This window comes from Setaria viridis, chromosome 1, assembly GCF_005286985.2.
Source record: "Setaria viridis chromosome 1, Setaria_viridis_v4.0, whole genome shotgun sequence".
NCBI lineage: Eukaryota > Viridiplantae > Streptophyta > Magnoliopsida > Poales > Poaceae > Setaria > Setaria viridis.
The window spans coordinates 39,246,572-39,381,959 of record NC_048263.2 but is presented as its reverse complement, the minus strand read 5'-3'; the positions used below and the strand labels follow the sequence as shown (position 1 = coordinate 39,381,959).

Here is a 135,388-nt window from a genome sequence, read left to right as displayed (position 1 = left end):
CAGGGCATACGCCTGTCGGTGTACAGCACGTCAAACCATGTACCGCCAGTGTGTGGACAAAGCGTGGAAACGGCCGCGGCGACACGAGCACGACGCCAACTTTTCCTTGGCCATCTCGAGAACCGACAGGTTCCAGGATGCGTCACGTTGCGCGAAACGTGTTGCCGGTTCAGCGCCAGGCAAAGGCAGAGAGAATGTCCTCGTTCCGTGCTGTGACTTCGACTAGACGAACGAAACAGAAATCAAGTTCGGAAGTTCCTCGTTCGGTCGTTCCAGTGCCCAGCTTCACCGGTCAGCCTTATACATAACGTGATGCAATTTCAATGACTTTTTGGGAGAAAGTGTCGGCACCCAATTTCAATTTGTCTTTGCAATATCAGGTCGCTTACAAATAAAACAGAAATTTTGAGACTATGTACTGCACAATTACATCTTAACTATTGACTATACCCAAGTGCGCACCATTGGCATATTGTCATGTTACTTCTGGTCCTGCTTCAGTTAGCAATAGTAGCTATCTACTCAGATCAGGAGACGATTTCAGTTCAGTTAGGCATCAGTGGGCAGTCTAGCAGTGATTCATGGCGATTGATTGGTTGGTTATGGTCACTCCACTCGAATGCTGTCGCGATATCTCAGTTGTAGTTGGACCTCCTTGTAGGCATGCCGGACTGGCTCCCGTGGGAGCTGTGGTGCAACCTCCCTAGCGTCGGATCACTCGCCGGATCCTGCACATCAGATGTCAGATTACCAGTGTCAACGATATGCATCAGATTCAGCAAAGAAGTGTCAGCAAAGAGGAGGGAGGGCGCTACGTGTCGTGGCTGGGAGTAGTGGCCGCTGTGGAAGCCGGAGGAGCTGTGCATGCCGCTGCCGCGTCCGGTCATTGGGTTGCAGTACTCCATGTTGTCCTCGCCGAGCGCGCGGAGGCGGTTCAGCTCTGGGAGCACGACGGTGGCGAGGTCTGGCCGGTCCTTGCGGCGGAGCTCGCAGCAGCGGAGCGAGATCTCGGCGAAGCGGTGCGCCTCCTCCATGGGCCAGTCATGGACGGCCGGGTCGAGGAGGTCGGCGAAGGTGCCGCGCTCCAGGGCGCGCCCCACGTGGTGCGTGAGCCCCATGGGTGGCCGCGCCGTGACGATCTGCAGCAGCATCACCCCCAGCGAGTAGACGTCGGACTTGACCCCCAGCATCCCCGTCTGCTGGTACTCCGGGTCGATGTAGCAGAAGGTGCCGGCGGCGGAGGTCATGTGGCACTGCGTCACGTTGTCGGCCACGGAAGGGGGGACAAGCCGCGCCAGCCCGACGTCGCTGATCTTGCTCACGTAGTTGCGGTCCAGGAGGATGTTTCCGGGCTTGAGGTCCCGGTGCACCAGGGGCTCCGGCTTGGTCTGGTGCAGGAACAGCAGGCCCGTCGCGATCTCCGCCGCGATGCGGAACCGGTGCTGCCACGGGATCACCGGCCCGCAGGCGCCGCCGCCGCCGCCGCGGTGGAAGAGGCAGTCGTCCAGGCTGCCGTTGGCCATGTACTCGTAGACGAGGCAGCCGTACTCGGGGCAGGCGCCGAGGAGGAGCACCATGTTGGGGTGGCGGATGCAGCTGAGCACCTCCACCTCCTGCTGGAACTGGGACCGGCCCTGCGCCGCGTCGGGGCGGAGCACCTTGATGGCGACGGGGGTGTGGTCGAGGTGGCCCTTGTACACGGGGCCGTACCCGCCCTCGCCGACCTTGCGGGCCTCGTTGAAGTGGTCGGTCCCGAGCTCGATTTCCTCGATGGTGTACCTGCGGTAGCGGACGGACTCGCGGGCCCCGGCGCCGGAGCCCATGGAACGGAGCCGCTCCTCGGCCTCCTTCAGCGCCTTCATCTCCGCGCCGATCCTCTTCTGGGCCTCGAGGTCCGCCAGCCGCTGCGCCGCCTCGGCCGCCTCGATGGCCGCCCTCGCCTTGGCCTTCTCCTGCTCGATCAGCGCCATGGCCGATTCCTCCGTCAGCCGCGTCTCCTGCGACCGCTGCTCCTCCTCCACCTTCCACCGCTGCAGCTCCATCGCCTTCTGCTTCGCGCTCAGCGCCTCCTTGCACGCCGTGCTGTACATGTCCATGGTCTGCTTCAGCTCCAGCCGAAGCCGCTTCATCTCCGCCTCCATGTCGTCATTGGGCTGGGAGCACCATGAGGAGGTGCTGGTCTGGGAGTGCGCCGTGCTGTCGTTGCCGAAGGAGTCGCCCCACCGGCTGGGCGTGCGCGCCTCGAAGCTGTGCTGGTCGAGGCCGTCCGACCCGTTCGACAGCCGTGGCGGGTACCGCTCCGTGCTCCGGCGCGGGGCGGAGCCGATGAACGAGATGTCCGACGACTCCGGCAGCGAGAACTCCGGGAAAGGCTTCCGCGCTGACCCCGCGCTCAGTCCTGTCGTCCTCGCGAACGGCGACCTGCCCGTGCACAAAAACCCATCGAGGTCACCATGCGTTCGCTTCGTGGCACATTCGTCGTCGGAGATCGCGCAAGAGTGAACACCGAAACTTACATGATGGGATTGTCTTGCATCATTGGCGTCCCGGCTACATCACCTGCCAGAATTTGGATTTTGAAATTTGGTTGATTCATTGTATGTACTCTGCGATCATGTTATATACGCAGGGTGAGTTGTGATGCTACGAACAAACAAACCTCTTGAGGATGGAGGCGGCGGCGCCCATTTCTGCGCGGCCGCGTGCGCGTGTTCGGGCTTGGGCCCCTGGATCATGGTGCGCAGCGGCGAGACGGCCGGCGCCTGGCGGATGGCCTGCCTCACCGAGGTCACCTTGCCGCCCTTGGTGACGACGTACACGGTGCAGAAGTCCGGCGCCGTCTTTGAGATAGTGCTGCAGATTTCCGCCTTGAACCTTCACAAGACCAAACCAGAAGGGATTTCTTTCACTTGACTTGTTGTTCGGAGACCTCAATGCCAGCCTGAGGAATGTAATGCGCGCTGGACTAGAAATCAACGGAGAAGGGCCGTTGCATTGCTCACCTGACGAAGCCGCCCCTGGCGGTGGCGCCGACGACGAGCTTCTCGATGGCGGCGTGCGCGGCGAACTCGACGATCGACTTGGCCACGTCGTGGTCGTCCAGCACCACGTCCTTGCAGTGGATCTGCGTGCAAGAAAGCACACGTACATTATTACACAGCAGGCTTCATGAACGCTGTCGTCGCGTTCGATGTGGGCGCGTACGTACGTCTTTCCGGGTGCAGAAGCAGCGGAACGGGAGGAAGAGGTCCTTCATCTGCGGGTCCGTCGGCTGCTTGTACCCGGCGGCGTCCTCCACCCCTCCTGCACGCAGCCACGCCGCCGTCAGAAACACGAAGGTCATCGTCGACGGCGACAAGAAATTGCTCGTGATGGGAGGCGGCCATGGACACTTGCCTGAGGTGCCCTTGGTGTTGACATGGACGAGGACGATGGTCTGGCCCTTGTGGGCGAGCGTCTCAGTCGCGTACTTGAGCGCGTTCTGGCTGTTCTTGTCCTTGTCGATGCACACCGCCACCAACGGGTAGCTGCCGCCGGTCTCGCCGTCCTTGCCGTCGCTGTACTTGCCCATCCCCCGAACGAGCTTCTATTGCTTCTCCTCCTCTGATGCACGTTGTGCGCTATTTGGATTGGTATAGATACTTGATCTGCTATATTTTTCTAGGCTAACTCTCTACAATTCTGATGTCGGCTATTGATCATCCCCTCGAAGGTCTTGGGGAGGGGGTGGTGTACAGAAGATTATTTTGGGGCATCTCTTTTATACTTCCTCTCCTGTTTACTAACCTCCGCTGACTATAATTAGAGCTGCATCGGAATGTTTAACGGGCAACCACCAGTTCTCCCCTTCCCATTTTCTGCTAAGTAGGTGGTGCTAATGCTAAATAGGAAAACGATAGGTATCTAAAATTAAGTCACTTTGTCAGTACAGAAAGACCTCAGGACAAAGCTTGTCACCTTGATGATGGATTGATGGCAAAACTTCAAGAGCAGGTATTTTGATGCAGAATAAGTGAATAACTATAAAGCAGACAGGCACAAAAAGGTCATATTCATTTTGGATAGCAACCGGAAAATTTACATCGTCGCAACTTCCAAATTTGATCAACGTTTTATAATGCATAAGAATTTTGAAATATCAAGCTAACATTTACATTACTAACACTTTACATTGTCAGCAATCAGCAACAAAATCAGGTCACATGCTCTAATCACCTGGCAGTATGCCTGAGTACATGTTGATACACTGATACCAGTCAACTATCTAGATTGAGTTGCTCATTGGTCACGTCATAAAAGATTAGGACCCTCTCGTGAGGAACTCATTGGAAAGAGTTGTTGAGTAAAGCTAGTCTAGCTGTCTAGACTAGAAAATTATCTATCATATGGTATATGACATCTTCCCCATCCGAATTAACTGGATGAATCCTAACCTGCACGAATTATAAATCAACAGCGAATGCTTAAACTTCCCTGGAACACCTGTCTTACAGTATTATCAGGAAAAGCATGCACACTCAATCATGTAGCTTTCCTAGGGAAGTTATGTCTATTACTACCAAAGAGGAAATATCACATATGCCAGCAGGAAGGCCCGCATCTACTGACTAGGTACTAGAATAATAAGAATGACCCATACGATTCTTCCTCAGCTATCCAACAGGTGCAATGCCATACGCTTAGCAGTTCAACTCCCAATTGGTGAGTTAGTTGTAATACAAATCCACAATTCGTTAAAAACACAAATGCAAGTCCAACTGTACTAGAATAATTGAGAATAGTCTTCCAATAATGGCCAAATCTTACCTGGATGTTATGATGGGCGTTGTATTTTAGCCAGCTTTTATGAAAGCATACATCCACGCGTTCCCAGCTAACTTGTGTAAGGCCACGGATCATCCTCTCTGTAAAAATACCTCCCTTAATGCACAGCTAGCAGAAAAAACCACTGAATCATAATTTCTAGTTTGAAAACATGAGCACTGCATCCTACTTGCATCAGTAATTTCAAATTAGATAAGCTTATCAATTAATGGCTAGCACTTAGCAGGATTTCAGTTTGCAACTTCCCTAGTTTTCCTTCAATTCTTAACAGTCACCTCTACCCAGTCTACAGAAAAAAGAGCAAAAGCCCTCGCGCAAGTGTGGAAATGTATCGCATATATATCACAATGATTATTACCTTCTAAGCTATCTGCCAGCGAACCTTCTACAGACTCCTCTTGCTGATGATCCTCTGAATTTCCGTTGTCGACATTAATAACATGAGGATACTTTTCATCCTTTGCTGTTAACTTAAGCTGGGAAACAAAAGGCCACATTATAAAAATATTAGTGGTAAAGCATGAGGATACCCTCTTGCTGGGAAACAAAACCTCCATTGCCTCTTAATAAATAGGAGTGTAGGTTTACTTTTGGTAATTCATGCTGACGCCGAATTCACGATGTTCTCCAACCAACTATATCTTTTTTCCATAAGTCAAGGGCACAGACAAACAGATATCTTTGACATTGAACTTATAATTTTACACAGAAAATAGAAAATTTGAGCATCAGTAGGATACGATCATATGTTACATTAGCATAGGCAACACGACGCTTAAAAGAGCGCAAAGCAGACCTGCATCAGGTAAAAAGCGTAATAAGGATGTTTGAAGGCAGCATATGAAGTATAGATATCAATACCACTTGGTGCAGTTACTGGATCAATACATGAATTTCCCATCATCACAGTCTTCAACCATACGGACCAGAAGTGGAGGCTTCCCATCATCCCTGTCTGTAAGGAATAAATGTGTACCTGTTCTCCCAACTATAAAATGTGCAGTTCCTGCAGCAGTTCTCTCCAAAACTGGGACACCGAAAAGAAAGGGAAGCTGAAGAAAAACACAAATATAAAAAGGAATCAGGTCTTAGTTACTGGCTTACTGATACTGTTTTATTATTGAACTGAGACACGACCGCAATGAAAAAATAACTAGAGAAGGAAAGTTAAGCTATTCAGGAATAAGAATGCAACACGCAACAAATGGCTGGGTTTCTGACCTGTTTGTCCATGTCGATAGAAGGACTAAGAGTTATAAAGTTCAGAATATCTGGAGGCTCATGAGACTTGGGCAATAAAAATGCTAATAATAAGATAGGAGAAGAATGTACCAGGCGTTCACAACTTCACATAAGTAAATAACCATGAAACTTACTTGTTTATTCCATCTTGAGCCCAAGTGTGGTGTAGCAGACGTAATAAAATTGATTGGTTCTAAACCAGCTATTTTACCAGCACCAGGTGTTTCTTGTTCATCAGAGAGCTTATCAGTATCAAGAGAAGAGGTTTCATTCGTGGCAGGTTCATAAAGTTTTCCGATTGCATATCTTGTTACTAAACCGCCAAGCGAATGAGCAACAAAAGATATCTTCTTCAAGTTTCTTCTTCTCTGAACAACTTGTCGAACCTGCACGATAGATATTCGTTTCATCATCTACCCTTCTAATAAATTCTATAATTTCCTGTCAACTTTACTAAACGAAAACACAATACTCAGCTATGAATTTGCAAAACTCAAGGTACACGAAAATGAAAGTTAGTTGTTGGTTGTACCTCCTCAGCTAGCCTTTCGCCCATCAAATCAACTCCATCATATGTTAATTTTGAATGATTGCTCTGACTACCTGCCATACAGAAATATTTAATACAAGTACTCTTACAGTAGCACACATTATATTATGTTCAACCAATCAGGTCAATGGTCACTTAAATGTGAAGTGGAAGTTGAAACATACTTGCCATGGCAAACTAGCTGGGTAGCATGATATACCCGTAAGAATAGACATATCAGAATTATAGCTAGTAAACTAGATTGCGCTGAACATCACTCCCATTTGGCCATTTTCATCATGTCAGTGTACTGCTTCCATTGATTTCAAGCTATGATTCTCAATAGCTATATCGTGTTTCAATTAACGTTGCAAAATTTACCCAGCGATTGCACTAACAGGCACCTGCAAGGTGTATACTGACCCCCACATTTCTATGTCTGAACTTTGTGATAACACGTTCCATTTTAATTCGAAGTGCAAAACGAGTACAGACTACACAATATAAGCACTCACGATGCACAAAGACTTTCCCAGGCAACCTCTTCACGAACTGCTCCGCTGCAAATTTCCAGTCCGCCGAACTGTTCGAACCACCAAAATTAGAATACACAAGAGCACCAAACTGAGAACAACAAGCAGCCAAGTGGAACCATCGAGTGCCCACCTCCCGTAGAGCCCGTTTACCATGACGACGAGGTGGTCCGCCTCCTCGCCACCGATCTCGTCTTCCTCGCGGCTCCCAGCGGCTTTCCCCTCGGCGTCGGCCTCCGCCTCCGCTGTCGGAGGCGGTAGACGCTGCGACAGGAAGCATCGCATCCAGTTCGCGAGGTCCAGCCTCTCGTCCCCCGGCCGCGGCTTGCGCCCGAGAAAGACTCCTAGGTCGAGCCCGAGCCCGGGCTGCGGCCACCGCGAGCTGCTCCGGCTCCGGTTGCGCCCCGGGGGCGCGCTCGGAGACTGGCCCATGAGGGAGGCGTAGCGGCGGCGGTGAGGAGGGGAACGGGAGGAGGCGGAGACCGGGGAGCACGTGGCGGAAGTGTAGAATCTGGAAGACGCGGGCATTTCCCGGTTGGTTGCGGGTCCACGTCGGACGGTTCTGGAATTGCTGGAGAGGTGAGCCGTTGCTTCAAGGGAAATCGACGATAGCGATTGGCGTGCGGATTCGTATGCCTGACACATCGAGCGGTCCTAATTAAACCGTGGGATGTCGGCCTTTTATATTGCCATAAAGAGACTGGGAGGCCCAATAAGACTAGCTTTGCCATTGGGCCTTGAACTTCCTATTGACGGGCCAAATGTATCGACTGACCCCCAAACAAATTGCAAACGGTCCATTTCTTCCTATTTTAGACAGTTTTTCTATGCTCGTTAGGAGATGAGCGACCGTACTACGCAGATTGCAGAAGTTTGTTTAATCCGTCGATCACCCAGTGGCATGAGAGAACTGCAGCAAACGAAGCTTCCACGCACACAGGGGACGCACCCACCGACTGATGAGTCAGTCCCTCGATCCTAGATGCGCGCGGTCGATCGAGCTTGTCAGGCCGCAGCTTGAGCCACATGAAACCATGTGTTCCCATGTCAATGCTTCTATTTGCGAGAAATCCCTGCAGAGAAACCATTAAACTACACTGAAGACACTGAACAAATCGCCCCAAACCCCTTTTGGCCTTTTCAAAGCGTTTACTTCACCTGCAAACTGACGAGCTGAGACTCCATCGTCCTAGGCCGGCATCCTCTGACCCCGACTCCATAGATTTGCCCAAGGTGTCAAACCGACCAATGGAGGAGAGAGAAACATTTAAGAACGTTCGTACACTGCGCAGCTCAATAATGAAATCGCAGGTCAAACGAGGACACACGACGGCCTGCCTCGATCGATCGCGAGAGTTGCAGGACGCCTTCTTCTCAATGGACGTGCCCCGATCACATGACATGATTCTTCTTCATCGATCAGCGGATCCATCGATCTACCACTACTGCACTGGATGCATATGCTAATGATAATTCGTAAACTAATAAAGATCATAAATATCGGTGGTGAATTTCTTATTTGTCGGCAATGCTCGCGTATATAACAGCCAGCAGGAAGAAGCCATTGGCATCGTCATTTCTTACGCTGCTAGAGTACTATAGCTACCTAGCTCTAGCTCATTAGTGCCGGGGAACACTGGTCGTCGCCATGGAGTGCAGCTCAAGAACCAGCAGCAGGCTCTCGTGGTGCCTCGTCCTGGTCGGCGTCGTCCTGCTGGCCTCCTCCCCGGGCTCGGCGGCGGCGCCTCGCCGGCTGCTCCAGACCTGCGTCGGGCAGGACTTCGACGTGCCCCACGCGCACCTCCGCGCCAAGAACAACGTGCGGCCGCTCAAGTACACGCAGGAGCTCTCGGACCGGGCGGCGGCGTGGGTGGCCCAGTTCAAGGACAACTGCGCGGCGGCGGCGCCGGCGGCCGGCATCAACGTGTTCCTGGGCCCCGCGGGTGCCACCTGGCTGCCGAGCGACGCGGTGGCGGCGTGGGCGGAGGAGGAGCAGCACTTCGACTACGGCTCCAACACCTGCGCCGACGGCAAGGGATGCGGCCGCTACACGCAGATGGTGTGGCGGAACAGCAAGGAATTCGGCTGCGCCACCGTCGACTGCGCCTCCGGGGAGACGCTCATGGCATGCCACTACGAGCCGCAGGGCAACGTCATGGGGCAGAAGCCCTTCTGATCCCGTCCCTCCGCCAGTGGGTGCCGCTATACCACCGTTCCTAATCATGCTTTGTGCTCCTGTTTTACATTAATTTCCTCTTATACCTAGCTAATTACATATTTGTTGGGAGTTCAGTTGTTAGGTGATATATGCCATGCATGAGAGTGACGAGCTTGTGGGTTTGTCCTCGTTTGTTTTGTTCATGGCATGAACTCATGATGAGAACCACATCTTTCTCCTCGTATCTCAACTTACATTATCTTTATTAGAATACTGTATTGACTTTCAGTTATTGTTGATTTTCCATCTGTGTTAAAAAGGCGTAATGTTATACGCTGACTCGAAACTACTTAATGCCACACGCACATGAATGCATATAATAAGTCTGCTGGCGTTTCAATATACTCCATCCGTTCCAAATTACTTTTCTAGATACATAACTTTTGATATGACATAAGTATATCAAAAAGTATGTATCTAGAAAGTCAAAACGAATAGTAATTTGGGACAGATGGAGTAGCAAGCTATCTTTTAACAAGAGAGGTCACAAACGTAGCAAGCGTTATGGTGAAAAATGTTCGCATAGCTTAGCCATAGCATGAATACTCGTATTTTAAATTATTTTAGGAATCGACAATGTTATAGTTTTACTGGTAGGTGATGTGTTTGTGGCGACTTTATCAATTATAAGATCCATTGACCTACAAAGTTCACCTAAACGACTGTTTAAATGGCGTCCAAATGGTAAACAGATGTTACTATGTTGTTTAGGCTGTAAACGATCTATCAAACAGTTGACCATTCAAATGTTCAAAAGTACGGGAGTAAACGATCTAAACTGAATGGAATTAAACGTTACTAGGCGAACTAAACAACGTGCTACCAGCGATTGCACTTGAATTCTAACATTCATACATATGAATACTTAGTGTTCCCATGGATAAATATATATACTTGATTTGTTACATGGCCGACTATTTACTGTTTAGCATTTAAGACTGATTGAAGGTGTTCATAGGGTATAATATGCCTATGTGTGTTTGTAGATGTGAGTGCGTGCGTGCATACAAGCATTTTCATCAGTGTATAAAGCGGGAATAATCCACTGAAATTTGCATGAGCAACAGAAATTTTATTATCTCCACGAGCAACAGAATTAGCTCAAAATTCATGAAGTTTCTTCAGAAAGCCCTGAATCGATAAACTGGGCCAGAAGCCCAGGAGGCATAAAACGGGCCTTAGAACCGAGCCCAGCTGCAGCCCAGAACTTTGCAATCAATCGTCTTCTACCCCGTTGTGTGCACTTGTGTTCAATGTCGCCAGAGCTACGAAGAACCTAGTCACAAAATTCACCAATTTACTCGCCACAACGAAGGGACGAGCAGCAGTAAATCACAGGGAATGCAACTCTCACATTTTATTCGGATAAAAAAAACATCATGCAAAGAAAGTCCTGAATTACGGAGACAAATACTAGTGAAATACTCCACTGATTTGCATCATTTCACCGCCGAGAACGACCGCGAGCTGAATATTTACACACGATCGAGTTCGAATCCGACTCTGACACTCCGTCACATGAACCTGCACAGATGATTCCTGAGGACGCTCCTAGTAGGGCCTCTGGCCGACGACGTTGCCCGGCGGGTAGTAGTTGCAGGTCATGAACACCCCGCCGTCGTCGCACACGACCCTGGCGCAGCCGACGGAGGTGGTGTCGCGCCACACGATCTGCGTGTAGTGGCCGCACTCCCTGCCCGGCGCGCAGGCGTTGGCGGCGTAGGAGTAGTCGACGCCCTCGGCGGCCCAGTCCTGGACGGCGTCCCCGGGTCGCCACGCCCCGCCGCCGGCGCCGCCCCAGAAGATGTTCTCCCCGAGCGCGAACTGGCCCTCCGGGAACGAGTGGCGCAGCGCGCAGTCCCCGCGCCGCTGCGCCGCCCACCACCGCGCGTACGACGCCATCCGCGGCGACCATGCCAGCGGCACCTCCCACCGCGCCAGCCGCACCAGGTTGTGGTAGTACAGGAACTCCAGCGACTCCGCCCACGCGCCGCACCCCGGGCACAGCGCCGCCGAGGCCTCGTACACCGTCGCATTGCGCGCGTACGGCGGCGGCTGCGGCTCGCCCTGGCGGCCGGTGGCGGCGGCGTACGACGCCGGAGCCGCCTTGGAGGAGCTCGCTGGAGGGATGGTGGCGAGTAGTGGATGCAGGCAGAGGAGGGAGCAGAGCAGCAGGGGCGCGGGTGGCCTCATGGTTTCTTTTCTTGGTCGCTAGCTGCGTGCGTGGCGTCGTGGTGTAACGGACGGGAGCTGTGGCCTGTGGGGCTCGGGATTTAAGCGACGTACGCGATGGCCAATGGGGGATCACTCATTCGCTTGTCGCTGCCACCCGTGAGCCGGCCAGTGGCTCGATACTCGCGTGGCTTTTGTCGTCTTGGGTTGACAAAAGGACGACCTGGTTTGGTTTTTGATTGTTGGTGATTTTGTTTATGGCGCTAATGCAGGTTTTGGTACGAAGGCAGCTGCATAATGCCTTGGTACCATAATGATTAATGAGTGCACTAGATTTGTTAGAAATTAAGTTGAAAGAAACCGTCCGTGCGCTGCACATTGTAGGCACGGTGAGGAACGTGACACAAGCAGCGGTCACCACCCAGTACTCGATGGCGACTGTCATCTGGCTCCTTTTACCCATTTACTGGTATCTTATCAGGTTTCTTAGATTAGATGTGCCATTTGCCATTTGATTCCTTGAGTACAGGACGGATGGGCACCCGTGACCGATGCACGGCGGTTCCAGATGCTTCCGCCGTGGTCACGAGCGAGCCCGCAATGCAAAGTTGCCTGGATTGTGTGGCTTTGCTGATTGCTCCTCCGATCCTCATGTGGCTGCTGCAACCAACAACCGCTGCCACGCACCGAGAAGGGATTGGCCCGATGCCCACGCGTGTCCCAAAATGTTTCAGTCGCCTTTTTCCGTTCGATGATGAACGCTAACGGCTCCCGCGTCGCGGCGCAGCGTTGGTTATGTGCATGCAGCAGCATGCGCATCAACTCGATTAGCAATTTCAACTACTACCTGGGCTGCCGTCGCGTCTAAGCTGGCCCAGTGTTAGGCCTACGTAGATCGTATGCTAACTGGGCCGAGCAAGCAAGAACGTAATTAGTCGCACCGGGCCAAGAAAAACTCTGTTGATTTAACATTGACATACTAGTGAGCATACAGCGCTGTGCTCCCCGGAACATCCCACCTTCGCCATCAGACTTTTGTATAGATGCAACATTAATTTTGAGTCCATTCGCTTCAGCTTATAATCCGACTGAAAAGCTGAAATAGCTGATTTGTTGTGAGAAAAAAATACTGTTTGATAGCTGATAAACCAGCTCAATAAGCTAAAGCGAGCAGACCTCTGGTCGCTCAGTTCCCGTCCAGCCATTGCCGGAACAGATGGCATCGCAGAGGTTCCTCGTCGTGTTATGCTTACGCAACCACGCCTTCTGTCAAATCCACTGCCGCTGCAGACGTGAAGAACCAAAAACAAACGAGCTCGTTCAAAGCAAGTGACTGACGACGCAGTCCCGTCTCTCGGCAACAAGTGGTTTGCCAGGGCACATGGGGAGAACATATTGTTCCGTAGCACACAGCAGGAATTGGAGTTGGCCATGTTTAATGCGAGGGGCGTCATTTGCGCTGGAAATGGCGCGGCGGGGTATTTTTATGGTTCTCCGCTGGGTCCGTATGTCGCGTAGCCCAGCCCAGGCACTAGTATTTTCTAATCGAGTCTGACTCTGACCTGATCGTGCAGGCGTATATGCCTATGTCAGCACTCGAGTACAAAAATATACTCCCAACTGAAAAGTGGGGAGCTTGTCCGATGCAACAATCTCCTGCCTAGTATGTCTTGCTTGGCATTTTAAGTTTACATGGGTGAGGTTATAGTTGCATGAACCGCATTGCTGATATGGTGATGCTGGTATGGGTACATGAACTGGTTAATCATCGAGCTCAGAACTTTTTAGCACACAAACAATGCAGAGAGACGTACCAGTGGGGCGTTGAGCTCCGAATCGAATTGCATCTTGATATTCTGAGACCAATTTGCTCCTTCGATGGCACATGTTGCAACATGTGGCGCCGCGTGCGGTGATCGAACTGAACACCGCCGCCGCGGCGATGCCAAGTTTCCGGCGGCAGTATAATTGTTGGAGCAGCTGTCGCGTTACGTATACAGGCAGCTCTGTGCCTCTGTCCAAGTGCACGGCCGGGGGGGGGGGGTGTTGTTTACTCCTGTTTACTGGCGCGCGGCGATGGGCCACTTGCTCGCTCCTGACGGATCCGGGCGGCGCTCCGCTGCCAATCGGCCATGGCGTCGGGTGGATCACGAGGACGCCGCAGAGTTAGGGGAGATCTCATTAAAGGCGAGTCCGGTGGCGTCGCGTCGCATCGCATCGGATTCCAACTGCCTGCCCATAACGCACACACGTTCAGACTTGACTTGAGAGAGAGCGCCAGAGGACCAGAGGAGGAGGCCCAGCACCAGCAGGCTCGGAGAGAGGGGCGTCTTCCCCGTGCAGTGCAGTCTCCTCCGTCCAGCCACATGCTGACGTGCACGCTCATTTAACAGCTCATTCGCTAGTCGTTTCCCCCAGTCTCCAAAGCTCGATCTGCAGTTGCTACGCCAACCAACCCAACCAACCACCAATCAGGAGCTGCGTGCAGCTGCGACAGCGACACGGAATGGAATCGAATCGCCTAAAAGCCACGCGAGAAAGCGATCTTTATCGTTGGTTCAACCAAAGCAAGGAGCATCATTTTTTTTTTGCAAATGCTGCCATTCTTGCAGCAGCATCACAATATCACTTTTTAGTTTAGTTTTTACAAATTGCACGCAAAGGCGCGAGTTCAACAGCAGAGCCGAACAAACTGCAGCGTCCAAGAAGGGGAAAAAGAGGTTCTCATTCTGTTAGCTCAAATTTCGTTGCAGTTTCCCGGGTCCTACGAATAACCTCGCGGTATATATAGATATATCTTGGCAGGGAAAAAGAAGAAGAAAGTAAATAGTAATGGTAGTACCGTAACAAATAATGATGCATTTTTGTACACTTGTAGCATCTCGACCAATGTCGTGACAACGAATTAATGGTGGGCAGCGAGAGCCAGGCTGCAGCAGCATGCCGGCCAGCTAGCTCGCTAGCAGCCGTGCGGAGGGTGGCCCCGCGGATCAAGGCGATAGTGGCATGGAAGAAGAGGTAGTAGGTGATCGTTCACCGGCGCCCGGCCACCGGTTAACCAGTAGCCGCCGCTCAGTACGGGCGCACGCCGACGTAGTTCCCCGGCGGGTCGTAGTTGCAGGTGATGAAGGTTCCCCGGCCGTTGTAGCAGGTGACCATGGCGCAGCCCACCCGCCGCGTGCTCCGCCACATGATCTGCGTGTAGTGGCCGCACATGCCGCCGTAGCAGCTGTTGCTCCAGTAGTCGTAGCGGGGGCGCTCGGAGAGCCAGGCGCCGACCGCCTGCGCGGGCGCCCACCCGGTGCCGCTGCCCCAGAAGAGGTTCTCGCCGTAGGGCCCCGACGAGTGCACCAGCGCGCAGTCGCCGCGCCGGGACTGCGCGTACCACCGCGCGTACGACGCCACGCGCTCGTCCCACACCAGCGGCGGCAGGCCCATCGACGCCCGCGCCGCGTTCTGCTGCGACAGGAACTGGTACCTCAGGTCACCGCCGCCGCCGGGGTAGGCGGCGGCATTGCCGGCGAGGAGGAGGAGGAGGAGCGCAATGCCGGCGGCAAGGCGGCGGCCTTTGTGACAACTGGAGGAGGAGGAGGCCATGGGAGGCGATGCTGAGCTGGGGATTGTACTGCCACTACCGCCAGTGGGTCGTGGCCGGGCGATTGCATATAAATACATGGAGGGAGGAGGAGGAGATGTTGTTGGGGGGACACGAGCCATGTTCGATAATGATTGTGACACATAATACGGCTCTGGAAGGTCTACCTAAATGTGCCACCGGCGGAATTGAATTAGCACCTAGCACTAGCGGCTGCTGAATTATGGGTGAGGCGGTGGTCGATCGATCGAGGAAGAACCGTTTGGCCTTCAATTGATGCTTCTTCAAACTAGAATTGATTTGTTGGTAGGTAGTAGCTCTTGGCGTTGGCAGCATCTGAATTCCGTTGATTGCCTCGTCACTGCTCATGCAAACAGAAAGTAAAAATGTGCTGCTTCTCTAATGGATTCAGGGAAATTTCAGGAACTCTACCGTTGCAGTGCATTCTGCTGGAATTAGGATTTGTGAATGGTAAGATCAAACTGCAGCCACAAATTCAGAATGCCAGTCTCTGGTCCTTCCTAAAAAGGAGCAGCCCAGTCATATTTTGGAGCCGTTTCAGATGTAAAGGAAGGAACAACTGGAATTGTTGAAAATTTGAAGCGCTTAATCCGCGGCGGGAACCATGATGAGCCGATGGCATATTATATAGCTCGATCGAGACCTGTAATACTGACGCCTGCCTCATCGTTTTGTTCATCAAAAGAGTCCCTCTTTACAACTCAGCTTTGCTGTCAAAACAGTGATACGGCGCTCCTCGATCCACAGCGTCTCCACAAATAAAGGCACCTTTCCTGCTTGCCCACAAACAATTGCAACGTAGCTCCAGTGATCTAGCAGAGCTACTACTCGTACGCAGATTTAATCTACCCTGGTTTGTCTATTGTGCTCTGCCATTTGACTTGCCTGAACTTTTCTTTTTCCCCCCGTCTCATGCTCAGTTTGAATTCCCAGCAGAAACTTTGACATAATCAGAGGACAAGAAGCTAGCTATGGTACAAGGCCATGTGCGTCTGACTCTGTTTTTCAAGTAATCACAACGTTCCATTTGCATCAAAACATGCCATTTCTTTAAGAGCTAAACAGGCACTACATTATTCAGAAACAGACCTACCGAATAGCCCAGAAGTATCAAGGTTACAGCGATCATGGCTGCTGGAAGGGTTCTGTTTGGTGTGTACCTACTGAACACAAACGTGCCAATCACTGTCTGTCAAGAGACGCCGCCGCCCAATATGCGCCGAAACAAGGGGAGTTGATGAAGACTTTATTTGGCGCCGACGACCCCTGCCCTAGCTGCACCTGCACAGGGCACGAGCATGACAAATTTGACATCCTTCTGCAGCTGGTGCTGCTTGCTTGTGTACGAGTGCTTGCCATATATTGATAGAATAGAATTAGGAGTACAGATCATTTGGAAGATATGGATGCAGGGTTAGGAGAAGACAGCTCAATGCCTGCTGGGTGCCTAGAATTTAAATTGGTCAGGTTTTAGCAGGGAAGGAGTTGCTGAGTGTGAGCACTACTATCACATCATTATCCTACTAGGAGTATATGATTAGCACATAATTAAACTATGTTCCCTGAAAGAGTGCGCCGGTTAACAGAAGAAAACAGGGTCTAATTGATGTCTCAAATGCTCCAAGTTGTATAAAAAATGTCCCTCAAAGAGTGCGCCGGTTAACAGAAGGATCAATTTTGAAACTATGGTCCCTGAAAGAGTGCTCCTAGGAGTGCTTTGAATTTTGAAAAGGAAGCGATTGAGCACATTAATTTTCCTACAGATTTAATGGTAAGGTTAGAAATAGACAGCTTAGAAATTCTGACTAGGAGTGCTGAGTGCAGAGTGAAAACTTTGAGTTTTGAAAAGAAAGTGAACGAAAAGGAAAAACGGGGAAGAATATGTGCCAGGCATGCGGCATTGCATCGACAGCTTAGAAATTCTGGCAAGCAAGCTAGCTGGGCTTGCTTGATTTGCGTTGCTCGAGTGCGAGCGACTTGTGCAGCACAAACACCGGAATTGAATGGAACATGAACGTATGGTTGGTCGGTACAGATTGGTTGGGCCGGTCGAGCTTTAAACGGCGGCGATCGGCGAACGGAGCAATTGAGATGGCATGTCATGCACACCGGCCGCCGTCCTGCAGGCTAAATTTGTTGATGGGGTGGGCACGTTTGTCTGTCTGTCGTCTGCCTGGCTGCCTGTAGATTTCCATCATCTCTCATTATCTAAAGAAAAAGAGATTTCCATAATCTCTACCATGAACTAGAGGAGGAATGCCATTGGATTGTCGATTCAAAGCAATGATCAGTGTCTCACTTCACACGCATATCAAGATTCAACCATTGCAATCTTTGACCAATAATTTTAACTATTTATTTTTTATTTTTATAATGTAAATTTTATATGGTTGGATTCATAATCAAATATACTCTATAATGATCGTAAGTTTATAACCATAAACAATATAATATAAGATAAATGAATGGTCAAAGAGTTATTTGGAAGATTGTGCCAAGCCATAGCATGCCTTATAAACATAGATGGAGGGAGTACCACTCGAATGTGAAATCGTCTTTTATTTTATTTATTATCCATTTATATATATCACCGAACCAATGCAAAAGAATGATGAACAGTAAAAATGAGGGGATCCACTTTAACCGCGGGATCGCCGTAAAAAAAATTGACACAAAATAACCTCTCTCCGGCCCGGCCGTATGATATGATCAAGATCAACAACTCTGCAGCACACGCGCGCCCTCCCGTTCAGAGTTGAGAGCTTGAGACATGGCACTGAACGTGGAGCAGCACGTACGTGTCGCGCACTCCTCCTCCTCCATGGATCGGTCACGATCATCAGTAGGGCCTGACGTCCACGTAGTTGCCCGGCGGGTTGTAGCTGCAGACGGCGAACGTGGCGCGGCCGCCGCCGCATGGCACGATCGCGCACCCGACGGCCGTGGTGGCGCGCCACACGATCTGCGTGTAGTGCCCGCACGCGCCGCGTCCACCGCCGCCGCGGCAGGCGTTGGCGCGCGCGTCGTAGAGCGCCCGCTCCCGGACCCAGGCGCCGACCACGGCCGCGGGGGTCCACCCGGCGCCGCCGCTCCCGCGGAAGAGGTTCTCGCCGTAGGGCCCGTGCGAGTGCTCCAGCGCGCAGTTGCCGCTCCGCGCCGCCGCGTACCGCCGCGCGTAGCCCGCCAGCCGCTCGTCCCACTTGAGCGGGCGCAGCCCCACGGCGCGGCGCGCGGCGTTGTGCGGGTCCAGGAAGGCGGACTCCAGGCTCTTCCTCTTGCCGCGCGCCGCGGCGTCGGCCGCGGTCGCGCCGGCCTGCAGGACGATGGCGACCAGGAGGAGCACCGCGGTGGTGGCCGCGGCCACGGAGGGGAGGCGGCGTGGCGGCATTGCGAGGTGGCTTTTTGATGAGTTCAGGTGGTGTGTGTAGTTGACCTTGCTGCGATGTACTCCGTGTTGATGGGGACGTATTTATACGTGCCTTTTGCGTTCGGGAGCTGCTTGGTCGGGTGGATGCGATTGGATGAGTGGTGCTCATGTTCGGTGATGTGGTTGGCAAAAGAATTGATCGGGGGAGATAAGGTCCACGCGGTACGTTCGTATGTGCGTCCATGTTTGTTCAGTGTGAGTTTGTTGTTCGCGCCATCTGGGTAGCTGGATTCCATTCCAGTTCAGGACTTCAGGGGCGGCGATGTCGAATTTAAAAGTATGATAACAAGTGACGGCGTAGAAGGTTTGAGGCCTCACCTCACCTGGGACTTGATTTTTCGACCATCAGAGAGAGAGAGAGAGCGCACAGAGTAGCGCGACTCAAAAAAAAATATAAAATCGAGAGCAACGGACGAACGGTGAGCCAACGACGACGACCACCGCCGTGTCCGTCCGGTTTCAGAGACTGGCCCAGCGATCAAATGGGCTTTTTGTAAACTTAGATACTTGGGCTCTCTCTCTCTCTCTCGTCGATCGAGCAACAGGGTGGGCCGGCCCGTAGACGTAACGACGAATCCCAGTTTTTCCAGTTGATCGAGAGCAACAGGATCGGACATCGGTGCTTTGCCGTGTGCGGCGGGTCCAAGCGGATTGGCATCTAGCGTCGAACCAAACCCGCGGTGACCGCGCGGCCTCCTCCCGTCAGACACGCCGAGACCCGCGCACCCGCGCCGTGCGATGCGCACCCACATGACATCCCCAGCAGGGCAGCAGGAGCAGGCCAGCACCCATCCATTCCAGCAGGCAACGCATATCCCACCATGCCCGCGCGTCGTGCGCCGGAACTTCCCCGGCCAGCGCCGAACAAACGAGCCGCGCGCCGCCGAAACGACCCATCGGTCACGTATAGCAACGAGCGCTCCGATCCGATAGATGCGAGCTAGCTTTGGCCTCGTCGTTTTATTTGTTTCGAGCACCGCCGCCGATCGGGATTGCTCCGTGTACTCCCAACCACGATCAACCGCACCGGCCGGGTGTGATGGAGCTGCTCTGGGAAGCTCCGACACCACACGGATCCGAGGCCACTGCCAAGAGGTTCTCAAGCGTCAAGAATGAACAAGCAGCTTGGTCTCAATTACACAACGGAAAATCTGCTCCTTCACAAGTACTCTATGAGTGTACGGCGATCAAACCAGTAGTATATATATATTCTCAACATTTGATTCACATTCACGTATATATATTAACAGCAATTTTAAGATCAAATTACCAAACATACATGTACCAAATTACCAACTATCAATTGGATCGGATGTACTATGTATAGCACACGACAAATATACGCCAAAACTCTATCACTATTGACCATACTCGCCTAGCACGTAATCCTGCAGGCTACCACCAATGGAGTTCCCTTGGAGCTGATGATGGCCGGCCGCGCCGTAATCGCAGGACGCCGTGGTCCACGTCGAGAACTTCTCGTCGGCGGCCGCGCCGTCCGGGCACTGATGCAGCTCCGGCAGCGGCGGGATGTGCCCGCCCTGCGCCGCCACGCCGCCGCCCAACGATCCGTACTTGCTGTACAGGAACTCGTAGAGCTCGTCGTGATGGGAACCGAAGCTGCCGGCGCCGCCGTAGCCGCCCATCATCTCCGCACTGGCGGCTTCGGCCTCGGCGGACGGGGAGTAAAACCCTAGCTTGCTGGGCCGCTCGAAACTCCCCGCCGCCGCCATGTAGTTTGCACCGGCCGCGGAGCTGAGCTGTTGCTCGGCGGCTTCGACGACTGCCGTACCGGCGCCGACGCCGGCGAGGCTCTGTTCGACCAGATGCTGCTGGGGCGGATGCTGCACGCTGACTGTCGTCGCGACGGCGTCCGTCGGCAGCGACCCCGGGAGCAGCTTGTTCGCCTGCAGCAGCGTCTCCAGCTTCGGCCACTGCGGCGCCGCGGCGGCGGCGGCGTTGTTGTCGTTGTTGCTGCAGCCGCCGAACGCGCCGTAGAGGCCTTGGAGGCGCATGTGGAGCTGGATGCGCTCGAGGGCCGACGCGCTTAGGGCTTGCGGCGTGGCCGCCGCCGTGGCGCTGCCGCCGTTGTTGACGCCGCCGCCGCCGCTGGTGCTGCACATGTTGCCGCCCGCCGCGGCGAGGTAGGGATCCTGGTGGTTCGCCCTCGCGCGGCGCGACGGCGCGCGCTTGCCGAGGAGCTTCTTCTTCAGCTTGGTGTTCCAGTAGTTCTTGATGTCGTTGTCCGTCCGCCCGGGCAGCTGAGCTGCAATGATGGACCACCTGAACATGCATGAACGTAACGATTAGTTAGTTTAGTTATAGGCTTATAGTTGATGGTGTATGCCATGCTTCTGCCGATATGATCTGTGGAGTAGTGTTTTTTTTAATTTGAAAATAAGGGTCTCCGATCAAATTTATTCAGGGGGAAAAAAAGGAAAATTATCTGCAGAGGTGTATAGACATGTGATGTAGTTTGCGAACAGTGTGTGCTGATTGTTACCTGCTTCCAATGCTAATGTAGAGGCTGCAAATGATATGCTCCTCTTCTTCTGTGAAGTCACCGTGCTTAATGTTTGGCCTCAGATAGTTGAGCCATCTCAGCCTGCAGCTTTTCCCGCATCTCTTCAGCCCTGCAAATCATATTCATATGTACATATAATTAAGTATATAACTCGATTAATCCAAATTAGCAAGCAACCAATTCACAATCAGGAAGCAAAAGAAACAAGAGAGAAATGATTGGCATGCTACACACTACCTGCAGTATATATATAGCTACTCTACCAGTACAGGGACAAAACCTCACGGAAGAATATATGTACCAGTACTACCGGTAACCTATGCATACAGAAAACAAATTCTAGCTTCTAGGAAAGTAACTGGCGAGATCGAAGGATGTTGAGATCTAGCTACTCTCTTGTTTTGATTTCATGTAATTATCATGTTTCACCGGACGAATATTTCTTAGTTCAGAAAGGGAAATGGCTTTCTTCTCTTTACCAAGTTGATTGGTACGTACTCTCTTTAGCTAGATCTCTCGCACCACGAAAAACATACAGATCAATCTATGCACGATGGAACATCGTCACACATCTCCTTTCATCAAAATTACTAATCAAAATTGCGCGTACTATTTTAATCGGAAATTAAACTACATCTTGATGATGAAGGAAAACCAATCAAAACATACATATGATATTACGAAAAGTCCTTAATTTTAATTTGGATCTGGCCGGTTTAAGGGAGGAGAGGGGAAATTGAAGGGGCATGGGGAACATGCATAGGATCAATCGCTATACAAAGGCAGATATCCATCTTTTGAAAAAAGTTTGCCTCTAAATCGAATGGATACAAAGGGCAGCTAACCTAGCTAATAGCTATACCGCATCCATATTCATGTTGCACCATGCATGACAGGACCAGTCAGTCCATGGAGATAGGCACAGTAGCACACGGATCGGAAGCAACCAAAGAGATAACGCGAGCTGGTATGAATAAGCAACCAAAACACCAAATGGATCGATCGACGAGACGGCGCACAAGAGGCATACCAATCTTCTGCGGCAGCGCGATCCAGTTGCCGCCGGTGCCGTTCTCCTCGATGTAGGCCTTGAGCTTGGCGTCCTCCTCCGGCGACCACGGCCCCTTCTTCACGCTCGCCTTGTCGCAGCACGGCGCCCTCCCCATGGCCGCTACCTCTCGATCGAACTCTTAATCTCAAGCCTGCTTCTTGCTCGCCAATCGCTCTCGCTCGCCTGAGAAATTACACGGGAGATCGATCGGAGAGAGGAGAGCTGATGAGTCAGGCGGGCGGGCAGGCAGGCGGATATGGAGGTGTAGCTAGGCAGGCAGGTGGTGAATGGTGATGTGAGTGCCCGAGCCGGGGGTGCGAGTCCGGAAGAGGCCAGGAAGGTGGTGCCGAGCTTTATAGCCGCGGGGGAAGGGAGGACACCGGGAGAAAAACACGGGAGTGATGCTGCGATCGATGAGACGGCTGGCTCCACAGCACACCCCAACCCCAAAGCATATCATTGGTCGATCGGTCTAAGCAAAGGGATTAACGGTCCTCCCTCCCATGCACTCGCCAGGATCTAATGTTTACAACCAGAGCGTGTGCTACCTTGCTGCCGAGCAGAGCGATAAGAACCGGTATAAAAACATCCGTGATCAAGATTAATTGTATACTACTAAAAATTTCACCTCTGGTATGCTGAGTAGTATAAAGGTATCATGATAAAACACACACAAATGTTATCACTATAAGACCTTTTTTACGCCATCATAGAGTCTACAAGATCATTCCATTTGAAACCTCACTTTTTACGATGTATAATAATTACTAAATCATCCATAATAATGGATGGTTAGATCTTCCCTATACTATATACCACTAAGTGGTAGTATTGTGTAACGTAAAAGAGCTCTTTCTTTCTTGAAACGTAACCTACGTATTTTACAAGCTGATGATGAAATTATGCCTTTGAACCTCAATTGAGTGAGATATGCGCACGAGTAGTCAAGTACAAACCAATGCAAAGGCGTACACAGAGCCTGCATCCGCAGCCGATCCTCGGCTTGTTTGGCGTGAGACAGAACTCTTTGAACGGCGCCTACTGCTTTCCCCCTCTCGCTGCCTCGCCTACCTTTCCCCCCCGCATTTGTTTATCGCCGAGAGATCAAATCCGCCATTGACAACGTCGGCTGAACAGCGAACACACCATGTTTTCACTGTGTGCGCGCGTCCAACAAGCTATGCCGGGATCATATGAGCCTTCAGAAGTTCAGACTTTCAGGCCTAACATCCCTGACGACCCTGCAGGTCCCGGCTGGGAAAAAGGAAAAGCCACCCTTTTCGGTTATTCTAAGCGCGGCCACAGATGTCGTATGGGCTGGACTGCCCACGCAGCAACGACTTTCAGGGCTCCAGGTTTGAAATTGGGTTGCCTCACCACTTACTGTTTCAAACAGCGCATTGACCATAGCAGAGTCAAGTAGCCGGACTAAAGCTACTGGATGTTTTTTTTTGGTTTACTATAAGCACTGTACTAAAGGTACCAAACACGTACGTACGCTATGCAATGAGCTCATCACCAGCTATGTCCATCCATATGCTTACATGCTGTGTCTGAATTCTGAAACCGTGTCTACGTGTTGCTACAGGGAAACACTACGGCTGTCTATTACACAGGATTTGCAGTAAAAAAGCTATCGTGATCTGGTCGTAGAAGCCTGCTTGATGTACATCTCGATTGTTCGCGTCACTGAGCGCGTGTGGATCGTAAGGAAACATCAGCCCGACCCGTATGTTCTACGCTTCAGACATTCACACAGATTGAAGCGAAGTAAAGGTTCAGAGAATGTACCATGGAAAAAAGCAGAGATCGAGGAAACAGTAAACAAGAAACGGTGAGCCTACAAATTCAAAGGAAGAGAGTCACGTGTTGAAAGTGGCATCCAACGTAACTGAAAGACCAAAGGAAACGTGGACGACTGGGTCACCTGATGCTATATCTGTGTGTGTAACTGTAACCGAAGGCATGGCCATCATCGATCACCAGATGTATATGTAGTATATACTGCCATCATCTTCAGTTTTCAGCTACAGATTATTGTTTGGTTCTTGCATGCATGTACTCTTTTGTTTTTGTTTTGACCATCTCCTCCCAGTCCTTCCATGCCTCCACCTGCTTGTTTTCTTCTTGTACCACCTAACTGCCTCGGAAATTTTGTTCAGCTATTAAATGCTACACGTATTTGTCTATTTGGAATTCCAGCATACTACTAGCTATGTATTAAAAACTAAATAATTAACAATTTCAACGCCTTCTCACCAGTTCCAAGGTTGGCTGCAAGTAACCATCCAAGATTTACAGTGATATCCAACAACTCTAACTACCTATGATCATTGGACAGTGATACACACAAAACCATCACCAACAACCATCCAAGTGACTGGAATATGAGGAACACCAGGGATTAACTACACTAATTTACAATGCCAAGCTAGGCATAAGCAGCTGACTAGTCCTCCATCCCTCTAGCTACCTGTGTTTGAATTAGCAGCTCTGGTCACTCACTGCCACGCAGACAAGTGGCCAATGTGTCCCCTCCTAATTTATGCACCAGGAGATAGCTCCAAACAGGAAGATGTTAAGTTGGGGAATTAATGGCAAAGGCACTTTACATTGAGGATAACCACATTGGCGCCAAAACTCCAATAATCCATTGACCTTAATTATAATTTGCCGGGTTAACCAACCAACCAGTAACAAAGAAGTGGTGATTACCCGCCGACAGTGGGGCACACACCATCCAATCAGAGGTCACTGGCCCCACTGCCAGTGACCGAGGAGCAAGGCACGATAGAGTACGTGAAGCAAGTGAGCCATCACCTTTTTCAAAAAGGCAAATCCAAGTTAATCCTCCTCAAGTCCACAGGATAGACTTAATTAACCCAAAGCAGGGTGGCTTAAATTAAATATGCACACCCCTTAGGGTAGCAAGGAGAAAGGATTGAGGAGTCATTTGGTATTTTCCTGATTGTCATTTCCTGCAGGGTCATATTCCCATGTCCCCTTGCACTCCTTGCCTGGCATGCATCAGCAACATGAAACGAGTTAAAGTGGTCTTAAATCTTGGAGGGGGAAATGGAAAGGAGATGAGCACAAGGGAAAAAGGTTGCAAAAGGCAGTGGGAATAACTGGATATCCCTTTGGTGAGCCTCATTGGATTCTAGCATTTGAATGCATATGCATAGTACTTGACCTAAGAGGCTGTACCCCAAAGCAAAGTACATGAACCATGCATGCTGCTCTTCTCTATAATAACTTAATCATAAGGTAGGTAAAATCAATCAAAGGGGCGGCCTAATTCTTTTTTTTTTTTTGCCACATTGACACATAATTTTCTACTCCTATCCGATCCGGTGACGCAACTAAAGTTATGAATTCCGTAAATCTAACGGAGCGTTCTTCCGACGGCACTAGCACATCACAACATTCACGAACTAGTCCTAGTTCATGTGGTCACTTGCGGTCAGGAGGCGGATGAACGGCCAAGATAGCCCCTGCAACCGCGTCACACAAACATAAAAATGGAGGGTCATGATAAAAAGGCTACACGTATGCTAGCCCTTGATCGGACAGCCTTCGGCCAAGTTTTGTTCCGTGCCGTCTGCGTTGAACGTCAGGCAGGCCAGGCATGCAGGCGACCAAAATCCACTCATCCGATCAGATCAACAAAGGCCTGACGCCTTTGCCATCCATCACCTGTCAATCCGTTTCCCCAGCCGATCTCCTCAAAATTTCCGCCCCGACAAACAGCAGGGCGCGCGACTGGACGTACCGGGCGTCAAGCCGGGAACCCTACCTGCCGTTAGGGTTCTTCCATTCATGTGATATCGCTGGCAAATGGTCATGGCGAGATAATAAAGCTAGAGCTAGCTTAGCTTCCCCATGTCACTGTCCGCGCACAGTGCCGGATTTAACCGGCAGGATATTTCTTAGCGCTGGAAAAGCAAGAGTTAGTTAGTGACGCTAATTGCTTCAGCCTGAAGCTCATCTTTTTGATTTGACCGGCCGGTTGCTAGCACGCACGGCGAGAACGAATCGAAAGGAGCCGGGGGCACTGCGACACCGTTACCTCACCATCATACCAATCTCGATCGCGATCGGTCCTGCATGCTAGAACAGCGCGTTATCTCGCGTTCCACCCCTGAATTGCCGCTGCAATTCTTGCCCGGTTTCGTGTCAGCAGCTGCGCCTGCGTGCGTGGTGTAACCGTGTAAGCCGCTTGACGTCAGGGCCGGCTTTGCAGGCAGCAGGCCTGATGAACCCGCCCTGTGACGACGCGAGTGGCAAAGGACAGGAGAGATCAGGCGATCGATGGCGAGGCGTGGCCGCCGCTGCCACCCTAGAAAGGGGTGGTTGGTTGGTGGCATGTGTCGCGCGCGACGGAGGCGCCGTGCTCCGGCCGGAGAAATCTCAGTTGGGGCTGGAGATTCCTCTGGTTGCATTAACATGGCACGGAGGAGAAAAGCCTGGGGCTCTCTAGCTTGCCGCCGTGTCGAATTCTGTCTTTTCAGATGCGACCAAGGGAGCAGATCCAACATATGCCTCACTATTCAATTCCGGGTTTTCTGAATCTCGAGTCTGAACCGGGAGCAGACAAGGGGAAGTGAGGAAATCTGCAGGATCAGAATTTTCAAATCCCAGTTGTGGATTTGTAACGTACATACTAAACATTGTGAGTTACATCGGATCGGAGAACCAGAAATCTTGGAGTAGATAACACAGTAGCATAGCATGTTTTTGAACAGTTTAAACTGAAGTGCAAATATCAGCATTATGTAGACAAATAAGAGAGTGGTAATGAAGATGAATATTTTGCTATTTTGCCAATGCCTGCTGGAAACTGGCTAGGAGCTACAACTTTACCAAACTCCCGGAACTAGTCCGGTTCCGGTATCTAAAACCCTAGCCATGACTCATGATCCGTGAAGTCATGCATGATTACGAGATCGGAGAACCGTGTTGCGATTTGTAAGCAAGCTTGGCCACCTCTGGAGCTGTCATTCCTATCAAGTTTCATATCCAGCATCCAGAGGGCTCCCACACGGCCACACCTAAGCTGATCCATCCTTCACATTTTAATTTTATTTGCAAGCATGAGATCACTTTGCTTTATACCTGTCAACGCAGGCGTGCGTGCGAAACATCACCGCAACGATCAAATGGACACGAACAAGAACCAAATAATCACTGAATTTCAATCAATCAAATGGCCAATCAGTTATCCATTTATATATACACTCCTGCACGAACCCTAACTAGCCTAGCTGGTGTGTTCCCTGAACTCCGAAGAAGATGCCAAGCCGTGTCGCACCTACTGTGTGCCGTCTCTCAATGATTCGCCACACAATGACACAATCCCCTCTTCTGTCCGGTGGAGCTTTTGACTTGTCACCTAAGCGCACAAACCATGGCAGGAATACCTCGAGGAACAAAGCACTCAGTTCATCAATCCGTCCATGAGTTGTTCATATTGATTCATCAGCGCAACGCAACACGGAGAAGAGAACGAAGGAGGAAGGCGAGTGGCGGCCCGCGTCATTTGTTAATGTGTTTGACTTTGAGTGCAACTTAATTAGGCGCTGCAATAGTTTAGTGTTAGTAGTAGCTAATTGTGCGGTTTGGTGAGCAAGTTGGAGTTTATCTTGTTCTTTGTTAGACAGGTCGTCCTCTGCAAGGCTAGGCTAATCAGTGAAGTGTTGATGAACTGACAGGAGAAAAACACGCCTACCCTAAAGTGCCCCATATGAACCATGCTTGGCCTAAAATAGCCCAGATGCTGGTATATTATATGTAGTTGATAAAGATCATGAGGAACAGTGAGTTCCAAATTGATGTCAACGTGTGCCTGCAAGGTCATGTAAAGCTCAAAGTAAGACTGGGAAGAAGAGAGGTGCAAGGAACTCTTGAACAATATTGTAGATCAAAACAGGTTACCTACTGATAATAGGTTAAGCTATAGCTTTGGCCTGGATATAATTATATAGTCAAGGCGGTGAAATTATCCTTTTCAATCAAACTGTAATCAGGTGCCCTACAGAAAAGAGGAGAACAAAAAACTGGGCAGGTACGTGAAGACTAGCAAATGAGAATCTCAGAATGTTCGAAGAGACAGGCATCACACTGCCTAGAGACCTAGACATTCATGGAGTAGAGCTACCTAAACATCCTCCTCCATTATGTCTGGGACCATGAGCACAAGGGGAAAATATGGGAGATATGTCTATCCCAAGAAGGGCATCTCGTTATTTGCATGACAGCTCTTAATCACAGTCAAGTTGCCTCCTAAATTGCAGCAAACAGAACAATGGAGATAATCACTCACCAGCACAGAAGTGGCATGCAAGCAACATCGTGGATACAAGACCAAATAGAAAGAATGTGACCTGATCAATTAGGATTGACATGAAAATTAGCTCATTTTCCCTTGCATTAATTGGGGATTGGGCCAAGTACTTTTCCATCCACAACAAAACTTTCAAACAATAACAGGTGAAATGCGACATCCGGGCGATCTAAATAACCATGCGATTTCAAATTGGAAAAGATGATATATACAGGAAAAACAATATAGAACTCTTATTCGTAAACTATGTACAATCTGAACAAGGCTATCTATTCGAGTTCGTTCCATCTCTCCAAGGACACAATCTGTAGGGAAAAAAGGATAGCTGTGTCCAGCTCTGAACCGTGCCTATTTTACTGTGCACATCTAACATGTGCCAGCCGGATGAAGCGAGTCAAAACTTATTTACATTACAGTCCAACAGTTCCCATCAAGATGATACCCTATATAGCAAACTGTTTAGAGCAGAAGGCAAAATGAAAGCTGGTTACTCCAGGATAAAAAGTTCCTGAAATAGGAAAGGGAAATGTCAGTTTCTACTAATCATTATACAAGGAATACAGAAACCCAAGAAACTGCTGACTCACATTAAGCATGCTTTGGAATCTCCATGACAAAAACTTTTCTTCCATGAAGCACTTAATAAAACTATCACTTAGAGTAGGGTAAATTGAGATGCTGCCAAGACATTTGAAAAATATTTACTCCATATAATCCAGTTTGAACTTTGCCTTCCTCTTGTAATCATATATTGGATGCGGGAAAACTCACATGATCCCTTTAGAGCTTCTGAGCCTTTACTTCACATTCATTGCGGCAGCCATTTTCCTCAACCGTTGAGATATATCAGTGAATGATGGTCTCTCAGTTGGATCACTGGACCAACAGCTTTCCATCAACGCCTTCCACTCAGGATCACACCATGCGGGGATTTGAGGGCGTAACGAATCGTTCACAATACCCCCTAGAAAATGGCATGGCAATTAAATCACTTCAGTGACATGGTGGAATGAGCCATATGAGATCAAGGCGTAGCATTCTAAGTTATTATAGGGAATTTTGGACATTACCAATAATTTCAGCAGCACGCATGTCAGAGTAGGGCTCTTCCCCAGTAAGCAGCTCCCACATGACAATACCAAATGAATAGACATCAATCTACAAGATGCATAAAAATAGTTTTTCGTCAAAACACAAAAAAGTGGAATATTGTTTACTACGAGTATGCTCTATCAAATATGCTTACAAGAAAAAGCAGTTTTACCTTCTCTGACACCATATTACTTTTCCCACTCAGAAGCTCTGGTGCCATCCATGGTAAGGTTCCTCTAACACCACCAGATACCAAAGTATGTTGTTTAACCTTTGATAGTCCGAGATCACCAATCTGATCAGAAAGTACCGAGTTGGGGAAAAGTCAGGAGACAATATCCACCATGGCAACATGAGTTTTCCCAAAAAGATAAGATAGCAAGGGGCAAGGCTTGGGATTAAACCTTGCAGATCGGACGCTGTGGATCCCTCATGTTCACGAGCAGATTCTCACACTTCAGGTCAAAATGGACTATATTCTTCCCATGCAAATACTCCATGCCAAATGCAGCATCCATGGCTAATATAACTCTCTTCCGGCGATCAATTGTCCTGCACAATTGCTGTATTTTAGAGTTTGATACAGGAGAAATAAATGAACAAACTATTCTTATATTAAACAACAATACCTGTCTTTTTTCCTCAGGAACTGTTTGAGAGAACCATTGACCATAAACTCAGTAACTGTTGCTAAGCTTCCATCCGGACCATCACGAACTACACCATAAAATGAAACCACATTTGGATGATGAACTGAGCTTAGGATCAGAGCTTCTTTCCAGAAATCCGCAATCTGCAAAATCAGATAAAGCTCAACTAGAATCATTTTGCACAGAAGAATACGTACAAATTCACTTTATCCTTAGTGCAGCTGGATAGACCAAAATATTGTTCAGAAAATACTACAAAGGACTGTGAGGAAGCTATTCGTACTGTACAAGGTGAGTGCAAACATCCTGAAGTTTCTAGAGTAGAAGGAACTAGCAAGAAAATTAAACATACCAAACGCTCTCTCTCAGATGGTCTTCCAGCAAAGCAACTTGCTTTTATTCTTTTAATGGCAACATCACATCCCCTCCATTTACCATGATAGACCGCCCCATAAGTACCTGAACCCAGCTCTCTAATTTCCTCCAAATCATCATTGTTTATAGTCTGCATGATCCATACACAGTATAAATGGAATATAAGGTAAAATTATAAATGGAATATAAGGTAAAATTATAAATGGAATATAAGGTAAAATTATAAATGGAATATAAGGTAAAATTCAAACAGTGCTACACACAGAGAGATCAGCAAACACACCTGTAGTCCTTTAGACAAAGCTTCAGCTTCAGCAGTTGTAGACTCAATCTTGGAGCTCTTCTGCTGATCACTGCTTCCATGCAAATCAGAGTCCTGAATTGCGTCTGTATTCTGCAGGACAAAATAATTTCAGTGGAGAGTTATAGATAGTTTAGTAATTAATGCGCACAACTTTGAAGCACTACTTACACCAGCAGTTGCCACATCCAACTTCTTTCCATTATCGTCATCATCAGGAACAGGTGAAACAGCAGCATTAGCATCTGATTGGGCCATCTGTGTCTCAGTCGCATCTTCCAGTGCAGCCTTTTTAAGAGAGGCAATCAACTCAGGAACAAAATTCAACCTATCCTCTGAAATGTCCCCACATTCCTGCAGTGCTGTCACCCCAGCTTCAAGTTGCTTTGTTCTGATTTCATGTTCGGTTGGTTTCTGCTTAGGATCAACTTCATGTACAGCTCCAACATGGCGGGGTAGGGTATTTGTTTCATCCACAGCATGCAAAGGAGTTCCTTCATTCACATTTCGAGTAGAGTTATCATACTCTGGACCTTCAGGTTTCTTCATTGTGTTAGTATCCAACCTCGATAATTGATCAGTGAGGGGCAATGCAGAAACAGCTACTCTGCCATCAACATATGGTGGTGGTATGTGGTCAGCATACGCTCTTTCAGGGTTAACCTCCCTTGATGGGGCTCCGTGTTGATGCTGGACTGACTCGGGGGCAATGAAAGGCTGAACATATTGAGCAGTAATTGGATTAGACCTAGGACCAAGAGCACTAGTGCTTTCCATGGCAGCAGGAACATCATGCCCAACAACTCTATATGGTATGCTGCCATTAGGAGGAGCCCATGGGTTTGGCATTCGCTCATATGCAGGTAGACCTGGTATCCTTGGACTAACATCACCTGTATTTCTAACAAAGTTGGTGTTAATGCTCCCATTTGGCATTGGAATGCTCCCATTTGGCATTGGCAGGTGTGGAGAATCATATGGCGAGCCAGCGTGGACAGGACTGTTCGCTCTCCTCCTGAGAGATTGAATGGGTGGCAAATTCTGCTGCATTTGGTAAAAGGAATCTGCACCATATGTCGAAGAGTGGTTGTAATGCTGACCAGGGGATTCTTCAAACCCTGCTGGCTGCACATATGATCCACTGCCTCCAACTTGTTGGTTGTGATATGTGTCATTTATGAGCTCACAACTACCATGGAAGTAGTGGGGACTTTCATGGCTAGAACGACCAAGAGTTGCTGAATGCATTTCATATACTTTGTTTGGTGCAAATACAGAATTGACAGGGTTGGTATCTACAATGTATGGCTCAATCACTCTACCATTGCCAGGAAGATGCAGCCTTGGATCCTCATACCTTTGATGACTTTGGCTAGTATGCGCATGCCAAACTCTATCGTGCAAATGTGACTCGTTATAAAACATGGGAGGATGACCACCATTTTGCTCTTTGACATAGACACCATTTTCCATTCTAATATCTTGACCTCCCATATAATGCTCACCAGAGCGGTAGCAATTTGAACAAGAATTAGAAGGGTGACCAGGGTATTCATTAGTCATGCTTGCTTGGTCAAAATGTTGTTGGGCAGGGCGAGTCCAACGAGGATCCATATAGCGAGGATCAGTCATTGAACCTTGACCCTGCTGGAATGGCAAACGGCCATGTTCACCTACACTGTTTCCATCCAAAAAGTTGTTGGAGCGACTTAAATTACCAGGAAATCCTGCATTTTGCTGAATTACAGCACCAGGTGGAAGCCATACTAAATTGTCCATGTGCGGTGGTGACTGAGCCTCATAATGACGATATTTTGGTGACTGCCTTACAAAGTCATCAGGAGTCCTCTCATCAAAATCCTCCGCTCCGACTTGAAACCTTGCAGATGATGGTGAAACGGGAAAATCCCTAGGATCATGCACTGCGTACTGGCCTGGTGAGACATACGCAGGGCTCCAAGGAGAATCCATCTCTCCGTACCTCTGACTCTGTGATGGACGCGGAACATTCAAATGCCTCAAGCCAGCAAAATCAGGAATTCCAGAGTCATTGCCTACAATTCCAAAAAGCTGCTCCACTGATACAGGAGACGAAGGTGTGTTAACATCACCAAGGTTATTGAGTGCGTCAACATATCTTCTCTCAGTTTCCCGCTCATCTACATTGTAATGCACAACCGCTGATGCAGCATCATCATCCAAATTCTGAGAAAATAAGAAGATCCTGAGCCGGGTGAAAACCTCCCCTGAGGCAATGACTTTGTCATACTCCTCCATCATGTTCACCACATCATCATCGTTCACAACTGAGACCAGCGCGTCTAGATCCTCATCAGGTTGCTGATATTTGATGATATCAGCGTCCTTGTAGAGCTCTCTCATCCGTGCTGCTAGGTCAGCATATGATATATCACGTGGCAACATGACGATCCTAGTATCACCGCCAACATATCGAAGACAGCCATCGACAGGACGGGGAAGGATACTGCCTCCAAAGCTGCAGAGGAACTTGGCCATGCGTGGTGCACCCTCAGCCTCAGAGCCGCCTGCTGCAGCAGCAGGGGGTGCCATACTCAGTGTGAGACTTTGATCAAGCTGGTGGGGTTAGGATCACTGGATCAGCAGTGAGTCTGAGTATATGACACGACTCAAATCCAGCAAGTTCTATTCACAGCACCAATGAGCCCCTTCCTGTTGAAAAAAAGGAGAGATAAGAACACAATTATGAAGGCATTAAAGGAAGGCAGCAAAAAAGGACTCATATCCCATCACAGATAACTGAATAACTGATCTACATGAAACTTCAATACCAAATTGCGCAATTCCCAGATTTGGCATGTCCATCCAAATCCGTTAGTACCTTCGATAATCCTACAACTACGAGAGACCCAGTTCTCCAACGTTTTTCCAAAAAAAAAGGGCAACCGATGGAGGACTCTAAAAATGCAGAAGTCATCTGCTGTTGAAAAGGGAAAGCCCGCACCTCCGATCCACAGAGGGTGAACCTTCACTCACGACCTAATTTCCTATTTCAGATACAAAAGAAACAAAGTCGACGCATGCTGAACCTTTCATAGGAAAACACAAGCCTGACGCATGCTGAAAATCAAAGGCCTGAGGTTAGGTTCCAAAATCATCGAAAGAGCTCCAGCAATTTCGCTTGAGCCCCTCGGGCGGAGCTGCGAAACTGCATGCTTCGAGAAGGCGTCACGATTCGCCCGCGAATCTCTCGCCCCTCCCGCAAAATCTCAAACCACCACCACCGTACCAAAACAACCCCTCCTGGCCTCCTTATTTTCCTCCGAAGTAAAGGGACGGGTAAGACGAGCAAACGCGCAAGCAAAGCAAAGCAAAACAATCAAACAGAAAAAACAATCCAGAGAAACCACGAAGAGAGTGAAGAGCGCGGGGGTACAACACCTGTCCAGCGATCCGGGGCTACGGGAGCTCGAGCAACCAACTGCGGCCGCCGGGCGCCTGGAGGCGGTGGTGGAGAAGGAGAGAGACGGAGGAAGGATTTGCGGTGGGGAGGCGAGGATTGGGGTGGGCTGGCTGGAGGGGGTGGTGTGCGATTCGGGCGCGCGCGGATATTCCCAACCCACGGGGGCTAGGGATCATGTCACGCGGACGCCAGGGCGAGGAAGGCCGCCGCCATTGGGTGCCGCGGCTCGTCGGCGCCGGTTTGGTTCGTGGGGGTGGTGGTGCGGCTGGGCGCGGAGGGAGGGAGGAGAGGGAGGCGGAGGCGGGCGGGCGGGGGTGTGCGGCGCCGTGCGCGTGCGGGTGTGCGGCTGGGCCGCGCCGGGTCGGGTGGGGTCGAGAGGTGGGGGTGAGGCTGGCAGTGGCAAGGGAGGACACGCGGCTGCGGGCGGGAGGGCCGGGGGCGGCTTCTCTCTTCTCGATTTATCTCGCGATGCGCGGTGGCAGGCCGCGGTGGTTTCGCATTCACGGCACAGCCTGGCGACGGGGCCTCGTCGTTGCCCGGGCGGCTGGGTAGTATCGCACGCACACACACGTATGGAACGAGTCATCGAATAGCGATGTGTTGTTGGTGTTAGTGAGTCTAACTGTAGTCGTTAACTTGTGACTCAGTCTATCTTAATCTTAATTTCCAGCTAAAACGTATGACAGGGAAATGATTAGGCTCTAAATATGCAACGATGTGTTATTAGTGAAAGTCGTCGTTAGCCATATGACTCAGCCTATCTAATTCTGGTTTCTAGCCAAAATATATGACTACTTGGAAAGCAAACGGATTGTGAACATACAACGTTACGTTGTGTCATTAGTGAGAAGTGAGAACCTAACTCTTGTCGTTAGCTACATGACTCAGCCTATCTAATCCTGGTTTCCAGCTAAAGTATATGACTCGGGGAAAATAAAATGGACTTTGAAACGGAAAGTTCAGCCGGACTACTTGCATCCGTTGGTTCAAAAAAACAGTCAACTTTTCATTTATTTTTCATTTGACTTTTTAAGCTAATACCTGAACGGCGGGTAATATAATTAGAGTTGGTGTTATTCTCAACCTTCGCGTGCGAACATTACATTGAAGAATTAAGTTTGGAGACATATGTCACCTAAAATATTTTTGAAAATTATATGACCGACCACAAGTCACTATAGGTCAGCGCTTGATATACCATATGCTCGCCATATTCCATATGAAAAGACATATTCCTACAAGAAAAACAGTGAAAGATCAAACCAAAGTCTTCCCAATAATGCAAAAGGAGCTGACAAGCGTCGCCAAGATGCTCCAAAGAGGGAATCGCAACCATAGGTACCTCTCAGTTTGTAGAGTGACCGGTGCCATGGAAACCAAGCTTAGCGACAGGGAATATATTCCTCACGATTGTTTGGAGCAGGCTCACTAGCTATCGCTTACACTTCGGTTTCGGTCTGTGCGAAAAAGGGCAAAAAAAGAATCACTTTATTTTGCACTAATGACGATAATAAGACGCGTTCTAATCCTACTGCTAGTTGTTCGTACATTCCGTGCCGCCAGGGTATATGTCATTGAATGAAAGTCTGTCCTTATTAAAGGAAATGGATGACGAAATTAACAAGTTTCAGTGGAGCTTGCATGCATCTGCATGACAGCATGAGTCACCAGTGACATGGTCCTTATCAGACCGGATAAGAAGAGATGCCTTTCTGATTCGCACTTGCCTGTTTGTTTATATCGGTTCGTAAATTTTTCCAGGATATCGTAGTGGAACAGGACAAGATGTGCTAGAAGATCAGAATGATCCTCTCGGAAAGGAACTACTACTTTATCTTTTAAAATGTGACTTTTCTTGATATATAGACTTTACCATGTATCTAAATTATTATGTACGTATCTAAATATGACTCCATATTTAGATGCATATTAAAATCTATATCTCTAGAAAAATCAGAATGACCTACTCCTTATATTTCAGAAGAGAGAGAGCACAAAAGAGCATTTTCCCCCCTGCAAAGCGGTCCTTCTCCTCGATCTAGTTTTGGTCTCGCAAGAGCCATGGAGTATAATCCTAAACTCTACAAACCATGCAGCAGTAGACTCCAGTTGTACGCCTTTTTTTTTTTCGATGTCGCGGATCATCGACGCGTACTCCTCCTACACTACACCCCCCAATCATTCCGTGTATGTTCACCGGTCCTCATCACTCGGTACAAGGATTTATGGCACGTACATCAAGGACCCCAGCCCTGATTGCTGCATCCGCCGTCCAAAAGGATAAAAATCAGAAGGCGATCGCCACGCAGCCGTTGCCGCCGGCGCCGCCCCCCCCCCCCCCCCCCCCCCCCCCCCCCCCCCCCCCCCCCCGGGGGGGTCGTGGCGTTGCTTTCTCGCCGTGGCTCCCGCACGCACAGCACCGCGACAAAGGAAAGTTGCATCTCCCAAGCAAAATCACTCCTCCCCCAACGGCCGTTCCTAGAGACCGGGCTATCCTGCCTGCCATGCCTCTCTCGGGCGCCACCCGGACCAACCGTGTGGCGCCCCCCGCGCGGCGCCTGCCTGCCTGCCTGCCCCCCGCGGCAGCTTCCGCGTGTGGCCCTGTTGCCTTCACCGAGCCGCAAGCCAGACCGAACCAACGGCGCCGCGGCGCACGAGGTCACGGACATGCGGGCTCGTTCGCACGGAGAGCACAAGAGCTGTGGAGAGCAGTCAGTACAGATGGACCGATGGGCCAGGCCCATTGGGCGGCCTGAGGGCGCCCTAAAAAGCCTGGTACTAACATGGCCCAGCTTGAGTTGAATACATCGGGCAATGCCTGAGCCGCCATCCCGGCACGTAGCGCCAGCTCAGGCCCGGCAATCCCACTGACTCGTGTAAATGTAGAAATCTTAACATTATCTTATCCTCTCTCCCTTCCCCACGAAGTAGCCGCCACTCCCTCCTGCCTCCCCTGCTCATGCCACCACCCCCTATCTCCCGTTGGGAGCCGCGTCGGCGGTCGGGAGGGGCGCCACCCGCCACTGCTGCAGGGGACGTGGCCATGGCCACCGCCGGTTGCCTCGCCCGCAGCCGGGAGGTGCGCCACCAGCCGCTGCCGCGGGGGCGTGCGCTGGCCGCTCCATCCACGGGAGTGTGCCCCGTGGCCGGGAGGCATGGTCGGGAGCCACATCACTCGTCGCCATCGTGGGCCACCGCCGGTAGTCACGCCCGCTACTCCATTGACGAACGACGGGGATTTATTTTTGATGGATTCGTGTGATGGATTCATGGGCTTTGGTGATTCCTGTGATGAATCTTTCGATTTTTTGCATCTTGATGCGATTTCCACTTGGATTTCCTCATGCTTGTAGTGTCTGGCCAAGCACTAGCACGGTAGTGCCAAACGGGCCATCGTGTCGGCGCGACACGATAAAAAGGTCTTAAGGCCAGGCCTGGGCCAGCTTGACACGCAATGCCAACCCGGCCCGACCCTAGCTAAGCCATCGTGCCCAATAGTACCAGGTCTTATCAGGTCGGGCCAAATCGGACTAGGGCTGGGTTAGTGTCATTTGGCCATCTATAGCAGGCACCAGCCACGGGGGCGTTGCCGCGACCGGGCACCGCACCACCACATGCGACCTGCGGGCAGCAGCCTCCGGATGCTCGGGACCGGCTGATCCAGCGTGCCCAGGTGGCAGTGGCGTGGCGTGGGGAACGTTGGGGGGGCGGGGGGGCGCATGTGGCGGCACGTGAAGGCGGGCCACGGTCGCCGTTCCAGTTCGGGCTACCGGCCGCGTCGCGTCGTGCATCTCGTTGTCCAGGAATAGCCAGACGTGGGGGCGTCGCGTCGCGGATTGGGCGGCGGCTTGGCCGGGGGTCTGTGCTTTCGGCTCCGCGGTGGCGTTGCGATCACCTGTCACACGCACTGACGCACGCATCCCCCTCCCAACCGGTCCCTCCTCAGGTCTGGGCTCTCGGCCTCTCCCTCTCCTCGCCTCAGCCTTCAGGCGCCCACCACTAGCTGCGGTTCGTCCAAGTTTTGACGGCTCCATCGACCGTGCCAGTCCATAGGGGAGGATAGCGACGGCTTGGATGGGCGTGTGGCCGGGACGAAAGATGCTCCAATCGACGGCTGGAATAGGCTCACACGTCATGGACAAAACGCCTGCTAGCAAGAATGGGAACGGCCAGTTGCGTTCTTGCGTCTTCGCTGTGCTTTTTTCAAAAAAATTGCGTCTTCGCTGTGGCCTGACGCTCCCTGCCAGCACCACCACTTTACAGCAGATCGGTCCGTAGTATATGTTGTCATCAGTCTGCCTATTCCATGGGAATTACTACTACCCGTTACTGGTAGTCTCAGGAAACATACCCAAAACAGATGCCGTTCACGAGTCCAGGGCAGGAAAGCGGCAACTGGCTAAAGCCCAGCTGCAAGGTCTGCGAGCCAGGCAAATTGCGCGCAGCCAACGCGGCGATCACTCGGAGCCCTGACGGCGTGGCCATCGTGACAGGAGAGAGCCACCAAACTACTCGTAAAGGGTAGTTGTTCAGGCTTCAGGGCGACGTGCACAACCCGAATTCACCCTTCCCGGTATCAGCGGCCCCACATGGCCACATCAGTGTGTGCTGCCCATGTTGGCGACTATTCATACAACGCAGGACAGGATGATCCTGGACCATGACGCATCAGTGAACAGTGAACTATATATTGTGACAACAGTAAATATGATAGTGATAGGCAACGTGAATGTATACCTTGACACGACCTAACATTTCCAGTTTGCTACACACTGGAGCATTCTTTAGATTTTTATAGAGTACTCATTTAAGTCTACTTGGACGGGCTTGCAATGAAGCTAAATGTGCACGCGCTGTAGATAAACGTACAGGATGCTGCCAAAAAGTAAAGATACATCGCTGCCTATGTACCTATTGTAATTGTATAAGAAAAATACATTTCCTATCACTATAGAAATACTTCAAATGATGGCTTCCCTCCAGGTTACAGTTTACTAACCTGCCAAAGGACAAGGGAGCGTATCATTGTATGAATACCCCATCCAATGTATGAATTCCTCCTGCAGGTTAAATTGGCCAACACATGTATCAGTATGGCATGTCAAAGTGCAATTAAAATAACCAGATAGTGACAGTTTTAATGATATCTCCTGTATCGACATCAGAGCTATCTACACGTAATAAGCTTCAAACAGATTCAACACGATAAAAAGGAAAAAAAACTCATTGCTCATAATTGGTATATGCTTTACAATGTTAAGAGTGCAGCACATACTTACAGTAAGGCGACGAATGCACACTCAACTTTGCTTCAACAAACTAATGATACAACAATATGGTGCTCAGCAGATCACTGCACAAAAAGCTGCCATAGCCTCTAGGTGTTGTTCAAAGGGAAAACCCCTGAATAATTCTATTTACATCAGATTTCCCGCGCTGTTCTCATCTAACTGTATGTGTTAAATTAGCACAAGGCTAAATGCCACATTCAATGGGTTTTTTCAAACAGTCTCATTCAGCATTCATGACAATGGTCCATTTTGCAATGTAAGACCAGATACGGACGAAAGCTGCTCCTCCAACATATTAAGAAGATCAAGATATTCTCTGAATACATCATGTGACTGCAAAAATGTTTGCAAGCATGTTGGTGACACTCAAAAAAGTTCAAAATCCAATAACAAAAAAAAAAAAAAAACAGAGAGAGACATTGGCTGCTAACCTGTAGAGTAATGCTATATGCTTTCCACAATCGCAAATCATGCCGAAAGAGATCCACCAAAACCTAAGGAAACAAAAATATCACAGCAGCAAGGGTGAGTATTTTTTGCTCAGCTTCACATCAAAAGAAACCCCCTCTAAATAGTTGTATGTTCAAAAACTGAATAAAAAACATGAATTGCTACACAGATTGGTATAGCATCAAGACTTATCCGATCCCGATGACAACATCAGGTACATCAGCTTCACTGTTTTAAGATCAGATAGCTACACAAAGTAGGGGAAATCGGTATCTATATTTTCCATTTTTTTCTTGAACATGCAGGAGAGCTGCACATCATTTCATTAAAGAACGGAAAGAGTACAAGGGCGAGGGCCCCACAAACCCTGAAAGAAACTAGCATGTGCATAAAATGCAAGGACCTTTTTGCAGAATCTGATATTTGTCATCTAGAAATTTACTCCGAATGCTTTCAGATGTCAGTGTCCTGCTACAAGTTCCTTTCCTTTTTCTTTTCTTGAAGTGACATGTACAGAGTCTATGATTCGATATCCTAATTTTGCCATGCAACTCCTGGTTGACTTAGATGAATTATGCAGGGGGTGCTTTGTTGGGGGGTACTTCTTTGGGAAGTTCCAGTCAAATCCAAAGTTTCCCCAACAAAATACCCCTAATCCATGCAGAACCTCAATGGTATAGGAACACCGCATCACTAAAGATTCTGCACTGATAGCATAAGATCAATTTCAAATGATTTATAACACAACATGCAACAATACTGCCTCCTGCCACTACCAAACTCCATCATTGTCATTCTTATCTCCCATTCTACAAGCACCTCAACACCTCACTATTCCACCTCAACCCCCATCCTCTCCTCCGGAGTCCGGACATCCTGTTTAGCCACCATCTGCCTATCTGCTAGTGCCACATGGAGCAAGAAGTGCAGGAAAAGCAAACTCTAATGTGGATTGTGGTGGATACCGAAATACTATTAGTATCCATCAAATTATTGGGTCTTCAGTTAAGGGGGAAAGGTAGCCCAGAGTCCAGATAAACCAAAAAATTAACATCATGTAAAATATTTCTAACTGTGTAAAATGGTAGAACTCTACAAGTTTTACCTCTGCACGTCGCAATAAAGTAGCCAGCACCACGATCCATTCCTTAAATTTGACTGAACACATATGAGCTAGAAGGAACTCAGCATCAAGCCGGCTTTGGAGTGTGTCCATTTGGAGCTGTAATCAGAATACCAATATGTGCATGAGAAACAAGTTTCAAGAAGATGGAAAAAAAACACTTCATCTAGGATACACAAAATCAACCAAAGAGGCATGCAAAATGATCAAAGTACAATGAGTTTACAATCGACACCTGCCCCCTTGAATCATGTAATATCAGTCCCTTTATCAGTTCCATGTTGGTAAGTGATTTGCTGCCGTAAGCATCTCCATATGTAATAAACAGGTTCACGGTGGCAAAACTCTCTTAGGTTCATAGAACATTATTATGTGCATTCGTTCTAGGAAAAAATCCAAATTACTCCCCTAAAGTATAATCAAAGTCTGGATAACCCCCTAAAGTATTTCTTGGTTCAATTTACCCCTTAACACAATTGGTCTTTTACGTTTCTCCATGCACAAGTGGAGTCTTAAGTTCAAATTTTGCAAGATGATAGCAGACATCATAAGACATGTTAGAAAAATTTATCATTATTTTGATAGGGAATGATATTTAATAATAAAATTTATCCTTGAGATACAAAATTATGTAAACAACAGTGATGGAAAATTCACAAAATATTTTTTAAATATAGATTATGATGTCCACTAGACCACTACCACCCTGCAAAGTTTCAAATTTCAAATTAAAATTCAACTTGTGTATGGAGATATAAAAAGGACAAATTGCATTATGGGGTAAGTAGAACCAAATAGCATAGTTTAGGGGGTTATCTGGACTTTCGCTATACTTGAAGGGAGTAGTTTGGACTTTTTCCTTCGTTCTATGGATTATGAAATCCAGACCAAGACAGTAGAAATTCTAGGAGAAAGGAACTCAATTGCAAAATCATCATAGACAAAGAACACTAATAGAACACTGGGTGTTTCAATCAGCAGTTGACATCATAAAAATCTGATTTTATTTTGAACATAGACCAGGGAGTTTCATCTTTCAGGGTACGACAAAATTTTGAGAAATACGTGTATCTATGCATACAATTGAGGCTGGATGTTTAGTTGGGAAGAAAAAATACTATCAGCACACCGGAAACCATTTATAACAATAAGCAGAAGAAATCATAATAACTTTGTGAACAATAGACTGAAACCTTTTGTCCAATCAGTTCAAGTGCAGATGCAAAATTCTCCAGCCGAGCAGACCCTAATCTTTCTCGTTGAAGATATTCCTACATGACATTACAATGTAGATCGTTACATATGGCTCTGGACAATAAGATCTGCTGCGCTGATGAATGATGAAAAACTCACCACAAGATCAAATTGTGTCCCTTTGACAAAAGCGACGAGTTTAGAAAGCTCCTTGCCAGACATCAAATAGCTAGCATGGCTCTCTAGAATGTTCATAACAGAGGCAATATGTGGACTAAGTTCTTTCATTGAGTTACTGTCAAACAAGGAAACAAATGAGTGGTTTTTTCTCAAAAATAAAAAAAATTAAGTGTCAAGTAGAAAGTGAACCTTTTCAAATCAGAAGATTGCCGCTTATATGGTGAACGGAATAGAAAGTAGCCAAGAAATCTTGGAGAGAGCTTCTCGGAGTCTGAGGTTGCATTTTCAAAGTCTCTTCCAGATCTTAGCAAGAAGCGAACCTAAGTACATGAAGGTACTCCTTTATTCCTCTGTAGTGTATTAATATTAAAAAAAAGAGAGAAAACATATAGCATAAGAAGCGTACCAACTCCCCAGCAAGCTCATACAAAGATTCATCAAGTGTAGCCTGGAAAACAACAACCATACAGAAGTAAGAGATGGAACATCAAACTAACGTCCAGACTAAACCACCTCATGGTGAAGGTAAGAGAATTACTTGTAGCAAACGAAGTGCACAGTACTGACTGACTGCAGGGCCCTCCAGCTTAGCAATGACCTATAATTGCAAACATTTTCAATGCTACTTCTAGCAGAAATTGGTGACAACGATGATCGTAATAACAAATTACAATGATCAAACTTTATACATAATTGGACCCAATTAATGCACGCAATAAAAATGACACAAAAGTGCAGTATCAAAAACAGCATCAGATAGCAATCAATACGTTCTAAAAGGGATTACCATAACAGAATGGAGCAGTTACGTACCAGTATGTAGCAAGCAGCAGTCCTGTACCATCTCCGTTGGAAGCATTCCTCAAACATCCTATCACAAAATATTGGTTGTATTAAGAGCATAAGTATTTGATTTGAAATCTTTGCAAACAAACACGGTAAAGATTGGTTGTACTAAGAGCATAAGTATTTGATTTGAAATCTTTGCAAGCAAACACTGTATAAAGATCTTGTCTTAGTAATTTCAAGCTAGCCCTATTCAAGGATACAAACCCTGCTCACACCCTGGTATATCAATAAAATGTGATAATGTTAGTTATTCTTATGCTATAAGCATAACTGAAAGTTGATGAAAACCGACAAACAGAAACCAAACGCATCCTCTGTCCTCTCAAAAATAAGAAACCAGGCAGTTCTCTAAATTTCTCAGCAGTGACTATTACAACTGCGATTCTTTTTCTGCAAGAGTAACCCATAATGACTAGCCTTAACAACCTCTCTTGTGGGTCAGTGAACAGAATCAACATAGAATCAGTGAGATGATGTGGGCAGTGTAACTACATGCAAACTACAGGCACACCTCATATGCATCAATGAAATTGGACATGTTGTAATTGCTACAGTTAGGAGGATGACTGGAGAAATCAAAGATCACTATTTGGAAATTTGAATTTTACGAATATCATTAGTTCAAATAGAAGGGCTGAAAACTTACTCCGTGGATCGTCCGGCTGCAGAGAAAAGATCAGCCCAGTGTCGACCATCTGTTTTCCTAGCAACACTGACTACAACATCCATATATTCAGGAAAATTCCGCAATAGGTCGCATGTCTTCTCAAGAAGAGACTTCTTTGGAGAATTTACTTTTTGTAAAACCTGGTTCTTTGAAGCACTTGGCCTGCAATTAAAACATGGTGCTATAAAATTTCAGCAAAAAGAGTTACCAGAGTGCAAACTAGCAAAGCCACTAAATTATAGATGGAACATTATAAAGCAATGGTGCCTTTGTTTCAGAACATAGCAAGCTAGAAACAAAATACCTTGATATATCTGCATCGAATACCGTAAACAGAAGCCACTCTAAACAGTGTGAAAAGTGAGGTTTTTCTGCTGACAAATTCGCCAAGCGCAAAGCTTCTTCAATCTTGTCCCTCTGGTTTAAACAATTCACATAGGAGTTAATTTATTGGCAACAGGAAAAAATTTAATGCCAATAGTTTAAAACAAAACTTGATGCGATTAGCTCATGATAGCACCGTCGGTTAAAGAATTCCATGATGTAATAATTTTCTTTTACCTGAAGTAGATGTCGTAATAAACAATGCAATATTGTTTGGGCTTGAGGTGAAGGCTCAAAGCATGGAAACTCAGCAGTTGAGAAGGACATTCTCTGAGAAACACCAACGACCACACCAACATTTGGAAGAAGACCAAGAGGATACACCTCACGATCAAATTCAAGCTCAGGATCCAACTACAGAATCACATGAGAAGCATGTACAACTATCTGTCAATATCATAATCAAAAGGTCTTCAACGCAAAACAAAAAGGGAGAGCAGAGAATGAAAACATTATGACTACAATAAATTCCAAAAAAGGAAGGTGGCAAAACTCAACAGATTCAGAGCTATCTCGAGACAGAAACTTATACCTGCAAGAAATCTTCTTGCTTAAAAGGATCTGCTCCATGTGATGGATACCATACCTGCAACCAGCTTTGTGTAAAAGGGTACAAAGGGACATTTGAAAAAAATATATAACTATCAACCTATGGTGGAGTAAATATGTAGAAGAAATAAGATGGAATCTAACCTGCATACCCCGATGACCATAGTCAAGCCATGAAACCTCTTTAATAAGGCTACCCTTCTCTTCGAATTGTGAACAGGTGACCCAAAAGAGTTCAACTGAATTTGTGAGTGCATGTTCGTGTCCATCATCCATGTCCAGCACAGAAAGTTCACCATTGGTCCGCAAGATCAAACATCTGATTTCATAAAAAACCCAATAAAAACCAAGGAGAAAAGGATTGAGTGACATCTAGGGTAAAAAGTACCTTGATGGTTGCTCGGATAAAAGATCAGAAGATCCACTAGCATTTTGTTTCAGCGCTCCTTTGTCATTTTGATCAGGAATGAAGCGCATTGAAACAGGGGGGCTCTTTGGACTCATGATTGAAAGTTCTCGTACTGTTGAAAGCTGTTCACAAAGAATAAAAATATCTACTTATGGAGAGAATTTGGCAACACATTCTGAATTGAGATTGAAATTTTTTCATAAAGAACATTACCTGTAAAACCGGATTGCTAGCAGGTGACAGTTCTCCCGATATCACCACATGGAAGATATGCACATCAAATGGACTGTAGGTAACTAATATGTAATTCTGGAAAACATCCATGGCAATTGGCCTTCCAAGAAGTGGTTTCCGGTAGAGTAAGGAGCTATAATCAAGATGATATCTTGGGAAAAAGAGAAGCTCATACCTGAGACGAAAGAAACAAACATGTCACGGATATAGGTAAATGTCAAATAACAATTCATAGTGAAGGAAAAATATATTGTGATTAGAAAGGAATAGGAGCACTAAGGAAATATAAAATATTGAACACAACAGTTTGACATATAAGCAGAAAAACATAGTTCATTTAGTATTTCCGGAAACAAAGTTCAATGCAAGAACCTCCCATATAAATACTCCCATATAGACATTGAGTTCCATGTTTAACTTCAAGGGAGTTACAAGATAGGAATAGCAACAAAGATGGTATGAAAGTGAACACTCACGTATTTGATGATTCAACATAGTTGCATACAATAACAATCTTTCCCAGCCACAATAGGCCTTTGCATTGGATCTTTTGCTCTTGTGTAACATCACCAAAAAAACGCCACCTTTTATTTCGCAGATCATACAGCACTAGCCCATGAGAACCAGCAACTGCTAAGTACATACCATCGTTGCTCGCCACTACATGTAGAACTGGCCAGTTCTGGGAAATGTAGGAAACCTGCTTCGAAAAATATATATTATTACAACATGCATCATCAAACAGCATATTTTACAGCTTGTTAACCTCTCAAATAAATCAAAGGAGAGGAAACTAACACTTAACTGGAACATTAAGGTGTAATAACTTCAGTTCATCAGCATCATCCGGTTGCACCAACAGGATTCGATCATCTCCATAAAGAACCTGGTGGGAATATGTTGTGCCTGAAAGTCCTCTGTTTAGGCAACATTTGGCAAATGAGAAAGCAAGAACCCTTTCTGACAAGCTTTCCTCAACAGCAAATAACTTGTATCCATTATCATCCCATTGTATGTGTGATGTCCCTCCCATTAGAGGCTCAAATTTTAGAGCACTAGGTTTCACCATTGGAGATGAGGCAGAATTTGATCCAGTTTGACGAATAGTACACATCAATCGGCATCCAGACACAGACCATACAGTAAGTCCTCTAAATTTCCACCCAACTGCAAAAGCGCAATTGTCAGGCGTCCAAGATATACAGGCAACAGGACCAGTATCTTCCACTGAATACCTACAAATATTGTACCCAAGAAAAGAAGGAAAAAAGAGCAGTTATGGCTCAACTTCAATAGAATAACCAAAAGGTAGTGCTGAGTAAATTGACATGGTTACACCTTTAACCACAGAAGGTTTATTAATGCTAAGCATTTGATAACACTAGGCAAAATGAAATGATCAATACTAAACACAGGATAACATGATGTTAAAGACTTTTATCCAAAAAAACCTGCCTGGCAGGATTTTCTAAGAAATTAGCAAGAATTTGCAATCAACTACCAGAAATTTAAGCAGTCAGCCAGAAGTATCCATGTAATGTAACAACTACTACAGGTCCTATCCTACTAGCTTATGTAAAATAAAATTTGATGTGAGACTTACCCCCAATCATATAACGAAATTGTTCGTATATGACGTGTGTTCTCAGCTAGATCATACAATTCAACAACACCTCTGCTGCATCCTACAGCAAGAATCTGTTGCTCAGAAGCCACAGAAGTACACATTGCATCATCAGTGTTCAACCATCTCTCCACTCTGATGCTGCCAGGCTGCTTTAATCCCTTCTTACCAACAGTACAGAGGGCAATGTGACAGCCTGAGTACAAAGCAACAAGCAACCTTAGCTTCACCGACAGCTCAACATGGACAATAGAAGAATTGCCTGTGCAGCAAGGAGCAGGCCTTGCATCAGAGTTTTCTCGCAAACTGGGAGGATCAAACACCAACGCATCTATGACAGCAGTAGGTTTCTCAGATGAACACACAGAGCAACCAAGCTTGAAGCTATCTGAGAACTGGCAAGCAACAACAAAGACATTGACAACACTTAGCATAGCATGTAGGACGAGAGTACAGCAGAACTGTTTCACACCTAATAATCAGTAACTTACAAGAAACAAAAGTAGCATGCATTTCCATGTACCTCAGCATTCCAGGACACGACCTGCACATGCCCATTGGATAATCCGAGGAGCATGCTTTTGCTATCACATACGAAATTGCTCCTGCAACACAACATCAAAGTCACAAGTCAGCTCCCCTGCAGGAGTTGTGCACCTCATTCTGCAGATGAAGACTTAGGAGAAGCGAACACGGTACGTTATGGCAACGCCATTGGCGAGAGGAACCTTCTCGGTGATGATTTGGGATATACTGGCCAGGCAAAGCCCCGGGAGCTGCTTGCCACCGACGATCAGTGGCTTCCCTGAGAGCTGAACCCTGTATATGTGGAGGTAGAAGGAGGAGGTCTACACAAAGCAGAGAGATACAAACACGGTAAGTTGCTGCGCCCGGAGTGCGCAAGCCGGATCAACCGAGGAGAGGGAGAGAGGTGGGCTGACCAGGACGGCGACGGTCTTGGCGTCAGGGCTCCACACGGCGTGCGCGTTCTGGCCGTGGGCGGCGAGGGAGTCCGCGGAGCGGTCGAAGCGGGCGAGGCGGACCCGGTGTTGGGCGGCGGACCAGAGGTGGAGCGAGGCGGGGCAAACGGCGAGGAGGAGGCGGCCAAGGACGCGGAGGAGGACCACGCGGTCCGAGTCGTCCGGGTCCAGAGGGATCGACTGCGGCCACCCGTACGCCAGGTACATCGCGGCGGCGGCGGCCGGCGCGCGCCCCCTCGCCGGCGGGCGGGCGAGCGAGCGAGATGCGGGGCGGGGAGATCTGGGAACGAAAGAGGGGGGACTGGTGGCCGGTGTGATGCGGGCGATACAGCAGTTTTTTTGGCTTTATTTTTTTCTTTTTTCGGCAGTTTTAAATCTTTGCTTTGGATTTCAAGATCAGACCAGATGGCGGGTTCGCGTCGTAGGCAATACACCATCGAGCAGAGACTTTCAGCTGCTCAACTGGAAACGGCTGCACGAGTTGCTGCCCGCCTTTGCGTCCGATCCGGTGCTAGCAGAAACGATCGAGATGGTTTCATCTGCGTTAGCAGATGGGTTGACATGAACACGAATTTGGCGCTGCAGTAAAGCACGCTACAAAGCATTTCAGCTCTGGTACTAGGTGACGGTTGGCACGGGCAAATCATGACGTCAGATGCCAGCTAACTAACCTACAGTCACTTGTACAAGATTACGTTGATGCACAGACCGCTGTGAATTTGTTGTGCAATCGCAAGCTGCTGCTAAAATACTATGCCGTTGACTGTTGGATTTAGAATCTGTTAACTCGGAATCACGACCGCGTCGGTTGTTGCAACGAGTCCCTAAATAATACTCCAATCGCCAAAACAAAATTGCGACACACTCATGGGTTTTTTCTTTTACATAAATCACCCAATGGTAGGGTGCGGGATCTACAGACGTACATATCAAGTCCTAGCGAGATATTTAAAAATGCCAAGCAAATTAGCATACTGGAATCAAGAAAAAAGTTTACACTTACTTCCCAGTTAAAGCAGCTTTAACGGTACAAAAATGAATTCACTAAAAATTTTCATCGTTTTACATGTCACTAGTGATCATCAAGATTAGCAGGACAGTCTTTTGCACGTTAGCGTTACATTACATCTACACTTGCAACACAAGCTACACAACACGATCAGGAAACGGGCAGCAGCTATAAATTAAGATACCATCAAAGCTCGCTCTGCAGATAGCCCAACACCATACAGCCTGCAGCTGATAGTTTCAGCCCCAAAAGTGGCAGCACATCATGGCCTCCTACCACGCTGATGCAACTTTAGAACCAGAGCATTCACTGCTTTGTCGTGAAACCGAGTGTTTCCGAGAGGCAAGTTAGTTTCCGTACATGCTGCTATCTCCCGGCTCCTGCCTCCAGCACATGAAGATCAGGAGACAATGCTATTGCATTGTTTTTCCAGCATACTAATATGGTATGATGACATTCACTGAAATGGCTGCCGGGAATTGGATAACAATCACTCCATATCAGAAACTTCATCCCCGTCCTCGTCCTCATCTTCATCAAGGATATAAACCAAGGCATGCCTCCGAGATGAAAAGACACAAGCGACTCCTCTTGATGCTGCATAAAACAATCAGAGAAGCAAGCGTCAGGAGTCACACCATAATGTAATAACAGCTAAGATTCATACATAGAAAGCTCATGCTCGACATACCACTGACTGCAAGTGGAGTAGACACGATGTGAGGTATGCTACGAACTTTCCCATAATCTGTGTCCAATTGGAGATCCAGTGCCTACAAGTGTCATGACAGGAAAGGAGCAAAGATATTACCTCTTAACAGAAAAGATAAGGTTAGGTTACATTATGAGTACCATTGTCAGTACACCGTTTCGAAGACCAGGTTGATGATTACATATAGTTGTAAGAACTAGCTGCTATGTGCCAGAAGATCAAACGTAGAATAAACATTTACAGAATTATTACCACCAATTTTTGCAGACTGTAAATATTTGTAGGGGATGTTCTTGAGAGTGGCGTAAAGGAAAAGTTCTGTGTCTGCAGCATCACCATCCAAGATCTTCCAGGGCTATCAGAATGAGACCTTTCACTCAGTAGTAAAATTACTTGGTTGTCCTGTTTTAAAAATGGGTAATCGGTATTTTTGTAAGCTATGCCAAATAATGTAGAATATCCTCTGAACACAAACAGGGAGTACCTTATAAAGAGACAGGTCAACACACTCATATTCATCAGGCATATGCAATAGAAAACCTGAAAGTGACGCCATGCTGAGGGCAGTACAACAGTTACCAGAGTCCTTTATCACACCGATGCAATTTCTTTTATTTAATGATCCATCCGGTATCTTGAAACATACATAGTCAGTCAAGTTATACGAGGATTCCTCATGCTGTGAATCTTCATCCTGCTTTTTGAAGTCATGATGAGTAAAAATTATGAAGAACGGGATCATTGAATTAATGCAAGGTGTGTACAGGAGTTACAGACAGGCATGATAGTAAATAATGAGTATGATCTACTTTATGACCATGATGCTAACACACGTATCAAAAATCACAGAGGCGAACATAAACCTTATAGGATGATATCGATGCCGGTGTACAGGTTGAAGACAAGGTATCTGATGATGTAACAGGGTATAGAGGAAGCAATCCTTGACAGTGTATTTGCGAAGAGAGAGTGGTAAACGGCATCAAGAAAGCCTCCTTCAAGCTGAAGTGGATGACAACAGAAATGGTAAGTACAGCATAAACAATTCTTAGCCAAGGCAAGGATCGGCTATGTTTAAGCAACAAGCAACATATCTGAAATTGTTTATTCTGTGGAAAGTGAAAATACAAAGATTTGACTGATAAATATTGAATGTTCAAATAACAAACAATTTTAATCAAAATAATTCAGATAGATGGAATATCAATCTCAAGCAAACGTAGAACATGTAAATGGTACAGATTTCTGACTGATAAAATGAGTCACCTATTTTCCAATTCATTGAATTGTTTTACCAAACTCCTTTCCAAAAATTGGGTGTCTGTAAATCCTCCAAAAACTACTAGTTGCTCAACATGTCTTGCAGCATCCCTGAAAAACCATGTTGAACAAAAATAAGAAATGCAGGAAAGCATCAACACAAAAGAAAAATAACTAAATAATGATGACAAAAAAATGTAAGAGCAAACAACAGCTCCATGTGATTGAGTGCGCTTTGATCACTTTCTCTGGTTTGGACAGCGGATTCATAGATCATATATTCCAAGATCTTCAATAACTCGCTCCAGAGAAAAATGCATTTTCCAACACCAAGGCACCAATTGTAAACAAGAACACTAAATTTGAGAAATTCAGAAGTAATTCCTGTGAGTTAACTAGCATTTAAAAAATTCATGGTACAACATGCCGATCATGTCATGACATAACAATGTGCATATGTACATTTAGCCCAACTGAAGGTTTTGAATTATCAAATTCAAAAATTATGGGTGAATAGTATTCCCTCCGTTCCAAAATGTGGTTGTTTTAGTTTTGTCGTAAGTCAAAAATTTCTAACATAAACATTGACTAAGTTTATAGAAAAATGCACCAATATCTACAAAATCAAGTTAGTTTAGTTAAATATGTCATCATAGTGCATTTATTTGGAATTATTGATGCTAATATTTTTTTATAAAACTTTAGTCAAAGTTAGAGAAGTTTGACTTAGGACAAAACTAAAACACCTACATTTTGGAATGGAGGAAGTACTTAATAATACTTTTTATACAGCAAACAGAAGTCAGAAAGTGGAATGCTTACATATCACAGTCAATTCTCTCGTCAGCTTCAAGTAGCTGTTTGATTGGATCCTTATCAAGGAGGAACTTCAAAAAAATCACCACAAGTTCACTACAATGGATGAGACCATGGTAATTAATAACACAATATTGATCCATGATTTATGAACCAAGGGCATAACAAGACTAACCTGTTTGCTGCTGGAACTTGATCAGTTGGTTCATTTAATAATATCTTAACACACTTTAAAACCCAGGTGAAGAAGTTTTGAAACTGGGAAAAAGATTAATAAATGGTGGTTATTATAGAATAAGCCCCCAAAACATAACATTACCACTAGCCATAAATGCATATAGGAAACTATAGACCATGGAAGCACATGGTATAGCACAAACACAATTCACATCAAACAGAATGTCACTGAGAAAAGCACATTCAATGCATAGATGCTATTGCCAAATGCCAACTATAGATTCACTTAGATGCATCAAAATCTACAGTTTGATTTGAAGATACTACATGCACAAAGATGCCACAAAATCAGCAGTATCTAGATAATAAGACAACTGTGTTTAGGAAAAATAAAATTGGAACATACTCCGTAATTGGTTGTACAAACATTCAGGAACAAATGGCAGACAACTGTAGGAATGTTTGTTCAGGCTAATACTCTAAACAGTGATAAGATGAAACTATTTAGCATACTCTAAACATCAAAAGAAATTGGTCGATTTTTAGGTAGGTTGTAGGACTTCAACCCAAATCTGAATGGATGCATGGAAATATGCAGAAGGAAAATAAAAGGTACCAGATAAAGAACAGTAGCTGCAACCCTTGAAAAGCGCTCAACTTGAACAACTAGCATCCCTATACTCTCAGTTACACCATCGATAAGCTTTTCATCCAACCCGATAATTTGAAACCGTGAACGCCATCTTGCAAGGCCTCTTAATTCTGCGAGTCTGAATGAAATAATCTCAACTGCAGGCTGTAAATAAAGAACATAAACAACAAGACGTTCAGTTTTTGTAACAGAAACTAGATAAAAGGTATAGGTATCCGGAAAGTACATGGTAGTCCAGCGAAATGAGATGACCACGAATTTAGGGAAACATGTAACTAGCTATATTTCCATGCACAAAATCTAGTTTAACATCCTTAACTAGTAAAATGCAAAGAAAACAATGTGAAGTTCAGACTAGAAAACAATAGTCTAGGTGCATGTTTCTGAGGCATCGGTAGGTAGTAGCTGACCTGAAGATGCTCACTGACAACGCCACGAATTTCTCTTCCAGCACTGTCAACAGCCTTGGCTATCCTCTTGAGACCCTACCCACATACGAAATGACAATTTAGGCAGATTGTCTCAGAAAACAAGCTACAGAGTTTGCGGTAGTAGCAACAATTACCGCTTCACCAAGTGAACTCGCTAAAAATTGGTGAAGTGCTGGACTTGTTCGTGTGCCAAACAAAAGGCTCAGAAACTCATCCTCAGAACTAGATTCTGCTCCTGTAAGTAGAAAGAAATTTTCACGTTAGAAACTTCCAACTATGGAGACAGAATGAAGGTACGGATTTCCTGATGGTTATGGTTCAAGAGAAACCAATCATACCGTGTGCAGCTATCAGATTGGGCAACGCACTAAATTTTTCATGAAACAAATTCATGGCATTTGACCATTGTTTGGATATCAAAGATATGGAAGCACGGACAACTTCAACCAGATCTTGAATACTTGATGCTTGTTGGGACACCTGATGCAGCTCATTTTTTCTTTACAGCATTTATGGATGATAAAATACAAACTTTAGTAAATGAAAGTAATAAGCACAAATTTAGTAATGAAATAGTTTTGGGTTATTAGTAATGAATATTTTTGCACCTGTCTATAAAGCTGAATTGTAGTTTGTAAAGTGAGTGAATGAGCCCATTAAAAGAAAGGTAATTCTAGCACTAAATGTGGATTTTAGTATAGAAGTCGGCATACAACAACAATATATGGTTTCTGAACAAGGAAGTAAAATTCAATGAAACGATTATGTCATTACCGGTTGAAAAAGATAGATGTATCTAGGTAGAGACAATGTAACGCAGGAGTTCCACAGTTGTGAGAAAGGTTATCAGTGTCAATCAACTTTCCGTAGCACAGAAGAACCAATTTCTGGAGGTTTCTTGATAAAGAGACCTAATATAAGAAAAAATGAGTGCACAGAATCTCTTTTCTTAAACGGAAGTGACACTGCACAGAACCTCATATGTAGGAGATAAAGATCTGCATCACAAATGAAGAATTAATTACCTTGCTTATTGAAGCATCATGGAGTTGGTAATTCCTTTTTCCAGAGGAATCAACACCGATTGGAATCTTATTTATGTTCTGAAATGTCAAAAGCATTAAGCTGCTGACTCATAGGACATTGAACAGGATAAAGAATATTCACGAAAAAAGTGGGCAGCAGTGGCTGAAATGTCCATAGATTCAACCCTTGAGGTTATACAGAAATTTATGTAAAAACAAAATGAGTAAAAGATGTGAAGCTTCACTACTCTCATCATGTTACACCACCCGGTTGTGCACACATGGAAAGAAGATGAATCATACATGGTAAGAAAATGCCAGTCTACTTTGCCATCATTGACAATAATCAGGGGTACTTCTAGCATTTGCTTGAATAAGTTCAAAGTTTAAATACTTAATATTGAATAGAGCTGACACTTTTAGAAAACAGTACAGGTACTTTTTCAGGAGTGTGTAGCTACCTAAGCATTATATGATGACACCAAAAGTTTGTTGGTTTTGCAGAACACAGATGTATCGTGGGTCTGCCATTGATAACAATAGTCAAGCCTAAAAGACTTTAGAGCTGAATTTCCTTTGCTTAAAATGGACATATTAACAAATATTTCTTGATGCCAAGTTCCAACTCCAAAGCATGACAATGACACCTTATTGAGCATGGCAAATTTTTTTTTGTAACTGTCTTGCCCCATGGTATAGCATGATGGAACAGAAAGAATAGTAAGCAAAATGATGCACTAGAACTGTATTTATGCAAAGCTACAATATAAATGCAATTTTGTAGAAAAGCTTGCCAGAAGAACTGTTCTATGCTATTAGTGTCATGTTTACTGTTAGGGTACAATGGTCTCAGGGACCAACAGGAAACATTGGAATAAGGAGAAATTGTGCATAGCAACTTAATTTTTATTGAGTTCAATGGACGAGCACTGAGGAATTGCATTTACTTACTATCTTTCCAACAGGAAATATTCCAAAAATGCTGAAGCAGACACAACCATCTTTACCACCACTGCACAGAATGTTAAAACGCTGACAGGAAGCACTACTAAATTCTGGAATGGCTTCTTCATTCTCTTCCGCAAGACCAGTATCTCCAGAACTTAGGCCACCTATCCTAGGCATCACAGGAGCAGGAGGAAAGAAACGTGTGGTGCGGTCTTCATAGGATAAAAATTCATCCTTGTCTGGCTGAAAAATTAGCAGAAGACTCAGTTATGAGAACCTTCTAGTAGAGACTTCAATTAATTTTGATTAGAGCTGACTTCAAGGATGAACTGAACATTTCACAACTACATGTAACATGTGTTATTATATGACACTTAAAATGAGATGGTGCTACATATTTATATTACAATAAAATGAGAGAGACAATTGTGTACCCTTGATAGTGGATCATCTTCTGCCCAATTCAAACATACAATGGCAACATCATGGGATTTTATAGTTCTTAGCATCTTCCCGTTCTGCAATCAGCTTTCCCTTCAGTTATAAATGCACAAAGTGACAATGTAAAAGAAAAGTAACAAGTAGATCTTGATGGCATGAGAGATTTTTAGATTTCAAGAGTAACTGAAAATGGAAGCTGGGCAGAATTCCAAACATAAATAGGTCTTGTACTCAAATCAAAGATGGTAGGGAGTATAAGTGATTAAATTTCGAGAAAATTTAACGAAATCGTGAGAGATTGCCCTGTTGTGATTACATCTACCTCTGCATGTTGGCAGAGTTATAGCATCAATCAAATCATTTTCTAGTGCTTTCAGCCTTAAAAAAATAGAAAACACTAGTGATCGCCTATTACAGACTATTTGTTGAATGAGGCAGTAAATTCCTTTTAATATACGCATTGGGTGGTTAGCTGGAAACAAACCACAAGTTTCGGAGAGGATGCAATATACAGAGACAGCATCATGAAAAAAAAGGAATGTTTCATTTCAAGAGAACATAGTGAAAAGTTTATTGGAAAAAAAAAGTGAGGTCTCAAAGTATAGATGATCAAGCAGTGGCTGCTGCAAGACCCCCCAAGTGTATGTGATCAGGTGATCCTGTGTGGCAAACGCAATCAGTATAGCCAGCACACATTGTTCTTCAAGGAGTGTATTCAAATGCCTCTGTTAGAAACATAGTTGGGCAAGAATTCCTTGAAGCCTGTGCCCCCAAATTGTCTCCTAATAGTTTGCCCGTAAATGGCACTAGATGACTGGATCAGGTTTTTATGAACTATGAACGAACATCCATACAAAGACACAAAAAGCATCAAGAGTTTCTATTTATTATCAACATACGCACCTCAACATCATGCAAAAGCACAAAACCATCTTCTGTGCCAAGTGCTATTATTTTACCATCAGGGCTCCAACAAATAGATGTGATGCACTTCCCTGAAAAAGTATAAATATCTCAGTTCTCACTATCATTTGAAAACTCAGAGCAGATATAACCACTTTAACTACAAAGTAAAATGATATACAGGAACAGAATATGCACTGAGATTGTGTGTACTGATTGAAAATATAAGTAGGAGGTAAATGTAGAGAAAAAAAAAGAGTGACATGGGGTAACCTGGAGAGATTGTCCATAGCCTTTGCCAATTGAAGCGATGGAGGAGAACCTTGGAGTCATCAGTAACCATAGCAAGCAGATCCTTCTCTGGGTTCCACTCTGCCATTTTTGTCTACAAGTAGTGAAACATGGGCACATCAGTACCTAATGCCTCAATTAGCACAAATTAATGAATGGGAACAAAGAAAGAATGGAAAATTTGGTTTCGATGTGCTCAATCAATTCTGAACTACAGAAATGTACCAAGCATCACAAAATGAAATTCAGCATCAGCAACTGTCTGATATGTGCACTTGCTATTAACTTCTCTGTTACCAAAGGATTATTTGGTACTGAATAATGAACAGGATATAAGAGAAATGAGACGGATTAAGCAAATAAGCATGACAACGAAGCAAACATTGCAATCACTGAAAGTATATTTGACAACAAAAATTTAGCATTCAAAGCTGAAATCAGTGCTCCATACCAGTAAAATGGCACCTCGCGACTCACGCAGAGTTCAGACGAACTAGCTTCTACTAAATCCCAGAAGCGCCCCTTTCAACCCGCGCAGTGACAGTAAGATCCGGTCTAATCTCACAGGAATTCGAACAAACAGTTGGCACGCACGAAACGCTAGTTGCCGCAACCCAAGGACCCTGGTGATCCAGCCGCTCCTTCTCGTGAACGAGCCAAGACTGCCTGGACAAAAGCGGCGCGGCGCACTATTTTGAAGACATGGTGCAGGTTGCAACGGTTGGTTAAGCATCGCCGCGAGCTCGCACGCACAGCATTTGGCTTTGCAGAGAGGAGAGACGGGGGAGGGAGCGGAGACGAGACCTGGAACGGGATGGGCTTGTCGAACTGGAGCTGGAACGGCGTGGCCGCCGCCGCTGCCGTTGACGCCTCCTCCATCTGCTCCTCCGCCTTGCTCGGTTGATGCAGGTGGGGGGATTTTCAATTTTGGTTGGGGAACTCCTGAGCGGGCGGGCGCGAAGGAGGAACGAATGGCGACGGCGACGGCGACGAGACGGGAAGAGATGGGTGCAACATATTTTGGGCCAAAAGCAGGCCTTCGGCGATTTGTTCGGACCAATGTAAGCCCAGTGTTTACGGCCCATAGTCATGCTTCGCAGCAACATTTGCCTGTGTGCAGAGAGCAGCGCGTGGTGTTACGTTCAACCCTCCTTTCCTTCGTTTTTTTATTCTTTCTCCGCTCACGACTTCAACACCTCCCTCCTTCCCCTCTCTCTCTGCCTTGCGTCTTGCGACCACAGGGCGAGCGCCGCCGCCTTAGCCAGGTCGTCGGGCGCTTCGCCGGCGACCAGTATCCGCCAGGTATGCCCGCCGACTCCCTTCCCTTCCTGCTGTGCGAAATCGAACACCCCAAACCCTAAAATGTCACAACCAAACCCTATTATGTGGAGTATTGGTATTCGGATCTGACCATGTATTTTATAGCCACTGACTTGGATTTTTTTTGCCAAAAATTATTGGATGTGCATGTGTACACCCATGTCCTATACTGCGTCCGCCCTTGGTGCTGGGGCGTTGTGCTTAGAATATCTCTAGCAACAGGGTCATTCGAAGCCATGCTAAATTATGCAGAATCTTTCCCCTGTTCTTCAAAATGACAAAATGTGGCCCTTTATGCTATATTGCTGGGAAGATCATACGTTTGGTTGCAGATTTTGAGCTGTTTTTTGTTCCCTTCTCTTGCTATTACTTAAACTTTGTCTTTTTAGTTCCTAGACCTAGAAAGGGAGAACTTCCTGGATACAGCTGTTGCCCTGCACGAGTAACAGATGGCGAGGATAAAGCCCAAGCAATTGCTCATTCAAAGCAAGACCAAGAAGGCTCCATCTCGAATCAGTTACTCTACTATCGTCACATGGAACCTGATTGTCGTCTTGGTTGTGCTATCTCTCTATGCCACTTACAGGCATTGGCATGAAAGGTTAATGTTCTTCTCCACATTCCGCAACCTTCGTTTTTGTCTATTTTGCTGTTTGGTGTCCTGAGCAAGTGAGCATACCTAATCTAGTTAATACTGCAATATGTTGAGATTAAGTAAGCTCATGCCAATCTTTTTCGTATTTGTTCAATAAGTAGTTAAATATACCTGCTGCTAACCATTCCTGTATCGATGTGCTCAACTACAGATCAGCCCAAGACATTGAAATGGATCTTCATCAAGCTGAGGTACATTATACAATCACACAATCTTGCATATGCAACTGTGCTCTTCTTGTCTTATGTTTACTGAATCTGCAAGTAGGTATTATCTCCTTTATCTATTTTGACATACATTATCTATTTCTAAGTAGGTATAACCTTACTGAATCATCAAGTAGGTCTTATACCATCCCTTTTTCTTGCATTATCTTTTGTTTTCTTAGATTACTTCCTAACTTTGTATCTTTGTCTAGTGATATTATGGTTAGTGTCATAATTATACACCTGGGGTTCAACATATCCAAGTGGCTATGGAAATTGAGTCTTATTCATTTTTGTAATAGAAACTATAGGAAATCTTGTTTATAAGAAATACATAGTGCATCTTTTTCTTGTTTATAAGAAATACATTGGTCATATTTTTCGCTTTACTTCTTAAATGTGCTTTCTTCATGTTGTTCATTTGTGACAAAATGAAACAGCTAACTGGAGTGGTCTTAAATATTTAATAAAATTGATTTGATAAAAGTATTATTAATTTAAGGGACATTATACATCAAATAATCAAACTCATTGATTTTCTCTCTTGTGCATTTTTATGACTTCAAGCTTGCTGTGCGACCAGATGATTCAAAAATGACAAGTAGACCGGGATATGCAGTGAGTTTTTCTGCTCCTCTTCTCAACTTGGTTTATTGTCAAGTCACATATGTTGATTTAATATTTAATTAACATTTGGATATATCTTGAGGATATATGTTTCCTGTAAATGTGCATTATAACTTGCTGGGCTAAGTCAAGTTATTATTCATCTTCTTCAAGCATGACAACCCTTAAAGGCTAAAGCATATGATGCTTTGAAATTTCTGTAAACAAATATTGTTCTGCTGAGGATGTATAAATTTGTGCACGAGAAAACAACTTTGCTTGCAGCATGGCAGTTATGGCTTTGTGTGGGAAATTCAAGCAAGATAGATGGTAATGGTATAGTAATTGTTGAGGGGGCAACGAATTGTGTTATTTTCAAATGTTCTATACTTCACAGAATGTGATCAGGAAATAAAGAAAGCAGAGTTCAGACAGAACCGATCGAAGTTTGACACTAAGCAATGATTTCACTAGACTTGAGATGAATCATCCAAATGTAGTCGTTGATGGGAGCTAATACTGTGATATCTTGTATGCCGCGGCATGGCTAGCTATGAAGTGTTTCTTTTGCTATGCTAAGCTTCTGTTGTCTGTTGTTCTGGCAGCACATTTTATAGAACTTGGTAGCCACAGAACTAGCAAGAATACCAGATTCTTTGGTATTGCCTGTGAATAGGAAAAAAGATAAGCATATAACCTTACGGTGGTTACCGTACAAATTTTTAATGCAATAATGCTCTGCACATAATGAAGTCTTTTTACCACCCGAGTTACTGCAGCTGACCATCTTCGATGCAGAAAGAATCATAACATCACTGCTTACTTTCTCTGCAGGTTATGAACACTGGCAAAGGTCCAATTACTATAGAAATATACAAAGATGCTTCTGCTGATGTTGTGAATAGATTTATCAACTTGTGGTAAGCACCAGAAATTTTTTATGAACCTTTTGATTTGTTTAATAATTTTCATGACAAGACTTATATAATTGCTTGTTTTCTTATTGACTGTTAGTTTTGTAGTATAGCTGTACTGTAGTTGGTTAAAAACGACTTAGCTGTGCCATATTCACCATATATGATTATCCACAGAAGTTTGTAAGCTTCAAAGCTAAATAATTTTATCATAATGAATATTTGAGAAGTAAGAGTGGTCAAGCTATGCACTATCAATATTCAATAACTACAAATCTGCAGCGTGGACTGTAAAGCATACTTTTTTAAAGTTGGCAGATCAAGCAACACCTGCTAGCCTGCAGCAATTTGGACTAAGATCCTCATAGGATTTTATATTCAGACGTATATGAAGCATAAAATTCAACTTGGAAAGTGCTTTTATGCTCTTCTAAAGGAAAAACAAGTCTGACACTGTTAATTAATTGGCAATCAATGTGCTCATTTTGAATCTGCCGTTAACTTATGAAAGAGTTTGATTTATTATGATAAACTAGGTAATGACATGACATGCAGGTGTGCCAGTTTTTAATGCAAGTGTGAAACTATTGCTACCACAGAGTGGTTTGTGGAGAGTATGTTTAGGATATTGTAGAAATTATCTGTTACACATACTATACATCATTCATGGGAAAAGACTTTACATATGTTGCAAAAGAAATGGAGCTAATAAGTTAAGGGTTCTTCAATATAATATCAATATATTAACTTTTTATGTCATCTGACATTGATCTTGTGGCACAGCAAGAGTAATCACTTCAAAGGAATGCCATTCCGCCATATCATAAAAAATTTTGTAATTCAAGGTGGTGATTTTGATTTTGATGGAGCTGCCCAAGAATGGATAACAAAAGCGAAAGCCAGTGGGAAAAATGATCTCAGGTTTGTTTCCTTAATAGTGCATGTATTAAACTATCATGGATTTGGTTTTGTTAGACCAGATATTTTACAATAGCAATTTCCTTAACATTAACAAAAAAATCTACGGTTTTGCAGTCCAAAGCACGAAGCATTTATGATTGGGACTGCTAAGAATCCTAATAGCAAAGGATTTGATTTGTTTATCACAACTGCCCCAATTCCTGATTTGAATGACAAGCTTGTTGTATTTGGGCGAGTCATCAAGGGAGAGGATATTGTTCAGGTACTATCTGAAATTCTCTCTGGAAGCTTTCTTCAGTTGTTTGCCTTGAGTATTAGAATACAACTGTTTTCTATTCATCGTTTTGTGTTCAGTGGTTCTTTTACTTACTGAACCAGTAATAAATGATCATTTTGGCCATAATCTTTTTACTGGAAACTGCTACAAAGTATGTTTTCTAAAATGTATAGACCAGTAGGTGTCTAATATGCCAAGTTATATGGAAATATAACATGATGCGCTAATGAAATCAGCCTGAGTGTATTGAAATGGTTATCTCGTTTGGGGTATCGACATGCGCATAAGCCTGGGCTGTTTACGTGTTTTTATTTTAGTTCAGTAAAATCAGCTTAACTTGTACTTACTGTGTTTTGTTTTTGTCTGCTTGTTTACACAAACAGGAGATTGAAGAAGTCGACACCGATGAGCATTATCAGCCAAAGACCCCCATAGGCATCATGAACATCATACTAAAACAGGAGCCATGAGCAGATCCTTCCTGTCAGGCGCATGTACATGAAAAGCTTAACTACCTGCCTCACTGCTCTCTGTAGTATACTAGTATGAAAAGGTCCATACGTCTCATTGAGTTGCTGCTGTATCGATGACGTGAATGCGGATGGGATCCTTCCTTTGGACGCCCATGCGTCATTCCTTTGGACGCCCATGCGTTGCAGATTGTGATGGACTGTGCAATGAATTCGTGCGGTGTTTGTGTATAAATATTCACCCTTGCGGGTTTTGGCTGTCATTTGTGAACATAAATGTTGTAATCTCTGCAGCTACATCACTTGCCGTAGTCAGTTCCGCCGAGGATCCCGTTGGCCCATTATGATGGTCCCGCCGTATCTGGATAGCATTATATTCTCTGGTATCGGTTTCAGAAATCAATCTGGGCAATTCCATGTAATCATAATGCAGCTTTTAGTTAAAAACTGTGGAGCTACGCAGGATATGCTTTAGCTTGCTGTTTACAGGTCTTCAGAAGTTTGGTGTGCACAAAAACACTAAAGGTCCTTCATTTTGAAGAAATTGAAATCTACTTAGTCTTGGAACGTGGCATTCCACAACTTTCCAAAGTTTAGATATAATGCTATCTTAAATTCACGGGGGTGGGAGATGAAAATTGACTCTATAGATCCTCATGCTATGTTTCTAATATGCAATTTATAGCATGCTCTTTGACTCACTTCCTGTAGCAGAAGTGCAGCACATAAGTATCTCTTCCATATGGTCAATAATAATATACAAATATATTATCTCTTCCATATGGTCAATAATAATATACAAATATATTTCACGTCCAACTATATTAGCTTAATTAATTTGTGTCTAAATTATGATTATTATAATGGAATTCAATTTCAAGGATCCAAACGGGGCCGTGCTTGCTAACTAGAGAAGAAATCCAAAAGTTATATCATTCCATAATAATTTTGTCTGTGCAGGCATATCCTTTTGCATTTTGGTTCTCAAATTCAAAGTCATAATTTTGTCAGCGCAGGCATATCCTTTTTCGTCCGCAAGCCATGTAGGGTAGGGTAGGGTAGGGTAGGCTTGGGGTTAACCTATGAGTTCAGTCATGTTCATTTTTCGTCCGCAAGCTATGCAGGGTACGGTAGGTTTGGGGTTCACGTATGAGTTCAGTCAGGTTCATGGACATGGAAACACTTGGAACTCGTAACCCATGAGATTGAACCCATTTTGATCTTTAACAAACAAATATAAGATTTCATGGACAAGCCAATGGTTAAATAATCCATAGATAAAATACTAAGCCAGGAAAAGGCCTATAGAGTTTCTGTAAGGCAAATGTTGGTCGCTTGTAAATATCCAGTGGAAATGTTTTTTAGGGAGATAAGTTTGCAGTAAAGAAAAAAGCACATGAAAACAGAAGTATATCATCTCTGATTCAGAACCCAGAGAAATGATGCAATGTGGGCAACGAACAAAATATGACAAGTTACTTTTCAGTTCTAACTTCAACTCCATATAATGATTTAAGTGGTCCACAACACCAAAACCAGGGAGAACTTTCGAAGGGTTCTCAAATAGACAATTCAAGTTGCTAACTCTCAACCTGAACAGACCCCTTACAAGGAACTTTTTAGCTCAAGATAAAACCTAACAGATAAGCACGATCGTCCACACCTTGAAATTATCTGCATTGGAAGATACATGGATTAGCAGCATACAACAACAACATAGCCTTGCAGTCCCAAGCAAGTTGGATTAGCAATATACAAAAGAAGCAAATTCTGCAGCATAATTTGCACACAAAACATTTAATGATGGCAAAAGCTGATAGTCATGGAAGTAGATAAAAAGGGCCTAACTATGTTTAGCAATCAAATATCAGAATACAGAACAAAACAGGGAAATGAAAATGGGTTTAGCTGGAAAGAGCACTGCCAGAAATATATGCCTAGGAAATTTGAAATGTATGAAGGCACATAAGAATGAGCATATGATTAAAGAACTATCAAAATGCAGACCAAATAAGCCAGCTATTGCACTATTCATAGGCATCGAAATAGCTATGAGTTGTCTCTTTTAATCTTTTAATCATTTTCCGATGATGTGGCATCAATGCAACTTTATCAATAGAAAATGGAAGGCTCGCTTAAAATGAGGTTAGATAGCTTCTTAATTCAGCGGTGCACATTTGAAAATAAGCTCAAATAATCAGCAACTGATCCTTAATTGGGCAGGGTGCAACCACATAAAACAAGCCCATCGCTGCATTAATAAATATAGGATGACACCAGTTTTCTTATGATGTTCGATCACACTAATTTTCATCCTTTCCAAACTATACAAGTTGCTTAGGATACAATGGCAAGATAGGTTGGAGGTATTCAACAAGAAGCAGGGCGTTCAACTATAACAAAATTATCAATTGATGAATCTGACTACCAAAAACACACACAAATATACCATTCTAACGCATATAGGGCACAAGCTGCGTGCTCGGTAATCCATAACAGTAAGTTAAGTAAAATGCAATCGATTCTAACCTTTTAGATGCTGCTGGGGTACATGAAGACCCTGACCTTGCGCCCCTGCAACAACAAAAACAACACAACAGAATTAGCCCAGAACACAAAACGCGGAGCAGTAACACAAACATCGAATGGGCACAGCTGGAAGGGCTGCCCGGCTCACCATGGATTCCGGCGGCAGGTTGGACTTGAACTTGGCGCGGACGACGCCGGAGTTGCCGTGTGGGCGGGTGACCTTGCCCCAGATGCAGCGGTAGTGGGTGTCGTTGCTCTTGGTCTTGGCCTTGTAGATGTACGCCATGCGCTTCCCGGCGTACCACGCGACGTCCTCCTTGGTGTTCACCCCCTCGATCTGCACCAGCGACGTGGTCTCGTACTGGTTCGACTTGGACCTGCATCAACCACGCCCACCAGGAACCGTGAGTCACAATCCACAACGCGGTGGAAGAGCAAGCTGAGGGCGATCGATCGGAGATTCAGGGGAAAGAGAGCTCACCTCTTGTATCCGAGGATGGTGCCCCGGACGTAGAGCCTGACGCGCTGCCCCGTGCGCCCCTTCACCATCTCGCCGCTGCCGCTTCTGCCGCCGGAGACGATAGCTTCGGAGGTGGAGTGCGGGGTAGCGGAGGGGACGGCGCAACAACGAAGGGAAGAAACCCTAGTGGGCGGCGCTAGCAGCGCATAAGTATCCTTCGGATTCGAAGGTGAACGGCTGAGATTGGATCGTTGGTGCATCGACGTTTCTGATGGGTTCTTTTACTCTGTTGCTGATATGGTGGGCTAGGGTTTACACTTTACATCCGGTGTTGTAAATGGGCCGGATACCTAGAAGCCCATGTGGATTTAGTATGGCTGAGTACATACATACAGTAAATGGGCCAAAACATGAGATGTGCTAAGATAAGGAGAAAATCAAGTCCAGCTAACAAAAAGCACGAGAAAATCTGGCCCGTTATGCAGACTCGAGAGAAGAAGACAAACAAAGACGCTCACTCTCTGCAAGTCAGCTCTGGTGGTATAGGTCAACTAGTGCACGTTCCGTTCCTCGGATTCTGCTCGCTTCGGATCCACGCAATAAATGCAACCGAAGAGCTTCAGGGAAGACGATTGCACGGGCGGCAGAGCCACGAGCTGACCGGGCTTAGATCTAAGCTAATTATATCCACATCTTGCGGTAAGAAACGCTGCGTTTGAACAGCTCAAGGCATCGATTTGCACCCACTGCTGCAAAAATAGAAGCGCGGTTTCACTCGCGTGATCGGTGATTTAAAGATTAACCACGTTTGGATTGGATCTACCTCCCCCAGTAAGCACGGTGCTCCCGGTCATCAGTGCATCTTCTACTTAAGCAAGCTTAGCAGCTCCGCAAGCGGCTAGAGAGCACACCACACCAGTTAAAAGTTGCCAAAACCAGCCTGACTCGCAGTTCTCCATCCAGGATGGCATCTCGTCCCATCTCCCTCGTCCTCCTCACTGTCATCCTTCTCGCGGTCATCTACCTCGTCGTCTTCCCCAACGGCTTCAAGCTCGCGGAGGTGTTTGGATCGTCGTCGTGCGACAATGGCGCCGCGGCGTCGACGACGTCGTCGGCGGTCCAGCTGACCGCTGGCGCCGTGGACCTGCGCGTGTTCATCGGCATCGTGACCGTGCCTGGCGCGTACGAGCGGCGCGCGCTGCTGCGTCTGGCCTACTCCCTCCAGCCGCGGCCCGTCCGGGCGGTGGTGGACGTGCGCTTCGTCCTCTGCGCCGTCGACAAGGAGGAGGACCGCATCCTGGTGTCGCTGGAGATCATCGCGCACGGCGACATCCTGGTGCTCAACTGCACGGAGAACATGAACGACGGCAAGACCTACGCCTACTTCTCCGCCGTGCCGCGGCTCTTCGCGGCGGAGCCGTACGACTACGTGGGCAAGACCGACGACGACACCTACTACCGCCTGGCGTCGCTGGCGGACTCGCTCCGGGGCAAGGCGCGGCGCGACGCGTACCACGGGTACCTGACGCCCTGCCACTGGCGGCCGGAGAAGCAGTACATGTCCGGGATGGGGTACATCGTGTCATGGGACGTGGCGGCGTGGATCGCGGGGACGCCGGAGCTCCGGGACGACCACGACGACTGGGAGGACGTCAACTTCGGCGGGTGGCTGCGGAAGGGGGGAAGGTACAAGAACGTGTACAACGAGGAGCCGAGGATGTATGACTACTGGGACAGGGAGATGGACGCCGACGTGAACTGCTTCCGGCACGAGCACATGGCGGACACCGTGGCCGTGCACAAGCTCAAGGACCGCCTCAAGTGGGCGCGCACGCTCTTCTTCTTCAACGCCACCCAGGGGCTCAAGCCTTCCAAGATGTACAATATAGACTTGCAGAACAACATCTACCGGGTGTAGCAGTGTAGAGATCGACCTGTAAACGTTAATCCGTAGCTAGCAATTGGTACTCTCTCTCATCTTGTGTGCATGGATCTGATGTCCTTGTTGAATGTTGATGGACACTAGCTGCACGACGTAGTAGCGTAGGGCAGGTTAATTCAAGTTATGGAAAGAAAAAAAAAGTTAATGACAACCATTTACCCGCCACTGCATTAAGGGACAAACGGCACTGCATGACTTCCGAAGGACAAATGCTGAAAATGTGGTTGAATTTTGGCTCGTCCATGAGACCATGACAGTAATTCCTTGCAGATAGTTCAAAGCGTGAAGCAAGACAGCAAGGAGAAAGGACGTCGTCCAAATTCAGCAACCCAAATAAAGCAAACCATCACTAATATCGTCAGACCAAGATTCCAGTCCAGGCCAAGAAGCAAGTTCAATTCGTCGCATAATTACCGGGGCGGCTAACACAAAAATTTCTCCTACAAGCTTCCAATCCGGGTGCAAAACTCCCGATGAATCTTCATCAGCCTTCTCAATGGTCAGAACCAGTGTGACATTACAAGCCCAGCCACACAGTCAGAAAAACGTATACAGAGTCATACTCCACAGAATATGGTCCTTCCACCACGATAACTGTGTGGCGATCAGATTCCTGCAACAGATGATCACAGAAGAAGTATGGAGTTAACTGATTTCATGAGGAAACTGCCAGAGTAATCAAACTGTGCCAACATGAACTTGTACCTCTGTAGGAGGATAAACGCGTTTCCATAAGAATATTGATCCACAACATAGACGGCCATCATCAGCAAGCTCAAACTGAAAATTGAACGCAAGGTACCAACAGATATAACTTAACCCTATAAATGACTGATGGAGGAAGGCTTGAACTATTCTTAATCTTGAAATAAGCACACCACGTTGCTCAACACTTGAGAATATGCACCACTTAAACAAAGAGCACATTTAAGGACAACAGAAAGATCCAAATAAGAAGAATACACGACCAGTGCTATCTTCTAGAACACACAAGCACAGATCGATAAACTAAAATATTCTAAAATGACAGATGCCACAAGTCAGCAATCATGTACAGAATTCAAAAGACCAGCCTTCAAAGCAACACAAAGTATTCCTAATCTCAGACCTACTACACCACCATTCCTATCTCAGAGAAATTCTAACATTAAAACAACAACAACTTTTCTTTATAATTAGCTAAAGTGAAACACATTAAAGAAGTTTATCCTGCAATAAACCATTCTGCTGACAAAAGGTTGCAAACAAAATTGTCTTATAAACCCACTTTCAACAGTCAGCAAATAGATCACGTAAAAGGAATAAACATTATGTGCTCAATCAACTGAACTGTAACCGCAACCTCACGATCAAGTCTACTGCACATAATTAGAACATCGTCGGCTTAAAGAATGATGTTGTGCACAATATTAACATTAGAATTTAGAATCACTTCCAGTCTAAATGCTAAATGATAAAGAAAAGGCAGTCATACAGTAAAAGCATATTTCGTCAAAAGAAAGAATAGTGAAAAAAATTGATAACAGTAAATTTATCAGCCAGTGCCAACAATGTTCAACAAGGATGTGCACAACCCAAACGTATTTAAACTTAATTCGGCTGCATAAACAACATGGTACTAACGACAAAAGACATTACCAATGCAATTTGTTACCACGTAACAGATGACCTTACAATATAGCAGACAACAAAGAAAAGCCCGATCTACAGCAACTCAGTAAAATCACAGTTAATAACACAAGGAAGCGCACAACATTACTCAAAATTCTTGTGTATGTATTTGATTTTTGAAATTCTAGTTCAAAAGAAAGGAAATTGTAAGGTCATTAAATAATTTAAATTACAAAACCTACTAGGTTGCACACAAATGAACCAAACAGAATTCCTATGGAAACTAAACTTATATCTTAAATTGACATAATTAAAAGTTCATGATAACTACATAAAAGAACTGTTAATCTTGATTCTCCTTCGAGATGACCGCCACGTCATGAGATTGTCCTTGTAACTTTCTCATTTTTCATCCGAGTATTCTTCATCGAGTCTAAAGAAACCTCATGTACCATTCCCTAGCCTCTTTTTCACACGGTTGCCCTTTGACAGTGGTATACTTTTCGATGAAGTAAATATTTCTTTCTTGGCACTCTTCAAACAACATCCAAACCGCTTCAGACATTTGTTTGCGAATGTCCTCATCAGTTACATATATGTATACAACATCACAATGCTTGTGAATACTGTTGCGACAGAAAAGTAGTGCTATTGCATCATCAGTTAACTCCGCGGGTAAAGAATTAAACCCATAAGAAGTTAGCTGATTTTTAAAACCATCATGTAAACCATCACAGACTTGGTCATTTTGTTCTTTTAGATCACATGTGTGCTTCAGCAACTCTTCATGAGAGAATCTGTTAAGAGAATCATAGCTGCTAACTTCAGGATTTAGAACCCACCCATGCAACACAGTTAAACCCAAAATACGACATAGCAAGTATGACGCATTAGTCACAAAATCCATGTGGCTGCTCAGGCGTGGTTGCATAGAGAAATCGGTACAAATGTTAGAAAGCGCAAGTTTAACTTTCATTGCTTGAGCAGCTGAGATACCTTCTACTCCACAAATACATTGCTCTAGCATCTCATTGATGATGGACTTGAGACTTTCTTCTGTCACAGGGCCTTGCTGCCCATAAATTGAAGAATACTTGAGGGTGACCATATTGTATATTGCCACCTGGTCTATAGATCTCTGTGTACCTTGAAGCACCATTCCAATCAAATTTCCATTAGCATCGAGTGGACGTTTCTCGTACAGGGATGACATGGTGCCTAACAGAGAAACGTGTCAGTTTGGAACTCATCCAGAAAAGGGAAAAAACAGAGAAAGAGAAGAGGAAGGCGTCGGAACATACCAGTGACTACGCTAGGGACGGAAGCTACCGGTGACGACTGATACACGTCTTTGAAACCCTAAGCAGAGCTCGGGGGAGAGGAGGCGGGGTGAAAGCAGCCGCGGTGGAGGCCAGCGGTGGCGGGGGTGGATGTGGGAGTTAGGGTTAGGGATCGGTGTTTCTAGGTTTTAAGTAGGCACGGCGAGGAGGATGCAGTCAGGATGAGAGGAGGTAGACATGGTCGGAGGAGATGGGGAGGGGAAGCACCACGAGGTTAGGGTTGGGAAGATTTATACGAGGGATACGCCAGAACAACTTGTTTAGAGTTGGGCCGTTATGGCGTGGACCCTTACTTTTCTTCTGGGCCTAGCTTGAGATATAGAATTGGAAAAAGTCTTATTCAACCCCTTGGATTATGGGCTGGTCCAAATTTTCACCCTACCCTCAAAAACCGTCCGTTCACGATCCTTGTTTTCAGCCGGTCCAAATTTTCACTCTCGAAACCGGTTACTTCGCGACCACCCAACCCAAATCTGGAAAAAAATTGTGTGCAAAGGGCTGCAAAACCCTCCTGGCCTAGATGATCAGACGGCATATCTCTTTTGCGCTCGGCATACTCGCACGCTCGACTCCTCCTGGCTTCACGTATTAACTCACTCAGCTCCTCCACGCACAGCTCCGCTTCTAGGCTCCCAGGCGCGGCTCTAGTCTCTCATCCCGCGATCCCAAACCCAACGTCCGATATACTGATGGCGGCACCGCGTGCCTAGCCGCCGCACAATTGTGATGATTCTACTGCGTAGAAGCCACGGAGGTCGTCTCAGCCATCACTTATGCCTCCCGATGATACCCTGCTGCAACATACCTTGCAGCCACCATTGATTGTTCCCGATGATACCCTGCTGCAACATACCTTGCAGCCACCATTGATTGTTCAAGTATGGGTGATCATCATCCAGATAACACTTGAAGATTCTATTTTGCAACAAATCAGAAAAATTATCATTTTTTAACGCATCCATCTCCTTTTTAACGCATCCATATCTGTACAACTGTAATTTGATGACTACAATATACAGAACCTGAACTAAATGGGCATCATTTAGAAACACGAGCAGCTACCAGCTACCTTTACTTATTCAAAGGCTTAGGAAAGGAGTCATAAAGATCCATTCATTGCAGAAATTTCTTCTTCACATGAACCTTAATTTCTGAATTTTCAACATATTCAGATAATACATCCATCACAATGCATCTGTAATCTGATCACTACACTAGCCCTGCGAGGGCCGCTGACCAATTCCAAGCAAAATCAGCATCTTCTAAATTGATTCGGCCTTTCTAATTAGCAGCCAATTTGTCAGCATGATCTGAAACTGATACAGTACATTGATTCTGAAAATTGGATTGATGCAATGTACTATAGTTTACTGCTAATGCAATGAAATGTTTGACAAGGGAAACAATATATCTGAAGCTACTTCTGCTGATAAACTACCCAAATAAAGTATTTGCATTTTGGTGGCGCAAAGTCTTAAGTCGTGTGCTGATAATAAATCATGAAATCGGAGAAATTCATGCTAACTGAATGAATGAATGGATTAGTAGAGAACTTACGCCCAGAGCACGGTAGCAGGAAGTGCGCCGATGGTGCGGCACACACACGTCGTCGCTCGTCGCGCGGCGGCGGATGACTAATATGTGCAGTGGAGTACAGGAAAAAAATGGAGCCGAGCCGTGTCCCTGTGCTCTGTCTGGAGCCACGTTCTCCCACTGATCATGAGCCGCGTCGATCGAGTCTGTCCTTGGATACGAGCGTTGTCCACGTGTCCACCATCTACCCCCCCACACACACACCAAATCCACCCTGTTTTCAGCCGACATGGCGCTACGTCATCGCTCTTGCTGGCAATCTGCTCAGTGAGTCCCAAATATTAGCCTCTATTATCTTTTTATAAGTAAAATGCATGTGCGAGTACTTAAACTTGTTTGAATGTGTCATCTATATTCCCAAACTTTTAAATTACAGATCTCCTAAACTTGCTAATTGTATCACCGAGGTCCAAAACATGGTTAGCTTACATTAAATCGCCTACGTGGCATGATTTGTACGATGACATGGACTGGACATGTGGGTCCCCATCCATCTTTTATCCTGTCCACTTGCTCCTGTCTCCCTATCTCATCTGGTCATCCCCTTCACCTCCGGTGGCCGTTATGGTGGAGGCCCAAACCTTGACGTCGCCAAGGACGAGGACTAGCGACGAAGCCAGGCTACCGCCGGAGCTGGCCCCCCACCGCCTTCGCGGCGAAGCGCGGGTGGTACAGCGCCGGAGGCAGCCGCACAGTGCCTGCCCGCCGAGAGGTAAGTCTGCCGACGAGTGGGCAGGTTCTCCGCGGAGGAGCACGGCCACGACAGGGAGCACCAGAAGCAACGCGTAGGCGCGGTTGCTGATGGGCGATGGCCATGGCCATCACGGCTTCAGACTTCAGAGAATTCTTTCTTTTCTGCAAGTTCGTCTGCGGGAGCCTGAAAATAAAATCAATCCACGATTTCGATTTCGACACGATTTATTCTTCTCATGTGCGTTTGTGTTTACAGATTTACACTGTGATTTGAATTTCAGATGATTAAATTTTCCAGAGATAATCCCGTGGCAGGATTGGCGTTTGGGGAGTTCAGGCAGAACAAATCGCCTCGGAGGAAGATAATCTAAGGACAACAAATCACCGCATCTTGCCGCCGCTACCAGGAGAGGACAAGCTAATGTTTCGATCTAGGCGAACCAGTGCCGTGTCGCGGTGTCGCCAGTGGGAACGGTGGTTGAGAACCGCCATACACATGCTCGCAGCTCCCGCAGTCTCGCGGCAGCACATGCCGTCGGCAAGCGAGGAATGCTCCCCGCGAGGTCGGCGAGGGCACGGAGCTGAACAGTTACAGGTCGATCTCTACACTGCTACACCCGGTAGATGTTGTTCTGCAACTCTATATTGTACATCTTGGAAGCTTGAGCCCCTGGGTGGCGTTGAAGAAGAAGAGGTGGCCGTGCACAAGCTCAAGGACCGCCTCAAGTGGGCGCGCACGCTCTTCTTCAACGCCAGCCAGGGGCTCAAGCCTTCCAAGATGTACGATATAGACGACTTGCAGAACAACATCTACCGGGTGTAGCAGTGTAGAGATCGACCTGTGTAAACGTTAATCCGTAGCATGGATCTGATGTCCTTGTTGATGGACGCTAGCTGCACGATGTGCTAGCATAGGGAAAGTTAACTTGGGTCGTGTGCGCTCATTAACCATGGTGTTAGGCAATAGCTAGAGAGCATCTGTTGTATTGTGAAGAGCATTGCAGAGAACAGCAAGGGAATTGAGCGTCTGTCGCCAACAGCAAGAGAAATGCAGAGAATTGAACGGTTAATTCTTGCTCTACAAAATTGCCTCAGGCTTTCTGCGCTCTGCAATCTGTAGGCAGATAGCTCGATAGCTCTCTCATCCTCGGCTCACTGATGAGCTCGATAGCATTCTGCAATTTGCAGGTCTCAACACTGAACATATTTACACAGTAAGCTCTAGCCGTCTCGTATATATAGCTAGCCGGCTAGCTGCTAGCCTGTCCCGGCCGGCCATCAGTAATCAGTTGACGTTGCGTAGGTGCACGCTCCTCACTGAAATTATATATAATCCGGTGTGTTGCGGTTATCACCGGCAAAGATGCAACATGAAAGTTCAAAATCCCCGGAAGTTCGTCGCAATCGTTTGTTCCTCACGCAAGGCTCCGTCGAGTGTTGACAAACGGAGCCATCTTACTGCTGGCTCAAGAAAAATAGAGGTGTACCACAATTCACAAATTCACTTGTTGCGACGAACGAACGAATACAATGTGGTGCAGTTCTTGTGCAGTGTCCAGCCTCTGTATACCAGCAGACACTGTGCGTGCCAACAGTGTGTTGGCGAAACCCATTTTTTCCCTCCAAAAACCGCGCAATTGCGGTGTGCTTGCAGTGCTGTGCATCCGTTGACTCCACCAGATTACGTTACGTTCCCCCCCAAGATGAGGCCTCGCATGTCGCGCCTTCTTCCCTTCCATTCCGTTGAGGCGCTGACTGATCCGCCTCGCCGCCGCCTACCTTTACGCAAAGCGTCGCCATTACCGTACTTGCCAAGCTCCCTCAGCAGCTCCCCCGATCAGACGGAATCTATCTTCACGAGCCCGCAAAAAGAACCGCTGCCTGACTGGCGCCTCTCTGCCTTCAATTGTTGAGGGCTTGAGGCATGCAAGCTCGCTCTTTTCATGCTTTACAGGCTCACAAGTTGTTGTGACAATAACTAGGTACAGTAGGAACTCCCCAAACAGGGCAAGATCAACTGCGTCGAAGCTGCTCTGCAACGACGACTCTGTTTCTTGGTTGCAATTTGCAAACCGATGCCGTCGTCTTCTCCGTCGAGAAATCTGCACAAGCCCATGGGCAACGGCAAGCTCGGAGACCACCACCAGCAGCTGAGCAATCTCCACGCCGCCATGAAGAGGCACGGCGGCTTCCCCCGTCTCTCGGCGTCCAGCACGGCGCTGGTCCTGCTGCCCCTCGTGCTCCTGGTCTTCACCTTCTTCTTCGTGTACCCCAGGGAGTTCGAGCTGCAGGCGATGATGAGCGCGTGCGCCCCTCCGGCGACGGCGGGGGTGGCGTCCTCCTCCTCGCGCCTCGCGGAGCCAGCCGTGGTCCGGAAGCCCGACTTCCGGCTGCTCATCGGCGTGCTCACCCGCGCCGACCTCTACGAGCGCCGGCACCTCCTCCGCATGGTGTACGGTCTCCAGCTGGCCTCCGGCGACCTCGCCGCCCACGTCGACGTCCGCTTTGTCTTCTGCCGGCTGTACAAGGACGACCAGCGCGTGCTGGTTCCTCTCGAGATCCTCGCCCACGGCGACGTCATCGTGCTCGACGGGTGCGAGGAGAACCTCAACGGCGGCAAGACATACACGTTCCTGTCGGCGGTGGCGGAGCTCTACGCCGACGATCCCTATGACTACGTGATGAAGGCCGACGACGACATCCTCTTCCGGCTGCCGCAGCTGGTGGAGTCGCTGGGGGCCATGCCGCGGGAGGACATGTACTACGGCGCCACCATCCCGTGCTCCAGCATGGACCCGTTCCGGGAGTACATGGCCGGCATGGGGTACGCGCTGTCGTGGGACCTGGTGGAGTGGATCGCCACCTCCGACGTGGCGCGCAACCACAGCGTGGGCACCGAGGACATGCTGACGGGGAAGTGGCTGCGGATCGGGGGCAAGGGGAAGAACCGGTTCAACGCCAAGCCGGCCATCCATGACTACCGGAACCCGGTGCCGGTGGACCAGTGCGAGCACGAGTTCATGCCCAGCACCATCGGCGTGCACCGCCTCAAGAGCAACCCGCGGTGGGCGGAGGCGCTAAAGTACTTCAACTTCACCGCGGGGCTCAAGTCCTCCAAGTTCTACAAGTTTGATTAGCGCTAGATAAAAGGATCATCGGATGCATCAGCTCTCGTTAAATTTGAGGAGCTTTTATACATTGAACCGATGTGTTCTTTTGTGATGCTCTTCCTCTTATTTTTGCCCCTCTTTTTGTACTGCTGCACACAATTGATTTACAGGTTCGCAATACGATACTCGGCTAATTTGCAGCACATTTTATGGTAATTATGGAGAAATTACTTTGCAAATGCGATGAATTGTATAGGTAAGCTCTAGCTACTTGGATATATAGGTAGAGGGCGATGGAGAAAACAATGTTAATGAAATTGCTAAAAGAATTTGTCCGGCAATTTAAGCGTTCAGAGTAGGTCGCAATTGCCTTATCACCTTTAGTTTGGATTTGCTTGAGAGTTCATTCATCTCACATACAGGTGGTGCGAATTTTGACCATCTTCTCGGAAAATTGGTAGGATTTTTCATGTTAGGGTTGAAAATTCAGCTTGTCCCGAGCGGTGGCGCGCTAAGGAGACAAGGCAATCGACCTTAACAAAGCCTCTTCATGTGTTCAAGGACCAAAGATGGGAGTTCAAAAAGATGAATGCACAAGGCCAAAAAGGGACATTTCAAATTGGGCGAAGCTGGATCAAATACGAGAGTTCAAGTATCTAAGGCTAATTTCAGTGGAAGTTTTATAGAAACTTCATGCACATTAAATACAGTGACACATCAGCATATGTGATGATATGGCAACATAATTATGAAGAGAGACAAAAAATGAGTTTCATCATGATGAAGCTGTATATGCACTGTTTCCAAGACTACGAAACCTGATGAAATTGGCATTGGGGTTAGAGAGTTTCATTTCATGTGATCATATCCAATCACATGCCTTGCAATTAAATGGTATGCGCAGCCTTTGAAATCGTAAAATGAAATTTTGTATTGGGGGATCGGTTTCATTCATCAACTCAAACCTCTTTTGGTGACATATTACTCTTGGAAACCGTGAGATGAAACTCACCACTGGGAATAGCCTAAAGGTCAGTTTGGCACAACTCCTCCTGGCTCCGGCTCCTTCTGACTCACTGTTCATCTATTGTAGCGCATTGTTCACTTAAATCGTTTTTCTCTCTCCTCTCCCTCCCTCTCGTAACTGTCGGAGGAGCTACAATTTCTGACTCCTTCAGCTCCGACTCCTCTGCCGTCCTACCATGCTACAGTGCATGAGCCGGAGCCGCAAGAAGCCCGGCCAAACTGGCCACAAATCGAAACTTCAGGCACCAAATTGAGCCTTGAGTGAAACTTCAGGGACCTAGTTCTAGTTGGCCATTTTCCATTTTTTTTCCCGGAAATATACCTAATAGGCAGGCGTCAGCTATAGCTACGATACCTACTTCCGTCCGATCAGCATCACACGGTGCAGAAGCCTCCCTTGCAGAGGAGGTAAGAAAATTTCCAATAAAACGAAGTCGAAGTACCCCAGCCGAAGCCATCTCCAAACTCCTCGCTCCCACGGACCTGAGCCACCGCCGCCGCCTCTCCTCGCCGCCGGAGAAGGCGCCGCTCGCTCGGGAGGACAGCCATGGCTCCAGAGCCTGAGGATGATATCATGAACGAGAAGAATCCCCGCCCCCTCGACGAGGACGACATCGCGCTACTCAAGACCTACGTGCGTACCGCGACCCCCGTCTGGATCTCTCGGATATCTGGATCTAGGGTTCTTCTTGCTGATTTGGTCTTGCGTTGGTGCTTCGGAGTTATCTTCGTTGGGATTTGGGCTGGAGATCGGTCTAGGGTTTTGATTTCCTCTGCTTTTCGTTAAGGACTAGTGCTATTACCAGGTTTAGGTTGGATGTGCGATTTAAGGGGAGAGAAAACGCTGACCTTTGCTAATTTTGGTTGGCGGAATGTTGTGCAGGGGCTTGGGCCGTACTCGACCAGTATTAAGAAGGTCGAGAAGGAGATCAAGGAAATGGCCAAGAAAATTAATGACCTTTGTGGTGAGTGAGAATTTTATTATGCATTTTTTTGGTTTAACAACGGAAATGTAACCCAATTTGCTTCTGAGTTAGATCCATAGGGATCAATTGGTGGAATTTTAATCATCTGCTATCTTAGTTCAGTTCATAAATTTAGAATTGGAGACCTTTACCATAGTTAACATGGCAACACTTGATTCAGCAGTTTCAGTTGGCTGCTTACTTGCAGCAAATAGGGACCCATTAATTGAGGATACTGCATATGGTTAACTGATAGTTAAGATGTAGTGATGCAATATTTCACTATGACACACAGCAATTATCTGTTTGGTTGATGCCATATGGTATCTGCATGGAACTGCTGCAATATTCAGGCTACATATAGCATACACAATGTATCAACTTTCTTTCCGCTTTAGAAATTTGACATGTTACTTAATAGGTAGTTAGAACCTCATCTCCTGTCTGGATTTTCATATTCTTCTGCAGTTCATCAGCTTCTTTGAATGTTAGGAGGGTAATACTTTTGAATTAGATTATGTGAGACATCTTCTCTTCTACTAAAAAACAATGCAGGGATAAAGGAGTCTGATACAGGGCTGGCTCCACCTAGCCAGTGGGATTTGGTGTCAGATAAACAGATGATGCAAGAAGAACAGCCATTACAAGTATATTAACTGAGCCTTCTATTACGTCACTTCATAGTTTCCAGTATGCATGATAGTTAGGAACTAAACCTTTTCTGTTTCATTTTTACGTGTGCTAGTGTACTAACAAATTATCTTTTCCTTATGCAGGTAGCAAGGTGTACAAAGATTATAAGCCCTAATACCGACGATACCAAATATGTTATAAATGTAAAACAAATTGCAAAGGTAATTCATGAGCATTTTATTTCATTGCATGCAACCTAAAAATTGCACCCCTGTTTCTTATTGTTTATTTTGGATCATGCAGTTTGTGGTTGGGTTGGGGGATAAGGTTTCTCCAACGGATATCGAGGAAGGGATGAGGGTCGGGTATGTTATCCTGCCCTTTGGTCTCTACTCTTTCAATATTTTGGTCTGTATGATATTTCATACGTTCACGTGTTCCTTGCCTGCTTTTTTCACCTTATGCATTTATGTGTTTGAATTTTAAGAAAATTATAGACTGGTTCATTCCTTCTGGTTATGTGAGTTTGTAGAGGCTTGAAAAATCACGGCCATTAATGTGGTGATTTCGGGAAAGGTGCCATGAACTTTACATGTTTGACATACATGGGGTAAACATCGGTCTGCAGTTTTAACTTGTATGTTGTCAGATGTGTGCATTTACTCCTATAGAACTTGTCAGATGTTTAGTGTTCTCTGAACAACACTCTTGAATCCGGTGTACATTCTTCATTTTGTAGTGTTCTTTGAACAACATTATTCAATAGGAAATAAATGTTGGGAACATATTGTATCTTGAAACTAGAGCTTGTCATCTGCTTGGCTTAGGTACAGGTTCCTTTAGCTTGCTTGTAGAATACTGTAATATCTAACTTGCTGCCCTACAGTCTTTACAGTTTACAAAGTTGATTAAATTGTTATAAGTGACAGTTTATTAGCCTGAAATTAATTCTATGCATTTATTTCTTGCTTGATAGAACATCATTGGGCAATATAGGCTATTTATCTGTGCTTTGTATGCTACTCCCTCCGTCCCATATTACTATTCGTTTTAGCTTTTCTAGGTGCATAGCTTTTGATATGCATCTAGATTGATGTTAATGTCTAGATACATAGCAAAAGTTATGTATCTACAAAAGCCAAAACGAATAGTATTTTGGGATGGAGGGAGTATTTCCTAAATAAATTGAACCTTCGTACATATTAATCTCACAATTTGCTCCTATTGCAGTGTTGATCGCAACAAGTACCAGATTCAAATTCCTTTGCCACCGAAAATTGACCCAAGTGTTACCATGATGACTGTGGAGGAGAAACCGGATGTGACATACAACGACGTTGGTGGATGCAAGGAACAGATCGAAAAGATGCGCGAAGTATGTGAACCTTTTCCCTTGCCTTGAGCCAGTATATATTAGCCTTGCAGTTAGTTTTGCCATTCTTTTATTTACTCTTTGCCGAACCGTTTTTGTAGGTTGTTGAACTTCCTATGCTTCACCCAGAAAAGTTTGTCAAGCTCGGTATTGACCCTCCAAAAGGTGTCCTTTGCTATGGTCCACCTGGTACTGGCAAGACACTTCTTGCAAGAGCTGTAGCCAATCGAACTGATGCTTGTTTCATCCGTGTAATTGGAAGTGAATTAGTTCAGAAGTATGTCGGAGAAGGTGCTCGGATGGTTAGGGAACTGTTTCAGGTATCTTTAGGATTGCAAGTCCACAAAGATTCATCCAGCTTTTGTGCACTTGTGTTTTGTTACATAAACAGTCTTTGTGAAATGAATTCTTATATTGTAGATGGCCCGCTCAAAGAAAGCATGCATTGTCTTCTTTGATGAAGTTGATGCTATTGGTGGCGCTCGTTTTGATGATGGGGTAGGTGGCGACAATGAGGTGCAGCGCACGATGTTGGAAATAGTAAATCAACTTGATGGGTTTGATGCCAGAGGAAACATCAAGGTTCTCATGGCAACTAACAGGTATTTTATTTTTTTTTCCATTATTGCTTTGTTGCCATCCATTGTTTGCCTTGGATTCAATAATCTGAAGCTATCTATCTGAATGAACATAGGATTCTGAAAATTCAAATATAAACTGTAATTTTTAGAAACTCCATGCCTTGATATGGTTATAAAACATCCTGGCCATATGGGTGGGACTGAGAAGCTGACCACATTTTGTTTGTTTTTCTAGGCCTGATACCTTGGACCCTGCACTTCTGCGTCCTGGTCGTCTGGACAGAAAGGTAGAATTCGGACTACCTGACCTTGAGGGCCGCACCCAAATTTTCAAGATCCATACACGCACCATGAACTGCGAGCGAGACATTCGTTTTGAGCTTCTGGCACGGCTCTGCCCCAACTCCACTGGTGAGTGCATACCTTGTAATTATTTTCTGCATGCCTTTTGCTTGATTTGATTGTTTCACTGGATGCATCTTCATTAGACAATCAGGTCCTCACATTCCTGTTTGTTATCACAGGAGCGGATATAAGGAGCGTTTGCACAGAGGCCGGGATGTACGCCATTCGTGCCCGCAGGAAAACAGTGACAGAGAAAGATTTCCTTGATGCCGTGAACAAGGTGATCAAGGGTTACCAGAAGTTTAGTGCCACACCAAAGTATATGGTGTATAACTAATCCGACTGCCATTGCACATGAAGCCTGTTGTTTTTAGAGCTTTGAAAGTTGTATCATCATGAGAATCTCTGCAAAAATTGTTGTTTGGAGATCTGGATCCGCGGTGACTACATCCTGTACCACATGCTTTTAAGACGAAACCAGGGTTCCCCGCTCAGTGATTCAGTGCATGTTTATGACTGGTGCAAATATGTCTGGAGTTTTTGCGGGGAACTTTGCTCTGACCACATATACTTAGCTCTTTAGCTAACCTTACTATCAGACGATCCAGTTAACCGCGGTGGCAGCTTACGACTGACCCTGACGAGACTCGGTGAAGGCATTGAAATGGTCAGCCCAGAGTCCCAGGCTATCGATCACAAATACCGATTGCGGCCTGGCACATTGCACCCGAGAAAGAACCAACTGATCGGCATTTTATTCGATAATACATATATAGGTGGCCCATTACATACACCAACGGTGAACCGTTGGGAATTGTTCCCTGCCCTCTCTTATTAGGCATTTTATTTGATATATATAGGTTATAGGATCCATTATATACACCGCCGACGAACTGTTGGGAGTTCTGCTCTGCCTTAGACAGAACATAGTATGTACAGAAGATATGTACTCAGCTATGAGCCTATTATCATATACTATATCTATATCTATATACTGTAACTTCGAATTTTCAAATCTCCACTCTCTCGGTCAGCTTGGTGCCTGACAACTCCAAGATCTCCAATGCTTCACACACGAATTTCAAATCTCCACCCTCTCAGTCAGCTTGATGCCTGACGACTCCAACATCTCCAATGCTTCACCACATGCAAACACACGAGTCAGCACTGCTGCACGTTACGGTGATTCCACAAAGACAGGTGAAAACACTCACCTGGAATGTAGATTTCAGGTTCCAGAGGCCTGATCACTCCTTTCGCCTGCACCCTGTTCTGGAGCAAGAGCTGCAATATGGCATGGGGCAAGGGTAAATGAATATACATGGGGGGTTTCTGCTTTCATTCTCATGCAAGTATAACTGTGGTTAAGGTTACTACCAGAGCCCCTATTCCTGCTGCTACACCAACGGTGAGGGCCATGGCAGTGGTGGATTGGCCATTTTCAACCTTTCCGAACTCCAGTAGCGTCGCTTGGTGCTTTTCGGTGGGTCGCCCGTCCGGATATTCCACCTCCACTTCGTGGTGCAGCAGTACCATGTCCTGAATTACAACAGCAATGTCTCAGCAATGGTTATCCGAGGAAGGCTATCAATTCGATTTCATCCATTTTTCGAGCATGAAGTAATGCAGTATGAAATAAGGTGGTAGAACAGAGTCTGGAAAGAAGTTCGGATTCAGATTTACCATACTGAAAACTACAAGGGATCATAAGTGTGTTTCTGTATTTGAGTTGTCCCTGGCAAATTTATATTCTTGATTAAGGCAACTACAAATAATGAAATAGTAATCTTGAGATCATTGCCTCTTTTCTGTTGTTTTTCCTGGTTTCTATTAATGACAATATAAATGTAGGTTTAATCTCATATGATTTAATACAGTGAGATCTGTAGCACAGATATTTTAACAGTTACATGCAATGCAACACATGAGACATGAGGAAGACATGTGGTAAGATAGTATGGAGCCTCACCTGCTCATTCTGGCCATAGACCATCCTCTGTTCCATCCGTTGGCAAATCACATCGAATGCACTTGAACAATCCTTAGGAATCCGAGTCTCTTCATTCAGTCCCAAGAACCTACCGTGTATGATTGTTTTGTCAGTTCTAACATACAGCTTCAGCATTCATGTTTCCTGTTTCTAATATAAATTCCTAATAATTTCTTGTCAGGGGATTTTTTGCACATACATATTAACTTGATGGCATTATTTATATTACACACTACAGCAGTTCATAAAAGAAGTGAAATTTTGTAGCGCATGATCTGGACTAACTTGATGGTTTTGACTGTCTTAACAGCTATTTCCTTCTCTTTGCAATGCCCAAGAGCCAACAGTCTGGCAATCAATTCATCATCATATCCACCAGAGGCTTCAATATTTAAGTTTCTGGTAGTTGTGGAGATATTATTAGCATTAAGTAGGCCATCAAGAAAACCCTTATATGTTGGACGATTAGTATCTTGCAGCAGTGGATGATTTGCAGTATCAAAGAACCCAAGTTTTGACAGGGTGTCCATTATCTCACTAAAACCTGCGTATGTGCAACCATAAAAAAAGTGCAACAAAATGGTGAATAGAAATCAGACTTGAAATGAAAAGGAATGTTTCACAAAACAAAAGTTACGGAAGTGCTTACCTTCGTAACGAAGAGTAGCTCTGTATACGGTAGATGCTTCTTTGGAGATACCATAATGGTCTCCATATACCAAGGAATTGCGATTTGGCAAGTGTTCCAGAGCAAAAGCTGGAAGCTCTGGTAGTCTGAGCCTCTTTGCTGATTCAAACAAGCTACTACCTGTTGAAGTGGTAAGCAAATCATTCAACAGTCATGTGGAGTAGTGCGTCGTTTCAACAGATTGTTAGATCTAGGACATGAAAACATACCCAAGGGTTTCATATCTCCAAACTTTATCTGTTTATTGATAGAAAACTAATACATGGATCGCCAAAAGTTAGGTTCTGATACATTAATGTTTCATTTAGGACAGGCCGTCATATACAGATAAAGTTAGGCTCTTGAATTGGTTCTATTCCTCTCAGTGAGTCTATATGAGACGTGTGTTATAATTTGTAGCCTCTACTTTTCGCTGAGAGAATTAGGCAGAGATCCTGCCATCCGTTTTGGAAGAAAAAAGGAACATTCCATCATGTATTTGCTCCTTCCTTTGTGCAGGCATGCCAGGAGACACGTAACTAACTTACCATCTACATGGATGGTCTCTCCAAGAAATTTGTAGACAGCAGGATTTTTCCCTGACCGGAGAGCACCAGCTGGGTTCCAACTGAAAAGGGGAAAGATAACCATTACTGTTTCTGGAAAAAACTTGCCGCATTAAGTATCATTATTAAGAAAATTAGGATGTAGAAACCTCATTATACTATACTGATAATTAAATTACTTAGAACATGGGTACATCTACCTGAATTTATAGGCCAGTGGATTGTTTGCAGCAGCTGGAGATGGCAGCCCACCACAGAAAGATGTAAATGCCTTTACTTTTCCCTTTCGAGCATGAGCTTCATCAATGATCTTCATCGACATTAAATGATCTGCATAAGATCAATATACATAAGCTTATTTCTACAGGAAAACTACTTATGATGAAAGAGCACTTTCTCCCACAATATGATGCTTACAATTTCAGTTCAATTTTAGCCCTTTAGCTAATAAATCCACAAACATATGTACTATATGATTATGTTAAACTGTACATGAGCGACCATTATATTGATGAAGTACCTATGCCGGGATCTAGGCCCATTTCACAAAGTATAGTTACACCTGCACCTTTGGCAGCTTGGCACAAGTTTGACATGGATTCATCAACATAGCTTGCCGTTACCATGTTCTTCTTGAGCTGTAATAGATGAATTTGTCAGTTGAAATCCCTATAAATATTGTATCGATAATGGGCCTCCTTTGGAATGTAGGATTCTCACACGTGGGAATAGGAAAAATGTAGGATTCAAGTTGGTTGTCAATTACAACCTATAGAAATTTTAGCATGCTGGAAACTTTCAAAGGGAGCATTTGGATACAACATAGGAAAAAACATAGGAATATGAGGAGAGAGGTAGACACAAAGGAAAATTTCCAAGAGGTTGAACCTCATGTTAGATTTCCTCCAAAATTCCTATCGATTGAGGCATTCCATAGGAATTGTGTAGGATTCTTGGATGTCCAATCGTTTGTTCCAAGGGGGTACATAGGAAAAATTTCTATAGGAACTAAATCCTACAGAATTCCTCCACCAATCCTTTATTCCAAAGGGGGCCTAAATGCCTCAACAGAGCCCCAAGGACTTCATAAATCACAGATAAATAAGAAGACTACCTCTATGCATACTCTTGCAACGGCAGCATGAAAGCTTGTTGGCAGCAAGCTAACTACAACCTCAACCTGCAAGAGGAGCTCGTGTCATTAATCTGCTGGCAAGTTAGTACAGTAATTAAAAATTTCAGAGGTACAAGTAAAATTGTTTGCCATAAAGCACAAATCAACATCTTAAACCACGGAGTTATTGTGTAAGTGTGAATGAAGTCTGTTTGAAAACTAATGGGGTTCACTCATCGTGCAAGTGACAACAGTTGGGGTACTTTTGCTTGCAATGTAATCATGCTCTCTTATCTTTACTGTAAGTTGTGAAATAGGACTTGTTCAGTAAATATCAGAATGAAATTTACCTGAGAGACAATATCAGAAAGGCTTCCAATATCAGCAACATCAAGCTGAGTAGCTGTTGCATTTTTAATACCATCAACTATCTGCACGTACAGATAGAGACATCCAATAATCAATGTCTAGCATGAATACCTTCTTCTCTCCCTTTAGAAACTACATAGCAAGTGTGCATGAAGGAATGGATATGTATTCATGAGCGGGTTTTTATTCATGACAGATTCTCTATTAGTGAAAGGTTATCTGTTCAGGAAAGGGCACCTATTAGGGATACATTAAGATTTAAGAGGACATGACAATTGATGAAAGGTGTTTGTTTAATGCAACCCTTTATCAAGTATAAATAGATGGGGAATTAGCATCAGTGGAATATACGACACCACAAGACACTTGACTACATATTCACATATACAATCAAAATCAAAGCACAACAACACATGTTTTGTACTAATAACAGTGCCTAATCTCCATTAGTGGATATAGGGATTAAAAGGTTGAATCAAAGAATATGATGAAATTGATCCTGGTTCATTGTTTCCGCATACATGTTTGTTCACTTATTGATGTCCATAGAGCATGTTAAAGCAAGTGATGCAACCAAACAAACAGTACAGAAAAAAATTCAAGAGCTAAGGAATGCATCATTGCAAGAATAACCTCTTCTGCATCTTTTTGATACAAAGATGCCACGATAACATGAATCTGATCTGTGTTATTGTCATCGACACCATTGCTACATATGTTTGGGTAAGATGTTAAAAACTCAGCTGCTGGTCGACAAACTCTTCCAGCTCCAAGAATTAAAACCTTTGGCCCTCCTTTATCCACAGTGTCACAAGTTTCACACTCATTGACTTTTCCTATCTTCAGAGCTAGTTCAGTTTCTTTTCCAGCATCATGATCTCCACCATGTGCATTAGCTAGAGTAGTCAAGGAATCCATAATTTTATCCAATGTGGCAGTATCATCTGCTCCTACCTGCCAAAAGGCGTGTATCATATGTTTCAGAAACAAATCAAATTATAGTTTTGTTGATACCTAAGAAAAAATTCCAGTATATGCTAAGTTACAGAATAGCAAAAGACTGGCTATAAGGTACAAAAGCGGAGAAGATTCAAAACACACCCTGTACCAAAATAAAGCAGATCTATGGAAGCTAATCTAAATAATAAAAAAATATCCATAACGTTTATAATCTATGTACCATGTTTTTTAAAATAATTTCAGATTGGTTGTTCAGTTAGACTTATTAGTAAATTAACAGCATGTTTTATATCATAACAGGGTGATGTTCATGGTGTTAAAAAAATGAGAGAAATGTCAAATTGCAATAAGCTGGTAAAAATAGCTGCAAAATTCGAAGGACAGAACATTTGATGGAAAACGATTATCCATACATGTGAAGATGGGAGTTTAAGAATCGATGGTAGAGTTTCTCAAAAGAAAAAAAGATGCTCTGCAGAAATAGGTCGTTTCTGTTGAGTTTGTTGGGTTGCGAAAATAAATCACAGCTGCAAAGCAAAACTCAGAAATTGCTGATCAGAGGAGTACAACTCAAAAACAAGAGGAAAGGGAGAGCACAAACTGATAGAAAGCAGTCCATGTTGCAGATCAGTCTTAGTAGAACACTGGCAGAACGTGGTATGCTGAAGAAGGGAATTGGAGATTGAATGATGGAACCTAACCAATGATTGCAGGAAGTATAACTGAAGGGCTTTCACTGTCTACTGTAGCCATGGCCATACTGATGGGTTGGTCCAAACTTTTGCAGTAGTGATAGGGGATGGGCAGGATAACGGAAGTGGGCCTGGAGCTAGTTCCAAGATCTTTCATTTGATTTTCTTGGATACGTTTCCAATTGACTGTTTTTGGGAGGAAATGCATTATATTAGTTGCTTTGAAATCATTAATTAAAAAAAAGAGCCTGCCAAGAATTACTCACTCTTTCTCTCTCCTTGTTGGATTACCATGATAACCGAAAGGGCAATGCAGAATTTTTATGGGAGAGTTAGAAATCCAGAATATCTCTCGAACGAGAAATCCTGAATATATGATCCTTTGGCAGTGAGGAGATGAAACATTTCGATTCTCAGACCAGCTAGCTTTATTGGCAACAGTAATCTCTGCATTGTATGCATGAACTAGTACCTAAAAACTAGTGACAGCAGATTATTTTGATTCTCCTATCCTAATACTTTTTCCAGGGAACGTATTCATCCTAAATAATTTGTGCTTTGATAAGAAATTAATTGCTTACTTGAAGCTCTGAGTACGACATATCATCAATACTTTGCCCAACGTCACATCTAACCAACCGAAATGAACCTCCAGCTGCTTCAATAATGTCCAAAGCTTCATTTATAAGGAATTTATCAAATAGGTGCCCACTGAGAGATACCTGTTTCATTAATCAACAATTTTGAAAACAAAAAGGTCTGAGTGATTGTGTTTCACATGCACATATGTAAGGTCCTAGTTGCAAATATATATATATATATATATATATATATATATATATATGCACAATAGTCAATTTCAAATCATAAATGTACTGGAATACTAGGCAAATACTATTTGCTAACCAGGGTGCTGTACTTCTTGTCAGGCAATGGATTAGCTTTCGCGGGTGCCAAATCTCTGCAAAGAATTAAACATAATTTTGATAAGAACTTTATGGAAATTTAAAACATGGCAACTGATAAGCACATCAGCGTCATCACGAGAAAACTATGATTATGTGATGCTAGGGAGAATGCCAAAAACAATTTACACAACATGGGCAACCACCAAAGAGAAAAGAAGTTTCTGGACAAATCTTTATGAACAAAAATTAAAGAAAGAGGAACATGATGGAGTTCAGATTATTGATACAATATTAAAGGACACATGAATATAGTCTGCTTGTCCATTCATTCAAGAGGACTAATAAAGAAAATAGTAGTTTGAACAAAGCAGAGCATTTATGACGAGTAAAAACTAGGTCACTCAATCCTCCGTACCCAACCTGATTTCTGTTTACAAGAGTAAAACTACAGAACCATACAACATGGATGGATTGGGGCTATGTATTGTTTGGTGTAAACAGATACAAGTGAAAGGGATGTATTCAACATAGCATCCTATACATTAGACTAATTGCACAGCATGAGTACATTGGAGAGATACAAGCAATGCAACACCCTAGTTTATGCCTCGGTAAAGAAGTCCGCCAACTGAAGCTTTGAAGGTACATACTTGTAGGATTATTTAACAAAATGCCACTCCCCATCTTAGAGTAACAAGCATAAGCGAACTCTAAAATAAATCACATATTTTAACAAGATTAGCTATTTAGCAGCTTTGCATCTTTGGGGATCTCATCCTCCAAGGGAACTATCTGAGAGGAGTACAACATGAAGATGAATAGAAGTACTTGAAGCTTACATCATAGTCTTTCTCATCCTAGGAATATATTCATACAAAGAAGTTAATCCGCCAGCATGTGCAATGCAAGCTCTTCTCAAGTAGGAAGGAAGTTCCACCAGTTGCTTCATTGAGGCCAAGCTAGCAACAAATTTAGACAATATGTCTCCAAAATGTTGGGATGCCTACATGGTTTAAATGCAATGAAACAACAGTAACATCAATGCAACGATCTGATGCCTACCCAAAATACCGTTTTTGTTCTATAAGAAATCTCTTACCTCTTTAGAAAACTCTGTGGGGAGAATGTCAACAGCTAAGCAGATCACACCGTCACCTTCCATATCATCATGATATGAAGTATTAGAAGGATCATACCTATGGTTGTGTATGCCGTAGTTAGTCAAAACCATAACTATTACAAGAACTACTAAACATTAACTGTGAGGAAGCAGCCACCAAGAATCTAGGGTGCTTTAAATATCAGACAATGTTATACTGATCTACTATTACTGGGCAAGGACAGAAGTTCGTAAGCAAATTGTGCATCCACAGTAAATATCCGAAAGAATTAGGGATGTAAGTAATGCCACCACATGTTAGGATATTGTGACTTCTTCTCATGGGATATTTATACCTTTTTTCCAATTTTAAATTAAAACAAACAGAAAATGAAGGAATGCATTACCGGAAGAAGGGCTTCTCTATTGATGTACTCTTGTCCACAAATTCAATGGAGCCTCCAATATCACAAGTTATATCGCAAATGCCAACCAATGGACATCCAGATTTCATCAGTTGCTGTAACTGATCGATACTCAGCAACCGTGGAAACCTCCTCTCCCAGTACATACAGTTTACTGCAGAAACCATGAAGATGTAAATTTATGGATAAATATGGCTAGTCGAGCAATTTATTGCAATAAGTAGCACATTTTTATTAACTCCCACCATGTTTATATAAATATCAACACAACCTCCTCAGATTAGCGATCTCATAAAGGACAGCACTGGTTTTTACCCTAGCACTCTATGCTATACAAAATAACAGTTATAAATGGTTTCTAGTACAGTACTCTTCTTGGACTACTAACATAAACCAAAACAAACAGAATTGTATGCCTGAGAGCTGCATTAAAGATTATGCCAAAACACGGAAATGGCCATTTATGACTGGTCTCACAGTTCAAGGTAGATAAAACCTGTTTTTAAAGAGCACAATGGAACACGATCTGATAAAAAAGCACTCGGCCAACGACATACCAATGACAGTTGCATATGGAGCAATCCTTTCATGAAAAACAGGGGTGTAGTGTTCTGGATGAGCATAATAGTCAGCCTGCAGATTACACAGATTTGAGATTTCTCAGTGAGGTACAGTGGCATGAGGCCATTGAAAAGCTGAGGAACTGCTAATGAGGTAAGTCTACAGAAAAAAGGAAGACTCTAAAATGTGGATGCAATTGACTTATTAAGGATAAATTTACTAAGAAATGTAAAATGGATATGGCCAGGTAGGCACGAACGGTTTTAATACACAACCAGTATAATTAGAAAAGACTATTTTCGGACACGGTAAAATTGAAATGTGGGTATGTGGTCTAATACATCTATGGAATATTATAACATTGTTATAAATGAGCATGTCCAAGTAGAAATTACAAATCTACTTATGGTTTTAGAGATAAACGTTACTTTGTCAAAATGTCTGGTGGGATCCTTGTGAGCGACCATGTCTTTAGAGGTCACTACACAACCATACAGTTGAAATACTCTCTTGGTTGACTGAGATTGTTTAGACAGATTCCTTGCCTGAAACATTAACAATAGAGTATAATGAGGTATGTTTCTGGAATCTGGATACAGAAAGAGGTGGTAGAAATTTGATTTATTTCAGACACGGGAAAGAGAATTTTAGAAAAGAAATTGTTAACTATTTAGCTAAACTTATGACAAGAAAATGAGTAATAGCATAATACCACAGAAATTTCAGGAAGTTTCTCAGCATCGACGAAGGTATGGGGCAATAGCTTGAATATCTCCTGCGCACCCTGAGAGACTGTGGCGTTGAAATTATACATGTGAGATGTAGAGTTTTTAAGATCAAACCACATATCTGAAACTATAAATTGAAAATGTAGTACACTAAGGTCTTTTTCCATTTACTTCAGCAAACATATGTAAATCTATATACCTTTTTGGTCAACACATTGCTACCAATATTCCTTTAGTACTAGCACCCTAGCTTCACATATCATATTTAACCACAATAATTCAAGGAATGTCAATAAGGTAACATCACTTTGACCTTCGAATGGAAAGAGTAATATGATATTTTCTTTGGGTTTGCACTAAAATGAGAGGCACGATTGTAAGCATAGTCATCAGCAAAATTTACAATATAGTATGTGTGCGATGGCCCAAAAAAAGAGATGGAACAAGAGTGATCATAACACCGTATGCACAATAGAAGAGATGTTTTGCATCCTTATTCCTGAAACCATAAATATTTGACAAAATGATAAAGGACTAGATCCCCAAGAGCACAAGACCCCTAAAAGATGCAAATGCACAAAACACATGGTTGGACAGTGCCCATATAAAAGCCTATTGTAAAATCAACAAATCGAAAAATGTTAACAGCACAATTACCATTTCCAACTCCAGTGAATACAAACACTATCGGACAAATTCCAGATGGAAGTCCAAATGTTGCTATCTCTTCGCCAACAGCAATGACTGCAGACTTGGCTGCAGCGAGTGAAGGATACATATGAGATTGCCCCAGAGAGAGAAATGGAGTCGAGTACCCAAGGCCCAAATATCCTGAAATTGCAAGGGAAAAATTGGGCCGCTTGAATAACCAGCAGTCGAATTCATTGTAAACAATTACTTGTAAGTTGCAATAAGCAAATTAACTAGTTCCAATAATAAAACCAGATAGAAAATCCAAGTATCAAAGGAATAAAATCATTGAGTGAATGCATGGACTGAGAAATATTGTTCATTGTACTTACGCTGTCCGAGACCATGTAAGAAATCTATCAGCCCGGCTCTACCAGCAAACTTCCCAAATGCAAGCGACCTTTTCCCATCATCTCCAACAATTAGCTCATAATCGAACAAGGACACCCTCTCTTCAAGGATCTGAGAACGGTAATCAACATTTTAATATTCCACAGGAATGACGGTGTATGTTGACTGAAAACATAAGTGTACAAGCTTATGTTTTATACCTTATCTAACAGTGGCATATTCTCTTTCTGGGCCTTGTGGGTGTGTGAAAAGAACGCATATGCTCTATCCGGAAGAATCATCTGCAACTGCCCAAATAAAGACATCTCCAAGCGTTTCAGAACCATGCTGCCGGTACAGACTACAGAGCACTGTCGAATAGAGCATCTAGTTTAATGAGAAATATGACCTTTGGCTGTTTGATGCCTATAATAAGACCACACTCTGACAGGTCTTCTGAAATCTCACAACCAGCATCCTCATACTGAGCATCATGATGGATCCTCTTTGGGCTTGGCTGCACAATTATCCGGTTGACTCGAGTTCTGTTCCTGCCTCCTCCGAGCAGAAGGCGAGCACAATGGGAAGGAGTTAACGGTGTCCTCCTTTCCCACATATTACAAGTCTCGGCAAGAATCCCAACAACTCCATTGCCCAGCAAGGTATCATTGCTCTGAGAGTGGAAATGTAATAAACACAATCAACCTTCATGTCATGTCAAAGGAAACAATTACGAAACACCACACAGTTTTAACAACAAAAGGGTACATACTTCAGTTGCGGCAGAACCCATATCGGAGTCCAATTAAGCGATCATTCAATCTGCAACTCCTGAAAACGAAACAAGATATGAAAATCAGAATAATCCAACCAAAGAGTTGTCACAGAGATTACAGCATCCTATGATCCTCTCTGCGGGCCAATAAATCTGTCCGAAACAACCAAAGGGTCTACATCAAGGTTGCTGCCGGACAAAGAGACGGCAGTAGTAGTGTGGTACGACTTTACTATACGATTGAACACGACCACTGATTTGTTTATTCCAGAAAATGGTCCTCGCAGTTCGCACGGCTTCAACCGCGCAGCGATCACTTTCAGTAATCACACCCCCATCAGCATAGCATAACCCAATCCTGCAGTCCAGGATCGAGTGACACGCATGTATCCAACCACTGAACCACCTAGCCAAGTCACTGACCGTAGCCACCTCGTCACGGGAACTGCCTGCCTGCCGCTGTCTCAGCCCCACACTTGTTTCAGCCGGTTGTCTAGACCCCGGCAGCAAATGCACGTGTACAGTGCCGCCACTGACGGCCCCAACGCCCACCGACTGATCGTCGGACCAAACCGCACCAAATTAACCGCACTGATCGGCGGCGCCCTCAAACTCCGGAGGCCGCGAAAATCCCGTCGCGAATCAATCCCCACGCGAGGTCGCGCACGCGCGTGCGGAACTCCCCCCAAATTGAAAACACCATCAACAAATTGAAGCTACCTATTACTAACCAGCGACGGTGGGAGCGGGACGCCGGGGAAAAAAGCAGGCAGCGCCGCCGTACCTGACAGCTCGACGCGGTTGCGGCGAAACGGAGAGAGCCGCTTGGAGGCTTAGCGGAGACGGTGCACGGCGGAGGTGAAGTCCCGGGGCGCGAGAGAGACACGGATGAGGCCTGCTGCTGGCGGAGTTTATCGGGAGGCGAGCTTTAAATAGAGGCGGGGGAGGGCACGGGTAGGAGCTGCTCGATTACGATTTGTACACGCTAGCTTTCGCCTCCTTTTTGGAGGTTTTAGGGAGGAGCCGGCCGTCAGCGAGGGGGGGGCCTTCCCGGCCGATCCAGCCCGACGACACAGTGGCGGAGCTTGAGCAAATTGGAGGAGGTGCACTTGCCCTCGTGAATGCATAGAGTTTAATCATTGGAGGGGGAGCAAGGACGGCGTGGGCCAGCGGGGAGCCGGAGATGGACAGGCCGCATTGCACTCTGTTTGTCCGGTTCGCAGCGGTGGCAACTGGCAATATTAATGGATCTTTTCTTTCTTTTCTGAGCAAACGTGGCAATGGATTTATCCGGTAAACCAAAGCGAGAAGCGACTGCGTGGCGCCGTGTTTATCCAGATCTCCGTGCATGCTCCGTTGCTCATGTCTGGCGTGGTCACGCTCCTTCACATCGCCGATGCCTTCCTGTTTTCCGGTGCATCCTATGACTTGGGAGTTCGGACGTAGCCTTTCACTTTAACATCATCGTACATGCGACAACAGAACAAACAACACGGCGAGCGAGCCAATTCAGTCCCAATCTATAGCCTTCATTCTGATGTGGTCCACTGCATTGTTATATGGGAGCAGTTATCTACTTAGGAGATAACTACGACCCTGTTTGGATGCATCCTCTACTCACGATAGGAGACACACAGCAAACGTGGGCTAAACCAGTGACTAAACAAGATAACACAGGAGAAACTTAAATGAAGAGCGAGTGTCAGCAAGAAAGAACCCCAAAAAAGAAATGATGGGCGTTTCGTCCCGATCCGCATGAGCTTTCCCCCCGTGCAGAGCATGGACTTTCTTGCACAGCTCACCAAAGACGGTGGTGACGCAGACAACGAAAGTCATTTCATTTCCTTTCATCATCATCGGAAGGGGCCGGACAGGCGGACACGCTGGTGCCGATCGACGTGGCGAGCGGAGGCTTTAGTTTAGCGCCAGATAAACACGATGGCATAGTTTAATTTGCAGTGTTTTTTTTCCTTTTTAGTTCAGTAGCCATCACGCCACGTTTTTTGCAGCTGCATCGTCGTGTATTGTGTGTGTGTGTGTGTCTACGTACCATCCAATCATTTTCTTGCGTGTCCAACTGGGAAGAGATTAACAATGGCTGCTAGCTTATCACGAGGACGACGCCACGGCGAGGAGAGAGAGGAGCCGTGCTTGGGCGCACAAAGAGATTTGCTTGTTTCATTGTTTGGACCGGCCCAACAGCCGGATCGATCGGAGCACATCACACGCAATCCTGACGAGATGCGCATGAAGCTGAGCTGCTGCTTTCATGCCTAGACTCAGGACACTTCTACTTAAAAAAAAAAGAAGAAATGACTCCGCGTAGACGTCTGCGACCCAGCATGACCCAACTCGCTCGTGTAACACAACTCCTCGCAGCTTATAAAGAAGAACAAGAAGCAAAGGCACCGCACGTCAGATGGTGGTGGTGACAGGAATGCGAGAGAAAACGATGACGGACGGCACTGTTGCCTACTGCTACTGGACGGTGACTGAATGCAGGAGACGACATAGGCAGCGCACTTGTGCCTTTCAGCAGAAGGCATCATCGATCCACAGGTGCACGAGACGCATGAGATGCAAATCATGCCCTCAAAATTCAGAACTCATAGGAAATTCAGAGGTCAGACCAGACCAGACCAGCATCATCAGAAATTCAGAGTTCAGAACTCGGAAGCAAACAGCCCTCAAATTTACGGCCCGGTTTATGAAATCAGCCCACAGCCCAGGCGGCCCGGTTGATGGATCTCGTGAACGCATTGCACCAGCTATACAATCTTAGGGCCCAGCATTGGAACCTGCTCAACTCAGCCAACATAGTGCTCCTCCCAAAGAAAGAAGGCGCAGAAACAATGACAGACTACAGACCCATCAGATTAATGCACAGTGTAGCCAAGATCATGGGTAAAGTTCTGGCTAACTGCCTAGCACCACACCTCGACACCATCGTCTCGCGCAGTCAGAGTGCCTTCATCAAGGGTCGGAGCATCAAGGACAACTTTCAGTATATTCATGGCGCCATCAACCATTTTCACAGAAGTAAAACACCTATGCTATTCCTGAAACTTGACATTACAAAAGCCTTCAACAATGTCCGATGGGAGTACTTACCGGAAGTGATGGAGCGTCTTGGGTTTGGGCAGCTATGGCGTGATATCATTTCTTTAATCTGGTCCACTACATCGTCGTGCATAATCCTCAATGGCGAAACAGGGAAGCCGATCAAACACCGCCGGGGCCTCCGTCAAGGTGACCCCTATCGCCTATGCTCTTCATCCTAACCATGGATCCTATTCAGCTGATGCTTGAGAAAGCTACAGAGCAAGGCATCCTTCAACCAATTGGAGCAGACCCCATCAAATTCAGAACAAGTCTCTATGCAGACGATGCTGCTATTTTCCTTAGACCCTCACTTCAAGACATGACCAACTTGCAACAACTCCTCAGGTGTTTCGGGAAGCTACAGGTTTATTCACCAACATGCACAAGTCTGAATTGTTCCCCGTACAATGTGATGATAGTGAACTCACACATATCCAGTCTGTTTTTCCTGGGCAAGTTAGTCAATTCCCATGTCGCTATCTGGGATTACCACTGCGGATTGGCCGTCCATGAAGGGCTGATGAGCAGATCATCATCGACAAGATTGGTGCCAGATTACCAGGTTGGAAGGGCAGATTACTAACCAAAGCGGGGCGTCTAACACTGGTTAATTCAGTTCTATCCTCAATCCCAACATATTACATGACTGTGTTCCCGCTGTCAAAGTGAGCAATCCCAACATATTCAGCATTGATCGGCTGCGACGAAGCTTCTTATGGCGGGGGGATGAACAGGTAAAAGAAGGACACTGCCAGGTTAACTGGCCAAGGGTCAGTCGCCCAAAGCGGCTAGGGGGGCTTGGCATCCCGGAAGTAAACAATTTCAGCCGTGCCCTCAGACTGTGTTGGTTATGGTTCAAGTGGACTGATGGTAACAGACCATGCTCGGCACTGCCAGTTAACTGCACCCAACTTGAACAAGAATTATTCAGGGTCTGCACACAAATCACCGTGGGTACTGGTCAGAGCACAAATTTCTGGAACGAATTTATAGATTAGCCCACAGCATTATTTTTTCTGGAACGAATTTCTGGAACAAATTTCTGGCAAAGAAATGTCCATAATACTCTTATCTTTTGATGAAAAAAAATCAAAGAATTTATAGATTAGCCCACAACATTATTTTTTCCTTTTTAAAGGAATTCTTTTCTTCCATATTATCTGGTGCGTTCTCTTCTCTCTTTTTTTTTAACGCATAGGAGCATCTATCTGACGCTCGTCGCTTTCTTTGCCACAGGTTTCATCCTTATCCGTCCTCCTTTTCTTGTCTCTTTCTTCTTGCCGCTCGTCGCTTGCCGGATTCGTGCAACGGCGCCTCAGATCGGCCCGTGGGAGCTCTTCTTCGCGCTGACTGCTCTCCCTGCCGGACCTGCACTGCTCAGCTGCTCCCCGCTAGAAGGACGGGGCGGCCACCGCCCGCCGTCAGCCCACGCCCACTAGCAGCCCAGCCAGGTGGACGCCGCCGCCACCAACACCAAAGAGGCCCAGAGGCGCGCATCATTTCGGCACGGCCCGCCACCAACACCAAAAAGGCCCAGAGGCGCGCATCATTTCGGCACGGCCCAAAAGGACCAGCCAATATATTATTGTATCTGCTGAACCGCCCTATAAAGAGTTGCCTTAATTAATTCAAAAAAAAAGTGGCCAAGCTCCCTTAAAATTGCTCCAAAACCTTATTTAGGGGGAAAAAACTTACCTCCAACAGCTCCCCCATCCTTCCCGTAAAAATGCGCGGATGCTAAAAACACCTCCGTCGCCCCATGTATATGCAGGGACCGGTCCTTCCCCAATCGCATCGTCCTCGAAACTTCCGGCGCAGCGGGCAAGCAGGAAGTAGGAGCCTGACAACTTGGACACGGCAGGTTGGATGTGCGCGAGCGGCTCGGCGACAGGGCGGAACTCGAGCGTGCCGACGCAGGTGGAGGTGAGCAGCAGCGCGAACACCATGTGGTTGCGCGGGGCGATGCAGACGATGTCATAGCCGCTGGTGTCGAGGTCCTTCATGAACCGCGACCTCGCCCACCCGGTCCCCAGCACCACCACCCGCGCCTTCTCCCCCTTCATCGTCGGCCCAGCCCAGTGAACCCCTTCCTCGTCTCATCCCACGCGCCCATCGCCGCCGTAGTGGTGGTGGAGAAGGGCGACCAAGGCAGGTGGCGGTAAGCAGGAGCGTCGCTCGCGTGCTGGGTGAGCGAGCGGAGCAGGGAGGAGGCGGCCATGGCTGGCGCGAGAGGTGCGGAGCAGGAAGGAGGCGGCAATGGTGGCTACTAGAGCTTCAATCCCCAGCACTTGGGACCATTGCGCAGGGCAAGAAGAGGTGGAGGAGGTAGCCGGGCAGGTGAGGCAGGTGTGGGCGGCGACGATTTGGAATTGGTAGAGTAAGGGCGGCGGATTTGGCCGACGAGTGGAACTCTGCTCGCTCGTTTGTTTATGGCAGAGGAAGAAGAAAGGAGAACGGGTCCACGTGCTAATGTGGCCAGTTTTAAAGTATTGGGAAGTTTATTATTAGGGATCTACTGTGGGATGACATGATTTTGAGAGAAAAAATTTTAGTAGAGCCCCTAATAAATAGTTTTGGGCAAGATTTTTTTTAGACTCAGGTGCTAAGAGCAACTCCAAAAGGTTGCTAATCTTACCCCCAATACCTTCTTTAGGGAAAAAAGAGAAAAAAAACTCCATCAGTCCACCTAAAACTCCCCCAAAAGATTTGCGACGAAAAAAAAATACCCCTCACCCCGCAAATATTCGCGACACCCAATCTTCCCCAATCCGCGCTCCCCCTCAACCCACCTGCTCGCGCGCGTTTTTTTCCGGTGACCAAGGCACCGGCCACCGCGCCGTGGCCGCCCCGCAGTGCCCGCCAGCCGTACACCCGAGTAGCCAGACCTTCCCGTGTGGCCCCTTCCTTGCGCGCGCGGCGGCCCCTTCCCTATGCGCGTAGCGGCGAGGCAAGCGGTGGCGGTGGGACGAGGGGTGGTGGCGCTGGCGGGGTGAGCAGTGGGGTAGTGGGGCGAGGGGCTGCGGCGATGGCGGGGCGTAGGTTCAGGCTGAAGTAGCACTCGGAGGAGGCGTACATGGTGTACGCCATGGGGAGGCCCCCGCTGTAGTACTCCAGGGTCGGGATGTACTGCTGCATCGCGGCGGTGATGATCACGTGCAGGTACTTGGTGTTGGGCCACACGTGGGTGATGATGCCCGCCCAGGCATCGCGGGAGCACTTGGCGTGGAGGAACCGGGCGAGCTCCGGGTCCGGGCGGAGGATGCCGACCATGGCCTCACGGACGGACGGGTCGGTGACGCACGGGGTCAGCGACCCGGCCTCGATGTCGTCGGCGAGCTGCTCCCAGTGGAGCTGCATGAAGTGGATGGCGCGGAGGAGGCCCAACGCGAAGACGGTGCCCACGCGGAGCACGTCGTGGTGCTAGCACAGCCCGCAGGCCATCTGCGCGTACATGCTATGGAGCAGATGGCGGCGGCAACAATGGCCTCGGTAGCGGGCTCGGGCAGAAAGACGGTAGCAAGAAGGTGTCGCCGGCGGCTGAGGTTGTGATGACCGAGTGCTTCAAGAGGGGAAGGAAGTAAATGGGCTCAATTATGATAACGTGGCCTTTTTTTTAAATTATTGGAGGTAGTAACGTAGCCCCTAATATCTTGTTTTGAGGAAAATTTTTTCGAAAAACTCTTGAAGTTGCTCTGATCCCTCCCTTCACCTCCTCACCCTGAACCGCCGCCCCATCTTCGACTTGTATAGTGCGTACCTGCTATTCCCTCCTCTTCTTCTCTGTTGCCGTCGATTCATATTTGGATACTTGGATTTGTCGGGTTGAGTTTTGCAACATAGGAGGATTGGGCCTGATTGATTTCGTATTCAAATCGCAGGAATCGGATCTACGAGAAGAATCCAGGAAAAAGTGAGTCTTTGTGCTCCGGTTGGTGAGTAGAGAACAAGAAGGCGACGAGCAAGAAACGAGGATGCCAAAGCGGCTGTGCAGCGATTGCAGTGAACGGCTGTGCAGCAGGAGGTGCGGTGAACGTTTCGACGGCCGTTCGACAGAGAAGCACCTTTACCTTGTTGTTGATGACTGGAACACTGGATACAGCATCCGCAAGATAAACTTGCCATCCGGCTCAGATGGAGGCGGCGGTGTCGCTTGCCTCCACCTTTCATGTGCACGGCGGCGGACCGTGGGTCGCCCGAGTACTTCACGTCCGCCTTTGGCACCAAGATGGTGGTGATGCATGCCGACGCGTGCGAGATCGCCGCCGTCCCGATCATCGACGTCGCCACGCGGATCGTCATGCTTGGTCCTGACACGAGCTGTCCGTCTAGTCCCATCTACATCCCCGTCGGCAGCGATAAGCTATTCGCTATGGACGTCAGCTCCTTCGAGATCTGCTACTCGCCGCTAAAACCTGATGGTATGTTCGCCTGTTCGGTGTTCCCACCCCTGCAGGCTCAAGGCGATTGGTCGTGGTGCGAGCTCCAAATGCAGCCATTCGATTGTCTGGAAGTCTCTTCCTATGCTGTGGACAACCAGGAACAAACCATCTTCGTCAGCACCAAAGGCGCCACTGAGGCCACCTCCATCTTCGACATAGGGGAGTCTATGTGGAAACCATACGGCCACTGGGCGATGCCCTTCAACGGTCGTGGATACTATATGCCCGTGACCTGGATGGTTTTGTTGGGATATCCAAAGACCCGGAAACCCTTGGGTACCTTTACTTCTGCGACATGACCAAAACCAGCACTGGCAGAAGACTGTGCCCTTACCCTGATGTGAAGTGCAGCAAGGTGAAGGTGTTCAACAAGAACCCAGCTGTTGAGAGACACATTTAGGTGCCACTCTCATGTACATGCGCCATTGCAAATTCTGCATTGTGGAGTGTGTCTCCATTGATGACGTCAAGGCTGATCAGGCGCTGCATGAGCTGATAGGCGCGGAAGCCTCATCTGGCAGTTTCTATATGTATCGTGTGATTACTTTCACCATCAGGTATGACAAGAGGGCAGATCTGAGGGTTAAAAACTATCGGACTCATTGCTACGAGGTGCCTCTCGTGAAGCAACTAGCGAGTTCATCAATGAGGATCCTGTGGCATATTGGCTGTGAAATGCTAAAATCGTGTCATGATAATGAGTTTTGTGTTTCGTTCAGGTGTGTGACTTGCATTTCTATGTTTTCATTTAGTGTAATCTCAAACTGTGATCATGTGGATCCTTTGCTATCTTGTCACTTGGGCGTTAATGTGTTGGTTTTCTATGTTTCAATTGAAGGTGTAATTTCAACTGCGATTATGTGCATCCGTTGTTTTCATTGTGCAGTTTGCAACAACAGAAGAGGGTTGCATGCATCAGTTATGACACTTTTTTTAGGGTATGCGGGGGAGGTGCCTTTTGCGTTCAGTCAGGCAGTCGTCTGGTGACCTTGACCATAGTATAGAAATGCCTCTCAACCTAGTGTAATCATTTTAACCTGTTTCTTACGCAATCCTTCCGAGATGCGCAATTGCACATGCTGAAGCTGAATTGCTGATTTCACCTTTCCTGCATAGACTCGGGACCCTTCTACTTAAAAAGAAATGACTCCTTCTGGCCGTCTTGGACCCAAGATCCAACTCGCTCGTGAAACACAACTCCTTGCAGTTTATAAAGATTGCTGCTTATAAAGCTTAGAAGAAAGGCACCGCACGCCAAAATAGTTGGTGGTGACAGGAATGCGAGAGAAACCGATCACGAACGGCACTATTGCCTACTGGACGGTGACTGAACGCAGAAGACGTTGTAGCCAGCGCACTTGTGCCTTTGTGGCAGATGGCATCAATCGATCCACAGGTGGTAACCGGCCAGGCACTCAAAATTCAGAACTCGTCAGAAATTTAATGTTCAGATCAAATCAATCCCCGAAATGGAAGCAAATCTTTTTTTTTTTGAGAGGAAGGTAGGAATTTATTAATTGGGATAGACAACATTAACATCCAAGAAGTCAGGAGGATACCCAAGCTTGACGGCCAGGTCCTAGAGTACAAGCATGTTTTGCAAGGAGCCTCCCTATTAGATTCCCTAAGGGCAGTCTCAACCTATGATGTCCATAAATAGTGTCTATACTGCTACATAAGCAAAACATCGCTTTAGAAATTACACTCTACAACCCATAATTTCTTAGTGTGGGTCCTTAATAAATTCATCATCTTTCCTCTCAACTAATTATATTTATTCCTCATCAATTATGAAGACACCATCTTCTCCCAATGAAAGATTTAGCACTGTCTAGTGTATAAGTTCTCGTGTTGACATTGGATCTTGCATGACACCTAGTTTCTTACTCTTCTCATTCTCTCCCTCATTTAATATAGTGCCACATAAACTAAATATTCTATGTAGCAATACAATTAATGCTATGGAAACTATCCTATTTGGAGGGTTGGGACTGCCCTAACTGCAAAACACACATAATAAGAAAATCTCGACCTCCCATTTATGCTCTGAATGATCATCATATATAAGAGCACCTAGTCATTTCTTTAATATTCTTAATGGCATTTAGACAATCTGAAGCCACCGTCATTGTTTTTTGGCCCGGTTAATGAAATCAGCTCGAACCGCGAAGCAACTTCAGCCCACGAGCCCAGGCGGCGCCGGCCTCCCTATTCGCTGAGCCCGGCTGGCAGAAAGCAGAGAACCCAACCGCGCGCATCATTTCAGCACGGCCCAAAACGTCCAGCCGCCGAAACCCACCCTCTATCCAGCCTCCACCACGCCGCCGCCTGTGCCGCTCCCGGCGCGCCGCCGCCATCAGCCATGCTTCCCCTTGCCCGCGCGCTCCGGAGCCTCGGCCCGGCGGCGGCCGCGCGCGAGGGGCCCCTCCTCGCGTGGTTCTCCTCCACCAGGTTGGCCTCCTCCTCCACGCCGCCGGAGTACGAGATGCCGTCGGTGACGTGGGGCGTGATCCAGGGGCGGAAGGAGCGCCTTGTCTCCCGCGTGCTGGCGCTCGACTTCCTCCGCTCCGCCGGTGTGTCCGACCCCGCCGGCGAACTAGAGGCCGTCGAGCTCCCCTCCTCCCTCGAGGTGCTCCAGGAGCGCCTCGACTTCCTCCTCCGCCTCGGCCTGTCCACCGACGACCTCTCCAATTACCCGCTTCTCCTCGCTTGCTCCCTTCGGAAGAACGTCATCCCCGTGCTCTCCTACCTCGAGAAGCTCGGCGTCACGCGCGCCCGCCTCCCCGCCTTCGTCCGCGCCTACCCTGCGTGCCTCCACGCCTCTGTCGCCGTCGACCTCTCCCCGGTCGTCAAGGCCCTCCGCGGCCTCGACGTCGACCGCCAGGACATTCCACGCGTCCTCGAGCGGTATCCCGACGTCCTGGGCCTCAAGCCGGACGGCACAATCAGCACCTCCGTCGCCTACCTCGTGGGCATCGTCGGCGTGGCGCCACGAGACATCGGTCCCATGGTAACGCACTACCCTTTCTTCCTCGGCATGAGGGTTGGCACTACCATCAAGCCGTTGTGCGATTACATCACTTCTCTCGGGCTGCCCATGCGGATCCTGGCCAGGATCCTCGAGAAGCGGCCGTACATTCTGGGCTATGATCTTGAGGAGACGGTCAAGCCAAACGTCGAGGCATTGCTCAGCTTCGGCATTCGGAAGGAGGCACTGCCATTGGTGATCGCACAGTATCCATCTATACTCGGGCTGCCTCTGAAAGTGAAGCTAGCGGCACAACAGTACTTCTTCAACTTGAAGCTCCAAATTGACCCTGATGGATTTGCCCGTGCGGTTGAGAATTTGCCGCAGCTTGTAAGCTTAAATCAGAATGTGATCTTGAAGCCTGTGGAGTTCCTTCGTGGACGAGGGATATCCAATGAGGATGTTGCACGGATGGTGGTCCGGTGCCCTCAGATTCTATTGCAGCGGATCGAGCTCATGAAGAACAGCTTATACTTCTTCAAGAGTGAGATAAAGAGACCAATGAGTGAATTGTTGGAATACCCAGAGTATTTTACTTACAGCTTGGAGTCAAGGATCAAGCCTAGGTACATGAGAGTTACAAGTAAAGGGATTAGGTGTAGCTTGGATTGGTTCCTGAACTGCAGTGATCTGAGGTTTGAGGAAAGGATGCGAGGGGACTTTATTGAAGGGGATGCACCAGGACCTTTGTTTACAATGGGTGGGAAGCTTCAGATGCCGGGCAGCCAGCTAGTGTCGGATGATGATAACGAGGATACCGATGATGAGGTGCTATATAGGCGGACAGTCATGCTCTAGTGAGTGTAATTTCTTTCGTGTTGCTTTCCTTTTAACCAGGCTGTAGCACAGTAGTGTTCATGATTATTCATGAAATTACAAAAATCACCTATTTTTTGTTACAGATATGGTGGAGTTTAATACCAAAGGTCATTCATGACATGTTTTCAGCAGTATCATATTAGCGAGTAAGTGTTTAGTTTTTTTTTACATATCAAAGAGTATCTGTTCTAGGTTCTAGCTCTGATAATTACAGCTTGTTAGCTTTGGATCCTTAAAAGCTAATTGTAGAGTGTAGATTTTAAAGAGCTGGATCCTTAAAAAGCTTTATAAGTTGGTGGGATGTAGCTTGTGGACTGTGGTGTAAAAAGGGGTTGGATTACGAGAACCCTTTTAAAAAGCAACATGTTTGTTTTAGCTTCAGCTTTTGAAACCAGAATCCACTATCCAAAGCTAAAACAAACATGCCCTTAGACAAGGTGTAGCAATGTACAAGCAAACAATAAGCTAGATGTAGTAGGCTGCAGAGCAGGAAACTAGATGATGTGAGGGTACAGTTAGGAATGAGTAAATGGAGTATGGACACATATGTTTACAACACAAGTTATTAGGCATGTGAGAACAGAGAACAGGATGAAACTGAATATTTAGTGTCAGTCCCGGGCAGTTCTATGTTCTGTTCATTAGAAAATTTAATAATTACAAAATTTTGAAGTTGATTCTAGTTGGTTGCTTAATTTTGTTCGAGACTTATCACTATCAGTCAAAGTAAAGTAGCTTGTTTGCCTTTAAAATATAAATCTGTTCACTATGTAGGCATCCTCACATGCTAGGTGAGAAGGCACCAGAACATGATTGAGGAGTGATCTCTTGGCACCAGCCAAAGTAGTCGGAGTGCCCAAACAACAACTTGAAGGGATTGGCAACTCGGGTACAGCCTTTGATCATATGCCCCAGCGATGAAAGTCAGAGGTCCATCGATAATTTAAGCAGGACTGCAGGAGATAGAATGGATATGATGTGCTGGTGATGAAAATCTCCCTCCAGCTAAACAGTTGATCATTGCATTGGTTGATTTATGCTACTCTAAGACATGCCATGGGTTGATCATGCAATAGATTCAGATTTTTGTAAATGTGAACTACTTACCATCTTTAACTCAAATGTTTGCATAACTTTGACCCGATGAAATAGCACATGACATACAGCTTGCATTGTGTTCCATCAAACCATCTTTGCCAGCCCGTTGATTACTGTATGATGAACTTGCAAATCTGTTGTCACAGATGAGAGAACCAGCTCTATGCTGTTCTGTCCAAAGTTCACTGCTATTAATTCTAATGCATTGTTAGCTTTTCTTAGTATAATACTCCCTCCAAAATGACCTACAATTTGGAATGGAACGGAGGGAGTAGTATGGTATGCTTATCAAGGTGGTACTATCTACATCACCCAAACTGGATGGTGGTTTAACCGTATCCCTATTACAATACTCGGGAGCACCAGCTGGGCGGCTGTGATTAGCTTCTGGCTGCTCAAAGCATCGCGGGGCATCTTTGATTTGAATTCGAGAGAAAAGCACTGCGACGATCTGAGACACCCAAGCAAATCTTGATTCATAAATTGTCATCATCAATCAAATTGCACAACGTAACCAGGTCGCCAAGCAACATCTCCACCTTTGCTTGCCTACCGGAGTTGCAAGTGAAAATCTTGGAGCGCCCACTGCCGGACAGGACATGGATTCCAACATCAGGCCAATCGTTTTCAGTCTTGTTCTTGGCCTCTTCGATGTTTTACAAATCATACAACACAGGGTATTCGGTCTTGACGATGTGATTGCACGCCTCCCTTTGGTTACTCTCTTCTCTGGATTCCTCTCCCACCGCCATGGAGGTGCGCCTGCTGAACTGCATCCAGATCGAATACTACTAATAAAAAAAAAGGAAATTTTTCATGTTTAATTGGCGCTAAAACCAAAGAAATGCTCTGATGAAGTACATCTGTTCTGAGTTCTGATTCTGACGGACACAACTATCTGTATATTTCATGAGCAGAGTCTCCATCTTAACATGGAAATGCAATTCAGCTACCACATCCCCATTTGCGCGAACACTCTGAAAACAACAGAATTCAAGATGGGGTAAATCAGAATAGAACAACGCAGGATGCATGACAGAGTTCACAAGTATGGATGTGGACGTGAAGGCGGAACGCGCGGCCGGCTCTTGCGGGGAGACGACAGGGGCAGCCACGGCGCGCATCCTCGTCTCCTCCGGCCCGGGCCTCGGCTGCCGCTGTGGTCGGAGTCGGATCCCTCGCCGTCTCCGGCCACCGCGTGCCCTACGTGGGCCGCGCATGGAGGGCGGAAGCAACGGCAGGACGCGCGGATTTGTCGGAGGCGATCGTGGGCTTCTTGGCGGCGGGGCTTAGCAGACGTCGCCGGCGGTAGCGCGACCCGTCGCGTGCCATGTCGCCGGCCTGCATATTTTCAGATGGCCCCCTGGATTGGATCGCGACCGCGATCTGAATATTTTCACATAGCCCCGGATCGCGATTAATAATCGCGATCTGAATATTTTCACATAGCCCCCTAATTCGGATCGCGACTAATAATCACGATCCAAATAATTTCAATTAACCCCCTGTTTGGATGGAATTTCCACAAAATACCCCTGGCCTGGCCTGGCGCTCTCTCCGTCTATCTCCGTCCATCCGGCCGGCGGCCAGCGCCGCCTTCCGTCCCGGCCGCAAGCGCCAGTACACACCCTTCTCGTCTCCCAGCTGAGCCCCTAGCAGCGGCTCTCCACTCTTCGTCCTCTGCTTCAATTGAATCGCAGGATCGGAGGTCCGAGCGGCGACGAACACGCCATTGGTGAGAGACACGGCGGACACCGCCCAAGAACAGTCAGTCAATGGCTCAACGTCCAAGTTCCGTATTCTACTTCTTCATTCCAGTTTCCATCGTGAAGCGGCGGCGGCGGCGGCGGTGGTCAGGCCTCCTCGATCGACAGCGACCGCATCACCGCAGCGCTTGGACTTCTTGCTCGCTCGACGGCCGAAACCTGCAGCTGTGCGCGCAAAACGGCTGCAGCCTGCAGCTTCGTCCTGCGTCTCTGTCATCTTATACTTTCTATTCATCGCCAGGAGTCAATTGTGATTCAGGTTCTCGCGTTCGCTGTTTCGCATCATTTCTCAGTGTGCCACTTGGATACATATGCTTCGGTTTTCTGTTCTTTTCTTTTTTCCAATACCCGCGCTGTTCCTCTTTCAGTTTGACCTGAACAAAACATAAATGGTTCAGTTAAAGTAGCCAGGTTTTGATGCCTGCTGAAATCGCTGTTATGCTGCATCAAATTCGTCTAAATTTGTAGTCTGAAAGGACTACGGTCTATAGTTATATCTGCATGAACAAATGCATCGATCAAATAACAAATTTTACTACTGGAGGGTACTATTATATTAATATGCAAGTGACAAAAGAAACCGGTTCTAGAAACAAGTAACGGTGATAAAAAAAAGAAGTGCAAGGGTGGAATACTATACTGTGGTAGCAGTACAACTACTTGTGATCATGCACTGCCAATGTTAACAGATCTGTTGCCAAGACCACAGAATTTGCAACCGGTATATATTATAAACATAGAGAGGTTTGAGGAGAAAGTAAGCTAAAGTACAAAAAAGAAATCATCATGCTTCTGGTTTAACTAAGTACAGGATCAGCATGGCAATATATTTGAGCATTCTTTGAAAAGAAAAATATTTAGCAAATTAGGGTTCAGTACCTAATTTTAATTTTGGTTCTTGTCAACCGAGGGTCAGTAGTCTTGGTTACATTAGCACCAACTTCAGAATATCAGAAAACTCAAAATTTACCGTGATGGTGCAAACGATTAGTGTACATGGTGGCATCTGATTTGCAAAGGCCTCACCAGCAAAGGCCTTTCATAATCGAATCATGAGCAGATAAAGTAAAGACACCCGGATTGCAATCTCAAGATAGAATTGGCTTCCAAGAAATCAAGTCAAGTACTTCCATCGAAGTGAAAACGTCCTTAGATTCCACAATCACACCCCCGTACCTCTTGCCTTGTCATCTTCATCGCAAACTAAATGCACCGTGTATGAATCGGAAGGTGCAGTTGTAAACGGCTCATCGCCTAATCCTAATCGGAAGTCTGAGAACACCAAGTCGGAGTCCTACTGCAGATCCCTCTACCCGCCGACTCGGAAAGCAAGTATTGTTGCCAGGCCGATATAAAGGCCGAGGCACCCTGCGGTTCTCTCCACCAAAGCCAAAGCTAGCGTTCACCAAGTCCACAAACCCTGTCCGCGAGGCAGCGCGCGCTCGTAAGCAGAGCAATCATGGGGAACGTTCCGGGGAAGAAGGTTCTGACGCTGGCGATCTCGTTGCTCGCCGTCCTGGCGCTCCTGCTCCAGCCTTGCGCTGCGGCACGCCCCATCTCCCAGACGGCTACCATTGACGGCAGCCGGAGCCTGCACCTGCCGCTCCGCGGATCGCTGCTGCGTGGCCCGGAGAGCGTCGCGTTCGACGGCGACGGCGCCGGTCCCTACAGCGGCGTCTCCGACGGCCGCGTCCTCAAGTGGAACGGGCTGGTGCGCGGCTGGTCGACCTACGCGTACAGCCCGGGTTACGACGCCAAGGCCTGCACCGCGTCCAGGACTCGGCCGGCGGAGGTGACGGAGAGCATGTGCGGCCGCCCGTTAGGCCTGCGCTTCCACTACGGGTCAGGTAACCTTTACATCGCCGACGCCTACAAGGGACTGATGCGTGTCGGACCGGGCGGCGGCGAGGCGAAGGTGTTGGTCACAAAGGCCGATGGCGTGCCGCTCCGCTTCACCAACGGTGTCGACATCGATCAAGTTACCGGGGAAGTGTTCTTCACGGACAGCAGTATGAACTATCAACGATCGCAGCACGAGAGAGTTACGGCTACCGGAGACTCGACGGGTCGCCTTATGAAGTACGATCCGAAGACGAACCATGTCACTGTATTGCAATCCGGCATCACTTATCCTAACGGTCTTGCCATTAGTGCCGATCGTACACACCTTGTCGTCGCACTTACCGGACCATGCAAGTTGATGAGGTATTGGATCAAGGGTTCCAAGGCGGGGACGTCGGAGCCCCTTGCTGATCTACCGGGTTACCCTGACAATGTAAGGGCTGATATCAAAGGCGGTTTTTGGGTGGCACTACATCGGGAGAAGATGGAGCTGCCGTTTGGTCCGGACAGCCACCTGCTCGCTGTGAGGATCAATGCTGACGGAAGGGTGGTACAGGTGATGAGAGGGCCCAAGAGCGTGAGGCCAACCGAAGTGATGGAGAGGGAAGGCGGCAAGTTGTACATGGGATCGGTGGAATTACCTTATGTCGCCGTAGTTAGTGAATAGGAAGTTCGATTTGTATCTCTAGTGCTTTGGTTTAGATTTTGTTATTCTTTGTGGAGCTTCAATTTTTGTTTACATTTCAGTCAAGATTGTACTAGTCTATTTGATACTCGTTGAATGCATACTTACTGTGCGACTACTGTTACCACAGTTGGGTCAATATGCAAGGTGAATGAAATCCAAATTGCAGTCCATGGAGCAAACGATGCTCCCAGATATCTATATGCGAGTTCAATTTTAAGCATGTATCTGGAACATAAACATCTGGGAACTGTTGCTGATCTGCCGGGACCAATATGAATCTGATTTGAGTTATATCAGTCCAATTGTCCAAAGTTAACTGTATGGGCTACCATGAGGTCCCAAGTCACAATCTTTCAGGTGAAAACCTAAATCCGGCTTGCCGGCGATGGCGTTTTCATGTCATATTCTCTTTGGAGGCGTCGCCTTAGAGATCCTCTTGATTGGCATTCACCACCTAGGTGGAGTCTATCTGCTCACCAAGCAACAGAAGACACATCAAGTTTCTAAGAAGACAAGAGATGCGATCAATTGGTAGTGCATAAAGATAGTGCTGGAACAAGGACAATGAAGAAGATTGAAGCGTAGTCTTCTATTTCTTTCTTGTGTGTTTTTTTCTTATTTTTAAGGATTTGTGTCTAAGAACTCTGGTAACAGTTGGATGTATCGTGGATGAGCTACCACGAGGTGCCGATACCTCCCAAGGACCGTAAAATGCTTCCAATCCAAAGGACACCTGCTGTCCTGACGATTTATAACTAGTCCCACTTCAAATCTTCAATCAGAGTCCAGTTTCTCCTCTAAATTCGCACTTGGTCGAGCATTCATTATGTGGCAAAAAGGCACTGTGCCAACTCTATAAAACCCCCCTTTGCCTTGCACACTGCCATACTGGCGTACACACCATCTAAAACCTGCACTACCAGTCGCGCTCAGCCAGCCTCCGCTAGAACCATGGAAACGTTTGGTGGGGCAACCTCGCCAGAGAGGCAAGCGAAGATGAGGCTACCCGTCGTTGCATGGTCCTGCGCCATGGCCACGGTGCTAGCTCTCGGGACGGTGGTGCCTGTTGCTGAGGCCAGAAAGGGAGATGACAACGTGGCCGCCGTCTCGAGGATCTGCCGGTCGACGCCGTACCCGAGCGCGTGCGAGACCGCGCTCACGTCGGCGGAGGCGCGGCGCGCCCGGGACCCGTTCGCGGCGTCCGTCCAGTTCGCCATGGCGCGGGCCAGGACGGCGCGCTCGCTGGCGCGCAACCTCTCCGCGTCCGCGCCGCCGACGGCCATGCACGACTGCGCCGAGCTGCTCGACATCAGCCTCGCCCAGCTCCGCGACGCGCTGGCGGGACGCGCGGCCGACGCGGCCGGGGCCACGACGTGGCTCAGCGCCGCGCTGACGAACCAGGGCACGTGCAACGACAGCCTCGCCGCCGCCGCCACCGCGAAGGCCCTCGCGGCTGGGCGCGGCGCCGTGCGCAAGCAGGTCGCGGCTCTCGCGCAGTTCATCAGCACCGCGCTGGCGCTGCACGTCAAGAGGGTCAAGGGCGGTCGCGGCGTCCCGCCGTCCGCCGCGACGGCCGCGCCGTCACCTAAGAGCAGCACGTTCCCGTCCTGGTTGTCTGAGCACGACAGGAAGCTCCTGGAGTCCCCGGCGACGGACGTCATCACGGCCGACGCCGTGGTGGCGCTGGACGGCAGCGGGACTTACAGAAGCATCAACGAGGCGATCGCCGCCGTCACATCACCGGTGGACACCGAGGCGGGCGGCGGCCGCGAAGCAGGAAGAGCCAGGAGAAAGGTGATCAAGGTGAAGGCCGGGCGGTACAAGGAGAGCGTGAGCATCTCGTACCAGCAGGAGAACGTGATGCTGGTAGGCGAAGGCAAGGGGAAGACGATCATCGACGGGAACAAGAGCGTCGCCGGCGGCTACACCACCTACTCCTCCGCCACCTTCGGTACGTAAGGCATCCATCAGACCCTGCACGAGCACGACGATGCATATGCCTAGTCTTTCTGCGTGTACTCTAGGATTTGGTGGCATACTTTTTTTCATTTTACGTAAAGTGATTTGATCTTGAATGAAGACGAGTGCAGTTGTTCTACTATATCTGCTATGGTGTGATCAATGAGCTTAGAAAATATCCCAAATGGCACGATAACTACTATTTGCAGTACCCCTAACTGCAAATGGGCAAGCAAACGAAGCTAAGTTGGTTGGATTCGATCGTTAGATGCATAAAGTTTTTCTAAGCTAGCTTTATCAATTGCCAATTTGCCATCTCATCTACTACACTTTTAGTACAGAGTACTGAACATGAATGCAACGAGCGTGTGCCGTCAAATGCAACGAGTGCGATGTTGCACTCCAAATCGCTCGCATTTGAATGTTGTCACTTTTTCTTAAATCTCAAGACAGTACACTGCCGCTGTCCTGTACGAACCAACCAACACCCTTTGAGATCTTTGTGTTTGATGACGCAGCTGCAATGGGCGCCGGCTTCATCGCCAAGGGCGTGAGCTTCGTCAACAGCGCCGGTCCAGGGAAGGGCCAGGCCGTGGCGCTGCTCGTCGGCGGCGACCGCTCCGTTGTGTACCAGTGCGAGATCAAGGCGTTCCAGGACACGCTCTTCACGCACTCCAACCGCCAGTTCTACGCCGAGTCCGACATCTCCGGCACGGTGGACTTCATCTTCGGCAACTCCGCGGCGGTCTTCCAGAGCTGCGAGCTCCAGGCCAGGAAGCCCATCCCGGGCCAGCAGGACGTCGTCACGGCGCAGGGCCGCGTCGACCCGAACCAGAACACGGGGATCTCCATCCACAGGTGCCGGATCACCGCCGCGTCGGACCTCGGCAACACACCGGTGTACCTTGGCCGGCCGTGGAAGCAGTACTCGCGGGTGGTCGTGATGGAGACCACCATGGATGGCTCGGTCGCGCCGGACGGGTGGCTGGCGTGGCCGGATCAACCGACGCCGAGCACGACGCTGTACTACGGGGAGTACCGTAACAGCGGGGCCGGTGCGGGGACGAAGGGAAGGGTGACGTGGACTGGGGTGCACACGTCGATGTCCACGGCGGATGCCACGGGGTTCACGGTGGCGAAGTTTATCATGGGGGACTCATGGTTGGGCGCCACTGGAGTTAGGTACACTTCTGGACTGTAAGAAAGATCCTGATGCCCTTTACTACTATCTTGCGAGTTGTGAAATGACTTCCTGACTGCAATACGGGCCAAATGTCAGTGAGATGTAAAAAGTGGAGTGTGATGTGAGAATACTTTTGCTACAACGTAACCAAATGTTTTTGTGCGCTTTGTTGTAATATTTTTTTATCACCAAATAGAATTGCATCATATAAGATTATACAAGAGGATTACAAATTGGAAGCCTAAGGTAAGATGTATTTGGTATGACAGGGTCTTCAAACATAAAGTTTAATTTAATTTCTATTACAACATAATATCAATTGTTAAAAAATCAACACGCTGAATCTATTGATGCAATCTCTACATACACATCGCATGTAGTTTGACTAATAATTAATAAAATCAGCAAAAATCTTATAGCAATGGGCAGAGCAAATACTACTTGACGTTGACAATCAAACAAGCGTAGCATTCAGTGAAGAGAGGAGAGGGCTGCAATGCAAGTATGCAACCCTTCTAAAAAAACTTTGGCGACAGTTTTGCCCCACTGCAAAACTGAAGTTTATAAAACTTTGACTTAATTGGTGCACTTTTCAGTGGCGCTTCCAAAGTTGCCAAAGATAGATCCTTTATTTTTAGAAACAATTCAAGTGACTGCAAAATGCATAGATACTGCTAAAATTTGGTATGATCAGTGAGGACTTGCATTCAAACAACACACCCCATGATTAATAACTCAAAACCTGAATGAACTACACCCATTTTAGGACAGTGCATTTTCTCCCTTAATTTGCTCTGCAAAGTGCCTATAGCTATAAGACACATGAATGTATCCACTAATAAGGACGTACACAACTGCTCACGAGTCACGACGAGCACTGGCATCTAGCTAGAACCATGGAAACGATTGGTAGACTAGGGCAAGCTCACGAGAGTGGCAAAGAGAAGAGAAGGATACGGTACTCCTGGTTGCTCCGCTGTCCTGCACCATGGCCATGGTGCTCGCTCTCGCAACCGTGGCAACTAACGAGGCAGCGTAGACGAGCAATGTGGGCGTCGTCTCGAGGATCGCAACCTCGGCGTCCGTGCCGCCGACGAGAGAACGTCAGGTTGATCTGCCATTCGACGCCCTACCCGAGCGCCTGCGAAACGGCTCTGTCGTCAGCGGAGGCGGCGCGGTCACCCGGAGACCCGTTCGCGGCGTCCGTGCAGTTCGCGATGGTCCGGGCCACGACGGCGCGCGCGCTGGAGCCCAACCTCTCCGCGTCCGCGCCGGCCGAGCCGCCGTCGGGCATGCGCGACTGCGTCGTGCTGCTCGACATCACCCTCAACCAGCTCGGCGACGTGCTCGCGGGGTCCGCGTCCGACGCGGAAGGAGCGGGGACGTGGCTCAGCGCCGGGATGACGTACCCAGACACGTGCAACGACACAGCCTCGCCGCCGTTCCGGCCTCCACGGGGCGCGACGCCGTGCGCCGGCAGGTCGGCGCGCTCGCCCGATTCGTAGGCACCGCGCTGGCGCTGCACGCCGGCAGGATGAAGGGCGGGAGCGGCATCGCGCCGCCGTCCGCCGCGTCCGCGCCGTCACGGAAGGTATCACGTTCCCGTCCTGGCTGTCCGAACACGACAGGAGGCTCCTGGAATCACCGGCGGCCAACATCACCCTGGACGACGTGGTGGAGCTGCTCGTCGGCGGCGACCGCTCCGTCGTGTACCAGTGCGAGATCAAGGCGTTCCAGGACACGCTCTTCACGCACTCCAACCACCAGTTGTTCGGCCGAGCCCGACATCTCCGGTCCGGTGGACGGCGCGTCGAGCGCGACCATCTCTCGCTGCGGGCGCACGCAGACGCAGGGGCAGTTACCGAGTCATAGGCGACTTGGCGAGAGGTAGTTATCGTGATGGCCTGATGGGGTACACTGACGGAGCCGGGGCCTGGCCCTGGAAGAGGGTCAATACTAGCTGCAGAAGCTCAATCCAACGGCCGCCATAGCCCCAGCCCCCTCCCCCGTAAAGGAGGTATAGCTCACCCGGGTGAAACAGAGAGCTCTTCCTCACCCAAATTTTTTTCCCTCCCCATCTGCACACAGTGACAAAGTTAGAGCGAAATGGAGGGGGTGCAAGAATAAAGAAAGGATAAAATATAATTACCAAACTGAAGAATTCCACAAACAATATTTTAAGAGAAAAAATGAACCAATGAAAAAAATACAATACATTACCTTTAACCTTCATCATCAAATCTACGACCTTGCATCATCAATATCCTTCTGTATTTCAGGAGCAATCAAAATGCTGTTATCTAATTTCTTTTTATCTACTGACTTTCTTAAGGTCGGATTTTGCTCCTCTGCAAAATTACAAAATTTTCTGAAGTTCCCTTTATTCTTCGACTCGTCGTGGCCCCGAAACGGCAATCCTTACTTCACCAATATTCTAGCAATATCAATAGACCCATTCAAACGAGTAAAATAGTCCTTCTTAGCAGATTCACTCACATCACGGAAAGCAACATCAATGTGCTGTTTTGTTTGTAAGAGATCATCACATTTCTTCATTGCCAGATAGTGTGAGCCACCAACATTACCAACATGATTTTGTAGCCTTTCCTTTCTATGATAGCCATTCCAACCATTTTTAACAAATGCTTCATATCCGCCATCCTTCTTTTCTCTAAACAAGAAACAATAAAAGCAATATGCTCTATCTTTGAACTCACTATATTCAAGCCAACCTCCAAATTCATCGAACCATTCTGGAACAAACCTTCTTGGAACTCCTCCAATCTCTGTCATAGGAAAACGAACTGTGCGAGGTTGGCAAGGCCCATTCTCCAAGTACTTTCTTCTCACCCTCTCTCCAAGATTAGTATGACAATCATCAATTTGTTTCCTTAATCCTGGATCAGACTTAATCTCCTCCTCCCAGTTGATATCATCCAAATGTGAATTTCTAGCATTGTTGCCACTATCCGGCTCTGGTGCTTTCCTTTTGTAAAATCATTCCATTAATTGACCTATCATTAGTAACCTAATATGTAAGTATGTACTAATTAATCAGCATAGTTTAGGAATCAAGAAGCCAAATGTTTAAGTCGCACCTTTAAGAATTCACGACTAAATTCTCCCGTGCGATCACTCCAATTCCCAAATTGAAACCCGGCTGTACCAATAAACCCTACGAAAAAGAATACCCAATTATTAGAGCTTTCCGATTATATATATAACAAATCAAATTAATTGAGAAAGAAATAATAAAAAGATTAATCAGAACTCTAGAGAAGGGGAGGGGAGGGCGACAGCCGACAGGGCGTCGTGGGCGTGGCGCAACCGCGCAAGCAGTCCTGTCTCCTGGGCGCACTGGCGCCGTTTTTTACCGCGTGCGGCGGCCGGCGGCGAAGCGCCGAGGCCGCGAGGGGCCACCGCGGTGGCGCCTGGCGCGGCGAGAATCGCCTGCCAGCGGGCGGCGGCGCAGGCGATCGTCAGATCGTGGCGTGGGAGGGGAAACGGCGTGGACGCGTGGTCTACTGGCGTCAGGCCGTCAGTGGCATGGACGCGTCACACACTCACGCTGGGTGTTGGACTCGTGGCTCGTGGGCTCGTGGGCTCATTGCGCTGCTTCTGCGTCTGCTGATCTGCATATGTATTCTGGCTGGATTGCTGGGCTCAGTTCCATTAATGTGTTGATGCATTTGGGCCGTGGGGGGTGCAGCTTGTTGGGCCAAGGGGGTGCATAAAGGGTCAAGATGCGGAGGTAAGAGCAACTCCAAAAGGCTGCTAATCTTACTCCAATACATTTTTTAGGAAAAAAAGAGAAAAAACGAACTCCAACAGTCCACCCAAACCTTCCCCAATTTTTTAGCAACGCTAAAAAACAGCCTACCACTGCGTATATTTTAGCGTTAGCATTCCTCCCCCAATCCTGATTCCCACACGCTCGCGCATCCCTTCTGATGGGCCCAATACGATGACGTGGCCTGCTTTTAAATATTGAGGGCTATTTATTAGCGATCTGCTATGGATTGATATGTTTTTGGGGGAAATTTTTTTGGAAGAACCCCCAATATATAGTTTTGGGGAAGAATTTTTTGGAGTACTCTTGGAGTTGTTGAGCAACTCCAAAAGTATCTAAAAAATTCTTCCCCTAAATTATGTATTGGGGGTTCTCCTAAAAAATTTCCCCCCAAAATATATCAATCCACAGCAGATCGCTAATAAATTGCCCCTAATATTTTAAAACAGGCCACGTCATTGTATTGGACCCATCAGAAGGGACGCGCGGGCGTATGGGAATCAGGATTGGGGGAGGAACGCCAACGCAAAAATATACGCGGTGGCAGGCTGTTTTTTAGCATCGCTAAAAAATTGGGGAAGGTTTGGGTGGACTGTTGGAGTTCATTTTTTCTCCTTTTCTCCCTAAAAAGGATATTGGGGGTAAGATTAGCAGTCTTTTGGAGTTGCTCTAAGCACTGATTTTTTGGGGGGTTCATCTGCACCCACTACTTACTACTGAGCTTTCTTCTCCAACTTTGACGAGATTAAGGATGCCGGGGTTAAAGGTTCGGGGCTTCCGAGGTGGGTGCTCATCGGCAGCCCTAGAGGGAAGGCTGGTGGCGGTAGGCTGACTCGACGGAGGTGGCTGGCGCGAGGGCGGTGAGTCGTAGTGGCGAGGGCGCTGCCGGCCGGGCAGCGGTGGAAGGTGGTTGGGCGGTGCTGGGTGGGGGTGACATAGTCGACGGCGGCGGAGGGAGGGACGGTGTCAACCGCCGGAGACGGAGAGGGCAGCAGCGGTAGGAGAGCGGGCCTCGCCGACGCCGGGGACGGTGCCGGTGAGGCAACGGGCGGTGTCGAGTGCGGTTGGTGGAGGGAGTTGGGGGAGGAGATAAGATAGAGAGAGGGGAGTTGATTCGAGCCACTGATTTTATATCTAATAGCTGAAAAATTCAAGTAAGTAAACACTTCATTTCACTTGGGTGAGGATAGACAGCCCCTTCCTTTACCGTCCACCCCCAAGGTCCATGGCACGGCTTGTGGATGGCGTGTCGCCGGTGCGCCACCGCATCGTGGCCGCCTCCTGCGTCGAATGATCATTCGTGGAGCGTCACTCCGGTCGTTGCACGGATGAGGACGTGGCGGCGAACCTCGCCGGACGGCCTGGCGCCGCCGCCGTCCTCGGCAGCTGCCTGCCGCTGTCGCAACTCACAACCGATTAAGCAATTGGCAGCAGCTCGTTTCATCGTGAGGGGCTTGTTCCATGCTGAACGGGTGGCGCAGAAAGGACTTGGGCTTTTTGGCAGCCGTGACTGCGCCGCTAGTCGTGGCACAGCAAGGCGACACTGATTTTTCAGCTTGTCTGGCTGTACGTGCGTGCCGAACCTTGGCACGCTCGTATGGGTTGCTTGCTGCTGTAAGCCTGTAACAGCTAATCCGATCGATCTGCGCTGGGCCAGGGAAGGGGCAGGCTAGCTGTGGCGCTCCTGGTCTTCGGCGACGGCTCCGTCGTGTACCAGTGCGAGATCCAGAGGTACAACGACACGCTCTACACGCAGGCCAACCGGCAGTTCTACGACGACACCGACATTTCCGGCACGCTGGACTTCATCTGCGGCAACTCCGCCGTGGTGTTCCAGAACTGCGGCATCATGGAGCAGGGCCGGAACGACCGGAACCAGAACACCGGCATCTCCATCCAGAAGTGCCGGATCACCGGCGTCGTTGTACCTGGACCGCCCGTGGCGGAAGTTCGCACGGGTGGGGGTGATGGAGAGCGACCTGGACGGCTCTGTCGCGGTGGCGGGGTGGCTGGAGTGGTCGGATCCGTCCGCGTCGAGCACGCTGTTCTTCGGCGAGTTCGCCAACACCGGGCCGGGCCCGGTGCTACGACGAACAACCGGCGTCCATCAACGGGTGACCCACCATGATGGCATCCACAGCCGCGGCGTTGGGAACTCTCGGCGAACCGCGCTCGCGTGGTCGTCGCTCAGTCGGAAAGCTGAGGTTGTCAGGCTATAGGCTGTCGTCCTCGGGCCATCTAGGCGCGGTGCGGCGTCACGTTTGCGTGGTTGCTCGACGGGGACGACGTGGTCTGCGGACCATGTTGCAGCGCATCCCATGGTCGGTGCAAGCCAGATTCCGGGAGGGAAGATACGCAAGCCAAGCCAGTACCGGCGGGGAACGCGGTGGCCCTGCGCGGTGCGCGGACCAGAGGGGGCGCTCATGGAAGCACGCCGCCAGTCCAGGGGGTGGACGGTATTTCATTTACCGTCCAACCTCTGGGTCCCTGATGGCCGTCAGATCGGGCACGTGTGGCTCGGATGTCCAAAGACTGGTCTGTTTTCTGGCTCGGGGGCCGGATGGAGCGAGCATGGCGCAGCGGCGAAGTTCCACGGTGACCGCTGGTCGCTGCTTCGCCTTCATGAGCGGCTGCTGCGGTGAGCGCTCTTGAAGCTTTCAGACGCCGATCGAGCAGCTGCTGGAACTCGACTGCTCGAGCCGGCGGCAGTGTCCGCGACGGCGTACCCCGCATGAACGCGACGTCGACGGCGTCGCAAACGCGCGGCAAGCCGGCGAGGCCTGGTACATCGGCGGGGCACCTCTAGCAATCCTCCACGGCTGCGACGTCGAGGGCATCGGAGGAGCTGTACAGCGCGCACGGCGACGACGTCGTCCTGCTAGCATGGTCGGGAGTGCTGTCGGCGACACTCACGTCGTGGAGACCCGTGAGCGGACGGGGACTCGGCGTCGCTCTGGCATGGCTACTATGGAGCACTAGCAGGAACACGGTCGGGGGTGGACGGTATTTCATTTACCGTCCACCCCTTGGGTCCCTACGAACCATCCAACCGGACGTGTGCGGCCCTGAAATTCTACTGCACTGGCAGGAACAAGAACGAGTTGGTTTGATGCTTCAGGAAACAACACAATTTCCATCTCGCTTACCGAAAGGAGATGCATACGCATGTAATCGAATTAGAAATGTGGCAGAAAGAAAGAGCCACGGCTGGGCTTATTCTCGTAGCTGTTCTCACACGACTGAACTCCAGATGAGCTCTTCTTGCGTGATCACTCCACCAGCTTATCATTTCAGAGCATCCTCGTCTTCCAAGACTCGAAGCGTCGACAGCTCGATGAAATCAGTGACCCGGATCCCCATTGGCCTGCACCACAATTTGACAACAGAAGAAAAATGCAGCTCTAGGTTCAGGCATTCTGAATTTTCTGATCCTGATCTGTTCTGCAAACTTAAAGAGTGATTGAGTGAAGCGAGATGCTAGTAAGGGCTTAGCACTACCATGGAAAGCAGGCCTTCTCCGGCAGCCGCATCCCGAGCCTGGGCCCTTCGTCGTACCCCTCGCAGATCACCTCTCCCCTGTCGTCTCTGTAGCACACCACCCCTCTCACCTGGTCCTCAAACACCTGAAAAGATCACAGCAAAATTGGCACGAAATGGTCACCCAATTTCGTGTTCAGAAGCTATGGGGCAGTGGTTACTGCTAGTAGTTGGCGAAGAACACTCATCAGATAGATGGAGTGCACTCACCGTCTTGATGGATCTTGCAGAGTTGGAGAGGTGCTCATGGCTGCTGCGCACGGTGGTGCTGAACCTTAGCGTCGCCTTCCTTGTGCCGAAACCTGGAACGGCGACGGAAGGAGGGCCATGGCAAGAGCTCCTGATCGCCATTGGGATCTTGAGGGGAGCCCTTGCCAGTTTTGGAAAAGAGAAGGGTGGTGAAGTACTGAAGTGGTTACCGGAGGAGCGAGCTCTTTTCAGTAACAACCTTATTGCAGTTTGGTTGGTGCTGAACAAGATGGCACTTTCATATGCAGTGCTGCTATTGCCACAAGCAAATGATCATAAAAATGGACAATGTGCAGATAAGGGCCTTTGTTAATCCTGTCTAGCTTTTACTTGCAGGATTCGTTTGCTAGTGAAAAATTTCCTCTTTTTTCGACATGTATTTAATTTAAGCCTCGTGTTTTGGAAATATTTTGGTAGTATTCGAAGTTTTTTTAATTAAAAAGCTGGCCCGTTAGAAGATTGGCTTGCCAAGTTGCCATGGATTTAGCAATGTTCTTTCATTTGGGTGGTGTCTCAGCTTATCATGGCCCTTTTTGGGGTTTGCGGGCCTAGCCAGTCCCATCATAGACATTATCCACATAATTGTTAATAATACTCTCTAATTTCTACAACCGACAAATCCTTATCTGCTGATGCGATGCACTCGACAAAACAATTGGATATCTATCGCCAATAGTGGGCAACTGGACACCAATCTAGTAGCTTTAACCATCTCTGCATTTCCGAAAAAAAAACCGCACTCTGTTGTATCATAGAAAACATAAAAAATGCCAGTTTGTTTACAAAGCCCATAGAGGCAGAGTAAACCAAAAGTTGGCAACAAACAGACCGAAACTGACAAGTTGCTAGCATGGAAAGACAGGCTAATAGTTGCAATTATAAACACAAGAGAATCTTAATGACAAGCATGTCCCTATAGGTTCCCGTGAGTCAGCATAATTACACTCCTTCAAGCCCAAGTTTTCTCTCGAGTCTCAGCTCATATCTAATGACAAATCGCGGTGTTACATTGACAGCGCCTAGTTAATTCACTGTTGGTATATTTACAGAGAGCAACCATAAATCACTATCGGTAGACCGTCCAGGTTTACATTTGCAAGTCTCTTCTGCAACAGGGTTTCATGCCGCAGCACCTCATACCATCCACTGAAAAATGTACCACATCCTTATTCACATGCTTTCGAGCCATTCCATCGCCTCTTGGAACAGAAGCCCAAGCAGAATACAGTGACTGTATTGCCTCATCAGACAAACCGTTCTGACTGAGATCAAGTACCTTCAGTCGCTTCGCTGAGATAAGGGCCTCCGCCAGTTCTTGGATAATCTGACAATTAGAGTAAGAGTTTTTCTGCGACGAACTTGCACAGCTCCTATGTGGACCAGATACTGAACGATGATTCTCATTTTCTGCTTCATCTTCACTGTCCGGAACCTGCATGTTTTCAAAGTCTAGGCTCCCTTGGGCTATAGCATTGCTTGTTTCAGGGTTGTTACATTGTTTTTTCTCATTGCTTGTTGACACTTCCTGCATGTCTTCATACTGCATTCTCTCTAGTGATGAGTTTGTGTTCTCAGCCAAGCGCAGCTCCTCCAATTGGTCATTTCCTGAAAGTAGCAGATGATTATTAGCTTCACGCAGAGACTGTTTTTTATTGTTTCAGTCGAATTGTTCATCACCTGATAGTGCCTGAATAATACAAACAATTCCAGCAAGTCCAAGGTTGCATCTGTCCAGCATGAGAGATCTAATACTGCATTGGGGATTCACAAGCATTGCCTGAATAGCATCGCATCCCTGCATTGTACAACATAAAACAACAGATCACGGCTCCTGAGATATGGGAATACATATTACCAAAACATCTGAGTAGGAACTAAACCTCCAGGTTAATTGAATTTCCTCCGAGATTTAAGTCTAGAATATTGATACAGGAGAGATTTGTACAGATTTGTGCAAAATCAGGTGCTGTAAGCCCACAATTAGACAACTCCAACCTCAACAAATCTTGAGATGTGCAAGACAATGCGTCAGTAAGCCTAATTGTCCCCACCTGCATAAGAGTAGCACAGATAAGATGAAATGCTTGCGTACAACTTGCAAATATGAACCGTAAATAACAAGCAAAGCCTTTTTTAAAATTTAAAAAATGGAAAGCAAATTCACCGGTCCAATGGAAGTTCCACCTAGCAGAAGTCCTGATAAGCATGAGGATTGTGCAAGTAGGCACAGCTTATCAACCATTAACTTATTCAGTTTTATACCAGTCAAGCTTAGTTCTGAAAACCTGCAAGGACAAAATGTTATGGTTGATCTATTATTTCACTACATCTTAGTATCTATCAATATATGGAGAGTTTCTGCTAACCTTGTCAGAGAGGCAAGTTTGGATAGAAGGTTAAGCATTGCATTGCCAGAAATCGGATTGTTCTTTCCTGTCAAGAGTGGAATTTATCAGCATTTGCACATGAACGTTGCTAATAGTCTTAGTTAAACACAAATCACTAGTGTCATGCAAAAGAAATACCTAATGAGAGATGTGAAAGGACCGACCCTTCATGCAATGCATCTGCCATCTTCTGAACAGTTCGTGATGTTATAGAGCACTGCTCAACATTCAAGCTATAAAGAGCTGTAACAAAGTGAAAAAAACATATATTTTATAAAGTAAATGTAAAGGCCCTATAACAAGCCAAATAAACAAAACAATAAAAATCAGAGAAAAACTCAGCTAGCCTGTATGCATTTCTACTGATATATCAAAAGCCACATACCTTTGCATTTTTGCAGGATTGTGAAAAGGTAAGAACTGCATGCATCAGTTAGGCGATTTCCAGATAGATTAAGTACTTCCAATCGATCAGTCATAACAGCACACTCGCATATCTGCTCAGTATTTAAGGAGTCAAAAATTACTTTGTGATTTTACTCAATATATGCTGTAAAGCAAGATAATATATTTTAGTATTTAAGCATCTGTGTTAAGAAATGATTTGGACCAAATCTGCAGAGTTCAAATAAAGGTCCTCCTTTGATAAATAGAATATTATTCATTCTCAAATAAATGGTTTGCATATCTTGCATTCTTGTAACTTAATTCTGTTGAATATTGTGTATTAAATTGTTACATGCTTGCATGTTTTTCCTCATCTTTAAACAAGATCCTTGTCCTAAATGTGCAAAAGGTGAATGCAGAATTTCCAACTCTAAATTGAGTACAAAATTATTTCACTTTGATAGGTAGGTTTCAGGGACCATAAGAAACCTGAAATAAAGCAGTTGGACCAAATCGATTACAATGTAAATCCAGGGTCAAGCCACCATATGTCTGACTTGAAGAAGCAAATATATGCTGAAGCCTTTCAATTGTTTGGTTTCCTGTGATTTTTTTACAGAAATATAGATCAGTCCAACAGGCAATAGAAAAAGAGCAAAGTAGCGGTTTAATACTATCCTACAAATTAAATTCACAGAGCAGTATAGTCAGCAATGGAGTGGATGAAAATAAGGTTCTTAAAAGGCTATACCAATCATGGCTTTGAGTAATTGGAAGAGTATAAAGCACTACATATTAGGGATCAGTAGTACATGTTCAATAGTACAAGGGCCTAAAGGAAGAACCATTTAACTGTAACTGATTTCTGCAGTGCTGTCAAAGTGATGATGCACGATGTGAAGATAAAATGAAAATGACCAGAGTACTGGGAAAAAGGTACCTAGTAAGTTATGAGAAAGATCCAATACTGCTATTGTTTTATGCGATCTTAGGGCATCAAGAAAGGGTGTAATTGACAGATCCTGCAGTCCGCAATCAGAAACAATGACTTCATCTTCAGAGACCTGTCAAAAAATAGAAGACATCCATATTCGGCAAAGTTTGTTACACCTTTGTAAGGGTATCATTCAGATACAAATCATACATATATAAAATGCTTACCTCAAGATTATATAGTTTTGTCAGCAGCTTCTTATTGGGTGCTTCTGATAACTTTGTGCAGCAATCAACATACAATTTCATCAATCGCTTTGGCACCCAATCTTCATTATAAATATGGTATGTTAGAATTAAGTTGTTAACAGATAAAATGTATGGATACTATGTTTCACATTTTCATCATGATGCATTCCTATGCAAAAGAATGAACTTCATCTATGAAAGCCAAGCACCTGTAAATACTGGGTATGGGGACATGAGGAAGACAGAGACGGCATAGAGATAGCAGGTGCTAGCTATGTGAAGCTCAAGTATCCAATGAGTGCTGAAGAATCCCAAACACAATTAATCTAAGGCTTGTCTATGAGCCAGAACTCACAGACAAGTCACTGGGGCTTTTGAGTTCTGGCTCATAGACAAGCTTTAGATTAATTTGGTATTTGGAGCAGCTTTAATGCTGATGCATAAGGAAATCAGAAAGCTGCAAACTACTGCTACAGGCAATTTTCAGTCAATTAAAAGTAAGCATCAGCACAACCATGGCGACTAAGTGATAGTCTAAACTTGTATAAGCCAGTCCAATACCTGCAATGGAAGCTTTAAATAAAGAGGAAGGTATCTTAACGTTGGATGAAAAGCAACATTGTCAAGCATTTTGCCTTTTGTCATTACAAAACATTGGAGCAGTCAGTAAATTGGCGCTCTCATTTTAGTAGGTTAGCACGATGCAGTATGTAAATCACATGTTATATGCTATTCGGGTAGTAGATATGTTTAATCCTCATACTAATTATATACTGTGCCAACAACAAAGATGGGTATATTTCTTCCCTTACCCAATCTTGCCTAGCTTGCTCTTGGCATGTAAATGTATTTGGGCAAGATTTCACTTGCTTTTGAGAGACAAATACGCTTTTCTCTTGCACAAGGTTCTCCTTGCCTATTAGCCAAGCTAGACATGGAAACCAATCGAAACAAATACGAACAAATGATTTTCATGTGTCCTAGTCCTAGCAACTATCATCAGTGCCAGAATAGTAGTCCTAAGCAGATAATTAAGAACAAGGCAATCCATTCTATCAAAAGATAATTTACACACATACCATCAATAACAACATCAACACACTTCTGCTCAGAAGTAAGCTGACCATCATAATATATTGGTGCTGCATCATCCAATACCTTTCCACAATACTTGAGTTCCCCAATGACAGGCAATAGACCTAGAAAGTTATATAAATGTAAGACCCCAATTCGAAAATCTAGCAAAGATAAAATTTAAGTGTACAACTCTAGGAGACCAACCCAGCAAAGTAGGGTAAATGCAAAGAATACAAAGTAAAATCTAATTAGCGAGGAAGTAGAACTTAAAAGACAAACCTTTGACCCTTTTCTCATCAGAAATCTGAAGATAATATACACATGCCACTTCAACTTTGAGAGATTCAATGCTAAAAGCACCTTCGTGTACATAAGCACGCCCATCCAAGTAAACCAGATGTTCACCAATTCTGAAAGCCCAGAAGTGCTGCTGCACACAAGAAACATCCTATTTCATTCTAACAGAACACAGAATATCCGTGGTTGGAGTAATTATGTAACTTATACATAATGACTGCTGAGGGTCTGAGGCTAAGGACCATGCACAGATTCATTAAAAGTTACTCTGAAACAGACCGGAATGTGCACATAAGCCATGCATCGATCCTAGGTAGGCTTGAATATTGTTTGCTCCCAAAAAAACCTCATGAAAGTGCCTCTGACATGTAACAACACACAGTATATCCACGAAGGTTGCAGACTGACAAGATGGTAGCTGTGGAGTGAAAGCATCCTTTGAGGAAAGGTCCACATGTCTACATCAATTACTTCACAAGTGAGCTGCAGATAGCAGCTCAATCATATGTTTAATACTTTAATTCACTCTGGTCCATGCAACAGCCAAAATGAAAAACAAAGAAAAAAAGGGTTCTTGTTTGGTATAAGGATCTGTTTAGCACATTAGCACATTTGTGGAGACACCAGGGTAATTAGCTAATTTAAGAACAACACATTCTCACAGAATTTTCCAAAATTAGACTAACAGCAAGGGTATGGACTATGGAACCATTTGTGATGCTTTTCACTTGCTAACATTTGCAAGATATTATAATTTGGTGAGCATGGGAAGATAGGATTAGCAATAATACTTACATGATCAGCATCTGTGGATTGAAAACCAACAACATTTTGGCTTTCATGCCGACTGTTTGAAACAGGAGCACTAAACTTGGAACCACTTGCTGCTGATTTGGATGCTGATCCCTTTCCTACACTGGAAGCACCTAATTCTACACCTTCAAAAGCATGACCAATAGGACTACTTGACTTGAATGAACAGATACTCTCCTCGGCAGCACAGGGTGCATCCCTTGTTTCATTAGGCTGTAAAGCATCCTGCAGGTGGATACTAGCTCTCAATACGTGGTGCTTTCAGAAAAGTACAACATGAAGTCAAGAACTGTTTCTTTAAAGTCTCATCAACATCTAATGTAACTTGCACAAAGACTCCAAAATCTACCCCTAGCTTTTTATTCCACCTCTCCTCTCCAAACCTAGATCAAACTAGCCTTCCACAGCAAGACAACATAACCACAGTCCGCAGACAAAGAGAACCAGCAAATGTGTTGAACAACATTATGAGCCTGTTTGGCAGATCTCTCCAGGAATTCATGGAGCTGGAGCTTGGGGTAGATTGAGGGCCTGTTTAGCTGAGCTCCTGGAGCTAGTCTAGCTCCAGAAACTTTCAGTGCTGGAGCTTTGGACAGGTCAAGGGTATTTTCATTAGCCACCTTGATATTATTTTGGGCTAAAATAAATATTCAAACTAATTTATTTTATCCTACAAAATCTAAATCCTGCATGGGTCTCAGAGCCGGAGGTCCGCCAAACAGGCCTATGGGTGTTTGGGTGAAACCTTTTTGTTTCCATTTTAAACTAAAAAAATAGATATTTAAACCACTTTATATTAGCCTAGAAAATATAGATATGATGTGGAGCAAAATAAGGCCTATGCTCAATTTCCTGTGAAGAACATAATTCTAAAGAATTGTAACTGTTGCGTTACCTGATTTCTGTTGCTGTTTGCTCCGTGATCTGTTGGGCATGAGAAGGAGATGTCAATAAAACTAGGATGTAAATTTAGCCATTCCAACATGAGTAATATAACACAAATAAACCCTGTACCTGAAACAGACATACTATTTGCCGGACTAGTTGATGTCTTTTTTAGTTGAACAATTTCAGGACTTTCTTCTGATTCATCGTCTGATAAGACCACACGTATACGTTTTCTACCAACGGAGTGATTAGTACATGATCTACTTAAAACTGTCCTAGTGCCTTCAGCCACATCACATAGTTCATCAACATTCTTAGAAGAACTATGCATCTTGGGTGCCTTTATCTTGGATGAGCTCTTACTCCCATGAACGAGTGAAGCAAGAATAACATCATCATCAGGTTCCTCGGAATAATTATTTCCAACCTGTCCATTGTCATCCTCAGGATCAAGCATATTATCAGATGTACAACCACCTTCACTGTCAGTTTCTGAGCAATAGTCGCTAACAGTATGCCTTGCTTCATGTTGATTCAATAGTTGCTTCAGGTTGTCTATTTTTTCCTGCATTTTCCTGAAAATAAAGCCTCTTTAGTAACAGGATAAAATAACATCCTTCTGCACAAAGCGCAATATCTGTTCTTGTTAACTTACTTTGCTTCTTCAATATTATCAAATCTGACCATGTGACTATAATGCATATTCTCAAGGGCAGAAAGTTGCACATTAGGTAGGTCTCCTTCCACAGCAATCCTGAATATGATGGGATGCAAGTATCAGAATCTAAAGATGGAAAAAGAAACATACTGTTAAGGACTAGAGCAGTTAACTATTATAAGATAGACTGTATGGACACATACACAACACAATAACATGACACAGAACTAAAATGGCAATTTGGGATTTAACAAATAAACACCCTTATGCTAACACAGTAGCGCAGATGTTAAAAGTATCAAAAGTGTTGGATTGGATGTTTAGCATAGCTTCAATCCCTTAATATATGCAGTGTTTTCTTAGAAGATTAGTGTGACCCGGAGCTAAAGATGTGGCTGTCCCCTCAAAATATCTCATTCCTTAACCGCAAACTTCAATGCGGAAAGGTGGACAATGACCCCATTACATATTCATGAAACCTCAAAGCATGCAAATGTGCTTAAGAGTTTGAATTTTGAACAGGAAGACATCAAGATATTGCCTGTAGCCTTCTTCGTAAGCTTGCAACGCACCAGCCCAGTCACCACAAGAATCAAGAACATTGCCAATGTTCACTTTGGCTAATGCTTGCCCCTGAAAGAGCGCATATCCCAGATGAGCATGATTTGAAACTAGACGCATCAAGTAAAAGAGTACAATGGAAAGGTGGTCCTGCTATGTGGGAGGCATGACAGAATATTCACAGATACAAATACGGACATGTGGACTCACCTCCAAGTTCCCAATTGTCCGATACATGTTCCAACTTTTCATATACCACTTACGAGCTTTGCTGAAGTTTCTAAGCTTTTGGTACGATTCTCCAACTGACAGAAGAGAGTCACTCAACTTTTCCTTATCATGAAGTTCAGTTGCTACCCTTTTCTTTCCTTTTGAGAATTCCTTGTGCTGGAAAACAAATAGTTGCATGAATGAGCCATGAGATTATTATATTGAACCTCAGTGCCTTGTTGATATTAATGGGGTGAGCATATGTGCATTTGGCCTACTCAGTATCGATTTAATTATTTCAGTTTGAAACTTGGAAAGTATATACACTGATAAATAGTTAATCTTCCAAACCTAGTATAACAAACAAAATTATGTACGATGGGTTCAATAGGCTGTTAGGCTCCCAAAGTTGTTAATTTGACAAATTTCAAATTGATGGTACAACATGAAAGCAAAGAATATTACATATACTGCAGTGTGAATCTTGTAACAAGTCTGGCCACATAAAAGACTACGTCACCAACCAAATAATTCCTTCAAATCAAGTTATTTTCTTTATATATCGCCCAGAAATGTTCCAGGTAAACAGACTGCAGTGCAACACAGAATACAGGCAATTTAGCCGGAAGTTACAGTCTCACCCTAATTGTGTAAATAAGAAGTCCCAAACAAAAGATCAATATTTCTAACACCAATAAAACATTGCAATGAGATATTATGTACTATCTTTGTAAAGTTTATGCTCACTGTTCAGCTCATCAATTGCCTCTTGGAGAGATCATATACAGTTTCAGGACTGCAAATCAAAAGATAGAACCAAGAACAATGTTGTGTGTTACTTCTTTCAGAAAAGTCATTATGTATAACCTATAAACTGCTACTCATGCGCATGGATAAACTAGGGTAAAAAAGGAAAAACCAAACAAGATCCGATGATTGATATAATGAGTTCAGATCGAAATGACGGTCCAAGCTTCACCTAATTGTAGGTGGCTAATGATCACAAACTAGTTAGTAGTCACTGTTCAGTTCACTTACTTTTTGCCATGCACATATCATCCTTGCCTTCTCAATAAGATTATCCAACCACGCATGCTGCTCAAGGAGGAATTTTCTCTCTTTAGATGTTCCACGAGCATTAGAAGTATCTCTGACAAGTTTCTTCAGCTTCTGTTCATCTTTCTTCAACTCCTCAAGTACTTCAGCCGCTTTTGTAACAGTTTCAATATTCTGGTTAATTTGTTCCATTAAGGCATCCTCATCTTCCAAGCATGTTGCTATTCTAAGAGCTTTATTGTAACAAAGCTTTGCCTCTTCATACCTTTGAAGCCGAGAATGCAACTCCCCCAGATTTATGAATCCTTTTGCCTCACCTTGAGGATGGCATATTCTTCTACATATCTCTATATCCTTCTCAATGTGCCCCTGGGCTTTATTCCAGCTCCGTAATTCAGTATAAACATTTCCTAGATTATGATGGAGCCTGGTACGAGCATCGTCATATGAATCTACCTCTTCGTCATCGCATATCTTCAGACCCTGGATAAGTAGTTTCTCAGCGTCTTCAAAATTATCAAGTTCCAGCTCAAGCATGCCCATATTATTGTATGCATCAATAAGCTCCTTCAGAAAATCTGATTTTTGAGAAGGAGCTTTCTCCTTTAGAATCCTTGCCAGCTTCATTGACAATTTAAAATACTTCTTGGCGTTTCTTATGGCACTATGGTCGTTTTCAGATCTTAGAAGCATTTCATGGTATGTTCTCCCAAGTTGTGTGCTAGCTCGCTGCTGCTCAACAAGGTCATCAGATTCCTTTGCAAGCTGTAGGTGCTTCTTCTGTCATGCCAACAAACATCAAGGAAAAGGAATTGTGAGTTCATGCAGCAAAATCAGCAAACTATTCTAATACTCGCATCTCAATTGAAACAAGATGTTAGCATTTAACACCACAAGAGGCAGTGACTAGATCACTTTATGTTCATATTTAACAGATGTGCTATAACAGGTCGGGTACAACACAATCGGTAATGTAAGGCTATCGAACGTTTATAAGCATATCAAAGAACTTAAACCATCAGCATGTGCCTAAGAACACCATTACCAGCCCAAGTACAGGCCAAACTGGGGGCTGGTGTTACATGTACATCACTGAACATCAGACATTTCAAATGCATTGCCATATCATAATTTAATGTGCAGATGCACTACCAGACAGTCCACACCACAGCAGGCATTGAAATGACTATATACTCCCGTAATAATACAATAACTTCAACAGTCAAACTCAACACCTGCCACTGACTGAGCAGTTCAAATGCACGTCCGGATCAACAGACTACCAAATTGCCCAAAACTCCTGAAATTCAGTAACGAAATTCCTACTTCAGGACACGTGGGAGCGCATTATGATTGTTCTGCATAGCTCGACTCCTGTCGTCTTCAACATCTGGAGACTACGGTGATAAGTAATGACTAACGAGGACTGAGGAACGTTGGGGAGTGAGAAGTGACCTGGTAGGTGAGTGCCTCCGGGAAGTGACCGAGGCGGAGGTGGACCTCCCCAAGCGACTGGCAGGAGGGGAGGAGGTGCCGCTGGGGGAGGTACTTGACGGAGACCTCGTAGTCGATCCGCAGCCAGCGGAGCGCCTCGACGTACTCGCCGCGGCGCTTGTGGATGTCGCCGATGACGTTGGCCCAGCGCGCCTCCTCCTCCCGGCACCCCTCCACTTGCGCCTCCTTGAACGCCCGCTTCGCCCCCCGCATCTCCTCCTCCTCCTCCTTCTTCGACCGCCCGCCGCTGCCTCCGCCGCCGCGCCCCATCGCCGCCCCTAGGGTTCCGGCCTGTTTTCTTTTCCCCCCTCCACCCGAATTTTCCTTGTGGGATTTCGGAGGGAGGAAGGGAGGGAGGAAATGGCCAAATGGTGGGAGGTTCTCCCGCCAAAATATTTCGTTCGGGGCCGCGGCCTCACTTTCATTAATTTCTGGGCTGCGTTCTCGTGGGCCTGAGTAGACATCATAAATATGGGCCTCAATAAAGTCCCTTCTTGTTTCTACAAAGAGAGTCCAAAATTTCTGGACAGGTAGAGCCCAATATCGTCTTCCATGAAACAGCTGGCCCGTTTGAACTTGCAATTTCCTGTATTCTCACCAGAAAGGGAAGGGACGCAACTAATCTGCCATTCATTGCAAGTTTATTGGTGGTTATTCCGTTCTCAAAAGAAGAAGTTAGTTGGTGGCTTGGTAATCCTGCAAAGTACTTACCTCTAGAAGAACTTGGCACATTCCACCAGATCGCCGAACCAAGCAACCAACCAAAACGGCGACGCGTCGTTCTGTTCTTTCATGCCCATGCCCCCCGCGTGCTGGTTGCCGTGACTACTCTGCTTTTTTTTTAAGGTCCCGTTTGGCACAGTTTTGCCTTTCGTAAAAAATAGCTCTGACTCTAGCTTTTCTGTGAAGCACCTTTTTTTTTTTGACTTGTGAAAAAAAAGTTTGGTAAAATGACTTCTTCTCTTATTTTAGAATGTATATAAGGTCAAATGTCTATAGTACCCTTATCTCCTTTTCTTTTTTTTCTTTTTTTTTCTTTTTTCCTATTTCTTTTTTCTTTCTTATTTTCTATCTCCTTCACATTCCTTCTTTGATTCTTCCATTCTTTTTTCTCTATCCTGCAGCCTTTCTCTTTTTTCTCTCTCTCCAGGCCACGTTGCACGCCCTTCTTCCTTCCTTTCTTTTTTTCCTGCCTGGTTTCTCTCTCAAGCGGTGCTGCTGTCTGACCCGCACCTGAATACATGCGTCTTTACGCAGCACAAGGCAGGGATGAGCCACGATAAGCCTGAAAAAATAGCTCATGCCTCGCAGTGGAAGCCGTCGTCTGTATTTTGCGGGGTTTTGGCCTGTGAGCCGTTTTGAGCTGCCCATAAGCGGCTCCTGAAACCGGTTCATGAGCCATGCGAAAGGGCACCTAAATACAAAAGGAGCAGTCTAGCACTCAAGCAGTCAAGCTTGAGCTTGGCAACAGCAGCTGGTGGACAAAGGCAAGCCAGACGGGATAGCAGCCGCCCGGCCCCGGCCAGTTGTCGTGCGCGAAGGAAACGACGCACGGCGGCACGGGCCAACCCCGTCCGACAGGATCACAGGAGCACGACGCGCGCGGCGCGGCAGCAGCAGCTTTTATCGGCGCCGCCCACGACGCGCGCGATGACTCGACGCCGACGACGACCGTGTCGGCATTCGATTGCGAATGCAATGCACCTCCCAGATTCCGCGAAGCCCCGCGTGCTCGTGCTCCCTGGCCGACGGCCTCGCCCTCTCGCCCGTCCGCTGGCTGGTACGCGCAGAATAATGCAGCCGTTGGATGGTTGTGGCGCAGAATAATGCAGCCGTTGGATGCAGTGGTGGTGTGGAGTGCTCATCGTCTCAACGATCAGAATGAAAGCCTGAATTCGCTGGAGCTGAGAGCTCTGCATCCGTTTCGGAAAAGAGTTTCAGGATATCAGGACGTGCACTCTCTTTTCTTTCTCGTTGCTGATCGATGACTCGATTTGAGTACCAAAATTAGAATGGGATTGCAGCTGCAGCGCGTCGATCGAGTCTGCGTTGGGAAATGGAAAGGGTTGTACCGTCACCCGACTTTTCAGCGCTCGTGTTCGTGTACTGTGTACACGATCTAAGGCCATGTTTAGTTGACTTCAAAATCCCAACTTTGACACTATGAAAAAAAAAAGATTCTCCGTCACATCAAACTTGCGGTACATGCATGGAGTACTGAATGTAGACGAAATTAAAAACTAATTGCACAGTTTTGTTGTACTTTGCGAGACGAATCTTTTGAGCCTAACTAGTCAATATTTGGATAATAATTTATAAATACAAACGAAACGCTACAGTGCTACTACAGTAATTTTGACACTCTAAAATTGGGCAACTAAACAAGGCGCAAGAAAGTCCTAAAGCTACAGGGATAGCCTAGTACTAGGCTTCAACACGAGTCCTTTTTCCTTTTCGTTCCAATGCATAAAAGGGTACGCTGAACTGCTGACTGAAGGATTTTTGTTTTGTCTTTGTTTGTTCAAATCACACAATCACAAGCAAAGACTCCACTGTTGCAATGCCGTGTTAAATCGTGTTATCATGCAGCTTACAGTGACGAAACAGGCTTCTGCAGTTAGAATTTGATCGCCAGGAAGCGTTACTCGGGAAATGGCGGCCCTCCCCGTTTGTTTCAGCTTATGAGCCGCTTATAAGTGTAAATAAGCGAGAATCCTATCAGAACAATTTGTTTATTTCCACCGATTCTCGCTTATGTGGTAAGCCGTTTCGGAAATTTGAATAACGAGAAGCGAAAGCGAGAAGTAAGAAAATTTTCGATTAAATTATAATCCACACGTGATTAGGAGAAGCATATTCAAATAGAACCTCTATCGTTCCTCAGCAGCACGAATTGCATTGCATCTTAGGGGGCGTTTGGTTTCTCGAGCTAAAGTTTAGTCTGTGTCACATCGAATATTCGGAGGCTAATTAGGAGGACTAAATATAAGTTAATTATAAAACTAATTGCACCTATCGAGGCTAAACGACAAGACGAATCTATTAAGCCTAATTAATCTATCATTAGCAAATGTTACTGTAGCAACACATTGTCAAATCATGAACTAATTAGGCTTAATAGATTCGTCTTGCTGTTTAGCCTCCACTTATATAGTGGGTTTTGTAAATAGTCTATGTTTAATACTTCTAATTAGTGTCTAAATATTCGATGTGATGTCCCTTAGTACCGTCGAGCAGAACCTGAACAGCAACGGCTGTACAGCGATTGCTGGCTGCAGCGTCAGATTTATTGTACTCGCCGCTTATTTTGAGACCGGCAGGCAGCAAAGATACCTTACGCATGCTGCAAGTTGCCAATAAAAAACGGCTCCCAAGTCCTACCTACCGGTGTGGTAGGCTCTTGCACCGAATTGAGCTGCCTGTCAAAAATGGAGGGCCCGACGATGTCCACGGCACGGATCGCCAACCTCTCCCGACTTTCGTAGCAAGAATAAAAATACCAAAATGCTGGTTGCTCATGGTCTCACGGAGAGATTAAAGTGACAAGTGCTAAGAAATTGCAGCAGGCCCCAGTTCAGGCACGGCCACACGGGCAGTAGCCGGGCCGAGACTGATGCTAGTAGTACTGCACAGCCAGGAACGCGTCGGAAACTTGTGGAGCTGGCTCTTGTGTAACAGTGTAAAAAGTTGTGTGGTGGTGACAGGCGAGGTAACAGCCCGTGCTTCTTTTCGGAAGGATTTAGCGCGCCCGTGTTTCTTTTTCTCAGGTATGACAGCACCTGTTCGAGGAGGAACAGCGAAGATCACCCACCACGCGCTCGATCTAGTCCATGATAGCAACTGTTGAATGGTTCTCTCTGTAGAAACTGGTCAAGAGTTCAATGCAAGAGTAGATGAAGGTACTTAACCAAACGTTCTAGACATATTTGACGAAATTAATCAGAAAAGATCCGAATGGAATTCGAAAGAATTGAATTTGCTCTATGTTTCTAAGAGCTACGACGTTGGCAGACTAACGTTTGACGAGCAAGCGCATCTACACGTTGGACATGGTGGTCTCGCTCTCGCTACGTACGCACCCAGCTGGCCTCAACGATTGACTGCCTGCCCTGCCCAAGTTTGATCGGAGCAAAGAATGATTAATGAACCCGTCGCCTAGTCGGTCAAAAGCGAATTAGGTGAGACAGTAATTAACTGAAAAAAAAATTACAACAACTTGCATCCGCTAGCTACTTTCTTTCTTATCACGGTCGCGGCCTCACGGGTAGATTGGTTCATACTCTCCTCTGCTTTTAACCTCGCCTCTTTCAGAAAAGGCCACCAAAGACCGTAAAAAGTCTGGCAAACTCGTGCCACGAAAACGACGTCCATTGGAGGCGGCACAGTGCAGAAACGTGGTTCGTGCACGCTCCTTGGGTTCTCGTCGCGTGCACAACACAAGAAAGATGGAGCGCGAGGGGTGCACGGGCCGAGGCGTCAGCGTCATCTTTTGGACCT

The 135,388-nt window shown here is 46.3% G+C and overlaps 21 protein-coding genes, 2 long non-coding RNA genes and 1 pseudogene across 32 annotated transcripts; 10 read left to right on the top strand and 14 right to left on the bottom strand.

Annotated features, from left to right (window-relative positions):
• Nucleotides 1–324: 324 nt before the first annotated feature.
• LOC117840748 (U-box domain-containing protein 35) lies at nt 325–3,883 on the bottom strand. Its single transcript, XM_034721272.2, has 7 exons — nt 3,397–3,883; nt 3,209–3,303; nt 3,003–3,124; nt 2,660–2,874; nt 2,517–2,559; nt 816–2,421; nt 325–728 (listed from the first exon to the last, which is right to left on the bottom strand). The coding sequence occupies exons 1-7, from the start codon at nt 3,569–3,571 to the stop codon at nt 636–638; spliced, it is 2,349 nt and encodes a 782-aa protein (XP_034577163.1). The 5' UTR covers nt 3,572–3,883; the 3' UTR covers nt 325–635.
• A 151-nt stretch (nt 3,884–4,034) lies between these two features.
• On the bottom strand, nt 4,035–7,672 carry LOC117840757 (uncharacterized). The gene is given in 10 exon segments (XM_034721280.2): nt 4,035–4,433; nt 4,807–4,904; nt 5,183–5,300; nt 5,413–5,465; nt 5,565–5,620; nt 5,713–5,876; nt 6,201–6,452; nt 6,599–6,669; nt 7,111–7,178; nt 7,262–7,672. Coding segments are annotated over 10 exon segments (1,347 nt in total). The 5' UTR covers nt 7,657–7,672; the 3' UTR covers nt 4,035–4,361.
• A 974-nt stretch (nt 7,673–8,646) lies between these two features.
• LOC117856774 (pathogenesis-related protein PRB1-3) lies at nt 8,647–9,578 on the top strand. Its single transcript, XM_034739166.2, has one exon. The coding sequence runs from the start codon at nt 8,777–8,779 to the stop codon at nt 9,302–9,304; it is 528 nt and encodes a 175-aa protein (XP_034595057.1). The 5' UTR covers nt 8,647–8,776; the 3' UTR covers nt 9,305–9,578.
• Nucleotides 9,579–10,685: 1,107 nt separating this feature from the next.
• On the bottom strand, nt 10,686–11,707 carry LOC117845104 (pathogenesis-related protein PRB1-3). The gene has a single exon (XM_034726018.2). It carries the CDS (start codon nt 11,537–11,539, stop codon nt 10,898–10,900), a length of 642 nt encoding a protein of 213 aa, XP_034581909.1. The 5' UTR covers nt 11,540–11,707; the 3' UTR covers nt 10,686–10,897.
• A 2,511-nt stretch (nt 11,708–14,218) lies between these two features.
• Nucleotides 14,219–15,245, bottom strand: LOC117843831 (pathogenesis-related protein PR-1). Its single transcript, XM_034724552.2, has one exon. It carries the CDS (start codon nt 15,233–15,235, stop codon nt 14,591–14,593), a length of 645 nt encoding a protein of 214 aa, XP_034580443.2. The 5' UTR covers nt 15,236–15,245; the 3' UTR covers nt 14,219–14,590.
• Nucleotides 15,246–17,667: 2,422 nt separating this feature from the next.
• Nucleotides 17,668–18,561, bottom strand: LOC117833492 (pathogenesis-related protein PR-1). Its single transcript, XM_034713009.1, has one exon. It carries the CDS (start codon nt 18,520–18,522, stop codon nt 17,974–17,976), a length of 549 nt encoding a protein of 182 aa, XP_034568900.1. The 5' UTR covers nt 18,523–18,561; the 3' UTR covers nt 17,668–17,973.
• A 1,179-nt stretch (nt 18,562–19,740) lies between these two features.
• LOC117845554 (uncharacterized) lies at nt 19,741–22,488 on the bottom strand. The gene is made up of 3 exons (XM_034726619.2): nt 22,116–22,488; nt 21,065–21,194; nt 19,741–20,844 (listed from the first exon to the last, which is right to left on the bottom strand). The coding sequence occupies exons 1-3, from the start codon at nt 22,249–22,251 to the stop codon at nt 19,920–19,922; spliced, it is 1,191 nt and encodes a 396-aa protein (XP_034582510.1). The 5' UTR covers nt 22,252–22,488; the 3' UTR covers nt 19,741–19,919.
• A 6,161-nt stretch (nt 22,489–28,649) lies between these two features.
• Nucleotides 28,650–34,623, bottom strand: LOC117840681 (uncharacterized). 2 transcript variants are annotated; one of them, XM_034721204.2, is made up of 11 exons: nt 34,318–34,623; nt 31,069–33,588; nt 30,880–30,990; nt 30,574–30,726; nt 30,201–30,364; nt 29,976–30,123; nt 29,744–29,866; nt 29,550–29,637; nt 29,251–29,443; nt 29,067–29,157; nt 28,650–28,987 (listed from the first exon to the last, which is right to left on the bottom strand). In XM_034721204.2, the coding sequence occupies exons 2-9, from the start codon at nt 33,466–33,468 to the stop codon at nt 29,277–29,279; spliced, it is 3,354 nt and encodes a 1,117-aa protein (XP_034577095.1). In that variant the 5' UTR covers nt 33,469–33,588; nt 34,318–34,623; the 3' UTR covers nt 28,650–28,987; nt 29,067–29,157; nt 29,251–29,276. The 2 variants fall into 2 exon arrangements, with proteins under 2 accessions (XP_034577095.1, XP_072151794.1); XM_072295693.1 differs by having other exon boundaries at nt 29,067–29,443; nt 34,318–34,622.
• Nucleotides 34,624–39,011: 4,388 nt separating this feature from the next.
• LOC117840661 (uncharacterized) lies at nt 39,012–48,574 on the bottom strand. 4 transcript variants are annotated; one of them, XR_004637053.2, is made up of 23 exons: nt 48,235–48,574; nt 47,993–48,141; nt 47,817–47,898; nt 47,273–47,688; nt 46,475–46,904; nt 46,146–46,369; nt 45,649–45,844; nt 45,415–45,557; nt 45,171–45,345; nt 45,010–45,063; nt 44,655–44,831; nt 44,398–44,510; nt 44,073–44,255; nt 43,391–43,448; nt 43,116–43,175; nt 42,984–43,025; nt 42,767–42,897; nt 42,557–42,692; nt 42,397–42,474; nt 41,186–41,302; nt 40,062–40,124; nt 39,615–39,963; nt 39,012–39,399 (listed from the first exon to the last, which is right to left on the bottom strand). XR_004637053.2 is itself a non-coding variant. In XM_034721189.2 (22 exons), exons 1-22 carry the CDS (start codon nt 48,478–48,480, stop codon nt 39,862–39,864), a joined length of 3,375 nt encoding a protein of 1,124 aa, XP_034577080.1. In that variant the 5' UTR covers nt 48,481–48,574; the 3' UTR covers nt 39,546–39,861. The 4 variants fall into 4 exon arrangements, 1 of the variants encoding a protein (XP_034577080.1); XR_004637052.2 differs by having other exon boundaries at nt 39,619–39,963; XM_034721189.2 differs by lacking the exon at nt 39,012–39,399 and having other exon boundaries at nt 39,546–39,963.
• Nucleotides 48,575–49,248: 674 nt separating this feature from the next.
• LOC117840692 (anaphase-promoting complex subunit 4) lies at nt 49,249–57,937 on the bottom strand. 2 transcript variants are annotated; one of them, XM_034721214.2, is made up of 19 exons: nt 57,743–57,937; nt 56,921–57,032; nt 56,648–56,739; nt 55,738–55,821; nt 55,307–55,546; nt 54,356–54,433; nt 54,105–54,241; nt 53,669–53,829; nt 53,465–53,565; nt 53,310–53,384; nt 52,864–53,043; nt 52,246–52,328; nt 52,077–52,166; nt 51,261–51,365; nt 50,858–50,996; nt 50,479–50,688; nt 50,247–50,396; nt 49,974–50,055; nt 49,249–49,879 (listed from the first exon to the last, which is right to left on the bottom strand). In XM_034721214.2, the coding sequence occupies exons 1-19, from the start codon at nt 57,815–57,817 to the stop codon at nt 49,773–49,775; spliced, it is 2,301 nt and encodes a 766-aa protein (XP_034577105.1). In that variant the 5' UTR covers nt 57,818–57,937; the 3' UTR covers nt 49,249–49,772. The 2 variants fall into 2 exon arrangements, with proteins under 2 accessions (XP_034577105.1, XP_034577112.1); XM_034721221.2 differs by lacking the exon at nt 57,743–57,937 and having other exon boundaries at nt 55,738–55,837; nt 56,921–56,937.
• A 142-nt stretch (nt 57,938–58,079) lies between these two features.
• LOC117840705 (peptidyl-prolyl cis-trans isomerase CYP21-4) lies at nt 58,080–62,570 on the top strand. The gene is made up of 8 exons (XM_034721231.2): nt 58,080–58,240; nt 58,648–58,859; nt 59,065–59,104; nt 59,687–59,737; nt 60,560–60,645; nt 61,423–61,560; nt 61,675–61,822; nt 62,221–62,570. Exons 2-8 carry the CDS (start codon nt 58,708–58,710, stop codon nt 62,305–62,307), a joined length of 702 nt encoding a protein of 233 aa, XP_034577122.1. The 5' UTR covers nt 58,080–58,240; nt 58,648–58,707; the 3' UTR covers nt 62,308–62,570.
• Nucleotides 62,571–63,773: 1,203 nt separating this feature from the next.
• Nucleotides 63,774–65,478, bottom strand: LOC117840716 (large ribosomal subunit protein eL33w). The gene is made up of 4 exons (XM_034721240.2): nt 65,318–65,478; nt 64,985–65,213; nt 64,837–64,881; nt 63,774–63,981 (listed from the first exon to the last, which is right to left on the bottom strand). Exons 1-3 carry the CDS (start codon nt 65,383–65,385, stop codon nt 64,840–64,842), a joined length of 339 nt encoding a protein of 112 aa, XP_034577131.1. The 5' UTR covers nt 65,386–65,478; the 3' UTR covers nt 63,774–63,981; nt 64,837–64,839.
• A 628-nt stretch (nt 65,479–66,106) lies between these two features.
• On the top strand, nt 66,107–67,392 carry LOC117855644 (beta-1,3-galactosyltransferase pvg3). Its single transcript, XM_034738060.2, has one exon. The coding sequence runs from the start codon at nt 66,261–66,263 to the stop codon at nt 67,212–67,214; it is 954 nt and encodes a 317-aa protein (XP_034593951.1). The 5' UTR covers nt 66,107–66,260; the 3' UTR covers nt 67,215–67,392.
• A 4,855-nt stretch (nt 67,393–72,247) lies between these two features.
• Nucleotides 72,248–73,545, top strand: LOC140223639 (uncharacterized). The gene is made up of 2 exons (XR_011899003.1): nt 72,248–72,643; nt 72,757–73,545. It is a non-coding gene; the product is annotated as an uncharacterized lncRNA (long non-coding RNA).
• Nucleotides 73,546–73,926: 381 nt separating this feature from the next.
• On the top strand, nt 73,927–75,790 carry LOC117855547 (beta-1,3-galactosyltransferase pvg3). The gene has a single exon (XM_034737962.2). It carries the CDS (start codon nt 74,551–74,553, stop codon nt 75,610–75,612), a length of 1,062 nt encoding a protein of 353 aa, XP_034593853.1. The 5' UTR covers nt 73,927–74,550; the 3' UTR covers nt 75,613–75,790.
• A 1,269-nt stretch (nt 75,791–77,059) lies between these two features.
• Nucleotides 77,060–81,001, top strand: LOC117840652 (26S proteasome regulatory subunit 7A). The gene is made up of 10 exons (XM_034721171.2): nt 77,060–77,245; nt 77,495–77,576; nt 78,132–78,223; nt 78,353–78,430; nt 78,513–78,574; nt 79,440–79,584; nt 79,683–79,901; nt 80,002–80,183; nt 80,398–80,573; nt 80,687–81,001. The coding sequence occupies exons 1-10, from the start codon at nt 77,159–77,161 to the stop codon at nt 80,842–80,844; spliced, it is 1,281 nt and encodes a 426-aa protein (XP_034577062.1). The 5' UTR covers nt 77,060–77,158; the 3' UTR covers nt 80,845–81,001.
• A 241-nt stretch (nt 81,002–81,242) lies between these two features.
• On the bottom strand, nt 81,243–93,487 carry LOC117840635 (alpha-aminoadipic semialdehyde synthase). 2 transcript variants are annotated; one of them, XM_034721160.2, is made up of 26 exons: nt 93,166–93,487; nt 92,379–92,437; nt 92,016–92,279; nt 91,828–91,908; nt 91,609–91,738; nt 91,244–91,417; nt 90,571–90,650; nt 90,287–90,403; nt 89,855–89,930; nt 89,280–89,451; nt 88,873–88,969; nt 88,613–88,776; nt 87,772–87,826; nt 87,447–87,587; nt 85,847–86,167; nt 85,195–85,275; nt 84,845–84,910; nt 84,251–84,368; nt 83,931–84,060; nt 83,713–83,792; nt 83,147–83,305; nt 82,783–83,041; nt 82,477–82,585; nt 81,885–82,046; nt 81,722–81,791; nt 81,243–81,644 (listed from the first exon to the last, which is right to left on the bottom strand). In XM_034721160.2, the coding sequence occupies exons 2-26, from the start codon at nt 92,397–92,399 to the stop codon at nt 81,589–81,591; spliced, it is 3,183 nt and encodes a 1,060-aa protein (XP_034577051.1). In that variant the 5' UTR covers nt 92,400–92,437; nt 93,166–93,487; the 3' UTR covers nt 81,243–81,588. The 2 variants fall into 2 exon arrangements, with proteins under 2 accessions (XP_034577051.1, XP_034577045.1); XM_034721154.2 differs by having other exon boundaries at nt 91,828–91,914; nt 93,166–93,486.
• Nucleotides 93,488–102,206: 8,719 nt separating this feature from the next.
• LOC117840615 (transcription termination factor MTERF4, chloroplastic) lies at nt 102,207–104,956 on the top strand. Of its 3 annotated transcripts, none has more exons than XR_011898996.1 (3): nt 102,209–103,747; nt 103,853–103,915; nt 104,561–104,956. XR_011898996.1 is itself a non-coding variant. In XM_034721140.2 (1 exon), the coding sequence occupies exon 1, from the start codon at nt 102,285–102,287 to the stop codon at nt 103,746–103,748; it is 1,464 nt and encodes a 487-aa protein (XP_034577031.1). In that variant the 5' UTR covers nt 102,207–102,284. The 3 variants fall into 3 exon arrangements, 1 of the variants encoding a protein (XP_034577031.1); XR_011898994.1 differs by having other exon boundaries at nt 102,210–103,747; nt 104,544–104,956; XM_034721140.2 differs by lacking the exons at nt 103,853–103,915; nt 104,561–104,956 and having other exon boundaries at nt 102,207–103,748.
• A 363-nt stretch (nt 104,957–105,319) lies between these two features.
• Nucleotides 105,320–106,926, bottom strand: LOC117840628 (uncharacterized). The gene is made up of 2 exons (XR_004637045.2): nt 105,729–106,926; nt 105,320–105,637 (listed from the first exon to the last, which is right to left on the bottom strand). It is a non-coding gene; the product is annotated as an uncharacterized lncRNA (long non-coding RNA).
• A 1,166-nt stretch (nt 106,927–108,092) lies between these two features.
• Nucleotides 108,093–109,299, top strand: LOC117856765 (protein STRICTOSIDINE SYNTHASE-LIKE 10). The gene has a single exon (XM_034739155.2). The coding sequence runs from the start codon at nt 108,093–108,095 to the stop codon at nt 109,140–109,142; it is 1,050 nt and encodes a 349-aa protein (XP_034595046.1). The 3' UTR covers nt 109,143–109,299.
• Nucleotides 109,300–110,067: 768 nt separating this feature from the next.
• Nucleotides 110,068–112,480, top strand: LOC117863045 (pectinesterase). Its single transcript, XM_034746624.2, has 2 exons — nt 110,068–111,114; nt 111,641–112,480. The coding sequence occupies exons 1-2, from the start codon at nt 110,115–110,117 to the stop codon at nt 112,321–112,323; spliced, it is 1,683 nt and encodes a 560-aa protein (XP_034602515.1). The 5' UTR covers nt 110,068–110,114; the 3' UTR covers nt 112,324–112,480.
• Nucleotides 112,481–113,293: 813 nt separating this feature from the next.
• On the top strand, nt 113,294–119,311 carry LOC117856758 (probable pectinesterase/pectinesterase inhibitor 35; annotated as a pseudogene).
• LOC117840607 (uncharacterized) lies at nt 119,178–120,151 on the bottom strand. The gene is made up of 3 exons (XM_034721131.2): nt 119,843–120,151; nt 119,594–119,718; nt 119,178–119,459 (listed from the first exon to the last, which is right to left on the bottom strand). Exons 1-3 carry the CDS (start codon nt 119,981–119,983, stop codon nt 119,381–119,383), a joined length of 345 nt encoding a protein of 114 aa, XP_034577022.1. The 5' UTR covers nt 119,984–120,151; the 3' UTR covers nt 119,178–119,380.
• A 572-nt stretch (nt 120,152–120,723) lies between these two features.
• LOC117840589 (protein TONSOKU) lies at nt 120,724–131,220 on the bottom strand. Of its 2 annotated transcripts, none has more exons than XM_034721119.2 (20): nt 130,853–131,220; nt 129,380–130,177; nt 128,342–128,518; nt 128,112–128,203; nt 127,568–127,666; nt 127,039–127,487; nt 126,920–126,948; nt 126,007–126,249; nt 125,194–125,341; nt 124,917–125,036; nt 123,817–123,917; nt 123,596–123,719; nt 123,145–123,257; nt 122,654–122,765; nt 122,407–122,511; nt 122,248–122,314; nt 122,046–122,166; nt 121,762–121,932; nt 121,559–121,676; nt 120,724–121,486 (listed from the first exon to the last, which is right to left on the bottom strand). In XM_034721119.2, the coding sequence occupies exons 1-20, from the start codon at nt 131,159–131,161 to the stop codon at nt 120,969–120,971; spliced, it is 4,014 nt and encodes a 1,337-aa protein (XP_034577010.1). In that variant the 5' UTR covers nt 131,162–131,220; the 3' UTR covers nt 120,724–120,968. The 2 variants fall into 2 exon arrangements, with proteins under 2 accessions (XP_034577010.1, XP_034577005.1); XM_034721114.2 differs by having other exon boundaries at nt 125,194–125,344; nt 130,853–131,219.
• Nucleotides 131,221–135,388: the final 4,168 nt, after the last annotated feature.

Bases quoted from the DNA above. Each gene is read 5' to 3' on its own strand.
- LOC117855644 (XM_034738060.2), top strand. From the start codon at position 66,261: ATGGCATCTCGTCCCATCTCCCTCGTCCTCCTCACTGTCATCCTTCTC.
- LOC117840635 (XM_034721154.2), bottom strand. From the start codon at position 92,399: ATGGGTTCTGCCGCAACTGAA. The intron at 87,827-88,612 runs GTAAGCTTCAAG...AATTCTTTGCAG, and splicing joins AGGATGAGAAAGACTATGAT to AGATTTGGCACCCGCGAAAG. The intron at 87,588-87,771 runs GTTAGCAAATAG...TTAATGAAACAG, and splicing joins ACAAGAAGTACAGCACCCTG to GTATCTCTCAGTGGGCACCT.
- LOC117840748 (XM_034721272.2), bottom strand. From the start codon at position 3,571: ATGGGCAAGTACAGCGACGGCAAGGACGGCGAGACCGGCGGCAGCTAC. The intron at 3,304-3,396 runs GCAAGTGTCCAT...GGCTGCGTGCAG, and splicing joins CAACACCAAGGGCACCTCAG to GAGGGGTGGAGGACGCCGCC. The intron at 729-815 runs GTAGCGCCCTCC...TCTGATGTGCAG, and splicing joins ACTACTCCCAGCCACGACAC to GATCCGGCGAGTGATCCGAC.
- LOC117845104 (XM_034726018.2), bottom strand. From the start codon at position 11,539: ATGAGGCCACCCGCGCCCCTGCTGCTCTGCTCCCTCCTCTGCCTGCAT.
- LOC117856765 (XM_034739155.2), top strand. From the start codon at position 108,093: ATGGGGAACGTTCCGGGGAAGAAGGTTCTGACGCTGGCGATCTCGTTG.
- LOC117840705 (XM_034721231.2), top strand. From the start codon at position 58,708: ATGGCGAGGATAAAGCCCAAGCAATTGCTCATTCAAAGCAAGACCAAG. The intron at 59,105-59,686 runs GTACATTATACA...TATGACTTCAAG, and splicing joins TGGATCTTCATCAAGCTGAG to CTTGCTGTGCGACCAGATGA. The intron at 60,646-61,422 runs GTAAGCACCAGA...CTTGTGGCACAG, and splicing joins AATAGATTTATCAACTTGTG to CAAGAGTAATCACTTCAAAG.
- LOC117856774 (XM_034739166.2), top strand. From the start codon at position 8,777: ATGGAGTGCAGCTCAAGAACCAGCAGCAGGCTCTCGTGGTGCCTCGTC.
- LOC117840652 (XM_034721171.2), top strand. From the start codon at position 77,159: ATGGCTCCAGAGCCTGAGGATGATATCATGAACGAGAAGAATCCCCGC. The intron at 79,585-79,682 runs GTATGTGAACCT...CCGTTTTTGTAG, and splicing joins AGATCGAAAAGATGCGCGAA to GTTGTTGAACTTCCTATGCT. The intron at 80,184-80,397 runs GTATTTTATTTT...TTGTTTTTCTAG, and splicing joins GTTCTCATGGCAACTAACAG to GCCTGATACCTTGGACCCTG.
- LOC117840615 (XM_034721140.2), top strand. From the start codon at position 102,285: ATGCTTCCCCTTGCCCGCGCGCTCCGGAGCCTCGGCCCGGCGGCGGCC.
- LOC117840661 (XM_034721189.2), bottom strand. From the start codon at position 48,480: ATGTACCTGGCGTACGGGTGGCCGCAGTCGATCCCTCTGGACCCGGAC. The intron at 42,898-42,983 runs GTACGCTTCTTA...TCATGTACTTAG, and splicing joins ATGAGCTTGCTGGGGAGTTG to GTTCGCTTCTTGCTAAGATC. The intron at 39,964-40,061 runs GTTAGCAGCCAA...ACATTTTTGCAG, and splicing joins CATATAGCATTACTCTACAG to TCACATGATGTATTCAGAGA.
- LOC117840692 (XM_034721214.2), bottom strand. From the start codon at position 57,817: ATGGAGGAGGCGTCAACGGCAGCGGCGGCGGCCACGCCGTTCCAGCTC. The intron at 53,044-53,309 runs GTCAGCTACTAC...CTTTATTTACAG, and splicing joins TTGTCAGTGAGCATCTTCAG to CCTGCAGTTGAGATTATTTC. The intron at 51,366-52,076 runs GTAAGCATTCCA...ATGGTTTTTCAG, and splicing joins GAGAGAATTGACTGTGATAT to GGATGCTGCAAGACATGTTG.
- LOC117833492 (XM_034713009.1), bottom strand. From the start codon at position 18,522: ATGCCGCCACGCCGCCTCCCCTCCGTGGCCGCGGCCACCACCGCGGTG.
- LOC117855547 (XM_034737962.2), top strand. From the start codon at position 74,551: ATGCCGTCGTCTTCTCCGTCGAGAAATCTGCACAAGCCCATGGGCAAC.
- LOC117840681 (XM_034721204.2), bottom strand. From the start codon at position 33,468: ATGGCACCCCCTGCTGCTGCAGCAGGCGGCTCTGAGGCTGAGGGTGCA. The intron at 30,727-30,879 runs GTGTGTTTGCTG...TGGATCATGCAG, and splicing joins CTTTGTCTAAAGGACTACAG to ACTATAAACAATGATGATTT. The intron at 30,124-30,200 runs GTATTGTTGTTT...GCAATTGTGCAG, and splicing joins TTCCTGAGGAAAAAAGACAG to GACAATTGATCGCCGGAAGA.
- LOC117863045 (XM_034746624.2), top strand. From the start codon at position 110,115: ATGGAAACGTTTGGTGGGGCAACCTCGCCAGAGAGGCAAGCGAAGATG. The intron at 111,115-111,640 runs GTACGTAAGGCA...TTGATGACGCAG, and splicing joins CTACTCCTCCGCCACCTTCG to CTGCAATGGGCGCCGGCTTC.
- LOC117840716 (XM_034721240.2), bottom strand. From the start codon at position 65,385: ATGGTGAAGGGGCGCACGGGGCAGCGCGTCAGGCTCTACGTCCGGGGC. The intron at 65,214-65,317 runs GTGAGCTCTCTT...TGGTTGATGCAG, and splicing joins ACCATCCTCGGATACAAGAG to GTCCAAGTCGAACCAGTACG. The intron at 64,882-64,984 runs GTGAGCCGGGCA...TTGTTGTTGCAG, and splicing joins ACCTGCCGCCGGAATCCATG to GGGCGCAAGGTCAGGGTCTT.
- LOC117845554 (XM_034726619.2), bottom strand. From the start codon at position 22,251: ATGGGGAGGGCGCCGTGCTGCGACAAGGCGAGCGTGAAGAAGGGGCCG. The intron at 21,195-22,115 runs GTATGCCTCTTG...TATGATTTGCAG, and splicing joins CGCGCTGCCGCAGAAGATTG to GGCTGAAGAGATGCGGGAAA. The intron at 20,845-21,064 runs GTAACAATCAGC...ATGCATGTTCAG, and splicing joins TACATTAGCATTGGAAGCAG to GTGGTCCATCATTGCAGCTC.
- LOC117843831 (XM_034724552.2), bottom strand. From the start codon at position 15,235: ATGGCTCGTGTCCCCCCAACAACATCTCCTCCTCCTCCCTCCATGTAT.
- LOC117840607 (XM_034721131.2), bottom strand. From the start codon at position 119,983: ATGGCGATCAGGAGCTCTTGCCATGGCCCTCCTTCCGTCGCCGTTCCA. The intron at 119,719-119,842 runs GTGAGTGCACTC...TGATCTTTTCAG, and splicing joins CTGCAAGATCCATCAAGACG to GTGTTTGAGGACCAGGTGAG. The intron at 119,460-119,593 runs GTAGTGCTAAGC...ATTGTGGTGCAG, and splicing joins GAGAAGGCCTGCTTTCCATG to GCCAATGGGGATCCGGGTCA.
- LOC117840589 (XM_034721114.2), bottom strand. From the start codon at position 131,161: ATGGGGCGCGGCGGCGGAGGCAGCGGCGGGCGGTCGAAGAAGGAGGAG. The intron at 128,519-129,379 runs GTAAGTGAACTG...TTTGTTTTCCAG, and splicing joins TGATATGTGCATGGCAAAAA to CACAAGGAATTCTCAAAAGG. The intron at 121,933-122,045 runs GTGAATTTGCTT...ACTCTTATGCAG, and splicing joins GTGGAACTTCCATTGGACCG to GTGGGGACAATTAGGCTTAC.